Below are 144,179 nucleotides of genomic sequence, written 5' to 3'. Positions count from 1 at the left end.
TAAAGAGACCTTTGGAGAGAAGAGAACCACGTGTATGAATATCAAGAGCTCAGATGGCAACCCAGTTCTAAGCAAAGAAGGGAAGGCAGAAAGGTGGAAGGAGTATATAGAAGGTTTATACAAGGGTGATGTACTTGAGGACAATATTATGGAAATGGAAGAGGATGTAGATGAAGACGAAATGGGTGATACGATATTGCGTGAAGAGTTTGACAGAGCACTGAAAGACCTGAGTCGGAACAAGGCCCCCGGAGTAGACAACATTCCATTAGAACTACTGACGGCCTTGGGAGAGCCAGTCATGACAAAACTCTACCAGCTGGTGAGCAAGATGTATGAGACAGGCGAAATACCCTCAGACTTCAAGAAGAATATAATAATTCCAATCCCAAAGAAAGCTGGTGCTGACAGATGTGAAAATTACCGAACTATCAGTTTAATAAGTCACAGCTGCAAAATACTAACGCGAATTCTTTACAGACGAATGAAAAAACTGATAGATGCGGACCTCGGGGAGGATCAGTTTGGATTCCGTCGAAATGTTGGAACACGTGAGGCAATACTGACCTTACGACTTATCTTAGAAGAAAGATTAAGAAAAGGCAAACCTACGTTTCTAGCATTTGTAGACTTAGAGAAAGCTTTTGACAATGTTGACTGGAATACTCTTTTTCAAATTCTAAAGGTGGCAGGGGTGAAATACAGGGAGCGAAAGGCTATTTATAATTTGTACAGAAACCAGATGGCAGTAATAAGAGTCGAGGGGCATGAAAGGGAAGCAGTGGTTGGGAAAGGAGTGAGACAGGGTTGTAGCCTCTCCCCGATGTCATTCAATCTGTATATTGAGCAAGCAGTAAAGGAAACAAAAGAAAAATTTGGAGTAGGTATTAAAATTCATGGAGACGAAGTAAAAACTTTGAGGTTCGCCGATGACATTGTAATTCTGTCACAGACGGCAAAGGACTTGGAAGAGCAGTTGAACGGAATGGACAGTGTCTTGAAAGGAGGATATAAGATGAACATCAACAAAAGCAAAACGAGGATAATGGAATGTAGTCAAATTAAATCGGGTGATGCTGAGGGAATTAGATTGGGAAATGAGACACTTAAAGTAGTAAAGGAGTTTTGCTATTTAGGAAGTAAAATAACTGATGATGGTCGAAGTAGAGAGGATATAAAATGTAGACTGGCAATGGCAAGGAAAGCGTTTCTGAAGAAGAGAAGTTTGTTAACATCGAATATAGATTTATGTATCAGGAAGTCGTTTCTGAAAGTATTTGTTTGGAGTGTAGCCATGTATGGAAGTGAAACATGGACGATAACTAGTTTGGACAAGAAGAGAATAGAAGCTTTCGAAGTATGGTGCTACAGAAGAATACTGAAGATAAGGTGGATAGATCACGTAACTAATGAGGAGGTATTGAATAGGATTGGGGAGAAGAGAAATTTGTGGCACAACTTGACTAGAAGAAGGGATCGGTTGGTAGGACATGTTTTGAGGCATTAAGGGATCACAAATTTAGCATTGGAGGGCAGTGTGGAGGGTAAAAATCGTAGAGGGAGACCGAGAGATGAGTACACTAAGCAGATTCAGAAGGATGTAGGTTGCAGTAGGTACTGGGAGATGAAGAAGCTTGCACAGGATAGAGTAGCATGGAGAGCTGCATCAAACCAGTCTCAGGACTGAAGACCACAACAACAACAACAACAACTGTTTCATGTGGGTTATCCTCACTCCAAACATGCGAATTGTGCATGTTGAAGACTCCATCACGCCCGACCGTTGCTTCATCGGTGAACAACAGAGAGGATGGAAATGTAGGATGCATTCCACACTGTTCCAGGTGCCACTGCGAAAACTGTACTCTGGGTGGATAACCAACTGGTTCGAGGTTGTGGACACGCTGTAAGTGAAATGGACGTAACAATTGCTCCCGAAGGACTGTTATTACATTCGTCTGATTCGTCCTCATGTTACGTGCAATTGCACAAGTGCTGGTTGGGGGTTTCCGCTCCACATGCTGCAAGACAGCTTCCTCAAATTGCAGCGTTTTTACGGTGCGACGGCGTGCCTGTCCAGGTAAAATGCTAAATGACCCGGTCTCACGCAGTCGTTGATACACAGTAGCAAAGGTCGTATGATGCGGGATACGGCGATTAGGATATTGTTGTCGATAAATCCGCTGTGCAGCTCGTCCGTTGTTGGACGCTACGTACTACGCACCAATCATATCAATGTACTCACTCCAGGTGTATCGCTTCATTAGTAAACCGAGACGATGCACTAATACACTGGTGTACAGCAGTTGCCTACAACTGAAGAGTGTAATACGCCCTCTAACAACAGAAGATTGTAATATGGCCTCTAACATCTGAAGAGCGTAATATAGCATCAACCGGTTTAAATAATCCTCATAAGAAAAAGTGACATTAGGGAAAAATATTTGTTTTTATTTGCCCTACAACCTCCCAGAGTTTGTCGGTTTAAATACCTTTCACCCTATAGATCATCGTCCAGGTCTGACCTACGCAGGCAGCGTCGATTAGTGAACGCTTTAGATGTGAACAGACCGTGCAAATTGCATATGCTACGAACCTACGATTATTTTCGCTAAGCCAGTGGTCTTTCTTGTGTTGTATATATCCGACAAGTTACAGAGAAAAGTAAACCTTTTTAACTCCTTTGTTTCACTTTGTTACTAATTTGTTGGAGTGTTGTAGAACCTTCGTTCTTCTATCCTGTTACCTGACCCGAGGGCATAGCTGTTTAATAGGGGCTGGGAGAAATTGTCTTAGCGGTGTACTGCACCAGAAGCCGTTTCAGGAACTCACCAACTCGGCCTACCGTAACCACAGAGGCAATTCGGTCGCCACAGCAGTAGCGAAGAGGGCTTCACAAATTTAGCAACGAAGGTTTACGAAACAATCATTATCAGAATCAAAGATTGGAATTTTTCACCGTTTTGGTAGTGAAACTTGTGGTGTCACCGCCAGACACCACACTTGCTAGGTGGTAGCCTTTAAATCGGCCGCGGTCCGGTAATATACATCGGATCTGCGTGTCGCCACTGTCAGTGATTGCAGACCGAGCGCCGCCACACGGCAGGTCTACAGAGACTTCCTAGCACTCGCCCCAGTTGTACAACCGACTTTGTTAGCGATGGTTCACTGACTTCTACGCTCTCATTTGCCGAGACGATAGTTAGCATAGCCTTGAGCTACGTCATTTGCTACGACCTTGCAAGGCGCCATTATCAGTTACTATTGATATTGTGAAATATGTACCGTCCAAAGCCGACGTTCATCATTAATGGATTAAAGTTTATTCCACCAGCCATGTCCGTTTTTATCAATTCTAGTTCCCTTGTCATGTTCCAGACCTCACGCCAGCCTGCGTGAGCTAAAACGCGTGCATTTCGATCTCCTCCAGTAACACGGTGTTGGCTCTTCTGCCAACCACAACATTGGCGACTAGGCAAAACAGCGTTCTTATCGATATTGCCCTGATTGACTTGTGTAATGGCTTCGCCACAATCTCCAGGTGTACTGTCCGAATTTTATCGCTTACAGTATCAGCAGACGCAGGCATTACTGGATGCTCTTGGACTGCTCGTCCAGGGTCAACGTGCAATGCAAAACGATGCGGCAGCCGCCGCTCCACATGACGCTGTCGCACCAACTTTTCGACCTTTTGATGCTGCACTGGAGAGCTGGACGGAGTAGTCACGCCAATTTGGATCCATCTCGCCGCCTACAGAATTCAAGGTAACGAGCGGCAGCCATTTTTGTTGTCTTCGGTCGGCGTGAATACGTACCGTGTGATAGTCAAATTATTTCCCCGACGTGTCGTAGCAACTCTGTCCTACGAAGAAATTTTGTCTGCATTAGATACATATTTCAAAGAATCAGTCAATGTAGTTGCAAAAAGGTATACGTTCTTTCGTACAAAACGTACGGAACGTCAGACTAATCGGGAGTGGGTTGCAACCTTGCAAGGCCTTACTAGGGATTGTGCTTTTGAGTGTCAATGTGGACTCCCTTATTCAGATACTATGGTACGTGATGCGATTGCACAGAACGTTTCTGATGTTCGTATAAGAGAACAGATTTTAAAACTAGTAAATGCCTCCCTTCAACAAGTGATGGACATATTGGATCGGCAGGACACACCTGACTTTGCTCAGGAATCATTTGAAACTTCGCCAGCCGTGTGTCAGGTTAACCGGCCCGCCAGGTGAGCTGCACGGAGCAGTAAACAGCCCTCGCGCCCGGCCGCGCAGCTGCCGTCAGGCTCTCAGCCACGTGTGCCGCGCCGCCAAACAAATGCAGTGATCAATTCATCCCCGCAGTGTGCTACTAAACATTCGCGTGAGAATTGCCCGTCACGCCAAGCTATTTACTTTTATTGTACTAAAAAAGGACATGTACAGAGTGTTTTTGCCAGAAACAGCTCAGATCGGAAGCTTAAAACCGCCCCAGGCCCTTTGCTTCGCGCCGGAATCGGAATCGAACCAAGGATACTCAGGCTCGCGAAATTTCGCCCATGCAAATTCATCTAGTTCATTCCACTCCGCCCAGTGCCACTCTCTCTAACAGTGACTGTGTTCGACCCTAAAATAGTGTGCTTCGACATCGCCGGAACTCCCGTCAAGTCGCAAGTGATTATGTACAAGTGTCAGTTCACGTTGCACGAGACAGTCGCTCTTGTCGTCAGCAGGACAGTAAACTTTTTGTAGACTTAGACATTAACGGCAAAGTGATACCATTTCAGCTCGATACCGGAGCTGCAGTTTCACTGATCAATCAAGACACTTACAAACTGCTGGGCACACCTCCGTTGCGTGCCGCAAATGTTAACTAGCTATTCAGGTCAGGAGATCGCTGTGTTAGGACAGTGCAGCCTTCTTGCAACATACAAAGGACAAAAAAAACTTGTGTCATTTTACGTCCTTCGTTCTTCTTCTGGAGTGAACTTGTTTGGTTCTATTTATTTCAGTTGTTTAACTTATCTATAGTAAATCAGGTCCTATCAGTGAACCAGACTGTGCCTTCAGACAGTGTTTCTCGTCTATGTGAAGAATTTGCAGACATTTTTGCACCGGGCCTGGGTTGCGCTAAGGACTATAAAGCACGTTTGGAACTGAAGGTAAACGCGCAACCGAAATTTTTCAGTGCGCGCAATGTTCCCCACGCATTGTGTGATGAGGTCGCAAAAACATTACACGATTTGGAATCACAATGTGTAATTGAACGTGTACAGGCTTCTCTCTGGGTATCGCCCTTAGTAATTTTCCCAAAACTTTCCGGCAAATTGAGACTTTGTGTGGACTTCAAGGCAACAGTGAATCCACAACTAGTGATTGCAACTTTTCCTTTACCCCGCCCGGAAGATCTTTTTGACAAACTGTGCCCGGGTAAATATTTTTCGAAGTTGGACCTAGCAGATGCGTACTTGAAAATACCGGTGGACGAAGAATCCCAACTCGTTTTGGTGGTTAACACGCATTTTGGTTTGTATCGATCCAAACGACTGCCTTTCGGGTGTGCATCCGCCCCTGCATTGTTTCAGCAATATATACAAACTGTTTGTGCGTCGGTCCCTACTGCAGCAAATTACCTGGACGATATTGTGATATCCGGAAAGACGGAAGAAGAACAGTTGGCCAATCTCAGAACATTATTTCAGGTCTTGCGAAAAAATGGTCTTCGCCTGCGGAAGGACAAATGTGTGTTTTTTGCTCGGGACTTACCATACTTGGGACATGTACTCAATGCCCAAGGCATATATCCCAGTCCAACACACCTCCGTGTCATACAAGACTTGCCGTCGCCGCAGAATTTGAAGCAGCTACAGAGCGTGGTGGGAAAAATAAATTACTACCACCGCTATGTGCCGCATTCCTCTTCCATTTCAGCTCCGCTTCATCGCTTACGCCGCAAGGGTGTTCTGTTCGTCTGGACGACGGAATGCGAACGCGCCTTTCGCCAGTTGAAAACGGCGTTGCTTTCCAGAACTTGCCTTACAGCATTCGATCCCCAGAAGCCCCTTTTGTTGATGGTGGATGCATCGGATTTCGGGATCGGTGCTGTGCTTGCGCACAAAGATGGATCGCACGTTCGCCCTATTGCCTTTGCGTCCAAATTGCTCTCATCTGCGCAAAGAAATTTTTCACAGATCGAGAAAGAAGCACTGGCTCTCGTATTTGGTGTTACTAAGTTTTATGATTTCTTGTAGGGTCGTCACTTTACCATGATCACAGACCACAAACCTCTGACATCGCTTTTTAATCCCACCAAGCCGGTACCTCCACGTACACCGCCGTAATTCACTCGCTGGTCTATTTTCCTCTCGCAGTACCACTACGATATCTTGTATCGGTCCACTGCTAAGCACGGAAAGGCCGATGCATTGTCCCGCTTGCCTGTTGCTGAGGATAGGGCATTCGATTCCTCCCAACTTGCTTGCATGTTCATTGATGCGGAAACAGATGACGTGGTCGAATCGTTTCCGATTGATTTTCGCCGTGTAGCTACAGCCACAGCTGCCGACCCTGTCCTTGCTCCCGTTCTGCGTTTTGTTGCTACGCAATAGCCCTTGTCAAAGTCGCGGATCGGGGACCCGTTGGTTCGCCGATTTTTTGCTCACAAGGAGAGACTTTTTGTACGACGTGGTGTTTTGCTGTTGCGGTCTGATAATGATCAGTCCAGGGTCGTGGTACCACGTTCGTACAGTCCTTTGTCTTACAGTTTCTCCACCAAGGACATTGGGGTATAGTGAGAACGAAACAACTTGCTTGTCAGCACTGTACTTGGTTTAGAATCGATGCCGCGATTACGAATATGTGCTCTTCTTGCGTGGGGTGTGCCGAACAACAGTCAGCACCACCGCGGAAATTCTTTCCATGGCCAAAAGCCACTTCCCCTTGGCAACGCTTATACATCGATTTTGCTGGCCCATTCTGGAATGCTCGATGGTTGGTTGTGGTAGATTCATTCAGTAATTATCCTTTTGTTGTCGGGATGTCTTCCACGACGCCATCTGCCACCATCCAAGCGTTGTCCGCTATCGTTTGCATTGAAGGTCTTCCACAGACTATTGTTACCGACAATAGCCCACAATTCATGTCCCCAGAATTTCAGTCATTCTGCAAGGCCAATGGTATATAACACCTGACGTCCGCGCCGTTTTCGCCACAGTCATACGGTGCCGTTGAACGATTGGTCAGGACTTTCAAGTCACAGATGTTGAAGTTGAAAGAGTCGCATTCTCGGGAGGACGCGTTATTGCTCTTTTTGTCCTCGTATCGCTCTCAGCCCCGAGATTGTCGCTCGCCGACTGAGTTGCTCCACGGTCGTCATCATCGAACCTTGATGTCTTTGCTACATCCGCCACATCACGTTCCTGTGCAGCGACAGACACCTGCTTTTGCTCCAGGCGACGTTATCTACTATCGCCACTATCGAGGTTCACAGTGTTGGCTCGAAGGGCGCATTCTTCGGGCCCTCGACGCGCTATGTATCTGGTTTTGGGGACCTCTGGTGAGGTGCGTCGGCATCTCAATCAGCTGCCCCTATGTCGTCGCACGGGATCTGCCGCTCGCCGTCTGCTTTCAGCGACGGTGCCGTCCAGTCAGCGCCCCGGGGACCCATCTACTGGCTCGCCTCAGCCCCAGGTGTTGCCGGCGCACCCTCCCATTTCGCCCCATCGCGACCCGCCGGCGCCACCGCCGCCGCAGCCTGTTCTCCCGCCGGTGACGCCCGCAGCGGACACGTCCCTGCAACCGCCTGGCGCTTCCCTGGGTCACGCGCCGCCGATCGCTTCCCGTGACCAGTTGTCCTCCGCCATGGAACTCTTGCCCGCTCCGGACCATATGTCGTCTTCGCCCGTCGGGTGCCCCGGCCCAATGGAGGTCGACTCTTCGGCCCCTCCTGTCTCTCTACGGGCGCATACACCGCATGTTGGCGTGCACCACGGAGCAGGTTTTTAGGCGTTTCCTAGCTCCCCGCGGTTCGAATGGCAGGGTACGGGTGGCACAGCCTCGCCTGTTGTTAGGCTCCCCACCTCGTCGCATATGTCAACATAGGGTCCTCCCCACGGCGGGTGGAAGCCTTATGCCACAACCGTACGCCGATTTGCGGGGGAGGAATGTGGTGTCACCGCCAGACACCACACTGGCTAGGTGGTAGCCTTTAAATCAGCCACGGTCCGGTAGTATACGTCGGACCCGCGTGTCGCCACTATCAGTGATTGCAGACCGAGCACAGCCACACGGCAGGTCTACAGAGACTTCCTAGCACTCGCCCCAGTTGTACAACCGACTTTGCTAGTGGTGATTCACTGACTTCTACGCTCTCAGTTGCCGAGACGATAGTTAGCATAGCCTTGAGCTACGTCATTTGCTACGACCTTGCAAGGCGCCATTATCAGTTACTATTGATATTGTGAAATATGTACCGTTCATCATTAATGGATTAAAGTTAAGTATTCCACCAGCCACGTCCGTTTTTCTCAATTCGTATTCCCTTGTCATGTTGTCATGTTCCAGACCTCACGCCAGCCTGCGTGAGCTAAAACGCGTGCATTTCGGCCTCCTCTGGTAACACGGTGTTGGCTCTCCTGCCAACCACAACAAAACTACAACATCATGATCATTGCAAGTATCCATGTTTTGTTGAATACTGTGTGGCGTGCTCATTATCAAACATCAGAAATAAAAATGGTTAATAAAATACTATATTTTTAGGTTTAGCCTCTGATGATCATATTTGTTTGAAACTGATCCTAAAGAAAGTAATGAACATAGCACGTTCGCTCACGATGATTCGACCACAGATGAACGGAAAACAGAATTTACAGGAGGTGTGATGAAGAGAATATCCGCAGCGGACAGAGGTGCACAGGCAACGTTTCAATGAGGTTTTCGCTCTGCTACTGCCGCTTCCCAACTAAATCACTCTCGTTCCTTTCTGACTCATGTGTGAGGGAACAGAACGTAAACGATAACAGTTCACAACTTACCACAGTGCTGCAGTATAAGTCGAGACAAACAATATGATATGGGAAACCTGTAGTCTATAAAGCCAGCAAACAGCCTCAAATGGTCTACAAAAGCCAGATAAGCTACAGAGCGAAATGTTCAATATCGTTTCGCGCTCTCTTACACGAATCGGCTTAGTCAGATATTTCGTTAACATTCCTGACAGACCGCAAGCATCCTATATAGATTTTTTTCTCACTTCTTTCTCTAAATCATGATGCGTTGTAAATAGAGTGGTTTAAGAAGAAACAAAAGATATCAAATGTTTATTACAGACAACTTATGAAAGATGAAAACACAATGCGCATGTCACCAGATAGAGGGAGGTTCAGAGTTTCATGGTAGCACAAACACTATACCATAGGCTCAATATGAATACCACTTGTTCCCCGAGAAATATAGAAACTATAGTTCATTTCACTCCACACACAAACATCAACAATGCGATTTCTCACATCCTAAAGAGTAACTGCCATAGGTGGAGCAAAGACTCTGTCTTTCATGTACCCCTACAGAAAAAAAATGCTCGCAAAGTCTGAGGTCTGGTGACCTGGGAGGCGAAAAACAATTAAGATAATTTTTTATCCCGCTCTTCCATTCCAACGTCGTAGGTTGATGTGAAGACAACACCGGATCACAAGGCGAAAATGAGTCAGGACGCCGTCATGCGTAAAAATTGAATGATTGCTGTCTTCATGAAGTTGATCAAACAACCAGTTTGGCAGTATATCTAGGTATGACATTCCTGTCACAGTTCCCTCCGAAGAAACGAAACGTTCATAAACTTCGGGAAACGGCCCAAGATACATTAAGTTTCGGGGAGTCTCTTTCATGTTCGACAACGACGCAAGGATTTAGTGACACCCGAATTCTTACATTATGGCAATTTGCCTTACCCGATAGATGAAACGTCGTTTCTGTTTATAAATACAAAGGAACATACCAATGCTTAGCAATTGCTGTATATGTATGGGAATAGGGTATCCATCTCAATCTCCTTCTCTCCCTCCTCTCTCTGTCATTCTCTCCCTCTCCCCCCCCCCCACCCCTTCCAGACCACTGTTCCCCGTCTCCTCTCTCTCTCTCTCTACCGACCTCCTCCTTCCCCCTTTCTATGTCCACTTTGCTATTTCCTCCCCCCCCCCCCCCCCCTCCCTCCCCACTCAGTGGAGCTACTCCACGTCTCTCTGATCTTGATCCTTCTTTATTGCTGTTGCCATTTCAGACTCCATAGTTGTACTGCATTCATAAGCTGATAAGTCACATATAAAGTTTTTCTGCGAAAGCCGACAGCGATGAACAACACAAAACACACATTGTTACTTCGTAGGCATTCCCGGCTTAATAAGTCAAACTGTCACATTTTTGTGTACACAGTTTTTATCAAAGTTTATATATATAATGAGGTTTTCTTGTGGTTGAAATGCCTATGTACCTTGGTTAAAACTGGTTGTTACAATGAAAGCAAAATCGCTCATATTCAGAGCAAAGCAAATCACAGCATTTTCTTTCTCGCAGCTGGTTTTAACAAGAAATATGCGAATCCTTTTCTTTAAAAAAATATATCAATCTTCCAGTTTTACAGGACACTGTAGATATACAGATGTTAATTAGAGCGTCCTGCGTATATATCGTATGTCCATTTTTATTAGAAAAATGGTTCAAATGGCTCTGAGCACTATGGGACTTACGATCTATGGTCATGAGTCCCCTAGAACTTAGAACTACTTAAACCTAACTAACCTAAGGACATAACACAACACCCAGTCATCACGGGACAGAGAAAATCCCTGACCACGCCGGGAATCGGACCCGGGAACCCGGGCGCGGGAAGCGAGAACGCTACCGCACGACCACGAGCTGCAGACATTTTATTTTCCACATGTTACTCTAATAAACGTTCTGGTGAACATAAGCTATACATTTTTGATATACAGAGTAACTTTAATAAAAACCACTGTAAAAAAACACCACTCTTCAGAACGCGTCAAATTGCAACGGAATATTATCGGAGAAGGGGGAAAACTAATGGTGGAAGATAAATAAATAGTTACAAAATGCAGCAATAGATGGAGGCGTAAGCATCACAATTTAATAGTGGTCGACTACAGATGACAAATGAATCGCACCAATGGCAAGGTGTACGTTTGACGTTAAACAAACTGTGTTATTCAGTGTGCATGGGTGTACAGTTGTGACACTGTTACTTACGTAAGCTCATCCACCACGGCAAGGTCTTATCACATTGGATGGGAAAAATCTGTTTTAATTTGTCTTGAGGCAAGAACCACGTAAAAAGCATCAATCAAAATCAAATCTGGTTATTATTTTCTGTGTGTCTGGTGAAAACATGTTTAATATGCTGTCCACCGTTTTCTACAACAAGTTGAAATAGAGAAACAGCCTGTTCCACAACTGATCGAAGTGTTTCTGGGGTCACGTTCAGAATGTGTTGCACAATGCGTGCCTTCAATGCAACTAAGTTGGCAGTCGGAACACTGACCACATCTTTCAGCTTTCAGATAGCCCCACAGCCAGAAGTCTCACGGATTAAGATCAGGTGATCGAGACGGCCAGGCTGTAGGGAAATGGCGGCTGATAATTCCAGCATTTCCGACATGGCGCTTCAGGACCTGCTTATCTGGATTTGAAACGTCCAGAGGGGCGCCATCTTGCTGCAAATGATCTGTTGGAGAGCTAGAATGATGTGGTGGTGTAAAACGCCCTCGTACAGGTAATAGGACCGGAGGCACCTGTCTCTTCGAAAAAGTGTGGCCCACGTCTTCCTTTTCAGGAAGACGTGGTGCTGATTGATTTGGGCGTAGATTTTCCGTTACCCATATTCGACAATATTGTGTATTAACATACCCGGAAGTGGGCTTCGTCTGTCCACAAAATCTTCCACGGACACCCATTGCCCACTTCTATACGAGCAAGAAATTGTAAAGCAAAGGTCTCTCTTGCTGGCACGTCAACAGGAAGCAACTCATGCACGAGGGGAATTTTGAATGGATAACAAAGAAAGATGTTTCGTAGGATTTTACTCACTGTCCTCACGGGCTTGTCCAATGTTCGGGCGGTTCTCCGTGCACTACACGTCTGCACAACACCACTCGTCTCCTCCTGCATTGCTGCGGCCACTGCTTCCACTTACGACGAATCAATTCGTATCCTCCTGTAACGTAACCTTCGTAGTGGCGGTGGTATAGTTAATGTGAAAACTTGACGTGGTGGGAAAATTACCGTCGTTTATCATGTGCTACAGCTACTGCAAGCTGCCCTCTGTAGTAATGGCTTAACAGATTCCTGTGGTCCACGGAATCAAGGGCCCTTGCGACTTATTTCCGGGTATTAATAATTTCTAGCGCAAGGTTTTAACCAACCGGGAAAATTTGAACGCAATATTTTTTTAGAACCACTACAGAAGACACCTCTGCAGGGCTTAATAGAGAGCATGTAGCCATTATTTACTTTCATGACCCAGCATTCGACTGTGGTACTGAATTTTCACCTGTTCTTTGTCATGCAGGGAGTAAATAATCAGTCGAGGGTACAGATTAATTGATATTTATTCAGTACTAATCGTATTTCAATAAGTAGTCGTGTATCTGTTGGAATATACATCATCACAACTGGTCTCTCTAGATAACATGATTAATTTTTAGCCACGTAATTATGGAAAGGGAGAGGGGAGCGCAGACCTGGCTTCAAAGTAATTTTATGCAAGCACACAATTATACCTAAACTCAAGCTTACTACTATCAGTTACTATAGGTCTCGCAGAACAAGTTCAGCAAAGACACTACAAGTGAACTCGGTCATGGCGGAAAACTATTTGCCTAAATATTTCAATTTTCGTTAAAACGTACGCTGAAGAAAGGGTAGCAAGTGTTGCACTTGAATGAATCTTGATTTCAGAAAGAACACCACGTTACTGAGCTGGTAGGGTGGAGGGGGGGGGGGGGGGGGTAACATTTATTATCATATGACGGAAAAGTTTTTCAAGTCTTTATTCCATCAATGGGCGTTAGAATCTGAAATTTCCTAGATACGAGGGTTTAAACCGTGTATTTTACGTAACGTACTTCATTGTAGGCAATCAAATAGTTATGGGAGGGGGGGGGGGGGGGGTTACAAGAAACATTAACTAACTGTCACATCCATATTATTCCACACACGTGGCCAAGAAGCCAACAGAAATACAAAAAAATACGGACACACGAGATTATTTCTTGTCTACCTTACACTCACCCACTACCGTATGGTTATTCACTCAGCTACTATACATTTCGGACCGAAACTGCAGTTTAACAATGTGACCGTTGTTCCAACTGACCACGTGGCAGGAAAGCAAGTACACAAAGGAAACATATGAAAAAATAAATTAAAACAATCCCCCAAAATATTACTGTAAAAGAAAGACTACATTTAAATACATTAAATGACTGAACTTCCGTTAAAGGCAGAGCAATAATGCAATCGTGAGCTTAAGGCACAATTGTAATTGGACTAAATTATGAAGATAAACTCCCTTATGGGGATTTGGTGGCAATCTCACTCCTGATTTCAGCGTCTGGACCATATTAACGAGCAGATTTGATACATTCTCGTGCCTTTGTTACCATTACCAAAATCGAAAGCTGCGTCTCCATGTCTGTCCAGCACCGCTACCGAGGAACAAATGGACCTGCGGACACCTCGCCTAACTGTTGTTCGTTCAGAAGGTGGTGGAGGGGATGGCTCGCCAACCTGACGCAGCCAATACTCGTGCCTTCGCGACCTATTTGACCTAACTTGCACACTATCTTCGGCAAACTGGTTCGCGTTTAGGGGGTCGGTACAATCCTACCACAGAACCACTCTACTCATGCAATGATACGACCTCTGACAAAAGCTTTTGGCTATTTCACATTTTATCTCATTAATATATTCCAAGGTCGCATAAGGGAAAGGATTCAAGGAAATGTGGCACACACGAAATAAAAAAAAATTAATGAATAAATAAATAAATACTGCTTGGTCCATTCTCTCCTGCTTGTTATCCACGGATTTACTTCTTCAAAGCAGAAACACTGTCGCTATAATTCTCCTGTACCGTAATTTATTCAGAAAAAATATGGAACTCGTCTTTTCGAATTTCCGAATCACTTTCTCCAGACGCACGGCAGTCATCGGAACAATGCCTTTTTTCAAACCCTTCATTGTACGGAACTTCTGCAGAGCGATGTGTGCACAATCATCGATCTTGTAATCATTTCAGAGCGGGATCCTGCATTGAGACATCCGGCCGCTGTGGCCGAGCGGTTCTAGGCGTATCAGTCCGGAACCGCGCTGCTGCTACGGTCGCAGGTTCGAATAATCCTGCCTCGGGCATGGATGTGTGTGATATCCTTAGGTTAGTTAGGTTTAGGTAGTCTTAAGTCTAGGGGACTGATGACCTCGATTGTTAAGTCGTACACTGCTTAGAGCCATTTGAACCATTTGAGCTTTGAGACAGTCATGGCGAACGTCGCAGACGCGAAAGAGGAAAAGCCGTATACCAACTTCAATGGGTCGTGAACATGAGATGTGCTTTCTTTTACGTATTCTGATACATAAAACGCCATCCATTGGTCAATTTCCACACTACTTTTTCTTTTCTTTTGTCATACGTTTCCCCCCTTTTCCGATAATATTCTGTTACAATTTGACATTATTCTGACCAGTGGTGTTATTCCTATAGCGTTTTGAAAGTTTAATTTTAATTATAATCACCCTCTAACTTTTGAAACTGTTTGTTCTGTACTTTTGGAATATGCTTAAAAATTTGGTAATAACTGTGCTATACTCGAGGGTAAATTTGTTTTTCGGCCTGTAGGATGATTTGAAAATGGGTCTAGGCCCGGAAGTAGTCATAGAATTAGTAAAAAGTAAACATTTGCAACTTGGACTGTTCCTTCGTTCTACTGTGCAGGCGTTTGTAGTTCAATTTTATGCCAGCTCGTACATGCGAGAGTTGCACGACTGTAGATGTCGTAATCGAGACTCGCTAAATGTGTGATCTGCTCAGTAGATACGATGATAGCCGTTGATGCGAAGTAAATAAAAAATTACAATGCTACCATTATAATACAAACGATTCTGTCTTCCAGATCACAACATTTACTGAAAGAAATTATTCCAGGAATGAAAAAGAAATTGTGAAGTATTTCTTTAAAGTGCTTTCCAGTAACCTGACTAACTTAGTTTCCATTAAAGCCAGTCCGATTGTCAAAGCTGTAATGAACTTTTTCATAACGAAGAACTGTTTTCAATAGAATCAGCATTTCATGAAATGTAAAACAGACCGGAAAAACAGCACTGCAGTTCAAAAGAATTGCTTGTGAAACAAGTTCGTTTCTCTCTCCAGGAAATCAGATTTAGATCGACCTAGAAATCGTTGCCGTTACCTTTTTTCCTCGAAGACAAAACAACGAATGAATAACAAGTGCTGGGAATTTAAAACTTCTCTAACTTCGTGAAAACACTCACCACTGTGCCAGAGGAGAGAAGTAAGAAGAACTGCCAGCTTTTTGCGACAGAGCATGAGTTATCTGAACTGTCAAAAAATTTGCAGACTGATAGCGTCGGTGACTCACGGGAGCATATACTTCTATTTTTCAATGACAGTTTTATTTGAGCTACAAAATAGTCGCAATATGTACCTCCCATTTCACGAAGGAATGTTTTAGTTTTCGATACTGTGGTTAGATAATTTATCTTTTTCAAGAAAATTAAAAGAGACTTTTTTTTGTTTCTCTCTGGAATTTTGACTATGAGCATGAAGAATTAGTGGCGCTGTCACGGACTCGATTAATACATATCTAATTTAAATATCAGAGTATGACTATCAGCTTCGTGACCGGAATACTCATTTAATGAGACTGAAACATACTTATGTCATTTTGTAATATAGCGGTTTAAATATAATTATAAAAAGATGACAGTACTAGTAAGCGCGGTAATTTGATATAAATACATCTAAATAAAGTGGTCCTATCGATTGTTCTGTTGTATTACTATGTTTGTTCACCTTCTTCGGCGAACTCTGTACGTGTGATACAACGTAATATTTGTCCGTTAAATATGTATGCAAGATTCAGTCAACTGTCTGAAACAAAAAAACGTAAGTCATTAAAACCGTCGTACGAGCATATGAATCTAAATTCAATGGAACTAACGTCCATGATAGACGAGGGCTGTTTGAAAAGTGCAGAGTCCGAGAGATGACGCCACCGGCGCGTATCAAGGTAATGTGTAGTTAGTAGCATCTTTGGAAGGAACGTACACCAAGTTTCAGCCACATTGGTCCATTTTTGTAGTGTTCGGCACTCGTGTGAATCAAGGAAGTCGAGTGATTGTAAAATAATAGAAGAAAAAGAATTTCGTGCGGTACCTGTATGAAAGGCAAAACGCCTCAGGAGACTAAAGAGAAGCTTGATAAACATAACGCTGACTCTGCACCTTCAATTAGAACACTATAATTGGTTTCAAAATTTTCAGCGTGGCCACATACGCATAAGTGATGCTGAACGGGACGCCCTGTGGAGGTTACGACTCCAGAAATCATTGATAAGATCCCTGATATGGTAGTGGATGACAGAAGAGTTAAGGTGCGTGAGATAGCTAGTGCTGTGGGCATCTCGAATGAACGGGTACATAATATTTTGCACAAAAATTTGGACATGACAAAGCCAACCGCAAGATGGGTTCCGCGACTGCTCACACTTGACTGAAAACGGAATATTGTGAAGTGTTCCAAGGATGGTTTGCAGCTGTTGAGGAAAAATCTGCAGGACTTTAAGCATAGTTTGGCCACTGTGGATTAAACATGGCTACACTACTATACTCCTGAGACCAAACAAAAATCTAAACAATGGGTTACCAAGGGAGAATTTGCATCAAAAAAGGAGAAGACCATTCCTTCGGCCGGAATGGTTATGGCGAAAGTCTTTTGGAATTCGGAAGGGATACTCCTCATCGACTATATGGAAAAGAATAAAACTATTACAGGTGTATATTATTCATCGTTACTGGACCATTTGAAAACCGAGCTGCAAGAAAATCGCCGGCGATTGGACCAAAAAAAGTCATTTTCCATCACGACAATGCACCAGCACACGCCTCAGCAGTTGCGGTCGCAAAGCTATTGGGAACAGGAGTCCAGCTCCTTTCACATCCCCCCTATTCTCCAGACTTGGCTTCTTCGGACTAGTATTTGTTCCCCAATTGGAAGAAATGGCTGTCGGGACAAAGATTTTATTCAAACGACGAGGTAATAATGTAAATGTCGTGTGACTAGGGCGTCCCGTGCGGTAGACCGTTCGCCGGGTGCAAGTCTTTCCATTTGACGCCACTTCGGCGACTTGCGCGTCGGTGAGGATGAAATGAGGATGATTAGGAGGTGATTGGAGCAACTAATAGCTATTTTGCCGATTTCGACATTTCCTATTATTCGGAAAGGATCAACAAATTAGAACAGCTTTGGACCAAGTGTATAAACCTGATAGGAGACTATGTCGAAAAATATAAAAAGGTTTACGCTAAACACGTAAGTAGTTTATATTTTTGCACGGACTTTACAAGCGCCCCTTGTGTAGGATGTTTCAATATTCTTATTAAGGACTTCTAGGTGCTGTAAAAGGGAGTCATGAGATTTAGATAACGAATCCATGCCCAGAAACGAACTGTCTGGTTACAAGATAAATTTCAAAAATCTTAGTTTCACAGTATCCATTGAAACTGGTAACAGGACACCGTTATCAGTCCCTGTTGTAATTACGCCATCATCTGCTATTTATCCGACTGGAACAACACCTGCAAGAAACTGGTAGGATCACGACTACATCGGTCGGCTGTTGTGCTCCACAGAAGCAATCCATAGAGCAATCTCCACAACGGAGAGAGTTACTATTGAAATTTCGGGACAGCAGTTTTCAGGAGGATGCGGACAACGTATTACGTACTCCCACATACATCTCGCGTATTCACCACGAGGAGAAAATTCGAGAAATTAGAGCCAATGCAGGGATTTATCGACGATCATTCTTCCCAGGCACTGTTCGCGAGTGGATCCGGGTTGGAGGAATCGGATAGTCGTACCGAAAGTACCCTCCGCCACACACCATTAGGTGACTTGCGGAGTATGATGTAAATGTAGATGAAGACACCCGATGACGTATACTGGAAACACTGCCCATTTCAGTACTACATCAATACCGACTTTGGGGCAGAATTCTAATATCTGCCAGTAGGAAGCACTGCAGTTACCGAAAATACTTGGACGGAGATGGCGGATTATTTAAAATGTGCAAGATAGTAAAGGCAGAGGAAATTTTAAAAATCCAAGATGGTGGAAATAGCAAAGTTTTGTTTTTTATTCCTCCATCGCTCTCTCCTCTCCCACTTTCTGCCTCTTCCTTCCTTTCCTCCAACCCTTCCTCCCAAGCAAACATCATAATGTATTAAGATGTGGAGACAATTATTTAAATTCTGTAAAAACGGAGCGAAGTTCGAAGCTACGCAGTTTCTCCCATAAATTACGAAAATTTCCATATATTTGGGTACCTGTGCAAAGATATTTGGGTAAAAATATGCCTCATTATCGTCATCTCTGTGTTTTATACACCACAGTAAATTTCATCCCTCTCTTCTTCCCATCTCGGCCTCGTCATTAAATTTCATCTCATACACGCACATACGTAACATTAAAAAAAAATTTCCCATCTACCTCATCATCATCATCACCACAATCATCATTACAATACACTACAGAGGGAAAGAAAGGAAAAGAGACACACAAACAAAAAATGCTATTAGTACTTCATTATAAAATATTTTTGTACACTAAATCACAGTGAACTTTGACTTGTTGCGTAAATATTCTGACATTTTCTGTATCACGAACAGTGGAAAACATATGAATTCAGTGAACGTTTTACTTCATCTTCAACACTTTTTTAATATCATCTGCTGCAAATAGTAGGTTTTTACAAGTTGAGTAAAAATTTGAGACATCTCGAATAGACAATCACGTTCTGAATGCTGTATCTGCCTTAATATCATCGAACTACATAATTTTTTAACAACTCTCCAAGCAAGTACATTATCCCCGTATTAAGTGCTAAAAAACCATTCACATCACAACCAAAACCAACGGCTGGGAGCTACAAAGTCCTCCAATTTAAACAAGGGGCCACAACAATCATCTCTAGGAGATTTAATAGTTCAGTTATAGTTCTACTATATTATATCACATGAATAGAAACTAGCTTTTTGTAAACTGTTTTTTTACTGGGCACACATGAAATGAAAATCTCACTGTTTTCGAAATCAGCTGCGTCCATGGTGTTCACTCCTTAGCAATAAATCATGCGCGTGGCGCTGGTGTTTAAATAGTCAGTTGCACCTGCACTGATGCTCGAGAAGCTTGACTGTTGGTGTATTTAGCAGTCTTTCAAATGAACCAGTACCGTCGCTCCAAGTCTGGTGTTGAACGTCTCGCACTGTCATTTGGATGTCGCTCTCCCACTTTTCGACGTGAGCAGTTTTTCAGTACATACTCTGCTTCCCAGATATTTCAAGTTACGTTAAATGCAAACACAGAATTATTTGCCTTCTTGTATTATAACAAACAGTTGTGTAACAGAATATATAGCTATTATTAGTAGCAGTATGTAGTGCAAGTCGTGATTACATCGTCTGTATAAAACGATGAAAGCAGTGAACGATGACGGCAATGACAATAATAATGCCGTCTCTGATGATACGGCAACAACAAGAAGTCAGCCACAGTGAGCGTTCCAGCTTACCACCTTGCTGTGTAGGCTAGTCTCGTTGGTGAAAAAATGTTATTAATAAGTGGTAGTCAGCAACGCCTGAATTGTTGACACAGAAACGTACTTCAGTTTCCCACAACACAAGGAACATGATCTTGGAGGACTGAAAGCTCTGAGATAGACTTGAAAAAGAAACTCACTCTCAGTCATTCGTGTACAATGCCTACAACAGGAAACAGGTGTATTCAAGGAACTCTGCACCTATGTTCAACGGGTAAAATTAAAAATGATTTTGTTCATTACTTCTTGTGCACTGGTTCAAGCCACCACATATCTCATATGGCACTACACCAATCGGCACTCACTTGCTTCCTGTGTGACAAGAGAGACAATGCAGCTGCACAGTGTCTCAGATGCTGCAGACGATTCGAACGTCATAATGGTGCTACAATATTTTCAGTTTTCCCATGAAATCAAGGACGATCTGTCACCATCACTTCCCAAGATACAATGCAGTTTGATGTGCGACTATTAAATAATGAAGTGGAGTGTTCCCAAATCAGAAAAAAATATTCTTTCTGCACATGTTTCTGAACTGCTCATGCGTTCTGTTGCGGCGTAAAGTCAAACGCAGGCACGCCAGTCGGGAACGATAGAGAAGAGATGGCTGTGAGAAGACGTCAGCCAATCGCACGCTGACCGACTCCTCTCCAGGACGACAACGCGACAGCAGGGGCCCCAATGTGAGGAGGACATAAGCACCGTGACCGACTGGTGACGCTCCGGATGAATAGCAGATTCAAGATTAGCAAGGTACATAGCTTGTACTGTCTACAGTATTTAGCACAAACTTGTTATTGTTTATACTAAAGAAAATTGCATATTTTGAATAGCACCCTTTGCTTTCGCCACATCTGTGTAAAACGCATTAATAAGATTTGTTTGAGTGTTTGTCTAGAGAACCGACCACACAGGTTTCCTAGACACCCTATTATTGACGACGAGCGGGGAGACGTAATACGTTCTCACTCAGAAGTTTCCACTCTGTAGTTGGACATTTTACTTCATTTTCGACAGGATTTGTAAACTTGAGGCAGTGATATATGCTTCAGGAAACTCCTCTTCAACAGATATTAATTCATCACCGTGTGAGTTATTGGCGCTGTTTCCGAAGCAAGCAAGAATAGTAAATGGTCTACCAATTCATTCAGACCATTCCAATGAACAAAATCGATATATGGTAGCGACTCAGTGGAAACGTGTCTTCAAATTGTGAAATTCAAGCATATGTTCATTCACTTCCATGCCGCTATTTATGTGATTGTCCCTCAGTAACGATATACCATTTTTGTGTAATGCATGCTTAATGATTTGAGTGTATTTATAGCCTGTGTTGAAAATTAATTGTTTGTGGAACCAATGGCTTAGCTTCTGAGCATTACTAGCCCTCAGAAACTTGCCATAACTTTGATGATCTCGTGCTGTTTAACTCGTTTTAGGGTGTATAATTTTAAATGATAGGTTTTACAATCCTCTTGTTCCCCGGTATCTTACATTTTAACTACATCATCTCTTTCAGCAATTAACAGCTAGTTACCACTCATCCACAATTTAGCTATCGGATCAATGTGTTCTGTCTTTGGGTTTACTAGAGAAGGGTATTGCCAGTCTACCACGTGTCTCTGCTGTAAATTTCTTTCCCGACGCTTTTTCAACATTTTCGCCATCTTCCTCATCACATTTAACTTCTTGAAACTTCCTGGCAGATTAAAACTGTGTGCCGGATCGAGACTCGAACTCGGGACCTTTGCCTTTCGCAGGCGAGTGCTCTACCAACTGAGCTACCCAAGCACGACTCACGCCCCGTCCTCACAGCTTTACGTCTGCCAGTACCTCATCTCCCACCTTCTAAACTTTACAGAAGCTCTCCTGCGAACCTTGCAGGACCAGTTTATCTGCCAGGAAGTTCCATATCAGCGCACGCTCCGCGGCAGAGTGAAAATCTCATTCTGGTACCTTCTTCTTATTGTTCACCACGTTCTCCTTTCATAATTACTTTGTGGTCTTTGCCTTCGTTTCTTTCATCTTGGTCTGTCTATTCCTTTCTGAGTAGCTGCGCCAATATCTCTAGTGAAAGAACCCTAAATACTCTTTTTAATACAACTTGCCTTTTCTGTCGCCACGCCAGTTTCCTGCGAATATGTCATCCGTCGAGTCCTGACTGCTAAGACTGATATAACGCCCATTGAAATTGCGAGGAATGTTGATGGCTGCAATGACCTTTCAACGTGTGAACTGACTATAAGCAAATGTCTCAATGTATACCACTACCGACATTGAACAGGTAACATAAGTACAGGTATAGTTATAGAAATTAAAACGATAATGTCCATCATTATAATCAACACTTTGCTTATGGTCTGGCAGTTTGTGGTGTGCGTACTGTAAGACCTTCGGTACACACACCATCACGTTATTTGACTTTCCGCTAAAACGAAGTAGGCGAGTGTCAGCAATATGTCTCGTGGTCTTACCGTGGCGTGTTTATCTTCGCCGTTAGGTGAGGCGATAGAAATGCCACTTCCACGCTTAGAGTAGGAGATTGACGGTGACCAACTTTAAACAGAACTTGATTAATTTTCACACACATGTATTAAAAATATGACAGTGATAAAAATAACTTAACTTAGTTCTGAACGCTATTTACAATTGACAATCTGAAGTTCCTTTGGTCTTGGTACGTTAATCTTATTCTCACATATCTCTGATATTTCACAAAGTGTCTATACATTTCTCTCCATGGCTATGTGCAGGAATATGGTAATCTTATTAGGCGCAGACTGAAACTTGACTATAGACTGGTACAGACAGGTGCCGACTAATGCAGACTGACTAATAGGAGGTCTGTACACTCGTTATAATACTTCGCGCGTTCAGGTGTCACTGCGCGAGTGTGATCCGCGATGAGAAAAAGTTCTACGTTAGCAGCAATCTAATTGGCTGCGTTACTTATTAGTACGCGGATCGGCGGAAGCAGAATTTGGTCCGTCTTTATTGCGGCGCCATCTCTTAGAGCGGAGACGGACGAGCGCTGCGCCTGCGCTGTTGTGCTTAGCGGGGCGCGCTCTAGTGGGAAAGTTGTGTACGCGCTGACTACGGGGAACTATGTACACAACAGAGTTATATACATTCTGAAAGCTGTACACAGTTAAATGAGACTAGAAACTTTTAAAACAGACTTGTGTGTTCCGTTTGTGATGAGAGACAGGCAATGCTGAGGAGGCGCAAGTGTTTTGACAGCTGAGGAGGCGTATACTCAAAACCAGGCAGAGTTTAGTAGCTGTGCGGGTCTTGTAATGGCAGCAAAAGATGGCGGCGCCCTCTGAGGCTCGATGATTCACAGACACCCTGGGTAGGAGAATTACCGAGACCGTAGGTCAGGTAAGCGCACGCCCTGGTTGTGTGATCGGGAAAATCCATGTCTGGCCGTTGGCGGAAACATAGAGGGGTAGCCGCCATGGCTGAACCGAGTGTCCATAACAAACATAAAGTAAAACCTAATTCAATAAAACATAATCCTAACTAGTTATATTCAAGCCAGTAACATGGCAAACGTAACTAAGGATGGCAGAATTCGTATTTAAACCATTATGTTCCTGAAAGCGAGTGAATGGTCTCAATTCGGCGAACCTATCAATGTGGCGCTGTGATTAGCACGTTGTATTCACAATCGATGGTTCAAACCTGCGTCCGGTCATGCCGATTTAGGATTGCCATCATTTCCCTAAATCTCGCCAGGCACATGGCAGGATTGTTCCATTGATAGGTTCAAATGGTTCAAATGGCTCCAAGCACTGTGGGAATTAACACCTGAGGTCATCAGTCCCCTTGATCTAGAACTACTTAAACCTAACTAACCTATGGACATCACACACATCCATGCGCGAGGTAGGATTCGAACTTGCGACCGTAGCAGCAGCGCGGTTCCGAACTGAAGCGCCAAAACCGCTTGGCCATAGCGGCCGCCCCAACGAAAGGCCACGGCCGATTTACTTCCGTATCACTAGCACGATCCGAGCTTTTGATCCATCTCTAATGACCCAGATATCGCTGGGGAGGTTAAACACAATCTTCCTTGCTGCTTTTTACAGTCTTACGAGGTAGAGAGAGAATCAACATTGTTCAGGCATCCCATATCCAATCTAAGCCAATTATTGATGATAATATATAGAACTTCCAAAGCGTGGCATGTCAATTTCAGCATTTCACCCGTTGATCCAAATAGTCCTAGACGTTTCTCGGGGGGTTAAGATTGCGTAATTTAGCGCAGCAGTCACAGTGTGACAGTGTGCCTGCGTGTTGGTTAAACCAAGAGCGTATGCATCCACCTCTATGAACAAACTGTAGTTATCTTGGAAGACGGGAGATTCCACAGCATGCTTATAATGATACGTAGGCCAAAGGGCAACATTTGGTCACCGATCATGTCGAAATGAAGACCCTGATTCACGTTCAGCGTAACGTGACTGAATGGCCCACATTCATAGTGTGAAAAACTTCAGAAAAATCCCAAACCTCACACTTCAAGACCTCCAGCCCGTTCTATACTCTCCTCACATTGCGAGTTAAACGCTTCATTGGAGCATTCGACGACTTGCATAATTTTAGAAAATTCGTCTCACCATACTACACGCCCAGTTTGGCTGCTGTGTAGTCGGTGTTGTTTAGCCCATTGAAAACTAGCCACTGAGAGAAATGATTTTTTGAGAAAGAACCCTACTTCAATCGTCCATTGCCTGGAATTCCCTTCGCAATGTTCGCTCCTGAATGTTTGAAATGACCAACATTCATCCACTGCAGTAGTTCCTGTCCAGTATGAAACCCTGATTACCATTCACATGGCGTGACATTCGTCTCTGATCCATGTCGGTTAGAATATTTTTACAAACCCATTCCGCAAGACGTGTAACATTGCAGCGTGTGGTACACCATTCCTTGTAGACACTGTGACGGTCGTACACCGAGGCGAGAGAAGCCATGGGATAGTGATATGCACTTATATAGATGCCGGTAGTATCGCATTCACAAGGTATAAAAGGACAGTGCAATGGCGGAGCTGTCATTTACACTCAGGTGATTCAAGGGAAAAGTCTTCCGACGTCATTATGGCTGCACGACGGGAATTAAGAGATTTGAAAGCAAAATGGATGCGTATCACTATACTGTGTTTAGCAAGATAAAAATCTCTCCTTCGTATCGCAGAAGGTCCGAAAATGGAATTAATTTACGACAATGTGGCGAAAACATTGTTATTTTTACAGCTTCATATGTTTCACTGCTACTTTAAGAAACATTGATACCTTTCTAACATAAAGCTACCGAAACACCATTGCGAACCAGTTCGTTATACCTTAGTAAGTTCAAATGCCATATAAAGAAGAAAGTACCTGTTGCATCAAACTACAAGAATTATATTAACAGCGACATTGTGAATGATCCAGGATCTTCCAGTTCATCACTGTCGTCCTTCGCGTCACTGATCGTCAGATGACTATCTAGAACAGTATGGAATAAACGTGTTCATAGTTTAAGGTCTTTATGTAGCCCACATATCGTCAGTAATTTGTGTAGTCTCTATTATAAATCACTACCGCATCATTCATATTTACACATCTCACTACACTGATTCCATACAACCAACTGGCGCTCATGTACTACCTCACAAGGTATATCTTCTGGAACTTGTCGCATTTTCCCTGGTGTTCCTGCATGTATAGACAATTTCTTTTTTCCAGTGTTTGGTTGGAATTATCCCAAACATATACAGCTCATCACTTCTTTCACGTGACTCCCATTGTCGATGGACAGATTCAGTTTGTTTCCCGCTACGAACAAAATGTCCTGCGCTGACTGACGCCGCCATTCAACAACGCGCTGTTCAGTTGGTGCTGGAATATTGGTTATTATTCGCACTATAATGTCTCCGATATCTCATAACGATAAAACGAATATCGCACCAGGTAAAGATGGAGCTGCTCTATCGAATAGATAGGTAAAATTTCGTTTGAAATACACACCTGGAAATGGAAAAAAGAACACATTGACAACGGTGTGTCAGACCCACCATACTTGCTCCGGACACTGCGAGAGGGCTGCACAAGCAATGATCACACGCACGGCACAGCGGACACACCAGGAACCGCGGTGTTGGCCGTCGAATGGCGCTAGCTGCGCATCATTTGTGCACCGCCGCCGTCAGTGTCAGCCAGTTTGCCGTGGCATACGGAGCTCCATCGCAGTCTTTAACACTGGTAGCATGCCGCGACAGCGTGGACGTGAACCGTATGTGCAGTTGACGGACTTTGAGAGAGGGCGTATAGTGGGCATGCGGGAGGCCGGGTGGACGTACCGCCGAATTGCCCAACACGTGGGGCGTGAGGTCTCCACAGTACATCGATGTTGTCGCCAGTGGTCGGCGGAAGGTGCACGTGCCCGTCGACCTGGGACCGGACCGCAGCGACGCACGGATGCACGCCAAGACCGTAGGATCATACGCAGTGCCGTAGGGGACCGCACCGCCACTTCCCAGCAAATTAGGGACACTGTTGCTCCTGGGGTATCGGCGAGGACCATTCGCAACCGTCTTCATGAAGCTGGGCTACGGTACCCCACACCGTTAGGCCGTCTTCCGCTCACGCCCCAACATCGTGCAGCCCGCCTCCAGTGGTGTCGCGACAGGCGTGAATGGAGGGACGAATGGAGACGTGTCGTCTTCAGCGATGAGAGTCGCTTCTGCCTTGGTGCCAATGATGGTCGTATGCGTGTTTGGCGCCGTGCAGGTGAGCGCCACAATCAGGACTGCATACGACCGAGGCACACAGGGCCAACACCCGGCATCATGGTGTGGGGAGCGATCTCCTACACTGGCTGTACACCTCTGGTGATCGTCGAGGGGACATTGAATAGTGCACGGTACATCCAAACCGTCATCGAACCCATCGTTCTACCAATCCTAGACCGGCAAGGGAACTTGCTGTTCCAACAGGACAATGCACGTCCGCATGTATCCCGTGCCACCCAGCGTGCTCTAGAAGGTGTAAGTCAACTACCCCGGCCAGCAAGATCTCCGGATCTGTCCCCCATTGAGCATGTTTGGGACTGGATGAAGCGTCGTCTCCCGCGGTCTGCACGTCCAGCACGAATGCTGGTCCAACTGAGGTACCAGGTGGAAATGGCATGGCAAGCCGTTCCACAGGACTACATCCAGCATCTCTACGATCGTCGCCATGGGAGAATAGCAGCCTGCATTGCTGCGAAAGGTGGATATACACTGTACCAGTGCCGACATTGTGCATGCTCTGTTGCCTGTGTCTATGTGCCTGTGGTTCTGTCAGTGTGATCATGTGATGTATCTGACCCCAGGAATGTGTCAATAAAGTTTCCCCTTCCTGGGACAATGAATTCACGGTGTTCTTATTTCAATTTTGCAGGAGTGTATTATTTTGTTCATAGTGGGAAACATACGGAATCTTACGTCGACATTGGGCGTAACATGAAAGACATGGTGAGCAGTATTTGTTAGGGCTGACTATAGCTATATAAAGCAAAAAGAAAACTACGGAAATCTGCCGAAACACCAGGGAAAATGCAAATGACGACTCTTAGGAGTGACTCTATAAATTGTATATACAACAGGTGTACTGTTACTGATATCTAATGTTGTTCATACGAAGGTTAGAGACGCGATCGCGATTCTTAAACACATGTATTTTTTTCCCTGTTTTCTATGTAGATAACCTGAAGATGCTTAAATAAGGAGAAACGCCTCGTCGAAAAATAAAATAAAAACTAAAATTGCTACCAAGACTATTTTTAATCAATACTATTTGATCTTTCAATAGGTGATCTGTTTATATTTTCAGTAGGTGATCTGCTTATACATGCTTATAGGTTATCCTAGTCTGCACAACGCGATCGCCGTTCTTAAATAGATGTATTTGTTCTCTGTTTTCTATTTACATAACCTGAAGATGCCTAAATAAGGCGAAACGCGTCGTTGAAAAAAAAAAATGCAACCAAGACTGTTTATAACCAATACCGTTAAGCACTGGCTTGCTATTATGCCACATATGGACTGGAAGAATTTCTGAAGATTAGAAAATTGAACGCTGGAATACGAAACTACGTGTTGTAAAATAACGAAGTGAGAACTAAATGTGTACAACAGTTCTTTGGAAGTAGAAGAGAATATTACCGTTGTTTTTAGGTAACGGCGAGCTTTTACTGCTGGAAAGAGAACGGAATCTTAAAGAGGAACGCCCTATAAACAGATCTGCCAGGAAAGTGCGCCCTCTGGCTAGCTGTTGACAGAGCCCGAGCTGCTGGCACGCCGTAAGATTCCGAGGATCCCGCCTGAAATACTGGCGAACTGCGAGGGGAGGAAATGCTGATGTATTTCTCCCTGGCGTCGTAAACGTCGGGACGATAATGGAATGCCATGTCCTCAGAATGAGGTCTTCTAAGGCTGTTCCCGGAATGTCTCGCGGATATTGATAAAGCTCACTCTGTAGCCGGTACGAGCGTGTCCTGATGAAACGGCGGCGTCTCGGCATGCGAGCCGACAAGGACTTTACGAGCTCAGATAAACTGGATTGAATAGCCGCCATGCGAAGCCTCCATCGCTGCGATACGGCGGGCGGCGCACGGTTGCGTTGACTATACTATTGCTCGAAACTGAATCAGGCCGCCACCCGAGATAATATTACGTTACAAATCAACACACGTCCGCTCTATTTTATCCCCGTGTGGAAGGCACGTTCCGGAATCTGATATTACAATATTACATCTGTTGTGCCAGTGGAATTACAGTTGTTTATATTGTGAGCTGCAGGTGAAATAGTATCCAATAAGCATTGCGTCTTCGATTTATGCTGCAAATGTTAGTAGTAACCTAGATGCCACGTGAAATGGAACGGTAGATCCACTGGAGCATTTAGCTATAGCATTCAGGAAAGGTGATGCTATTTCACCATTGCTTTTTGAGCAAAGAATGCCACTAAGATTGTACTGAGGATCAGTATGGAGAATACTGAAATGATGGAAGTATCCGGAGAAGCCCCTAATAATGCTCAATTGCAGCCTAAAATATGGATTATAACCAGAGTGAAAATTTTAAATACGTAGACACCTGATTCACCAGGCATAATATTTTAAAACAAGAAATTAGTCAACGCATTATGAGTGGGACTAAAATTTATTTCAGATTGCAACAGATAATGACACCAAAAATTTGTCATTTAAGACCTAACTTACAGATTATAATGCAGTGATTGTACCTGTGTCTTTCTATGGGACAGAGACATTTAGCACCACAGAAAAGATGAAATTAATCTGCTGATTTTTGAACGGAAAATTATGAGCAAGATCGTTGGAGCAATTCGAGAAGAGAGCTCATAGGGACATAGAAAGAACCAGGAACTGTACGACCACATGAAGCAACCGAGAATCGTGCAGAAAATGAAAGAGAGGAGAATACGTCTGGCAGGGCACATTGCCAAAAGCCCAGAAATCTGCTGGGCTAAAGCTGTGCTTACGGATAAACCTGATGGAACTCGACCAATTGGAAGACCAGGGAAGCGATGGGAGGACGAAGTGCAGAAGTATCTTCAGCAGTTTAGAGTCCATGAGGAACGGATCCAAAGTATACAAGATCGACAACTATGGAGGAACGTTGCAAGGTCGGTGAACGACCTCACAGTCCGTGATCGCCGATATGTATGTATGTATGTATGTATGTCATTATTTATTTATATATTTATTTATTCAGGAATGTAGATACGCGCCGAAAACAACAACAACAACACCGGCAACATCTGAATGTTTTAAACTCGTGGCTCCAATAGGCGAACAGTCCAAACAATTAAAACTGTTACACCACTGAAACTTCCAGGCAGCCTAAAACAGTTTGCCGGTCTGTGACTTGCACAGAGAACCTTGAATTTGGCGGACAGTGCTCAAATAGACGCCCAATTCACTGCAGAGTGAAAGACTGATACTGTAAATAGCCCTTGCATGTCGTGATTAATACGTTTCTCCGTATTATCCTTTCTTCCGGGAGGCCTAGTCCCGTAAGCAATGGAGGAAAGCTTTTGAGGCACTTGGAAGAAGCAGCAATGTTTCCTCATACTAAACCTCTCCCCTTTACACTGCCTGCAATTGCCAGTAAAAGATGCACTAGCTTACTAAATAACGTTCCTGTTTATCCTCGTGTACAGTTCTATGAACAGATGATCTTAAGGCACCCGTCTGAAATCCCTAGTTCGTCTAGTTCTGCTTAATACAGTGCATTACGGTTACAGAATCGGCAGTATATGCTTCAGTCGGTTCCAGTACTGCTTCAGTCGCAACAATGGACAAAACTCTTGCATTGTACAGTGAACACCCTCAGTAAAACGAGCTTCTGTACAGTAATTGTTACGCAATATTACAGTGTTGTATATCAAATTCTGCACACTCGGAAAACCAGCAACTATAGTATCTACAACTTAGAGATTGCAAATGTGATATGCCTAGCCGCTAGTGTTAGCATACAAATGAATCTTGAGGAGGATGTCAGCGTCTGGCTAAGCCTGTGCCGGAACGGTCTATTACTTGCGAGATTACCTCCATAATACGCTCATATATATTTATTTTCTTCCTGCTAAGAAGGAATGGTTTCCCTCCCACACAAGACTGGTTTTGATATGCGGATAATCTCGCTTTCATCCGCGAGAACTTCGTGATTCGTGCTGGACAAACGATGCAAGAGGCGTTCGAGTGGCGCTTTGTGGGGAAGGTATGAACTGCGATTAGAAGCTTGAACGACTGAGTGCAGTCAGTGGCCGACAGGTGGCAGCAGGTGACTTGCAATGTTAATCGGACACAGAAATACGATAACTTGAAGGGATACTTGACGATAAAAAGTGTAATATTTCACCGGGCATCGATCTATGAAGGAAAAGGGAAAGATATCATATAAAATTACGTATGTAGAAATTCTAGTGGATTGTTAATGCAGGAGGAATGAAATAATGCAAGAAATGTAGGGCCTGTCTATCTCCCTCACTGTATTATGTTTTGAATGAGGTACGGTATGTGAATATTATCATTATTTATGTGTCACAGAACACATAAAATTTCATTTAACAGTTGTGTTATTTTAATAAACCTTTACCCCGATGCGTAATGCTGGCCTACAATGAGAAGTTACTGTAGAGAAAGATGAGTAGAAATTACACCTCTAGAATTAATTTTCTGTAATGTTCTTGTAGATACACTTCAAGATAGGGAATGTAGATAAAAAAATTAAGCCAGATAACCATAAAAATTACAGCGCAGCAATGCTGTGTTTTTCCATCTTGTAGATGCAATGTTCAACGAGTTTCTTAAGACGTAGACTGCAAAAAAGAATCAAGACCTTATCCACATCGCGCATTGGTGGTAAAAAGAATATTTGGAAAACGTAAATGAAACTGAAATAAATTTTTTCGTTTTACTCTACTCATACTAACGTGGTATTTTGGCTCTGAAGCCGAGAAACAACTATAGAAATACAGCTTATCGCCTAGCATAGTTATTAAAATCGAACTCTACCAGTGATATAAAAGAGACAAGTTTTCGGATAATAAATCGGCACTGTGATTTGTGAGTGTGACTCGCATACCGGAGCACTGTTAACGGCAAACGTACTTGAAAGTGACCAAAACTGTGTAAATTTTTTGTTTGATGTTCATTTACCACATGGTACTGAATTTCACTTCTTGGTGTTCACGTTAGAATACCTCTTGTAAGTAGAATAAAAATTATATTTGACGAAAGCTTGCACGGTACCTCGCCCTTATGGTGTTTGTTTACTAGTGGTTTCAAACTTTTACGGAAGTTGCTTGTATGTCTGTTGTTGCAGTCCGTAGCATGCCTTGTTCCGGTGAAGGGTTCAAAGGAATTAGGTGTTGTTCTTCTCGGTGCCATGAAGACACCATGAATACTATCTCAATAATAATTCATGAATAAGTCTCTTCAAGCAATGGAACAAGTTCTTCGAGAAAGATAATTGCTGCAGCTGACAAAATTGATTTTCAGTTTGAAAATCAGTTTAACCAAAGAAGACAAACAAAGCAAAGACTCGATAAAGGAGAAAGGACAGCATCGGCCGAAGATTTTAAATCTTTTACTTGCAAATATATTTGGATCTTGTGTCTAAATTAGTACCATCGTGGAGTACGCTGATCCTGGTAGAAACGAACCTGAGGAAAAGACTGCCTTAGGATGAAGAGAAGTACGCATATGGCTTGCACTGTTTTGCTAAGACAAAGTAAGGCCTAATAAATACAGTGCCAGATCTTTGATAGAGGTTTCCTCCGACTTACATTTTGGAAAATTGGCCTCACAAACCACTGACGACAGAGTACTTAAATCTGACATGCACCACAGTGAAACATTTTGCGAAAGCAATTTTTATTTGATACAATAGTAATGCTTTTATGTAAGTGAAAAGTCCTAAAATTTGGAGCTTTTTTCCACAAATATTCATAGATCTGTAGAAATCCAGCAAAAGAAGGTAACGAAAATTCTACTCCGCAAACAATCGCAATAATGATATACTATACTTTGAATAAGAAGACAGTAATTCCGTCTAGACAGAGTTTGTGATATAAAAACTTCGGTACTCACATTGTGGAAAGGATTTTAATTGCTTATAATTAAATCCGTCGAATGTCAACAAGCATTAAATCTTATACGTGTATGTATATAACATTTCTTAACAATTGGGCCTAATATGGTTAAATTGTTTTGAAAACTTAGGATTTTTTATGGTTTTCTTAAAAGTATTGCAATTTCCAATACGTCCGTCGTAAGTGAATATCACTGTCAGATGACCAGTGGTCACAGCTGCTTGGTTTTAGACCTCAAGCGTTATCTTCGTACTAGTTCAAAAATATTCTTATCACCTCTTTTCTTGTAACTCTCCTCGTTACAAAGATATAAACAACAATACGTCTTCCTTTTAATAACAACCTATATTTTTAACTCGGTAGTCCACTTCCTTTCCCAACGATCTGTTCAAAAACGTATCACAGTGTAGCATTCACGCAAACATGACATTATTAAAAACGTAAGTGTAGCCTTCACGCAAACATGACGTTATTAAAAACGTAACACAAAACTTACTGCGGCTCTCCAGTAACGGCACACTCTGAAGGTAGCATGGGTAACGAAGCTCTTCTATTTTCTGGAGTTGACGGTAAATAAATGGAAACGCAAAGAAAATGCACAGCGGTCCTTGGTTCAATCATCTTCAACTGAAGGTTTGTGTACAACGAACACTATAGGAGAAAAGGTAAAAATGCAACTCATCCATGGAGAGCGTAAGTTAGCGGAACAGCAACCACACCAGTATTTGTTATTCACAGTACAGATCTATGCTGTACAGCACTATAGGATTTCTACCTTTGATTCGCTGTTATGCGTTGTATATATAGGGTGTCTCAGGAGGAATGAACAGTATTCAAGAAAATGACACGCACTATCATGCGAAAACCGAAGTGTAATATACCTGAGTTTTAAACTGTTTGGCTTAAGAGCTATGAGCACTTGTTCATCTTCGCTGCTGTGAATCACATCTCTTGTACTGGAGAAGAGCCCACAGCTCTTAAGGTATGGGTGTGTACTTTGTAACCAATGTTTACTAGACTCTTTTCCAAGTCACCGAATATTAAAAATTCCTCCTGGGACATCCTCTATATCTATCTATATACGTAAAATCTAAATGTTTGTTTGTTCAAAATATTATATCTTCCGAAGTTCAAAGCCTATTGGTTTGAAGTTTTCATACAACTTTATAATCGAACGGCCGTGTTTTTATACACCTAGTAAAGCCTCTGTTTATAATAAAATAATATGAAAACATTTTTAGTACAGAAAGGCGAAACGTCGTTGCGAAAAATCTCTGAAAGTACTTGACCGATTTAGTTCAAACTTTTAATAGATACTTGCGACAGCAACTAACGGTTTCCTGATAGAATAGTTGCTCTTCCTAAACAGCACCAGAAACGAACAAATCAGTTGCGTATTTACTTATGGTTACTCGTGCTTTTGGTGGTTGGGCTATGTACGGCTTTGTTTAAAAAGAATAGGTAGATGTAGTCACAGGGTAGAGCCACAGAACTGAGAGTTAATGAACAAAATAATAGTTAAATGATGTATTGAATAACAAAGGATCTATTCAAACACCTGTAAATGATGTAGACGACCGAGAGCTATGTTGGATAATGTTTATTCAAGAAAGGACATCTCAGATAAATGGGAGTGGCCCTACGATATACGTTTAACATGTAGACAGAAAATACCTTATAAAATGCAGAAAAATTACGTCAGGAGCGATACGCGAATGGCAGCAAAATCTACAAACTAAATATTCATCAAAGACTCGTAAAAACTTATTCCATTTCGTGGTCACATTACACGAAAGTTCACTAGCTTAAAAGACTTCACAGTTCAACGTGATGATTCACAAATTAACATACGACATACGCAGAACAGTAACTCATACTCTGTCCATTTCTCAGTTCCTTAAATCAAGAGGCAGAAGTTAGTGCCCCACTCACAAGCACATTCAACCGCTCTTCTGAAGTTAAAATGTGGTATCGCCCGTTCACAGCCCAGAATGAATTACCTCCACTGTCGAGTACCATTCGTTACCACAGGCAGGTGTGACCCCTTCCAGAACTCAATGAAACTGTTCCGAATCGCTCCCTTCACCTCTTCACTCGGAAAGCACAATCTCCAATTGACTCCCGTACTTTTCCGCCACTGTCTGCTTTCCCATTGGCTGAAGGACATCCTCACCAAAAATACAACTCTCTTACACACTACAAACGTGAGTTGATAATGTTTGACCATTTTCTCTCACTAAACTAATATACTGTACATAACATAGACGAAAATGGCATATCCAAAGACGTGCGTAAAAAATGTACAATGGAAATATACAATGTTTCCAGAACGAAATATACACTCTGCAGTGGAGTGTGCGCTGATATAAAACTTCATAGCAGATTAAAACTGTTTGTCGGTCAGATACTTGAACTCGGGACCTTTGCCTTTCACGGGCAAGTGGATTTACAATGCCTGCAGATAACTGTCTGTTTACTTCTTCCGCTGTCGTAAGGAAACGAGAAGGGTATGTACTATCAGGATGTAGGAAACCTTTCTTATTTATTAAGATGTTCTCCAACGATCAAAAATACAACTACTCATACAATAACTATATAAATCATCAATAAAACTAACACTTTTGAACATCTTTACTAAAAACAGTCAAATACTTAAAATCAGTGAGCAGTAATACACAGCAGAGCCACCTATGGCGCGTATTACAATGTCGTGTGCCATGTTGGCACGTAAAATTATTAAATGTGGTACAGTACAAGTCAGCAACAGAATTATTACATTTTAAATCCTTTACCAAAAACAGTCAACTGTTTAAAATTACTGAACAATAAAACACAGCAGCAGCACCTACGGCACATATTACAAAGTTTTATGCCATTTTGGCAAGTAAAAAATCATTAAATGTGTACAGCAATATTAGCTTCCTTTAGTTGCTCCTCTACATTTTGTCATTTCAACACTGTCGGAGCTATGGCGGTAGCTCTTCCAACCAAAGAAGCGACTGCTGGTAGACCTATGAGCACTGGAATTACAAACGGGAATATCCACATGATGCCTTAGGTATTGGAAGAACTCTTGGCGTTTTGAGTCTCTTTCTTCTTCTGTTACCTTTGTGCTTGTAACCTCCACCTCACTTATCGACCTTAATGACAGTGAAAAATGAAGCCGCGTGTACCTGATGGAAATTTGGGAAAATCAATCGTCACCGAAGTTAATCTGTCGGTAAAGAGGGAGGAAAGGGTTACAACTAAATGAAAGGAAAAATGCAAATGAAACTGGTGGAAATTAATTTTGAAAAGGGGTAAAGTTAATAAAGAAAGTAAATGTGCGGCCGTTACGTTAACAATTAACTAGCGGTAATTAGATATTTGAGATTTGGGGGAAATTACGGTCGCCAGTCCTGTGGACAATTACTATAGTAACTGAAAAAGAAATGTTATTACACATATAATTAGCACTAAATGCGTGGCAACTGAAGGTTGACACGTGTAGTGTGAAAACTGAAATTTTGTCATAAGTAATAAATTTCGCTACACTCTCACTAATTTAGCAAAAGAATTAATAAAACTGGAAAATTGAAAGTTAATTTAGTCACTGAAATTAATAGTGAGCTTTGTTTCTGAAGCACATCGAAATTCATTCAAATACGGTTAGTCTTGGGCTACCTCAACAATCATCTCAAAAGCTACTTGAATCTACGCAATTTAGAAATAAGAGATTTAACTTTGAACTTGAATTAAATGATTCTGAACAATTGACAATAGTAAAATTTAGTACATAGCAAGCTGAGCTGTAGTCACAGGTAAGCTAAAATATGGTAACAAAACTCGCACTCATAATTTGTGCTTGCGTAATCTAAATATTGTAGACAGCTATGAATACTTTAACTGAACTTTGAAATTAAAGCAGTGAAATGGAATAAATTATATTACTTTAATGCTGACGTTTGAATTTCAACGACACTCGGGTTCATGCCGGAAAAGGAAGGGAGCCTGCTTGGTAATGCAATTGGGACAATGAGCAACAAATGTTCATGCTATGTTGCTGTAATTATAGTTATGAAAATGGAACAGTTTGAAAAGCTGAGGTTTGCCATACAGTTCTAAAACTTTACGAGCTTCCAGTCTTCCTTGCAACACAACTGCGCCCCTGCACTCCTCCAGCCAGACTCCCTCTCTGCCCGCGCTCCACGCGGCCGAGTTCACACTGCCAAAGATCCTACACACTTTGGTTCTTCACACGACCTATCGATGTAATCGTTCGATAGCATAATTTTTCCTATACCAGACCCAGCGCATAAATACAAATAATATTCACAAAACAAGCCAATTATACATCGACATAAATGCATATATATACAAATAGTAAAACAATTACAATAAACAAAGACACAGAAATGTTATCTTCAGGTAACAAAATAAGAAAAAAACTTTGCAATGCAATACATGGAAATAGGAGGATATGCATTTCCGGCGTTACATGCTTCAACGCGCTTTTAAACGCTGCCAGCAATGGCTGGATGCAATATTTAATTTTTAAACAGCCAATATGTTTCTTCTTTAGCGTACGATGTCCAGTATTAGTAATTTGCTTGAAATTTGTTCCGTCACGCAATAAATTTGGCATCACATCGTTGCATAAACAAAGAAAGCTGCAATATGTTGTCCTATGCCTATGTTCTTTCTTCCACGTATTTGCGTAGCTTTATTGGCTAATATTCGATCTACAACATCTCAATCTTAACTTCTGGCGTACGCAGTATTGTGCTCCTCTCAGGCATTGTCTGGTATATTCCCATATCGCTATGAGCTATATGGTTTTTTGGCTTTGTTCTTGGTCCACAATAGTTGAATCCCAGGGTATGCAATTCAGGTGGTAAATTATTAACAATACTATCACCACTATGGATATGATTCGTAGCACTCATATCACGTTACCACATTGTTTGAAGTTTGTCTCTCCCGTTTATGTACCAAATCATGATCGTTCACCCAGCTGTTATGCTCTGATGGGAAGCCACTAAAGCTTCGATCTCTTCAAGTGCTATAACGCTCTCTATGAGCCATGTAGTTCAGAGCTTTTCTGCAATTACTCAGCGTAAAATTTACCGGTTTTTTAACCTTTGTTATGTTTTAAGATATATTTTTTTCGGTATCTGTATTGAACTTTGGAGACTGTGAATATGTCTGTTGGCCAGTTCGATAGGTAAAACTATAAAACTACACAAACGCAATTTTGTATTTCGATATATGCACCTAATCACCTACCCTGAATTTCTGCTTGCCTGGAATCATAATCTTAATACAATAGTTTGCTGTATTTAGAAGATCAGCATCACATACATCAATATGCTTCATCTTAATTGATGTACTCTGAAACTACCGGTAGTGATGGGATGCAACTTTCGTATCTATAGCCTGGATAAAGCTTAGTGTCTCCTGTAGTTTTCGGCAGACTTCTTAAATTCTGTGATTCAATTTCTCACCTTTTATAGCTACTGCCTTCTTTCCAGTTCCATTAACTGTTTTTCTGTCAATGTATCTATACATCGGTTTCATACTCCCGAAAGGCGTGCATGGCACACTAGTGATTTGTCTACAGTCTACACTATACTGATATGGTATGGTATACTGATATGGTATGGTATGAGTCCTTGACTTCATCAAGGTGTAGGAGAGTTTGATTGGAAAAGGTCAATCCAGATAGAACGGAAGTTATCTTATTTGTCAGCAGCGAGCGACGCAGACAGCAGTCACTGCAGCTTATGGTATTATGCGTTACAGCTCTTGCGAGCCCCATATTTCTCCACAACAGTATACTTCACTGCCACAGCCTCGACCGTACCTAGAAACTTTCTAACGGATAATAATTCAAGTTGAGTAGTCGTGGCTCTCGGTAATTCTGTCAAGTCAAAAACAATCTTAAACTTTGTATAGAAATTTCATTAGCGAATCCTATGCTTACGAGGTAACTTCCCATTCCGAAAAGAACCCGGAAATAACATGTTCAGTTCATAACGTAAAGTGCCATTGTAATTTCTCAGAATTTTTTGCAAAATAAATAATAATTTTCGTTAGTTCCATGGTTTTCTTATACTAACTAGCACTACTCCAGTACCCAAGCATCCCACTAGTTACGTAAGAAATTTTGTGAATTTTTGTGTCCTTTCTTTAGAGCCGACGACTCCAGAACATATTTATTGCTGAAAGTTTTTCAGGCTTTTCCCTTTAGCAAGTTAGGAACGTCTGTCTAGCTTATGTAGTAGTATGGGGGTGGAAATTGCATCTTACAGGAGCCACATGGTAAAGGGTACATCTCAGATTAATCCGTTGCGCAGAATGACAGAATAGCACCCACACGCTCACAACACTAGGAGTCGAGATGACCAGCATGGTATCCGCATGGCTGTAACGGATCGTGCAGCCACGTCTCGATCCCTGAGTCAGCAGATGGGGACGTTTGCAAGACAACAACCATCTGCACGAACAACAGCATGGACAATCAGCTCGGAGACCATGGCTGACATTACCCTTGACGCTGAATCACAGACAGGAGCGCCTGCGATGGTGTACTCAACGACGAACCTGGGTGCACCAATAGCAAATCGTTATGTTTTCGGATGAATCGAGGTTCTGTTTACAGCTTCATGATGGTCGAATCCGTGTTTGGCGACATCGCGGTGAACGCACATTGGACGCATGTGTTCGTCATCGCCTTACTGGCGTATCACATGGCATGATGGTATGGGGTGCCATTCGTTGCATGTCTCGGTCACCTCTTGTTCGCACTGACCGCACCTCGAACAGTGCACGTTACATTTCAGATGTGTTACGACCCGTGGCTCTATCCTTCATTCGATCCCTGCGAAACCCTACATTTCAGCAGGACAATGCACGATCGCTTGATGCAGGTCCTGTACGAGCCTTTCTGGATATAAAAAATGTTCGGCTGCTGCCCTGGCCAGCACATTCTCCAGATCTCTCACCTATTGCAAACGTCTGCCCAATGGTGGCCGAGCCACTGGCTCGTCACAATACGCCAGCCACAACTCTTGATGAACTGTGGTATCGTGTTGAAGCTGCATGGGCAGCTGTACCTGTACACGGCATCCAAACTTTGTTTGACTCAATGCCCAGGCGTATCAAGGCCGTTATTACGGCCAGCGGTGGTTGTTCTGGGTACTGATTTCTCAGGATCTGTGCACCCAAATTGCGTGAAAATGTTATCACATGTCAGTTCTAGGATAATATATTTGTCCAATGAATACCCGTTTATCATCTGTATTTCTTCTTGCTGTAGCAATTTTAATGGCCGTTAGTGTACAATCACAGAGGGGAGAGAGTATTTTTGTTAAATAAAGCACTGAGACAGTACATAAATGAGTCCACTCATCTAAGGATAATATTAATTCAGCGTCATTGTATCGCAAGTTTTCGAATACCATACAGGATAAAACTCACAATATAACACCATCCCCACGCTGACATTTTTACAGGAAGTCTTGTTTAAGCTGTAACTGGCGGTAAACAGTATTATTTGCGATAACATGGCTACCCCTTGAAAGTTCTCACATGCTTAGGTGTGATATTGGCCGGTAATGTTAAGATGTATTTTATTAAAGTCTAAAAAATTTGTGCAGGAAACAATGGTTTCGACCGCCTTTTTATCATTAAGGTAGAATATTCTTTTCTTCTCACCGAGGTTCTGCAACGCACTAGCTGGAAGATGCACAGTGCAGCAGCAGTACCTCTATACAGAGATCTGCCTCGGTCTGCACATCGGGTGTTACATACTTGTTGAGACTCGCGCACACAGGTGCATCTCTAATGTTCAAAGGTGTGCCACACAACGCATTCTAAAACAACGCGAGAAAATTGTAGCTTTCACACATCAAGGCCAGGGTGCTGCTGAGGAAATAAAGCAGTCGTGACTGTGAAGCTGTCCGAATGTATGTCATTAATCGGCGTATTTATGCCGCATGATTTATCATCCTGGCATGTTTACAAAAAATAATACACTGCTCAGATACCATGCTGCAGATAATTTGCATACATATGTAGTGTCAAGGCGAAAGTTATAATCCAATAATAACGTAATTTCTTAGAAAAAATCAGGACGAATTACATGAGAATAGGGGCGGAGGGGGGGACCCTCGTCTTGCGTTTTGCAGTCTATGCAATTATTTCATTATTTTACATTGTCGAAGTATTTTACTTCACCATTTCTCCAAGTCTACTTCTCATACAGCACCTGATCCCCTCACTACAGAGCTAAGACTCGAATGGAGGTCAACTGCGCATGATTGACAGATACTACAGGTACTTTTGAACACTGAATTTGTTAGCACTTGATGACAGTGATGTAACGCGATGTCGGTGTGACACTGGTGTAACGCCGGTGTTAAGCTATCGTACATGCCTCATACGCCCTGTATTCGCCATTACGATACCATCATATCGGTAGTACACTTTCGGGCAGAAGTTCTCTCATCGAATTTGGTGTATCTCGACTGACATTTTGCAATTTAAATACATAAATCTGAAACCGGAAATATTTTTTTGAAAATTATTTACTCAGGTTCTCTGACCTTTCAGGCTCATCTTCAGATGGTTTTCCCTGAAAACACATAGCTACACTCCTGGAAATGGAAAAAAGAACACATTGACACCGGTGTGTCAGACCCACCATACTTGCTCCGGACACTGCGAGAGGGCTGTACAAGCAATGATCACACGCACGGCACAGCGGACACACCAGGAACCGCGGTGTTGGCCGTCAAATGGCGCTAGCTGCGCAGCATTTGTGCACCGCCGCCGTCAGTGTCAGCCAGTTTGCCGTGGCATACGGAGCTCCATCGCAGTCTTTAACACTGGTAGCATGCCGCGACAGCGTGGACGTGAACCGTATGTGCAGTTGACGGACTTTCAGCGACGGCGTATAGTGGGCATGTGGGAGGCCGGGTGGACGTACCGCCGAATTGCTCAACACGTGGGGCGTGAGGTCTCCACAGTACATCGATGTTGTCGCCAGTGGTCGGCGGAAGGTGCACGTGCCCGTCGACCTGGGACCGGACCGCAGCGACGCACGGATGCACGCCAAGACTGTAGGATCCTACGCAGTGCCGTAGGCGACCGCACCGCCACTTCCCAGCAAATTAGGGACACTGTTGCTCCTGGGGTGTCGGCGAGGACCATTCGCAACCGTCTCCATGAAGCTGGGCTACGGTCCCGTTCACGCCTCAACATCGTGCAGCCCGCCTTCAGTGGTGTCGCGATAGGCGTGAATGGAGGGTGAATGGAGACGTGTCGTCTTCAGTGATGAGAGTCGCTTCTGCCTTGGTGCCAATGATGGTCGTATGCGTGTTTGGCGCCGTGCAGGTGAGCGCCACAATCAGGACTGCATACGACCGAGGCACACAAGGCCAACACCCGGCATCATGGTGTAGGGAGCGATCTCCTACACTGGCCGTACACCTCTGGTGATCGTCGAGGGGACACTGAATAGTGCACGGTACATCCAAACCGTCGTCGAACCCATTGCTCTACCATTTCTAGACCGGCAAGGGAACTTGCTGTTCCAACAGGACAATGCACGTCCGCATGTATCCCATGCCACCCAACGTGCTCTAGAAGGTGTAAGTCAACTACCCTGGCCAGCAAGATCTCCGGATCTGTCCCCCATTGAGCATGTTTGGGACTTTATGAAGCGTCGTCTCACGCGGTCTGCACGTCCAGCACGAACGCTGGTCCAATTGAGGCGCCAGGTGGAAATGGCATGGCAAGCCGTTCCACAGGACTACATCCAGCATCTCTACGATCGTTTCCATGGGAGAATATCAGCCTGCATTGCTGCGAAAGGTGGATATACACTGTACTAGTGCCGACATTGTGCATGCTCTGTTGCCTGTGTCTATGTGCCTGTGGTTCTGTCAGTGTGATCATGTGATGTATCTGACCCCAGGAATGTGTCAATAAAGTTTCCCCTTCCTGGGACAATGAATTCACGGTGTTCTTATTTCAATTTCCAGGAGTGTATTTCAACTACAATTCTGGATGCTGATAAGAAGATGGAACACGCTTAAATGCACCTCCGTGAATATTGTTTATCTGTCTATTGCATCAAAAATTCAGTTTGTACTTACTGCGGTAGTATTTGCGGCTTTTGCTGCCAACAAAGTCGTAAATGAAATCGCAGTAAATACAAAACTAAATTCTGAATCCATACCGACAGCTAAACAGTACCGGTGGCAATGAATTACAGTCTGTTACATCCTCTTGCCACAGAACGATCACACAGCATTATGCTTGAAATAGCTATGGACTTCAGGAAGACCATCTGAAGATGAGCCTGAAATGTCCGAAAACCGGTTACTAGAATCCATAAGTAACTATGTAAAAAAGTGTTTGGTTGCAGTTTAATGTATTTACAAAAATGAAGAGTGACGGGCTCTAAAACATCCGTAATGCATAGGCTTAACATTTTGCAGACTATGCTATGCCTCGTTAATGTATACTACGTGCTTCTCAAGACAGTGTCACGTAATTGGAAATAATTAATTTGTTATAAGAAATACACACACCCTGGAGCCCTCACGACAGATCGCTGAGCTAGAATGGACAGAATATTGCCCGAAAGCATTTGGGTCCCTTCATCCTGTCAACATTATGAAAGGCAGACAGCAAATGATGGACCTTACGCAATCGAATTATAAAAATTAAAAAAAAAAATTATCAGCGGTTGGAAGGCTGATCTTTCCACAGAAGAGCACAGACGTCGATTGATTCCTATTAGACGAGAGTAAAACTGAGGGCGGAATTGAGCTTGATTCTCATTGGCAGATTTTCCCATGGTACATTTACAACGAGATCGTGGACTTGATAGATGTGTGAATAGAAAATGTTCTTAATGGTAGGCACGCTCCTTCTGCTACAGCCAATGTAAAGAAACCGATTCTACTGCATAATAGGTGTAAATCATACTGGGGCTATAAATAGGGAAATGTTGATTAAAAGGCGCTTGATGATCACGAGTGAAATGTGTCAAGCCTTCAACGAATACCAGAACACGAACAGTTAAATCTTCCTGTGCGAGCTCTGATTCCTCTTATTTTTTTCGCAAGGATTATTTCTCCCTGAGTACGCAGGTGACAGCCAAATATGTTCTCATTTAGAGGAATGTTTTGGAATCTGAAACTCTGTGAAAAGATCTCGCCGCTTCGAAAAACACCTTTGCTTTAATGATTGCTACCAGAAGTCGCGTATCATATCCGTAGCACCCTATCTGCTACTTCGCAGTAATACAAAACAAACTGCTCTCCCTTGAACTTTGCCGGTGTCCTCAGTCGATCCAATCCGGTAATGACCCAATACTGCAGAGCAGTACTCTAGCAGAGAACGAACGACAGTGGTGTACGCAGTTTCTTTAGTAGACCTGTTGCATCTCCTAAGTGTTATGCCAATAAAACGTTGTCTTTGGTTTGCCTTCCCCATTACATTCTCTAGGTGATCGTTCCAATTTAGGTTATTCGCGAACGTAATTCCTAGGTATTTAGGTGGACTGAAAGCTTTCAGATTTTTTTGGTTTGACATGGAACCAAACATTAACGATTCCTCTAGTGCTCTTATGGATGACTTCACACCATTCGTTATTTAGGGTTTATTGCCACTACAGATAGCTAGTCTAAATCGTTTTGCAATTGGTTCTTATCTTTCAATGACTTTTGTAAACGGTAAATGGTAGCAACGTCTGCAGAAATTTAAGATAGCTACTCATATTGTCTCCTAAATTGTTTATACAGATTCGGAAAGCGGACGGTCTATAACACTTCTTTTGGAACGCCAGGTATCACTTCCGCTTTACTCGATGAGTTTCCATCAGTTACTTCGAACAGTCATCAATCCGACAGGGAATCACGTATCCCTTCGCACAACCGTCACGCTAGTCGGGAGGCACGCAATTTGATTTGAAGTCGCTTGTGAGGAGTATTGTCGAAAGCCTTCTGAAAATTTACAAATATGTAATCAATTTGTGTTCTTCTGTCGACAGCACTCATTACTACGTGAGAATAAAGAGCTAGTTGTGTTTCAGAAAAGCGATATTTTCTTAAACCGTACTGACTCTGTGTCAACAGACCATTCATCTCTAGGTAAATGATGATATTCGGTCATAGTACATGTTCCAAAATCCTATAGCAAAACGAAGTCAGCGATATGCGCCTATAAATAATTTCACTACTAATACACTAATGTCCAAGAAAAAAACAAAACATCTTGAGTGACTAGAGATATGATGTTCATATTCTCATGACATGTACATTAGTATATTCTGCAGAAATAATTAGCATTCGAACCACATCACCTCGTGGGTTCAAGGTCATCACTGACAGGTTTGTTTATAAATAAATAAGTTTTCTGCTACCAGTCAGAATTTTTCTTTATTTTACTATTTGCACGACGCGTTTCGAGAAATAATTCCCATTTTCAAGTGCGTTTTTTTAATGTGTGTTAAGCCATTTCATTTGATGTTGTCAGTGTGTGTGAGTCTGCTTCATTTTGTTGACTTTTTTGTAATACATAAGAAACGCGGTTTTTAGTTGGGTATCAATTCTTTCTGTGAGGTTAGTGGCTAAAGTTTGAGAACAATTTGTACTTACAGTTTTCTAACGGTCCATTTGTGTAGAGTCGCACACACACTTAACATCACACACAACTTGTACACTTTACACATCGACAATATCTTATATAAACAAAACAGTTACAAAGATCTTCTTACAGGTAGGCCACAGACATAACATTATAGGTCTTCCAACTAATAATCGCTTTTCTTATGTATTACAGTAAAAGTCAACAAGATGAAGCAGACTCACACACACTGACAACATCAAAGGAAATGGCCTAATACACATAAAAAACGCACTTGAAAATGGGAATTATTTCTCGAAATGCGTAGTGCAAATAGTAAAATAAAGAAAAATTCTGACTGGTAGCAGAAGACTTATTTATTTATAAACAAATCTATTGTATCTACAGTCGCAGGTTTTCAAAAACCATTTATAATGGATCTAATCAGGTCATCATTGATATCACGACGCAACACCACCTACCTGCAAAATGCGACTGCGACTCTCGTTCTCGCTGTAAACCGAGGTAATGGGTCAGTGTGTCTTGAGCAAACTTGCAGGATGCCTTGCAGACGTATGTGCGAACCGTACCGTCAAAGCATTGAGGTTGAAAGACGACGCATTATTGGCATGACAGAATGCGATGCATACACGCGGGAAATTGCGGCTAGTGTGGGACGCAGTGTTTTGGCAGTACAATCGGTATGTGCTTAATGATTAACGAAAGGCCGTATGTCACAACGAGAAGCATCATGCCGCACCATGCAGACCAAACCCTGCCTCATCCAGATGGCATTACAGCACGGATCTACGTCCTCCTCGGCTCTCGCGCAACAGTGGAAAAGCATAACACACCGTCCATCATCAGGCGCGACAATCCGTCGCCATTTATTACGGCATGCGTTACGAGCGCGTCGTACACTTTTCCGTCTACCTTTGACGAATGTGCAGAAACAAGCTAGGCGGCAGTGGCGTATGGAACGAAGGCACTGCGGACAGTAATGGCAACAGATAGTGTCTTCGGACGAATCGAGGTTCTGTTTAAAAATGATGGCCGCATTTTGGTTCGCCGCAGACAGGGGGAGCGGCAGTACAGTGGCTGCACTTGCACGAGACATACAGAGAAATCTAACCCTTATGGTGGGCGGTGATTTTGGGTACGACTACAAATCACAGCTTGTTGCTGTCCAGGACACTATGACCAAGGTGACTTACGTGAATGACATCCTGTGACCCCTGGCTATATCCTTATTGCACAACACCAAAGATGAAACTTTTCAGCAAGCAGTGCACGTACATATGTTGCTGCGCGAACTCCTATCTTCTAGGTGTTACAGGACGTCAGCCCCTAGCGCTGGCATCTGAGATCACCGTACTTGGCACCAATCGAAAATGTGAAACGACGGCTGTAGCCCTGTGATCCAATGCCAACCGCCACAGATTAACTTTGGAGCCAGGTGAACGCAGCATGGGCGCCTTGCATGCATCGATGCCGTCACGTAGGGCCCAAGGTGGGTATTTGGCCAACTAGGCGACAGGGCTCATACTTAGCCGTGGTGACTGAAATGCTAATCATTTCTGCGGAATATTCCGATGTACATGTCCTGTGAATTTACATGTCCCATGAATAAGAGCGTCCTACCTTTATGCGTCGAAGGTGTTCGGTTTCTTCTGACCATGAATTTTTCTTTCTTTCTTGTGTGTTAGTGTGACATGTGCAACTTTATAGTCTTCAGGTACGGACCTTTCGCCGAGCGAGTGACTGTATATGATTGTGAAGTAAGGAGTCACCACAGTGAGGTGACAAAACTCTTGGGGTACCTCCTAGTATCGTATCGGACCTCTTTTCGTCCGACCTAGTGCAGCACCTCGACGTCGACTCAACAAGTCGTTCGAAAGACCCTGCAGAAATACTGAACCATGCTGCTATACCGGGTGATCAAAAAGTCAGTATAAATTTGAAAACTGAATAAATCACGGAATAGTGTAGATAGAGAGGTACAAATTGACACACATCCATGGAATGACACGGGGTTTTATTAGAACCAAAAAATACAAATGTTCAAAAAATGTTCGACAGATGGCGCTTCATCTGATCAGAATAGCAATAATTAGCATAACAAAGTAAGACAAACCAAAGATGATGTTCTTTACAGGAAATCTTCAGTATGTCCACCATCATTTCTCAACAATACCTGTAGTCGAGGAATAATGTTGTGAACAGCACTGTAAAGAATGTCCAGAGTTATGGTGAGGCAATGGCGTCGGATGTTGTCTTTCAGCATCCCGAGGGATGTCGGTAGATCACGATACACTTGCGACTTCAGGTAACCCCAAAGCCAATAATCGCACTGACTGAGGTCTGGGTACTTTGGAAGCCAAGCATGACGAAAGTGGCGGCTGAGCACACGATCATCACCAAACGATGCGCGCAACAGATCTTTCACGCGTCTAACAATATGGGGTGAAGCGCCATCCTGCATAAACATCGTACGTTCCAGCAGGGGTTTATCAGCCAGGCTGGGGATGATGCAATTCTGTGACATATCCCACCAGTCACGGTAGCAGTTACAGAACCAGAATCACGCATTTCCTCGAAGAAAAACGGCCCGATAACGGTATATGTGATAAATCCAACCCATACCGTGACTTTCTCGTCGTGCATTGGAGATTCCACGACAGTTCTAGGATTTCGGTAGCCAAAATTCTGCAGTTAACAGAACCTCGGAGCGTCAAATGAGCTTCGTCACTCCACAACACGTTACTCAATCGATCGTCATATTCCGCCATCTTTTGAAACACCCACACAGCAAATGACCTCCGCTTCACTAAATCGCCAGGTAACAGTTCGTGATGCCGATGGATTTTGTACGGATAGCATCGTAGGGTACGCCTCAGTGCCAACCCAACAATAGTGTATGAAATGCCGGTGCGACGTGCTACTGCACGAGCGCTGACTTCCCCGTGCATAGACGAACCCGCTGCAGTCTCCATTTCTTCCTGAACTGTCTCAGCAGCATTACGACTTGTGCTCGGTCGGCCACTAGGGAGTCTATCGTCTAAACAACCCGTGGCTTCGAACTTCGAAATCATTCTCGTCACAGCTGCATTTGTCAACGGACCTGTACCCGTTAGACTCCCCTTCCTATGGCGATAGTATCGTAAAGCGGAACTGGCACATTCCCCATTCTGATAATACAGCTTCACTAAAAGCGCCTTTTCAGGTAACGTCAACATGCTGCGACTGCTGGCGCATCTGATTCCCTCTCTCATTACAGCTCCTTTTATACACGATTGTCATGTACAGTCACTGACATTTTGCTGTCCAGCGTTATTTCTAGCACATTTTGTCAATTCTGTTTTTTGCTCTAATAAAACCCCATGTCATTCCCATCATTTGTGTCAATGTTTACCTCTCTATCTACATTATTCTGTGGTTTATTAAGTTATCAAATTATACTGACTTTTTGATCACCCGGTATGACTCTCAATAATTGTGAAATTGTTGCCATTGCAGCATGTTGTGCACGAACTGAATTAATGTTCATATTTTTTGTGTTTATCGTGATGATTTTCTTTTTCGTTTTATAATGACAATAATGTTTAAAGTGTCCTTATTCGTTAAGAAAGTCTTCTGTGTATTTTTCTGTATGAGTGTAAAGTTCCAATTTCTCCAAAATTTGCTTTTTATATCCGTTAGGTACATTGTGTAAAATTTTAATGCTATTTCCGTACTTTTAACTCAAACTTTTGCCTTTATAAATACAAGTAAAACGTGGGTTGGTTGCTTTCCCAGTTTCTTGTATATTCTGTGAATCTAATTCCTAAATTTTTGTCTGTTTGTCCGACATAAAATTTATTAAAATCGTCCCAAAACTGTTTGTACGCGCGTGGATTTAGAAAAGTGGAGATATTATTAATTGTTGATCGTATTTTGGCATTCAAGTGCTATTCGTACGATATGTCGATTTTATTATTATTTTCTTGAACAAGCTTTTCATCTTGACCGAAGTTTGGCCTATGTATGGTGCGGTAAATTAGGTCCGTCCTGCGATAATTGTAATTAATTTTATATCGGACAAACAGGTACGAAATTTGCAACGAGAATTAAAGGCTATGCTTGAAAAGCAGCAAGTTCACATTTTACTTGCATTTAAACAGCCAAAAACATAAGACAGAAAATATTGAAAACGCCCTAAAAATTCTACACAAAGTACCTAAATAGCATACAGTGAAAAAATTGGAGGAAAGGAAGATTTGCACTCAAACAGAAAAATGCGCAGAGTACATCCTTAACGGACAAAAAAAGTAAAAAATAAAAAATACCTAGAAAATTTTATTGATGCTATGCAGTTAAAAGGGTAAGTTATCAAAAGAAATATAAAAAACAGAACATCAACGATTTACGTAAAAACCACAGTACACTATGTCTGAACAATTAAGCGTAGTCACTGACCCTCCGCGAACCAGCAATTCCATTGTGAACACGTAACATAACCGGATCAGGAACTTGAAATATGTTCTCAAAAATAATTTCATTTGGCTCACTTAAATAAAAGGACGTATGAACAACCTGATCATACCATAACAAAAAGACACCCGTGATATGCTCCAAACTGCAATATTGACCACGTCAAACCACCTGAGACGTAAGCGTGTGTGCCATACGTAGACATAGACATAGACGTAAGGAACAATATTATGTCTATGATATCTTCACAAGTTCCCCAAATGAACCATGGACCTTGCTGTTGGTGGGGAGGCTTGCATGCCTCAGCGATACAAATAGCCGTACCGTAGGTGCAACCGCAACAGAGGGGTATCTGGTGAGAGGCCAGACAAACGTGTGGTTCCTGAAGAGGGGCAGCAGCCTCTTCAGTAGTTGCAGGGGCAACAGTCTGGATGACTGACTGATCTGGCCTTTTAACAATAACCAAAACGGCTTTGCTGTGATGGTATTGCGAACGGCTGAAAGCAAGGGGAAACTACAGCCGTAATTTTTCCCGAGGGTATGAGACCCTTACTGTATGGTTAAATGCTGATGGCAACCTCTTGGGTAAAATTTCCGGGGGTAAGATAGCCCCCCATTCGGATCTCCGGACGGGGACTACTTAGGAGGACGTCGTTACCAAGAGAAACAAAACTGGCCTTCTACGGATCGGAGCGTGGAATGTCAGATTCCTTAATCAGGCAGGGAGGTTAGAAATTTTAAATAGGGAAATATAGTGGGAATTGATGACGTTCGGTGGCAGGAGGAGCAAAACTTTTGGACAGGTGAATACAGGGTTATAAATAAAACATCAAATACAGATAATACAGGAGTAGGTTTAATAATGAATAAAAAATAAGAGTGATGGTCAGTTACTACGAACAGCATAGTGAACGTATTATTGCAGCCAAGATAGGTATGAATCCCACGCCTACCACAGTAGTACAAATTTATATACCAACTAGCTCCGCGGATGATAAAGAGATTGAAGAAATCTATAATGCTATAGAAGAATTTATTCAGATAGTTAAGGGAGGCGAAAATTTAAGAGTTATGGAGGACTGGAATTCTATATTAGGAAAAGGAAGAGAACGAAAAATAGTAGGTAAATACTGAATCGCGGTAGGGAATGAAAGAGGAATCAGCCTGGTAGAATTTTGCACAGAGCATAACTTAATCATATGTAACACTTGGTTTACGAACGATGAAAGAAGGTTGCATACATGGAAGAGATCTATAGACACTGGAAGTTTCAGATAGATTATATAATGGTTAGACAGAGATTTAGAAACCAGGTTTTAAATTGTAAGACATACCCAGGGGCAGATGTGGACTCTGACCACACATTATTGGTTATGAACTGTAGATTCAAACTGAAGAAACTGCAAAAAGGTGGCATTTTAAGGAGATGGGACGTGGATAAAGAATCAGAGGTTATAGAGAGTTTCAGAAAGAGCGTTAGTGAGCGATTGACAGGAACGGAGATAAGGAAGACAGTAGAAGTAGTATGGGTAGCTCTGAGAGGTGAAATAGTGAAGGCAGTAGCGGATCAAGCATGTAAAAGGACGAGGGCAAGTAGAAATATTTGGCTAACAGAAGAGATATTGAATTTAATTGATGAAAGGAGAAAATATAAAAATGCAGCAGGCAAAAGGAATACAAACGTCTCAAAAATGAGATCGACAGGAAGTGCCAAATGGCTAAGCAGAATGGCTAGAGGACAAATGTAAGGATGTAGAGGCATATATCACTAGGGGTAGGATAGATACTGCCTACAGGAAAATTAAAGTGACCGTTGGATAAAAGAGGACTACCTGTATGAATATCAACAGCTCATGTGGAAAACCAGTTCTGATTAAAGAAGGGAAAACAGAAAGGTGAAAGGGGTATACAGAGAGTCTACACAAGTGCATGTACTTAAGGGTAATATTGGGGAAATGGAAGAACGCTTAGATGAAGATGAAATGGGAGACATGATACTGCGTGAAGAATTTCACAGAGCACTGAAAGATCTGAGTCGAAACAGGGCCCCTGGGGTAGGCAACTTCCCATTAGAACTACTGATAGCCTTGGGTGCGGACAAAACTCTACCGTCTGGTGAGCAATATACACTCCTGGAAATTGAAATAAGAACACCGTGAATTCATTGTCCCAGAAAGGGGAAACTTTATTGACACATTCCTGGGGTCAGATACATCACATGATCACACTGACAAAACCACAGGCACATAGACACAGGCAACAGAGCATGCACAATGTCGGCACTAGTACAGTGTATATCCACCTTTCGCAGCAATGCAGGCTGCTATTCTCCCATGCAGACGATCGTAGAAATGCTGGATGTAGTCCTGTGGAACGGCTTGCCATGCCATTTCCACCTGGCGCCTCAGTTGGACCAGCGTTCGTGCTGGACGTGCAGACCGCGTGAGACGACGCTTCATAAAGTCCCAAACATGCTCAATGGGGGACAGATCCGGAGATCTTGCTGGCCAGGGTAGTTGACTTACACCTTCTAGAGCACGTTGGGTGGCACGGGATACATGCGGACGTGCACTGTCCTGTTGGAACAGCAAGTTCCCTTGCCGGTCTAGGAATGGTAGAACGATGGGTTCGATGACGGTTTGGATGTACCGTGCACTATTCAGTGTCCCCTCGACGATCACCAGAGGTGTACGGCCAGTGTAGGAGATCGCTCCCCACACCATGATGCCGGGTGTTGGCCCTGTGTGTCTCGGTCGTATGCAGTCCTGATTGTGGCGCTCGCCTGCACGGCGCCAAACACGCATACGACCATCATTGGCACCAAGGCAGAAGCGACTCTCATCGCTGAAGACGACACGTCTCCATTCTCCCTCCATTCACGCCTGTCGCGACACCACTGGAGGCGGGCTGCACGATGTTGGGGCGTGAGCGGAAGACGGCCTAACGGTGTGCGGGACCGTAGCCCAGCTTCGTGGAGACGGTTGCGATTGGTCCTCGCCGATACCCCAGGAGCAACATTGTCCCTAATTTGCTGGGAAGTGGCGGTGCGGTCCCCTACGGCACTGCGTAGGATCCTACAGTATTGGCATGCATCCGTGGGTCGCTGCGGTCCAGTCCCAGGTCGACGGGCACGTGCACCTTCCGCCGATCACTGGTGACAACATCGATGTACTGTGGAGTCCTCACGCCCCACGTGTTGAGTAATTCGGCGGTACGTCCACCCGGCCTCCCGCATGCCCACTATACGCCCTCGCTCAAAGTCCGTCAACTGCACATACGGTTCACGTCCACGATGTCGTTGCATGCTACCAGTGTTAAAGACTGCGATCGAGCTCCGTATGCGACGGTAAACTGGCTGACACTGACGGCGGCGGTGCACAAATGCTGCGCAACTAGCGCCATTCGACGGCCAACACCGCGGTTCCTGGTGTGTCCGCTGTGCCGTGCGTGTGATCATTGCTTGTACAGCCCTCTCGCAGTGTCCGGAGCAAGTATGGTGGGTCTGACACACCGGTGTCAATGTGTTCTTTTTTCCATTTCCAGGAGTGTATATGAGACAGGCGAAATACCCTCAGACTTCATGAAGAATATAATAATTCCAATCACAAAGAAATCAGGTATTGACAGGTGTGAAAATTACCGAACAATTAATTTAATAACATCTACACCTACATACATACTCCACAGTCCACCTTACGGTGAGTGGCGGAGGGTACCTTGTATCATAACTAGCATCTTCTCTCCCTGTTCGACTCCCAAACAGAAAGAGGAAAAAATGACTGCTTATTTGCCTCTGTACGAGACCTAATCCCTCTTATCTTATCTTTGTGGTCTTTCCGCGAAATATAAGATGGCGGCAGTAAAATTGTTCTGCAGTTAGCCTCAAATGCTGGTTCTCTAAATTTCCTCAGTAGCTATTCACTAAAAGAACGCCTCCTTTCCTCCAGAGACTCCCACCTGACTTCCTGAAGCATTTCCGTAACATTTGCGTGATGACCAAACCTATTAGTATCAAATCTAGCAACCCGCCTCTGAATTGCTTCTATGTCCTCCCTCAATCCGACTGATAGGGATCACAAACGCTCGAGCGGTACTGAGGAATAGGTCGTATTAGTGTTTTATACCGGTCTCCTTCACAGATGAACCACATCTTCCCAAAATTCTACCAATGAACCGAAGACGACTATCCGCCTTCTCCACAACTGCCATTACATGCTTGTTCCACTTCATATCGCTCTGCAATGTTACGCACAAATATTTAATCAATGTGACTGTGGCAAGCGCTACACTACTAATGTAGTATCCAAACATTACGGGGTCACAGCTGCAAAACACTGACATGAATTCTTTACAGACGAATGGAAAAACTGGTAGAAGTCGACTTCGGGGCAGATGAGTTTGGATACCGTAGAAAAGTTGGAATTCGCGAGGCAATACTGACCCTATGACCTGTCATTGAAGACAGATTAAGGAAAGGAAAACCTACGTTTCCAGCATTTGTAGACGTAGAGAAAGTTTTTGACAATGTTGACTTGAATAGCCTCTTTCAAATTCTGAAAGTGACAGGGGTCAAATACATGGAGCGAAATGCTATTTACAATTGAAACGTGTGTGTGATTTCCTAAGGGACTAAACTGCTTAGGTCATCCGTCCCTAATCTTGCACACTACTTAAACTAACTTATGCTAAGAACAACACACACACCCATGCCCGGGAAGGACTTGAACCTCCGGTGGGAGGGGCGCCCAGTTCGTGACATGACGCCTCAAACAGCGCGGTCACTCCGCTCGGCTATTTGCACTTTGTACAGAGACAAGATGTCAGTTATAAGAGTCGAGGGGCGTGAAAGGGAAGCAGTGGTTGGGAAGGGAGTGACACGGGGTTGTAGCCTATCCCCGATGTGTTCACTCTATATATTGAGCAAGCAGTGAAGGAAGCAAAAGAAAAGTTCAGAGTAGGAATAAAAGTCCATGGAGAAAAAATAAAAACTTTGAGGTGTGCCGATGACATTGTAATTCTGTCAGAGAGAGCAAAGGACCTGGAGATAAGCTGAACGGCATGGACAGTGTCTTGAAATGAGGATATAAGATGAACATCAACAAAAACAAAACGAGAATTATGGGATGTAATCGCCTTAAATCAGGTGATGCTGACGCATTTAGATTAGGAAATGAGACACTTAAAGTAGTACATGAGTTTTGCTATTTGGGGAGCAAAGTAACTGATGATGGTTGAAGCAAAGAGGATATAAAGCGTAGACTACAATGGCAAGGAAAGCATTTCTGAAGAAGAGAAATCTGTTAACATCGAGTATAGATTTAATAGTCAGGAAGTCTTTTCTGTATGGAGTGTAGCCATGTATGGAAGTGAAACAAGGACAATAAATAGTTTGGACAAGAAGGGAATAGAAGAATATTGAAAATTAGATGGGTAGATCACGTAACTAATGAGGAGGTACTGAATAGAATTGGAGAGAAAAAAAGAATTTGTGGCTCAACTTGAATAGAAGCAGAGATCGGTTGGTAGGACAAGTTCTGAGGCATAAAGGGATCTCCAGTTTAGTATTGGAGAGATGCGGGGAGGTAAATATCGTAGATGGAGTCCAAGGGATGAACGCACTCATTAGATTCAGAACGATGTAGGTTTCATTAGTTACTCAGACATGAAGAAGCTTGTACAGGATAGGGGAGCATGGAGAGCTGCATCAGCCCACTCTCCGAACTGAAGACCGTAATAGCATAGCAACATTTTCACAGGTACGCTTCACTTGGGCAGAACGCCAAAAGGAGTTCGACACGTAGCTTGTGCCACTACGAGTAAGTAAGTAAGTAGTGCAGTAGAAACCAGTATTAAAAAAAGATGTGTGTGTTCAGAGCTGTTCCTTGCTCCCGGATTTAGGTAACGTTGGTGTATTGCTGGTATTATAAGAGGTAGACCAGAGAGTGGGCCACTGATGGCACACCCTGGTGTGGAGGCGTTTAATGTTCCGAAACATAGAACTGTGTTATTCCCAAACCGAAAAGGTGACCACAGTATCATCGAGTCACAACTGGTATCGATAAACTCATACCAATACCTGGATGTAGCAATCTGTGGAATATGAAATGCAATATGGCGGGCTGCCATTCATCGGTATAAGCCTAGGATAATACAATCAGTCTACAAAGGAGAAAGCTTACAAATCACTCGTGCAACCCACCTAGAAAATTTAGAAGTTTATAAGACGCATACCAAACAGGACTAATAGGATAAATTGAACATCTACAAAGAAGCGCAGCAGAAATGCTCACAGGTTGGTTTGACTCATGGGACAGAGTCACGGAGATGCTGAAGAAACTTAACTGTCAGACATTCTAAGACAGACGCGCATTATCCCGACAAAGTCTGCTTTCAACTTTCAAGAACCAGATTTAAATGATGAATCTAGAATTTTAGTAAAACCACTTACGTGTCGCTCCCATATGGATTGTAAATGCAAGATAAGCTTAATTACACTACTCATAGATGCAGTTGAACCGTCATTCTTTCCGTGTTCCATAAGTGAAAGGAACAGGCAGAACCCCTACTAACTGGAACAATGGGTTGTATCCTCTTCCATGCATTTCGACGTTATTTGTACAATATGGAACTTCATAGAGCAGTGCTAGAAATGTGGGTCCACCTACGTCGACAGAACGACGTGCTCTGTTGAGATTTGGAATTTTGATACAGACACCATCAAGTAAGCGTCCATTATTTTGCAACCGCAAATGTTGTGGCGGCACAGAAGATTTTTCTGGTGAGTTGAGCGAAAAAAAAACGTTGTTTTTCTAGCCAAATCTGTCTTTATCGTGTCCTACAGTAACAACTGTATACCTTGGAGATATGAAAGTCGTGACTGTAACCTGGCGGTCTTCTTGGCTGGGAAGCACGGCAGAATCTCGTCAAGTGCAATCGTTTGGTGCGCGAATGGATATAGAGAGCGATCGCACCATCTAAATATTTAGCGCAATTTGCACAATGACTGATGTGTCATTGAGGCCTTAGACCCCTTATTACTGTGCATCTCTCATGCTATTTCACACACACATTTTTAGAAGGACAGTGCCTAGACAGAGGGTAGCAGGAAAGAGCAAATCATTTTGGAAGTATTATAGGTACCTCTGGTTTCCTGTCTTTGTCAATTTCCTAACTGCTTTACAAACGGTTCGTCACATTTCTGCAGACGCTATTTTTTACGCTCTGTGAATTTGCATCGAAGTGCGTGGATGGAGATTCTCCATGAACAGCTTCTTTGATACCATGTTACTATGTCAGATGTTCTTATTGCAGGTAGTGAGTGATATAAAACTGTATTCTCATATTTAAGCCATATGAAAATCAGTTATGCTAATCACTAGGATATTTTTCGTGTATTGAATCTTACGTAGCCTTCGAGTTCCCACTTTCCCAAGATTTACAGTCCTTTGGTATTACTGAAAGCAACACACTGGTCGTTAATTGTCTAAAACGGTTGTCCCGAGTAAGTCACTCCGAAGATGATTTAAACGCGTATTATGTTAACAATACAGTTGTGTATACAACAGCGAAAAGTGGCTATTTTCAAGATCTGTGATACGTTCTCTTTACGTGATTCCAGTAATTAACGTGGTTGGAAACATTTTGGGTTGTCTTATAAGTTCGTTCGTCTTGAGCGCGCGTGCCATCTATGGAGCCTTCAAACACTACACCCGCTGTGTCACCCCAGGGTAATACAGTTGCTTAACCGCCCCTACAACACAGAGGTCGCCAACCTGACGCTCCATTGGATATGTCAGTTGGATGGAAGAAAGTGAAGGTTGGTTTACAAGCTATGGAAAGCGAGAGGGAACATTCCAACATCTTATGCTGCCTCACTACCGTAGGTGGAAAACACCTCATAAAGCCAGCTGATCATTTATGCTGTATGCGGGAATGATGCAGCAATGGCTTGAGAAATTCAAAAGTGGTTTGGTCGATTTCGATCCCTAACAGACAAGCATCTATCAGGACGGTCAACGGCCTTATGACATGATAGTCAACAATTTACGAGTGACAACGCGGGTGTTGCCATTGGAGCCCAGTGTCACTCGTGATACTATACTAAAGAACTTGAAGAAGCTGGGTTATCTAAATACTCGCGATGTATGGCCTCCTCATGAACTGAGTGAAACGCATTTGATTCAGCGTTGGCCCGTCTGTGACTCATTATTGAGACACAGTCATAATGCTTCTTTTCTCGAGCGGCTGGTAACTGGAGATGAGAAGTGGATTGTGTATAACACGTTCGGAAGAGTAAATCGTTGCACAAGACAAGGCGGTCAACAGTATCATTTCCTAAACAAGGGCTGCACCTGAGAAAGGTTCTGTTAGCATCTGACGAGATTGCAAAAATGTCCCGCATTACCAAATTTATCCGCATGAGACTGTTACTTCTGAGAAATACTGTTGACAGTTGGATCGTCTCAACGCAGCTATTGATGAGAAATGGCTGGATTTGGGGAACGATGCCGTCTTTCACCATGACAACGCCTAACCACATACCTCTACTTTGACCGGTCAAAAGTTGCATTCTTTTGAGTGGGACGTTTTACCCCAACCGCCGTATACACCAGACATTGCCCCTCCCGTCTTTCATCTACTCCATTCCCTGCAGAATCCCTTCAATGGCAAACGCCTCACCTCCTTGGAGGACTGCACACTAAACGTCGAACAGATCATCAGCCTGAAAACCGCCACATGTTGGAAGACTGGCATTTATAAGCATCTAGATAAATTGCAATATATTGTCCACAGTGCTGGTGTATACTGCAGGAAATAAATAATTGGCTTACAAAACCGATTTGCCTTAGTTATGTTGTGCATGGCCTTGTGTGTGAAGAGTGCAGGCAGATAGGTAGGTAAACACTCGGTCGTAGCTGTGCTCAGGGGATGTGTATCCCCCGGCGTTCTTTGTGACTCCACAGTATCGAAAAGCGAACCAGCTTATGAGACAATCAGTATTAACCTCGCTACTGTCACCACTGATTTTTTTCTCTTATTTATACCGGTATGACGTCCATTAGCTTGTTAACTTGTAAAATGTGTTCGAAATAGAAGCTCTGTAACCCTCATTCATATGTCGGTCAAGTGGGGAACGCCTGCTGCCGAGTCCCGACACCACCGCCTGACCCCTTTGTGTGAAGCGCGCTTTGTCTGCGGTCGCTGTGTGGACACCATTCTCTGTGATCGCCGCCTCAGTCTGGGTCCGCGGTCAGTGACCTGGGTTAAACGCCACCAAGCGTTCAACGTGCCAGCTAAACGCGGCCCAGTATTGGTTACATACTTGAATGTACCCTGAGTGCTCAATAAGCAAAATGTATCGTTTCTCATCGGGGAAGCTAATTGACAATGTACCATAAATTTATTCATTGGTAAAGAATATTTAAGAACAGAATTAAAAGGTGATAAAATTGTGGTCCGTATATCAAAAAGGCTGAAAGAAAAATCATCCGAAAAATCCTTGGCCCAAAACTCACATTTACAATCACACACAGTCACAGAAAAATACCACAACATACATATCGATTTACGCAAACGACGACTGAAATTGTAGGGACACATCATGAGACAAGACGACAACCGACTGACAAAGAATATTTTGACATACGTACAGAGACTGAAAACGACAACAGTCTGGATAAAAGAGGTCCAAATTGATCTAAAAATGCCAAAATCACAGCGACAGACGTCGAAGACCGAATCGTCTTCAGACATAAGATTTACAGCTGGGGCCGGCTGCGGTGGTCTCGCGGTTCTAGGTGCGCAGTCTGGAACCGTGCGACTGCTACGGTCGCAGGTTCGAATCCTGCCTCGGGCATGGATGTGTGTGACGTCCTTAGGTTGCTGAAGACCAACGTTGCTATCAGGCATCGTCCTCCTTCATCACAATTCTCAGCAGGGCAGTGCAGCTGCAACAAAGATACCCTTGCAACATTTCCGATGGGACGTGTTTGAACACCCGCCATACATCTACATCTACACCTGCATCTTCATCTATATCTACGTAATTACTTTGCTATTCACAATAAAGTGCCTGGCAGAGGGTTCAATGAACCACCTTCAAGCTGTCTCGCTACCGTTCCACTCACAAACGGCACGGAGCAAAAACCAGCAAATAAATTTTTCTGTGCGAGCCCTCATTTTTCTTATTTTATCGTGATGATCATTTCTCCTTATGTAGATGGGTGTCAACAAAAATTTTGGGCAATCGGAGGAGATAGCTGGTGATTGAAATTTCATGAGAAGATCCCGTCGCAACGAAAAACGCCTTTGTTTCAATGATTGCCACTCCAATTCTCGTATGATGTCTGTGACATTAAATTTAGTAGAACTGTTGCACCTTTGAAGTGTACTGCCAATGAATCAAATTCTTTGGTTTGCTCTACCCACAATATTATCTATGTGATCGTTCCAGTCTAGGTTATTTGTAATTGTAATCCCTAAGCATTTATCTGCATTTATACCTTCAGATTTTTCTGACTTATCGCGTAATCGAAATTTAGCTCATTTCTGTTCTACTCATGTGAATAACTTCACAGTTTTCTTTATTCATGGTCAATTGCTAGTTTTCGCACCATACAGATATTTTATCTACATCATTTTGCAAGTCGTTTTGATCATCTGATGACTTTACAAGACGCTAAATGACAGCATCATCTGCAAACAATCTAAGACGGCTACTTAAATTGTCACCTATTTCGTTAATATAGTTCAGAAACATTTGAGGGCCTATAACACTTCCTTGGGGAACGTCGGATATTATTTCTGTTTTACTCGACGACTTTCCATCTGTTACTACGAACTGTGACCTTTCTGACAGGAAATCACGAACCTAGTCGCACAACTTAGACGATACTACGTAGGCAAATGGTTTGGTTAGAAGGCGCTTGTGAGGAACGGTGTCGAATGCCTCCTGGAAATCTATAAACATGGAATCAATTTGATATCCACTGTCGATAGCACTCATTACATCATAAGTATAAAGAGCTATTTGTGTTTCACAAGAACGATATTATCTGAATCCGTTCTGATTATGTGTCAATAAATCTTTTCCTTCGAGGAACTTCATAATGTTCGAATACAGTATATGTTCGAATTCCGTACTGCAAATCGGCGTTAGTGATATACGCCTGTAATTCAGCGGATTACTCCTACTTCCCTTTTTGGGTATTGGTGTGACTCGAGCAATTTTCCAGTCTTTAGGTGCGGATCTTTCTGTCTTTCTGTGAGCGAGTGGTTTTATATAATTGCTAAACGTGGAGATATTTTATCAGCATACTCTTGGAGGAATCTGACTGGTATACATTCTGGACCTGATGCCTTGCCTTTATTAAGTGATTTAAGCTGCTTTGCTACACCGAGGATACCTTCTTCTATGTTTCTCATCTTGGCAGTTGTTCTTGATTGGAATTCAGGAATATTTACTTCGTCATTTTTGGTGAAGGAGATTCGGAAAACCGTGTTTAATAACTCTTCTTTAGTGGCAGTGTCATCAGTGACTTCACCATTGTTATCGCACAGTGAAGGTACTGATGGCGTCTTGCCACTGGTGTGCTTTATGTATGACGAGAATCTCTTTGGGTTTTCTGCCAGATTTCGATACAGAATTTCGTTGTGTAAATTATTAAAAGCATCTCGCATTGAAGTACTTGCTATACTGCGAACTTCTGTAAAACTTGTCCAATCTTGGGGATTTTGCGTTCTTTTAAATGTAGCATGCTTTTTTTCGTTGCTTCTGATTTGCTCCCTCTGATTTTCACGGAGGACGCATGTAGGCGACAGATTCATATACAATCTTACAGAGAAACGCGACAAACACTAAAGCCACATAAAAGATCTTGCTTAGAACTGAAGCAAAATGTTTTTTTTACCATTAGGACATAATAAACAAGAGTATATAAAATTTAAAAAAAAATTGACAAAGTCAACTACTCGCTGGGGCTTTCATGTGGATTAGTCGCAGTTTGGCGGTGTATTGAACGACTTCTGTATCAGTAAGTTTTAGTTTTTCAATATCGTTAAATTTTGTTGGAGCGCGTTTCGCGATTTTAGCGCATTAGACTGTATACTAGCTCCTGAATATTCTTTCGGCCACTTTACGATGCACTTTACTTTTATCTTGTAGGACACCGCACAAGGCTTATTCAAACTGTGAGCATGGCAGTTTACTTCTGGGACATTTATATGCGTGGTATCGTATGTGCTTAACACCATATTATTCCAGTGAGTTGTTTTATGTTTTCTTGCTTGTCTAATTTTGATAAATCGGGGTCATGTCACTTGCTTGAAAGCTTGTATTATTTCTCGTAGGTCAATCTGAACATGTCTTGTATAAGGTGAAATGGAAGCGAGAGTTTTCATTCTTTCATACATAGAACTGTATACTTCTGATCTATAAATATATGTTGCAAATCACCTCTGTTGCACTTTTGCTTCTATTTCCCCCAAATCTCAGCTATCACTGCAGCTCTGTTGCATCACACAAAACCAACGGCTTTCCTGAAGTCGGATGCTTTAGCCTGTAAGAATCGATTTGCACACTTTCTGCCGTTGAAATGGCCCGAAATGTAATTCGTAAACATTCTTCGTCTCACTGCATGTTTCATTCGACTTCTCTTTTGTTCGCACTAGAGATAAATGCCGAACACGGAATCTTATCGGCTTATTCAAAGTGTCGTGCCGTTTCTTCTGTTCACCTGCGTTCATCTTTTCCACATGCTTCCTAGCAGCCATGTTTCTCCCTGCTACCGTATTTTTCTTCCTGTAGGGTATTCATTGACTTTGGATATAACGTCTCCCGTCTTTACCTCGCTTTTTAGCCCAAAGGGATCGAAGCCCGTTTCGCTACTCGCAACGCTGTTTACCACACGTTCAAAAATTCTGTGAGGCACTCGCCAAATTCAGATCACAGGCGGTTTAATTAGATAAATTCTTCAGTTAAACTGAATAGTACTTTATTTAACAGACGAAATATCTTACGTATCTAAACATAAACTCACTTAGGAAAAGGATACAGGTATTGTTTAAGAAACAGTCAAATGAAAACGAGAGAGAGGAAACAAGTCAAGTAAGTCAGCTGTCGATTATTTCGAAAGTGATCACCATAGTAGTTATAATACGTATCCCGGTCTGAGGCAAGACGATCAGTCAAACTTATTGGCAGGTTACAACTTGGTGCTGGCTCGAGACTAGAACTCAGGACCTTCGCCATTAGCGGCAAGTGCTCCACCACCTGACCTTCCTACACATAACGCATGACCCCTTCTCACTTCTGTGAAGTTTGGAAGGTAGGGGATGATACACTGGTGCAACTACGGCTTTGAAGACCGGTCCTGAGTCATGTTTGGACAGCTCAATTGGCAGAGCACGTGCTCGCGAACAGCAAAGGTACTGAAATAGAATCTCCATCCGGGACGAAGTTTTAATCTGTCTGGAAGTCTCATTGACAATGTTGTCTCACAGTGGGATAACGTATTATCACCTATAGCTATTACTTTTGAAATAATAAATATTTTGAAGTCATATTGACTTATAAGTCAGCTATAGCAAAACATACATGTGAAGCAAGACACAGTGTGGCAATAAGTAACGATCTCAAAATACTTCATACTTTGAAAAAGAGGGGGAGAATGGACATCTTGGAAGAAATGGAAATATTCATCCATGGCCTTTACACTTCTTTACGAATTTCTATTCAGTATTCTTAAAATAGTGAGTGTGAGGGATCGAAGTAACTTTAATAGTGGCAACTTCTTATTTACAGATCGTAAAAAATTGATGCGCATTTCAAAGTTTTACTGACCTTCAACGTACTCCCCTGACTTAAGCCCTCGTAAGTTCAACTTGATTTCTAAACTGAAGAAAACACTTCACGGCATTCACTTCAGAACTGCTACAAAATCGCTGGGCAACAGACCGCGGTACTCGAACTGTCAACACTACTGGCACTGCTAAGAGTATCCTACAACTTCCATATCGCTGGCAACGGGTTATACTCGTACGCAATCCTGGTGACTACTTTGAATGTCAATAAAACTTTGAAACACGTATCTAATTTGTAAGAGCTGTAAATAAATAGTTGCCACTATTAAAGTTTCAACTCCCATATATATATATATATATATATATATATATATATATATATATATATATATATATATATATTGTCACAGTCGCTCATACTGTAATACACTATGTGATCAAAAGCATCCGGAGACCCCCAAAAAACATATGTTTTTCATATTAGCTGCATTGTGCTGCCACCTACTGCCATTTACTCCATATCAGCTATCACAGTCGTCATTAGACTTCGTGAGAGAGCAGAATGGTGCACTCCACCGAACTCACGGACTTCGAACGAGGCCAGGTGATTGGGTGTCACTTCACTTGTGTCATACGTATGTACGCGAGTTTTCCACACTCCTAAACATCCCTACATCCACTGTTTCCGATGTGATATTGAAGTGGAAACGTGAAGGGACACTTACAACACACAAGCGTACAGGCAGACCTCGTCTGTTGACTGACAGACACCGCTGACAGTTGAAGAGGGTCGTAGTGTGTAATAGTCAGACATTTATCCAGAATATCACACAGAAAATTCCAAACTGCATCAGGATCCACTGCTAGACGTATGACAGTTAGGCGGGAGGTGAGAAAATTTGGATTTCATGATCGAGCGGCTCCTCATAAAGTCACACATTACGCCGGTAAATGCCAAGCGACACCACCTTTGGTGTAAGGAGCGTAAACATTGGACGATTGAACAGTGGAAAAACGTTGTGTGGAGTGACGAATCACGGAACACAATGTGGCGATGCGTTGGCACGGTGTGGGTATGACGAATGCCCAGTGAACGTCATTTTCCAACGTGTGTAGTGCCAACAGTAAAATTCGGAGGCGGTGGTGTTACGGTGTGCTCGTATTGTTCATGGAGGGGGCTTAGATCCCTTCTTGTTTTGCGTGGCACTATCACAGCACAGGTCTGCATTGATGTTTAAAGGACCTTCTTTCTTCTCACTGTTGAAGAGCAATTGAGGGATGGTGATTGCATCTTCAAAATGGTCGAACACCTGTTCATAACGCACGGCCTGTGGCGGAGTGGTTACACGACAATAACATCCCTATAATGGACCTGCCTGCGCAGAGCCCTGACCTGAATCCTATTGAACACTTTTGGGATGCTTTTGGAACTCCGACTTCACTTGAGGCCTCACCGACCCACATTGATACCTCTCCTCAGTGCAGCACTCCATGAAGAATGGGCTGCCATTGCCCAAGAAACCTTCCAGCACCTAACTGAACGTATGCCTGCGAGAATGGAAGCTATCATCAAAGCTAAGGTTGGGCCAACACTATACTGAATTCCAGTAATACCGATGGAGGGCGCCACGAAATTTTAAATCATTTTCAGCCAGGTTGGCTGATACTTTTGACCACATAGTTTATATTATGCCAAGCAAAATCAATGATACGACAGCAAGAAATGCAGGGGACGTTGTTACTGCCAACACAAAGGTCGACATATCGATAGTCAAAACGAAATTATCCTTGTTACGACCACCATCTTGTGTTCTGCACAGCTAATTAGTTTTGTGTGTCGTGATTTAAAGACACCGTTGTGATGTCTGTGAACAATGGTGCATAAGTCCAAAAGAGCCATGGAAATGGCGATACTTCAATGCATCATAGGAAACAGCCAAGACACAAGAGCAAAGTGAGCGAATGTTTTTAAAAAAAAAATTCATGTGAACAGAAGGATAGTACACCGAGTGACATCGCCACTTCCTAGGTTATTCTTATCTCTCCTCATAGGATTATCATAGCAGTCCTGTAAAGAAACTTTAATATCTGTATAAACATATGGTAATGTTTTTGTAACGCCATTGTAGCCTGAAGATGAGGTATCACCTCGAAATTTGTCGCTAAATATATAATTTACTTGTCAACTAAGTTTGTGACTTGTAGCGGTATTTGAAAATCTTTTCATAAGTAAATATTTTATTTCCGTTCCTTCATCCGTCTCGTTTTCATTCGACTGTTTCTTATATATCACACACAGAATTTATAACACGTACTGTCGCGGAATAGTTTTAGTTCTGGATAATCTAACTGAATAGTATCAGTGCTCTCGACCCATGTATATTAAAATGATAGTTAGTATGTACTCGCAGCACAGTTCAGCCATAGTCGAACGTACTGATTATGATTATAGCATTTGTGTCTTGTCATTAGCTCAGTTTGCAGTATTTTCGCATTAATTTCTAGCAAAATGATTTCGTGGCGTGATCAATGATACACAATTTGAGGTCCCCATTTATTATGTGGTTCCGACGGAATGCATTACTGTATTTGTGTGTGTGATTTTGCAACTAATATTTCGTTGTTATAAGAAGAAAACATCTGCAGGCAGCCAGAGGCTAGTCGCTGACTTTGCAATTATCCTCCCTCCGTGAATTTTCAAGACACTTTTCTGCTGATAACTTGCTATCTCCTCCCTTTTCCTCCATGACAACCCCCGCCCAGCAAAGTCCGCAAAGTTAGGCCCCACTTCTGCTACCGCCTCCTCATCGTTGTAGGCCCGAAGTCGTCCAGACTTTTACACTTACAGTGTGGTTACATGTTCCATTCAGGTGGTGTCTCTTCCAGCCACTCCGTCGAGGGCACGTTGAAACTGACACACGACGCTCACTTACGCAACGTGTTTCACAATTTAAAGTACAGGGGTCTACGATTTGTAGAGGCGATTTAATGGGATAAGTTTTTATAAGGAAACCATGTCCGGAAATGTCCCGTTTGGATACAAAACAAGTTTGAAGACTGGACCATTTTCAGATGTCCAGCTTCACGTTACTCAGACAGCTGAAACAATGAGCTCTGACTTGTATGTTGTACAAACACTGCTCCATGTACCGAACCCGCTGTTGTTTGCGATGCATCCTTACATACACACACTCTCTCTCTCTTTAAGTTCACCATTATGTGTTACTGTATGAAATTTAGCCAAAATTTACCTCCTACTCCATGAAAAATTTACGTATTACCAAAATAGTGTACCCACAAACTGTTAACCAACAGAGACTCATATGCTAACGTTCAACTAAGCAGAATCTAATTTGTAAACTGTAATTGGCCTGAATGTAACTTGTCTTTATATGAAATGCGCAGCTGAGGTAAAACAAGTAACTGACCCCAATAAAAATTACTACTTACCTCACCTCTTGACAACACTGTTGCTGATTTCTCAAATACTCAACAGTATCTCGGGTTCGATTCCCGGCGGGTTCAGGGATTTTCTCTACCTCGTGATGGCTGGGTGTTGTGTGATGTCCTTAGGTTAGTTAGGTTTAAGTAGTTCTAAGTTCTAGGGGACTGATGACCATAGATGTTAAGTCCCATAGAGCTCAGAGCCACTCAACAGCAAACAGCAAACAGGCAGTGGATAAGCTTGATTTCTGTTTTCAAATTAACTTTCCAAACAGTACTGAAACTGTAGCATACCATGTGGTGCAATATGTTAATGCTGACTGATAAACCTTCTTCAAACAGGGCAACGGGGAAAGTAGCTATTCCTAGGAAACGATATTCCAAGACAAAGGATTTATAATGAAGTATTTATTCAAAAAGATGGAGTCAAACTTCGCTTGATCTTGACACATAACATCACTCTTAAGAATACTACGATTGACAAAGTGAGGAATGCTTTAAAAAGGGTTGAATGTTAATAGAGAATTTCTATAAAAACCAGACAGCTTAATCAGTAACACATGACTAAGGGAGCTGAGACGGTCTTTTTCTCAGCTTTGAGCAAGTGAGCGAAGATAACTCGCGGACAATAATCATTCCGACGAACTAGCAGCACAGTGCTGCAGTCTTACCACAAACCTTTTCTCTTCAAAAAAGTAAAAAATAAAGAAAAAACTGTATTAAAAATTTATTTTCTTCTCACCTTTCAGTACATACATCATATTCATCCTTTCTGTCCTTTACAATAAATCTTTCTTCATCTAACAGATACAATCACAAATCAACACAGCACTACTGAATACTTAGTTCAACTAAGAACGTATCATTTTGTACAGAGGCAAGGAGTGTGGCACATCAAGACCAAACACTGTTTAACAGTAACGTAAATTTCTCTCTCTCTCTGACGTGCACATCGATAACTTACAAATATCAAAATGACATGCCCCTCTCACAATTTCGCAAACCACCGTGAGCGCGAAAGAACACCATCATCAACCCTCTTAGGTGTGAATACAGGGTGTTCGGAAATTCTCGTTACAAATTTGTACGACTTGTAGAGGGGTGTGAGTAGATAATATTTTGAACAGGGACCCATCTTCGGGAACGTGCCGTTTCCGTGCCACAACCGTCTGAAGAAGTGTTTGCCATTGGCCGTTTAAAATTACTTGATGGTTTACGTCTGTCACTTGGCGCTAGAGTGTCGCCACATGGGCTTTCGCTCGGTTAAAGCCGACATGCAGACACGGTTGGTCACTTTACAAGTGCTGAATGCTGTTCATGTTACGCGGGGCAGGTATGGCGGAATTGAGAGATGTTCTGTCCACAACTGATTGACTAAAAACTGAACTGCGGCAGAAAACGCTTTTTGTGTTTCTGAATTTTGCCCTCGTGTGCTTACATAACCACAACCTCCCGATGTGCTATGAATCCGAGAAAACGGAGATAAGGTACCTGCGGCAGAACTACTAATCACCCTCGGTTTACTCAAGGCGATTAAAATTAAACTCTACGAACAAATCCAACACAGAAAATAATTTCAGTTTCAGAGGTAAAATCGAACTATAACGTCTCACTTTTCCTACGCGAGCTGACGCGAGAGCGACCGATGAACAGTGCTGGTTGGAATTCATATACACGTTAAAGGCGAAACTAACACATTCCTAATGATAGAAGATGATAGGAAAAAAGTAAGAGCAAATAAAAAAAGTCAATACGATGGCGCAAATGACGCAACAAAAGATTTAAAATAGAAAATAATCAGATTGATGCCAATAAACTGAAAATAATAATAATCAAAGATTTTAGTAGGCTTAAAAAGGAACGCGTATCCTTCCGTATCGCAGATTCTGACATTACCATTGCCGTACGGAAGACTTCGACGTGTTACTGTTATACTTTGATTACATATGTAGAGCCATTTGCAACGATCATTTTCTGGCTTCAAAATGTTAGGTTTTACACCATGTTATAGGAAGTTCACCGACTGGAGGCAGATACCTGGGATGAGAATTTTATATGTGGAGCCGAATCGCGTCCTGTGGGAAATAACCCACCTGTATTTGGCTAATGATGGGTACGAAATGTGCGTATTTCGTTACCATCGTTTTGTGTGTGTGTGTGTGTGTGTGTGTGTTTGTTTATGTTTGTGATTAAATGCGAACTAAATTGGCCGAACCCAGGATTCAGGATGGAAGGAATTGGAAGTTAACTGACCATTTGTTGTGACAATCTGTCAGTGATGAGCAGTTCATATGTGACGTTGAGAGCACTGATTAGAGGAAGACACCCCCCAACACGTGAAGTGTGAACTATCAAGTAAATCTGATCAGAGTCTAGGCAGGTATGCAACAGGGTATTCATGATGGTGCGGTAGTTACGTCGGATTGGCTGATACTCCCACCCCTCTAACCTGGGTCGAGCCTTATTTACGGTTCTGTGAGTGTTAGAGCAAATTTGCTTGCACGTATGAAGTACAGATTTTGGCTAACGCAAAAACAAAGAATTTATTGGTGCGGATGTAAGTGTATGTTAGTGTGGTTACATTAACCGTTTTACTTGCGACATAAATAACTTGGTTGAGTACACGTTCGCAGAATACACCGGCATGATTCTTGTGAGAGGCCAACCTCACAGTAACGGAAGAGCTGCTCGTCGCCTTTATCCCGATTGTTCTCCACAACGCCCTACACCGTGGTATACCCTTTTCGCCACAATTAGGTAGCGGCTTCGAGAAGGGGTACCTTCACCGTCAGCTATGGTGCTCCAAGGAGATAACTCACGCCCGAAATAGAAGACGCCGTACTGCGCCACGTTGTCAAAGAGCAGCCAACGATTGTACGAGCAATCTATTATTAATGGATAGAACTGTGATACAAGTCATGTACTGGGCCACAACTAATCAATTACTTGTAAAAGTGGTTGCGTTACCGAGAAGCTTTCAAATGGTTCTAGCACGGAAACGGTACGTTTTCAGACATAAGTTTGAATTCAAAATATCATCTACTCACTCACCTCTAATAACCCTACATATTCTGAACACCCTGTATTCCCGTTTCTAGCAACCATTGTTGTACTAGGACGAAAACGTTATACAATCGACTGCGCGATCTCCTATTTAGCCCCAACAAGACTGTAACAGTAATTGTGAACCAACCAGTATAATGGTTCATTACAAAGATTACGGTTTTAAACATTGCTGCCTCTCAGGAATTGCTGTTTGGTACACTGACCTAGGTTTCGACACCTTCAAGGATGTCTTCATCACAATGAAATTTGAAGAAACCGTGAAGTTACGTTACGAGAAGGCAACGATCAAACTTTAGGGCAGATATGCTCAGGTTAAAAATTAAAACAAAACACGTTCCGGTCTTTGGCATGTACGCCTTGCTAAGACGTTGTTCCTACGAATGCATACGTATCATAGGCTAAACTCTGACCATTGCCTTCTCGAAATGTAACTTTACGATTTCTTAACATTTCTTTCCGATGAAGCGATCCTTAGAGGCGTCGAAACCTACGTCGATGTACCAAAGAGCTATTTGCAACCGATTGGCTGTGTCATTACAAATACGGTTTAAATAATTCTTTGTGGACTGTTTCCAAGTATAAGGTGCAGGATTGGCTACTGCAAAAACAATGAACTGATTGGATGCGGATGATATATACACTACGACCAATGTAAGTGTATGTTAGTGTGGTTACACTGACCGTTTGATTTGCGACGTGGGTAACTCGGCTAAAATCCATATGCTCGGTGGAAAACATGGAGCGTGCATTATGTAGCCACAGGTGCAGGTATTCAGTTAGTGAGACAATATACCTTAGCTGCACTCGATATGTGTGCGTTATAAATGAGGTTTACCTGAAAATGATAAAATTAATGCGGACGTCTTTCAGCACACGTAATGAAATCTCTAAACCCATGCAAACTACTATGTTTCCTGGTGATGCGATATGGGTCTCGGGACCACAATAAATAAATAAGTTTTATATTTGAATGATCAAGCGAAGATATGCCTATTTGTGGACAATATAGTAGAAGTACTTGCCGGCCGGAGTGGCCGAGCGGTTTCTATGCGCTACACTCTGGAGCCGCGCGACCGCTACGGTCGCAGGTTCGAATCCTGCTTCGGGCATGGATGTGTGTGATGTCCTTATGTTAGTTAGGTTTAAGTAGTTCTGAGTTCTAGGGGACTGATGACTATAGCAGTTGAGTCCCATAGTGTCATAGTTCAGAGCCATTTGAACCATAGTAGAACTATTTATTGACAATAAAATTTAAGTTTGAGAATAACGCCCCTATGCGTGGTTTTTGGACAGTGGGATTCGTGATCTGTTGGAGAGGTATGGGTAACGGAGAAAGCGATGTCCCAATCATAGGATGTTTCGTGGCGTTCATCTAAGCGGATATACGACATTCGTTGAAGCTGTGCTCTGTCGTCATTGCATCCTGTGTGGCCGATGCCACCGTGTTGTATTTGCGCCACACATCGATGGGGATACAGCGTTGAACTCACCAAAGTGTCATATGTCATGGTTGCGTACAGTACGCAGTGAGCATTCACCATCAATGCTGTCACGACACGGGTGAAATACAGCAACTATACACCAAACAATTCGCCGAATAGAGGGAATATTGACCAGTAATTGTCAAAACATATCATTCAGGAATCAAGCATGTTGCCGTAAGATGAAGGACTGGAAATTTAATGAAAAGTTGCATCGAGAAGTGACTGACACTCGGCTGATGTTCCGGGAAGAGTTCACGAGTAATTAACGCATTTCCGCGTTATTCATCCTAACAGGGGAGACGGGCAGTCTACTGGAAGAAGTGATATCCAGAATCATGAATAAAAACGTTTCTGCAGCAGATACCGTAAAATAAGTGGTAGTAACTCATCAAGTGGCACGAATTCGATCTGATTCTGAACTGCTTGAAATGTAAATATACTTGTGACGAGCCGTAACCGATGAAAGCAAAGTAATTGTTACAGTTAGATATGCATCGTACTGGTAACAAAAATTAACTGACCAGTGGCCTATTATGAAATATGAGACAAACTGTACAATATGTGGAGATTAAGTGCACTAACTTTCCTGCAAATTGTATAATGTGCTATAGATTTTCTGTGAAGTTTGCCCGAGGATTGGCGCATAGTCTCCCGATCCGCATCTTCTTGTTTTTAGTAATGTGATCTACACTAATGACGATTGTGGTTGAAACCGAGTGAAACAACTTGCAATTTTTCATACAACCGCTACGTCATATCCTATATAATGGATAAAATTTTAATAATTAACTCTATAACGCCTTTTCTGACAGAAATTGCAACAATTGTACTTGTGAAATTATAATAAGATCGAGACTTTATATGCTTACAAGAGTTGATAAATATCAACAGGGACCACTGAAAAATGTGTGGCCCGACCGGGACTCGAAACCCGGAACTCCTGCGTATACGACAGACGCTCCTATGGAAATGGAAAAAAGAACACATTGACACCGGTGTGTCAGACCCACCATACTTGCTCCGGACACTGCGAGAGGGCTGTACAAGCAATGATCACACGCACGGCACAGCGGACACACCAGGAACCGCGGTGTTGGCCGTCGAATGGCGCTAGCTGCGCAGCATTTGTGCACCGCCGCCGTCAGTGTCAGCCAGTTTGCCGTGGCATACGGAGCCACATCGCAATCTTTAACACTGGTAGCATGCCGCGACAGCGTGGACGTGAACCGTATGTGCAGTTGACGGACTTTGAGCCAGGGCGTATAGTGGGCATGTGGGAGGCCGGGTGGACGTACCGCCGAATTGCTCAACACGTGGGGCGTGAGGTCTCCACAGTACATCGATGTTGTCGCCAGTGGTCGGCGGAAGGTGCACGTGCCCGTCGACCTGGGAACGGACCGCAGCGACGCACGGATGCACGCCAAGACCGTAGGATCCTACGCAGTGCCGTAGGGGACCGCACCGCCACTTCCCAGCAAATTAGGGACACTGTTGCTCCTGGGGTATCGGCGAGGACCATTCGCAACCGTCTCCATGAAGCTGGGCTACGGTCCCGCACACCGTTAGGCCGTCTTCCGCTCACGCCCCAACATCGTGCAGCCCGCCTCCAGTGGTGTCGCGACAGGTGTGAATGGAGAGACGAATGGAGACGTGTCGTCTTCAGCGATGAGAGTCGCTTCTGCCTTGGTGCCAATGATGGTCGTATGCGTGTTTGGCGCCGTGCAGGTGAGCGCCACAATCAGGACTGCATACGACCGAGGCACACAGTGCCAACACCCGGCATCATGGTGTGGAGAGCGATCTCCTACACTGGCCGTATACCTCTGGTGATCGTCGAGGGGACACTGAATAGTGCACGGTACATCCAAACCGTCATCGAACCCATCGTTCTACCATTCCTAGACCGGCAAGGGAACTTGCTGTTCCAACAGGACAATGCACGTCCGCATGTATCCCGTGCCACCCAACGTGCTCTAGAAGGTGTAACTCAACTACCCTGGCCAGCAAGATCTCCGGATCTGTCGCCCATTGAGCATGTTTGGGACTGGATGAAGCGTCGTCTCACGCGGTCTGCACGTCCAGCACGAACGCTGGTCCAACTGAGGCGCCAGGTGGAAATGGCATGGCAAGCCGTTCCACAGGACTACATCCAGCATCTCTACGATCGTCTCCATGGGAGAATAGCAGCCTGCATTGCTGCGAAAGGTGGATATACACTGTACTAGTGCCGACATTGTGCATGCTCTGTTGCCTGTATCTATGTGCCTGTGGTTCTGTCAGTGTGATCATGTGATGTATCTGACCCCACGAATGTGTCAGTAAAGTGTCCCCTTCCTGGGACGATGAATTCGCGGTGTTCTTATTTCAATTTCCAGGAGTAGGAATATATATATATATATATATATATATATATATATATATATATATATATATATATATATGATTTCGTTCATTGCATCTCTTCGGGGCGGACGTACTAAGACACCCGTTTAAGGTCGTCGTTGTTTGTTTTACTACAAAGGGCAGTTAACCGTCTGACCGAACACGCTGAGCTACCGTGCCGGCATCTGAGTGAGCCACCGAGTACACAGATAATAGTGTCCAAAAGGAGAGGTACCATCCTCATATAGATAAGGCTTACCTGTCAATGATCTTCTTCAGTGCGGAAGCACTCAAATGGCCCGAACTCTTACTGGAATCGGTGGATTGACTGCCGCGAGTAACGAGTATGGTGGGCAGGGGCACAACAAATGTAGTGTGTGGACAGTGAGTTGAAAGCGTGGGCCTCACGGGGAGCGTTCCAGAGATACGTCTCTGCAGTCGCACTATCCTCTGTGTCCTCGGTGGCTCAGTTGGAGTGCTCTGCAATTGGTGCCGTGGCGAACGTTTCAGAGGGTTTAGCTACCCTCTGTAATAAAAAAAAAAATGAGTGAACGGATCAGCGAACACCTGAACGGGTGTCATCGGACGTCCGCCATGAACAAATTCAACAAAAAACAAACAAGAAAGGAGACAGAGCGTCTGCCATTTAAGCAGGAGTTCCCGGGTTCGAGTCCTGTAGGGACTCTGAGCACTATGGGACTTAACTTCAGAGGTCATCAGTCCCCTGAAAGTTAGAACTACTTAAACCTAACTAACCTAAGGACATCACAAGCATTCATGCCCGACACAGGATTTGAACCTGCGACCGTAGCGGTCCCACGGTTCCAGACTGTAGCGCCTAGAACCGCACGGCTACCACGGGCGGCATTTATTAACGCCTGTATGCAGCTAAATGTCTAGATTTCATTATAATGTCACTCTTCGAGAGCTACTAGATCATCAATGATACCTGTACAGATACTAGCTTAGTAATTATATTTCTGGCATTCACAAACTTAGGAAATTTAGAGGTACTGTCACAGGCAAGCCATCACATCGTACAGGAGAGGAAGTGGTCCTTATGTGAAGGCTGAGGTTTACATCACCTTATAGTAGTCCAGTTGCATACTAAGTCTTTTATTGTCTTTTGACCGTATTAAGCAACCTTCTTTTTGTTGCTACCTTATCGTTAAGTCCAACAATTTTGCAATACACGAAGGAATCATCCAAGATTTGTCCTATGAGAACTGCATGTTAACTCACGACACCTACCCTGTTGTCACAACTTACGGAACACTCGTTGTATGCTATTCGTTAAGATCAGTTGTCACGATTAAATAGCTAAATTGTTTCCGAGATCTCCACGGCCGTCCGTTATAGCAAACTGGCTGTGCTCCGGGGTCGAGATAGCCGAGAGTGTTACGGTGTAACAAACGTAACTACGAGACAGGAGTCGCGCTAGCCTCGGCGGCTGCTTGGGCCGAGGCTATCGGACGCCGCAGTTTGTCTCGGAGACTTATTACTCCCTCAGGAGCGTCCTCTGATTCCGAGGTCTGTGGTGCGCCGTACCCAAACAATCCCGCTCTGCCCCGCCGCTGAGGAATGTGCGAAACCACAGCACACCTGGTGGCCGTCGCGGTCGTTTACAACACGGAGCTAAAGTTTACTGCAATCTGCAATGTATTTCAATGGCTAACAACAACTTTTACCAATTTTGGTTGGTGATTCCTCACACCGACAGGTGGAAAAAATCTGTACTGACATCAGTACAAAAATCCTTCGTTTATTAAAAATTAAGGAACACGTTATCAGGTGAGAAACACCTCAATATCCTAAAACATCCTCTAGTTTCCACACATACAAGCACACACCCATCGGTAAATATACTATCGTAAACTTGTAGACCTTTGAATTGCTGGAAATGCTTTTGACTTTTTCCACGACACTTCTACGGCGAGCGTTCAGTAAATAACGCAACAATTAATTTCCACCACCAATTTCGGTTAAAAAGTGCGGAATTTCTTTCTGACACAATTTTATGATTGTAGTTTGTGCACAATATATTTCACTCTCGCCATAAAGAGAAAATAAACTCGGTTCACAGTGTTTACTAGTTGTTGTTGAGTATAGTTCCACATTTACATGGTTGAGATTAAGCGTAGCCACTGCACATAAACTTCCGGCCGGGTGCAAACTAACAAAGTTCTGACCGTTATCTGTCACATCTGCAGTCGAGCAGTACTGAGCGAGCACTTCTCATAATTATCTAGTTTCCATTTGGCCTAGTAGCTGTTAATCACAAGGGTACGTAATTCATGATATACTACAGCGTACAGCGTCGAGCGTCGCCTTCCTTGTGTTCAGTCGTTAATGTTACTCTGAGGCGTAAAACTCAAGACCGAGTTACTGCAGACTTAGAAACGAATGGTGAAATTAAACTTGGGCAAAGGAAACAGCTACTCTGAAATACAAATACAGACGAAGGCAGCTCTAATGCAGATATTTCCTATTCTATATATTTCAGATATAATTGGAAATCTTACTGCCACCTGCAATTACTTCTGGTAAGTTAAAATAATATTTCTAGACGCGATGTGGCGTCATATTTTGATTCAAACCTGCTTACTTTGCGCTCGGTTGAATGACATTCATCTCCTGGTAATTAAGAAGTATAATCCTTATTGTATTTCCCAAGTACTATTCAGAGTGAGAACATAATGCAAGACTAATAATAAAAAACGGCTGCAGTTCAGATAATCAAGAGAGGAGGAAATTTAATTGTGAGGTGGGACTAAAATTCATTCAATAGGTGTAAAAGTAAGAGGAAAAATAATAGCAGGAGCGGTGGTTGCCCGCATCTCGTGGTCGTGCGGTAGCGTTCTTGATTCCCGCGCCCGGGTTCGAGGGTTCGATTCCCGACGGGGTCAGGGATTTTCTCTGCCTCGTGATGGCTGGGTGTTGTGTGATGGCCTTAGGTTAGTTAGGTTTAAGTAGTTCTAAGTTCTAGGGGACTGATGACCGTAGATGTTAAGTCCCATAGTGCTCAGAGCCATTTGAACTATTTTTGAAGCGATGGACGGGGTGAAAGTAGTAAAAGAGGAAGTCGCCTGATACAATTTTACACAGAGTGGAATGCAGTGAAATCTCAGTCCCGTAATGCCAAATTTGGGGCTGATAGAAAGACAAGCAGCAACTCCATTGTGTGAAAATCTAAAATTGGACGGAAGACACGTTCTGTATAACTTTGAGAGATAAATGGTCAGTACAGTAGAGGATTAAACAGGGAGAAAGACTTGGAGAAGAAATACTTGGAGAAATAACAGACAGCCAATCAGCTGCAAAGGAAAGTTTATTTAAGCACCTTTTACACTAGTTTTAACTTTTATAACAATTTCTTATTCAGAACGAAATAATGATATCTGGGTTACATGCTGTGATGGAGGTACTTCAAAAATTAATCGAAAAACGTCATTCAGATGTAAAATCTCGCATGCATAATAATTAAAACACACATAAATTGGGTGATGGCACTTGATATTACCTCAAAAATATTTTTTTGTCGTGTGATTAGGGCCTCCCGTCGGGTATACCGTTCGCCAGATGCAAGTCTTTCTATTTGTCTCCACTTCGGCATCTTCGATGGAGATGAAATGATGATGATTAGGACAACACAACACCCTGTCCCTAAGCGGAGAAAATCTCCAACCCAGCCGGGAATCGAACCTGGGCCCTTCGGATTGAGATTCAGTAGCGCTGACCACTCAGATAGGGGGGCGGACCACCACAGTACAGGTATTGCGCCATCTGCAGGGTGTGGATGTCTATAGAGAGAGGAGTGGTGAAGAGAAAGTATGTTTTGCAACGAGTTTCTACCCTCTACGTGGATAATTAGTTTACTTTGCTGAGGAAGAGTTGTGGATAACATGCTGCAAACTTCTTAGCAATAAATTTGGAGTCCGGTCTTTACGAATCTGTAAAACAGTGCACCAACTGGCTCGTGACCTCATTAGTTTATGCCACTATTAAACAGGTACAAAAACTACATATCATTTACCCGGCATCAATTTAAAAATAACATTGTTGGAAGAAAATTATTTTCTTTCTGATGTTTACCTAGGTGCTAATGTTTCTGATGGCTGGAGGGTGGGGGGAGGGATAGTAGTTTATATCTGAGTACGTTCAAGGGGGGATAGTCTGAGAAAGGTTGGGAACTTCTGATACAGAGTCTGTTTCAGGCTGGACTGAAAATTTCTTGATAAGAAGTTTACAGTTTCTTATATTTCAAGGAGTAGCTTCAGGCACGCCCTAGGGAAGTGTGTTGGGGATCTTACTGTTCATATTGTACATCAATTACCTGGAGGACAAAATTAATAGTAGTCTCAGACATTTTGCTGGGAGTTACTAGTTTACATCTGATTTCATACAGGGGTAATGGCCCCAGAAAATTTGAGAACCTCTGATATACATTATCAGTCGAGATTTGACATTGGACTGAGAATATGTTGATAAGTAGGTTACGGTACATTATGTTTCAAGTCGTATCATCGACAGATATAGAAGTAGTTTCTGCTTGACTCTAGGGAAATATGTTCGCGATCTCATTGTTCATATTGTACATCATTTACATGGAAAACTAAATTAACTGCAGTCTCAGACATTCTGGAGATGAAATAGTTATCTATAACGAAGTATTATCTGAAAAAAGGACTGCAACTTCAGGCAGATATGTATAAGATTTCTTATTGGTTCAAATGTTGGCAACTTGCTTTACATGTACAGATATTTTCACAAAAAGAAAAAAAAACGTAGTATATTATGGCTGCAATATAAGTGAGTTAGAATTTCAACCAGATATCACAGAAGTACCTGACTGTAGCAGTTTGTGAGTGTGTAAATCACAATTATCACAAACATTGTTAGTAAATGAATCAAGTAGTAAACTTGGGTTCGGTGGTAGGATACTGAAAAATTTCAATGATTTCACAATGGAGTTGGGTAACAAAAGACTCACGCGACCCATTACAGTACACTGCTCAAGTGTGAGAAGTCTGTAGCAAGTAAAACTAAACCAGAGATGTTCACAACATGTAAGGTGTCCCAAAAGGAATGGTCAATAGTTAAAGAAAGGATAGGAACGATCATTAGAAGCAAATAAGTCTAGAAAACATGGGCTGTAAAACGTATACCTTTAAGAAATGATAGGAACGATCATTAGAAGCAAATGAGTCTAGAAAACATGGGCTATAAATGCTAAGACCATTTTTTAATCTTCGACACTGTGAAACAAACCTCATCAACTGTAGTCTCTTAGATTTCTATATTTTGTGAGGTTGTTGTAGGAACGAAGGCAAGAAAAAATTACTAGTAAACATACGCTGTAAAGTGCATAACTTGAAAGCCATCAGCAATTCTTCACATTGGCAACTGTGCAACACATCTACTGAACATTATAGACTTCTTAACTGTCAGACTACAAGATTGACGCCAACTATCCTTCATAGGTCTGCTTTCAAGTGCCAGTATTTAGTGAGGAATTTATGAATACACTATTACCTCCTATGTAGTATCTGATGAAACGTATCTGGACACTTATTAGTGGACATTAATATTGGGTGTGTCCACTCTCCGCCTTTATGATGGCTGAAACTATGCTCGGGACGCAATGAGGTGTCTGAAGGTCGTCCTCTACAGGTGAACTCTGCCGTGGTAGTCCTCTTGAACGCTGTGATATGAAGCGTCATCAACGTTCTGAGTCATCCTAAACGTGTTGCATTGGGTTCAGGTCGAGACTCTGGACAGACCAGGCGATTTCAGAATTACCTGACGGAAATAATCATCTTCACACAGTAAACAATGTTGTAAAATATGTTCATATCATTCTACATTTTGGGATCAATAAGCGGAATAAGGGGGCCAAACGTCAACCACTATTAACATCCGCATACCTTAACGCCACTTCCTTCATGCTCCACTGTTGGTGGCAGGTAAAGTTGTCCAAGCATTATCCAAACCTAAACCATCCCATTTGATTGCCACATGGTACAGCTCGATACATCACTTTTGTTCACCTTTTTGCAGTCATCCCCGTCCAGAGGCGTCACTGTTTACACCACCTCAAGAGTCACTAGCACAGTTGTGACGCTGGCTGCATTGCTGGTGGCACTTCCAGTCTCAGAGATAATCTTTCCGCTTAATTCATGCGATTTCTGGCAACCACCCCCCACAACGCTCCACGTTGCCTTTCCGTCAGTATATGAAGTCAGCCTCGTGTTGGTGTAGTTTTGGCTGTTCCTCAGCGTTTTCATTTCAGAAGCAAATCGCCAACTGTCAACCTGAACAACTTTAGAAGGATTAAAATTTCCTTGATGCATTCGTTACTCATATGACGTACAGTTGTCCCTGTTAGAAGCCAATGAGCTCTCCTGATCGACCCATCCCGCTATTGTTGCTTTTCTGCAGACAACACAACATTAACCGACTCCTGGTAAGTCTTCCTCAAGTGACAAGTGGCGGTCAGCTTTGCATAACATTGGGGGTGTTACCATCATATAGTGCACTTCTCCTATGGACTGCGAAGACAGTATCAGACCAAATACAGCAACCAGAGAGGGATGTAAGCAATCGTAGAGTGTGGATATAGATGTTTATGCAGTTGATCGGTTTTGATAAAACTTATGACACCATAGTGATGCAGTTCTAAATCTAAATACAGTCAAGTGCTAATAGAGAAGAACGGGCAGTTTTAATCCCATTACTTATAACTCAGTGTGCTACACTTATATCGACTAGTGGCAGGTTTGTATAAGGTAACTGTGTATCTACGATTACGGAGTATGAGTTCCTTGTTAGTTACGGTCGTTGATTTGGCACAGGAAATTTAAGGTATTGCGATGAGTATAGGGGAAAACCTAAGTGATATTTAAAACAGCGAAATTTTGTAATATGTCTTTATTTAAAAGAAAAATTTTATATATTGGAAGCTGGTTCACGCTTAGGGCATCTGTGTTTGTAATGTGTAAGAGACGTAGGGAAGTCCCTCCGCAACGGAAGTGAAACTGCGCCATGTAAAAGGGGGTTTTTGGTGGTCGAAGTGGGCGGCCACTTGGTGGGAACGGTACGCAGTCAGTGGCTAGCCGTAGCACGGTACACATCGTCGGTACCAAGGGAGGCAATTGGAAACCGCTTTGCAAGGAATTATGCCTCGGATGTGGATTTGGCTGTTGCACGGTGCTCTCGGCAATAAGGGATGGCTCTAACGCTTTAAAAACCCGTCGCCAAGGAGGGCTTGTATAGAGCATTCACACATCAAGAGCCGTGAGTACAATTAGCCGCCACGTCGCTTGCCGCCACTACTTCGCCACTGCTCCACCGACTTCATGCATTCAGATATGTATCAGAGCATGAACCACTTAACTTGTCTGAGTGATTTTAATAACAATCCAAGTGCTATAAACGTGCGTTTGGAATCCTAAGTTTTATCCTGATCATGAATCTATGCAGGATCCCCTCCCAAGTGTTCAGAAAACCGAGTACCCTATTACAAATGAATGATTGATTTATTCGTGTTTCTTAAATGTTCAAGGATTAGCAATAGTTGAAGTTAGTTAGAATGTTGCTAAAGTGATCTCAGTTTATTGCAATGTATCGTTTTGCAAAAATTCAGTGCCAGACCGTGTAAATGTTACTGTCTATAACATCTGCTTCACAGGTGATGAAAAAAAAAGGAAAACAATGTATGCTCATTTGAAACTTAATTTAGCTTTGATAACTATGATGAACGAATATTTGAAGTTAATTGAGTTCAGTGTTGGTTAATTTGCCTTGAACAGTAAAAAACACAAATTATTCCAAGTGAAGCGAAGAGTTACCCTTAGTTGATTTAAATTTTGCTACTGAAATAATCATAGAGCTTAAGCAGTGATACTAAACCAGTTTATGGCTCCCAGATATATTTTTCTCATATTAGAAAGATAATTGGAATATCATTGCTTCTAAGAAAATCTGACATATTTCTTTAAATGGGAGTATACAAAGCGTAATTGTGATATTCTTTTTTTCCATTTTTACTGTTGGTTGTTAAATGTCAGTTAAGTTAGAAGCCCCTCCATGTCCAACATTGGTTCGGAGCTTCCTGCAGTAACATCTCAGTGCTGAGTCACGTAATGATCGTGATTGTAGCAGTTTTTATTATTATGAGATGGCTACAATTTCGCTTTCTGTGATTACTGGTTTGTGCATTATTGGTAACTATCGCTACCCACAACTTAGACTACTCTCTGTCCGTTTGTATCCTGTGAGCTGTCAAATGAAATCATAATGAAAGTCAATTCAACAACTAATATTCAGTTGTCTTCAACGTATATTTTCAAGTTAATGTTCCTAATTGGGCTGTCGACCGTTCGGGTTTTCATTCGTATATGAAATTTACTACTTTCATTAACCCCTAAGCTAAAACCTATTTAGTTTTTCTATTAATTACACTATATTCAAAATTTCTGTCTGATACCTTTATCCGTTAGACATACATACGGTCAAAATTATAAATCCTCTCAGAGGATAACATTAGTTAGTGTCACGTCAGGCTATGACAGGGCTAAATGTTCGGTGGTTGGGGAATAATAACGTATAACTGGCTGGTGACGTATAGCAGGCTGCTGTTATACGAGGGGCCGCATGACAGGACATTCGTCAGTTTTATTCACTAAAATACGATTCATAACGTAAATATTGGGCGTAAAACTATTGAAAGAGGAGTATTGAATGTCCATCGGTGCGATAGCGGAAAAGTTTAGTCAAAATAATTAATAGAAAACTTGGCAGGTTTTTTAAAGGGTAAAATATAAAGTACTGACAAAATTAAAATGGATACGAAGGTGACTAGATCAGAACGAACAAGACGAAAAAGTACCTAGAGTACCAGGTGGAAGTAGTGCATTAGATGGGAACACAGATGACACCATAGGACGACAACAGGTTTATGTGGAGTACCATACACACTCAAATGATCACATTCATATGATGAGCTCGTCGCAAATAAAACGATGTGGGAACGACGACAGGACTGAAGACAGTGGTTACATTAACGACTTGATAGATATGTTCAATTCATCGAAAGTCTAAAGTCAAACGAGCAAAACACGAGAAATAAAATCTGAATATGAGGCCACCTTAGAACAAGAGAGCGAAAAACCACGGGATATGACCGAATTGTTAAAAATGTTATCTCCACAAATTACAACACAAGGTCATAAAATAAAAGCCCAAGGTAGTTAGTTATATTAACAAACTAATTCAGCACAAAGTCATCAAATTGCACCACAAGGTAGTAATATTACCAACCAACTTAAAATACAGGAAGATTTAATTAAAGCACAAGGTCATCAAACTGAAACCCAAGGGGTTAACAACAGTAAACAGATCGAAGAAGTAAACTCAAAAGTAGGTGTTGTGAGCATTGCAATCAGGGACTTACAAATTGAGATAGGCACTATCAATAACAATGTTGACAATACGCAGGGAAAGGTAAATGACATTGACGACAGATGCAATACCGAAATAGGGAAATTCAAGATATAGTAGAACCTTTGGTGATACCAAAAGTTGACGGAAAGGTTTTCGGCGTCAAAACCGAATTAATAAACAAATTTAACACCGCTATTTCTCAATTGAGACAAATGGTGAATCATTCTGAAAAATAACTGAGTAAACAAGTGGCCACTTGCGAAAAGACCTATGAATAGAACACTTCCCATATTAAAGGTAAAGTAAGCGACCTTGGACGGAAAATGAGAGAAGAACAAAATTATGTAACTGACAGAATATTGTGTAGTAAATTGCTGGATGGCGAAGAACGATTCGATCCGACTAAAAAACACAATAGATGGTACTTATTCGATATATTGAAGAACCGTGAAAGGAATTTCCCTGATTATGTAACGGACCAGGAAAAGATCAATGCAGTTGTTAGCGCCCTAGTAGGCGACGCGAAAAGATGGGGACTAAATTTGGATATGGAACAAATGTCATTTGGAGAAGTTAAACAAAAATATATAGAGGAATACTGGTCAGAACAAAAACAGGAATGTCAATGGCGAGAGTTTATCATGGAAAGGTTGTATGACAACAGAGGCATAAACGCAATGAAACACTTTAACAAAATGTGGTATTCAAAATTGACACATTTGGGGAACAGACGAACGGAATCCGAAATAGTGTGGGAACTGTGGAAAAAGCTCCCAGAGGATTCGAAACGTTACGCGGGAAGCAATTACAAAAGCTTCTCGTCGTTTTTGGAAAGATTAGAAGATGCGGACCACTGGAGTGGAAACTGGTTATTACCAAAATAGTAACATATGGAGCAGGGAAAATCACAAGCATAATGAACCAAATGGCAACGAATTTATTTATTCTTTAGAAAGTAAGCTCTAAAAGGGTTAAACCTCAATTTGTTTTATAAGAAATACAGTAGTAGGCTTTAAATCAGTCATTTATTTATGATAATATTTTAAACCTTTGTTTATTATTACGACATTATAATTGTTTCCAATTGTTTTATTAAGATTAGAACTTAAATACAAAATTTTGTGATAATGTTGATATTAGTGTACTTACTTATTTTTTACTTATTTTAATTCATTGACTTTATATATTTTATTTTATGGCTTTCTCAGTTTATTCACTTCCTAGACAAAATGTTCTCAGTTAATTATTTATAATTTTTTTAATTTTTTGAGAATTGTATTGGAAAGTTATACTACATTCTTCACTATAACAAATCTCCTGTCAGTCTCATCATCTACATACCAATACTCAGCCCATATCAGGTTTGCAAAAACCTTTCTTATTCATGCCAGTGTGTCTCGTAAATGGCAAGTATTGTGACTGGCCTTTTATTTGTAATCATTTGTGCTTCATCTGGTCACCATAGCAGTTTTCATTTTGCACTTAGTGAATGCCTCCAAATTTTATTGGTCTTACGTCACACCAAGTTTTAAATGAGTTCCCTTTAGATTTTTATATTGTCTTGTACGCCCATCTCAATAGTTATTAGTTTAGCGATTCCTGACCTGTCTTAGGTCCATCTTTCACAGTAGCAACTTTCCTAAGAGACAGAGGGAGGGAGTTAGTTGGGTGGTCACGACAATGAAGATGAATAGTGCAGTTTAAATTGCCAGTCAATAGTTTTGCATCAGGTTCTCTGTGATTTATCTCCATTGTTTGGAAAAACTGTAAGATTCTGTTAACGAGATGACAGTCGATTCACTCGCTCTCTCTATACCAAAGAGATTATTGCTCGAACTAGAGGACATAATGCTACAATTTCAGCTGTATTGTTGTTTCGTTTTAGAATATGTGATGTATTCGTACTGTGCATAAAAAACTATAATCGATTCTGTTAGTTGATCTACTCTGTATTCGACTTCCTGGAGAAGGTTAATAACTTTTCGTTGACCTTACCGTCTTCGTCTGTTGACAACTTTCCTTTGCTCCTAAACTGATAATGTTTTAAGAGCTTCTTATAATCTGCTTTCTCGTTACTTATTTGGTTAATTCAGAGTGACTGCTGACACAGGTCTCTTATACCAGCAAGATTTCAGTTAGCTGCTGTAAGACCGAAACATGTCCTTTCGTCTTTGGATGAAACAAACCTCTCCTTGTGTTCCATTTGTAGACAGCAAAGATGAGTCATAGAGATATTAGCGTCGCTGGTGTGTACAAAGAGCTGAAAAGCTAAAACAGAACAAAGATCAAATGGTTCAAATGGCTCTGAGCACTATGGGACTCAACTGCTGTGGTCATTAGTCCCCTAGAACGTAGAACTACTTAAACCTAACTAACCTAAGGGCATCACACACATCTATGCCCGAGGCAGGATTCGAACCTGCGACCGTAGCAGTCGCACGATTCCAGACTGCGCGCCTAGAACCGCGAGACCACCGCGGCCGACAGAACAAAGATGCCGGCGCCTGTGGATTCAGTATGAGATTTAACCCGAACTTTAGGCTATGGTAGCCACTCTTTTAACTACAATCTGCTTTATATTCCTTGAACGAAACACCGTGCCCATTAGTTGCAATAATGATCAGTTCAAAACCGTCTGCAAGAATGGCAGCAGAAGTGGTTTACAAAACTAACGGAATTTATTGTTGGAAATTTGTGGTAAGTTACTCTACGACCAAACGGCTGAGGTCATCGGTCCCTAGGCTTACACGCTACTTATCCTTAATTAAACTAACTTATGATAAGGACAACAAGCACACCCATGCCCGAGGGAGGACAAGAACCTCCGATGTGGAAAGACGCAAAACTAACGTCCAATATCTTTTACATCTCTTTGTTGTAAAAGTTAGAACATATTCCGAACTCAAAAGTTATCAGGTATTTCGAAGAGAATGACTCTCTCAATGCCAGTCAGAATAAATTCCAGGAACATCGATCATATGAAACATAACTCGCATTTCTCTCACATGGCATCCTGAAAGCAATGGATCAAGGGATTCATATAGACAGAGTATATCTCGATTTGGAAACCCATATGACTCAGTAACCCAGCTACGCTTGCTATTTAATGTAATATCGCATAGGGCGGTAAAGTAAATTTGTGAATGTACTGAGGACTTTTTTACAGGTAGGACGCAGTATGGAGAGCCATGAACGTTTGTAGAAACAGTTTCGGTTGTGCCTAGTTAAGTGTGTTCTTGTAGTACGCAGTATTGACAGTAATTCGTACGTGTCATAGATAATGTTATCTGTAATTAAGTATTGTCTTACCTAGATAAAGTTTCAAACTGGTAAAAATATTGGCAACTTGCTTTAAATGTTCAGCAATGTAAAATAAGACTCTTCACAAAATGAGAAGGCGTCGTTTCCTGTTATTATAGTACCAACGACTCACAGTTGGAAACGGACAACTCATACGAACACCTGAATTTAAAATTTTGTACGAATTTGAAATGGAACGATATCACAAAATCTCAGTCGTAGGTAAAGCGTATGGCAAACTACTCTTTACCGGTAGAATACTAAGGAAATGCAGTCAGTGTAGAGAGGGGGTCTCTCACATATTAGTCTTCCGATATACTCTGAATATCGTTCAAGCGCGTAGGACCGATACTTACCAGAGACATTTTTATCCTCGAACGCTCAGAGCTGCATGAGACCGTGTTTACAATAACAATCATAAAATAACTGTGGTGTGTCACCGACATGCAAAATGTTGCATTCTATCAAAAGTAGAATTTTAATAGAGAGAAAAAAAATTAACAAGATACGAATACAATAGAAGGCATGTTATGCGTAATTCAAAGACATCACTGTATTATTACATTTTGAATCAACATTGCCAAAAACACTTTCCTTCAATTAATTATTATAGTGCAGGAAACTCATATACTACACACCTGTTAGTGCTTATATTAGTCCTTATAGTGCAGATACAGTGATTTCGATGAATTGGTTAAAACAGGGTGGAAGAGAAAAAATTGCACACCTCACTGAAGCCACGTTTTTACATTCAAAATCACTTTTGCATTCAAGCCGTACATTATCCAAAGCCACACTAATTATGTTTTCAAATCATGACATGAGTTCGTAAATGTCATAAGCAGCCTTATGTCTAGCATACTGCAACATGAACGTATACTTTGGAGCAGAATATTGATTGTAAATCACAGAGTGAAGTTTGATGATGAAACAACGATCATGGAACTTCACTTGTGGTATGGCACATTGTAGTTTTAATGAATCAGCGATCCTTCTGGTATAGAACTTATATATTTGGAAGAAGTAATCATCAATGGGTTGGCTATGTTTTTATTGTTTTCGGCGGCAAGACCTTCACCACAACTTCTTTGTTCGGAAAGCTTGCATTTAGAATGTTACGATTTCTATGACTTGAGAAAAATTCATACTGCCGTAGGCGCTTTTCACTTGTCACTTGTTCGCCAAAGAGTGAAGTTAGGAAACGTTTCGTGTGTTCTTTAGTCTTTTTTTTTTCATTTTAGCTTGCCTCTACATAAATATTTTGTGGGCAGATTGTTCTAAGTTCCTTTAGACTATCTGAGCCTCAAGTGCCTTGTACCTCTTGAAAACAGATGTACTTCAATGAAATTCTGTCTCGAAATCTGGTAGAAAACCCAAAGAGATTCTGGTCATACATAAAGTATATCAGTGGAAAGACGCAATCAGTACCTTCACTGCGCGATAACAACAGCGAAGTCACTGATGACAGTGCCACTAAAGCAGAGTTACTAAACACGGTTTTCCAAAACTCCTTCGCCAAAGAAGACGAAGTAAATATACCTGAATTCCAATCAAGAACAACTGCTAAGATGAGAGTCATAGAAGTAGATATATTCGGTGCAACAAAGCAGCTTAAATCACTTAATAAAGGCAAAGTTTCCGGTCGAGATTGTATACTAGTCAGATTACTCTCAGAGTATTCTGATAAAGTAGCTCCATATTTAGCAGTTATATACAACCACTCGCTCACAGAAAGATCCGTACCTAAAGACTGTAAATTTGCTCAAGTCACACAAATATCTAAAATGGGAGGTAGGAGTAATCCGCTGAATTACAGGCCTATATCACTAACGTCGATTTGCAGTACGGTTTAGTAACATATACCATATTTGAATATTATGAAGTACCTCGAAGAAAACGATTTATTGACACACAGTCAGCACAAATTCAGGCAATATCGTTCCTGTGAAACACAGACAGCTCTTTATATTCATGCAGTAATGAGTGCTATCGACAGGGGATGTCAGATTGATTCCATATTTATATATTCCCAGAAGGCTTTCGATACCGTTCCTCACTAGCGTCTTCTAACCAAACTGCGTGCCTACGGAGTATCGCCTGAGTTGTGGGACTGGATTCATGATTTCCTGTCAGAAAGGTCACAATTCGTAGTAATAGATGGAAAGTCATCGAGTAAAATGGAAATAATATCCGGCGTTCCCCAAGGAAGTGTTATAGGCCCTCTATTGTTCCTGATCTATATTAATAACGTAGGAGACAATCTCAGTAGCTGTTGATTGTTTCCAGATGATGCTCTCATTTACCGTCTTGTAAAGTCATCAGATGACCAAAACGAATCTCAAAATGATTTAGATAAGATATCTGTATTACGCGAAAAGCGGCAATTGGCCCTGAATAAAGAAAGGTGTGAAGTTATTCACACGAGTACTAAAAGAAATTCGCTAAATTTCGATTACGCAATAAGTCACACACATCTGAAGGCTGTAAATTCAGCAAAATACTTGGGGATTACACTTATAAATGACCTAAATTGGAACGATAACATAGATATATTGTGGTTAGAGCAATCCAAAGAATTCGGTTCATCAGCAGAACACTCAAAACGTGCAACAGGTCTAGTAAAGAGATTGCTTACACCACGCTTGTCCAATCTGTTCTGGGGTACTGCTGTGCGGTGTGAGATTCGCAACAGATGGGACTGACGAATAACATCGAAAAAGTAGAAAGAAGGGCAGCTTGTTTTGTTTTATGGCGAAATAGGGGAGATAGTACCACAGACATGATACGTGAAGTGGAGTGTCAATCATTAAAACAAAGGCGTTGTTCGTTGCGACGGGATCTTCTCATGAAATTTCAATCACCAGTTTTCTCCTCCTATTGCGAACACATTCTGTTGGTACCCACCTAAATAGGGAGAAATGATCATCACGATAAAATAAGAGAAATCAGGGCACACACAAAAAAATTTAAGTGCTCGTTTTTCCTGCGTGTCGATCGAGAGTGGAACGGTAGAGAGACAGCTTGAAGGTGGTTCACTGAACCCTATGCCAGGCACTTTATTATGAATAGCAGCGGATTCACCTAGACGTAAATATAGATGTAGAAAACTTATTTGCTAGTCTGTCAGTGATTAATAAAACCATATCAGTTTTCTAGCTGTGGGTGGATCTATGTACTGACTGCAACAGGGTAACTTTACTTTTCTCTCCTATGTGAAACAGGGTTGGTGATGAATATGTCTCATACTGGATGTGACTCTGGTCATTGCTCCAAACATTTCCTTTCTCCGCACCCTACTCTGTCATAAACATGTTCACTTCCTCCGAAAAGTGTTAAGGCTTCTGACGAATACTGTTATCGTCTGCTATGACTGTATAGGTGACAAATGTAATATACCGGGGTGAAATGCCATATTCACGCGTAAGATGGTCGATAAAAGAAATCTAAGCGCTTAAACTGTCGAAACCAACCATTTTAAACGATTTAAATGCCCATATTTTGCAGATGTCATCGCGGAACGGTAGATCTATACGGCCTTGCTGTATCAGATAGCGATATTACATGCTTTCTGAAAGTTTGCGACAGTGTTTCCTTTGAAACAAACTCGCTTTTTGCTAGATCCATAATTCAGAATTAATCTGCAGTTTGATTTACTTTTAATGCATTTACAGCATCTCATTAATTTGCTATAGGAACTGAAACCACTACTGTAACAGCCTTTATAAATGTTCTCTACTTCGCTGTCATCAGTATGTTCTAGTTGACTGGTGGTCCACTGTTTGCGAGGATCAGTTCGTGCTTACTGGACTGTTTCTAATGCTCTCGAGATGAGTGTTGTGTACTGCTTGAACAGTTTGAGGTTCCTCCTGTCCCTCAAAATCAGTGTATCAATCCAGCGTAAAGTCATGTGTTTCTATGTCATCCCGACTGTATTTCTAATTATTATGTTATATAGTACATCCCCGAACTCTCTATCCTAGTCTCCGATTTCATTTCCCTATGCAGCACGTCGCTACTTCGCCTTTAATATTTGGACTACATTCATACGATTAATTCTCTTCATGATATCACTGCACACACTTTACACAGTCTCCAGTACGCGAACACTCCGAGAGACACATTCTTACTGATGCTACACCTTTAACGCAGCTCAAGCACTTGCTAGTGCACATGAAACATGCCCCAATCTGGTAATGCTAGTAGATAAGTGCGGAGTTTCTCAGGGATATGACACAGGTAACTTATACGATCGGGTGTAATTGTAAGCATGGTTTCATGCGGTTGTGGGCGATCGAGGTCAAAATTGTCCTTCTTAGCAGGAGTAACAGGAGGTGTTGCTCGTACACACATGAGGGCAGGCTTTATATGATGACTCTTGGAATATACTACAAACGCCTACTTATCTCTCTTGCTCGGGACGTGAGGACCAGATTTGATTGGTTACAACACGCAAAGAAGTATTTAAACGATAATTCTTCCCTTGCTCGGTAAGTGAATGGAACGGGGAGCCCTAATAAATGCTACAATTAAAGTACTCACTCGCATGCACTTCATAGTGGTTTGCAGAGTATGGATGTAGGCATGAAACTTCAATTAAGGCACTCGCGGAATGTGGGTTCAAGGTACTTCTTGTGCTGAGGCAAAATGCTAGCTTTTTTCCAGAAAGAAAGTCTGATGAAACAGCGAATATTGCTGGAATAAATAAGGGTAGTTTTACGACGTTTGAAGAGCTGCCATTTGTTACAGACGGTGACTGCAGCGGAGTGCGAAATAGGAGTGCAGCCCTGTTTCGTATTTAACAGCACGGGTCGGGAACTTCTGGTTAAGGTCAGCTGCGCCGAATGACTCCACCCCTGAGCTGGCACTACGCCAGCTGGCAACTCCATTCTCGTGCTGGAGTATAAACTGCGTATTATACAGGGTGGGTGGCACACTTAAAAGTGTCACCATCATTGTGAGTGAACTATTTGATACGCCCTGGGTCGTGATTCGCAGCACAATTATTCAGTTACTATTGACTTTAATATCTACATCCACATCATAAACACGTCCTCTGCTGACCACTGCTATGTGTAGGGCAGCAAGTATTTCGTAGTGAACCACATTAGGATTTCTTCCCCGTTCGTTCGTTTACTGGCAGTTGTCGGAGTTTTATCTCCGAAGACACCTCCCGCGAACGTGGACGAAACGTAGTATAAGTAAATAATTCAACGTATACAGCCAACCTCCCAGCATGAAGTTTCAACAGAAATTTCGCCGACACTTGATCAATCTAAGCTCATCTAAAGCAATGTAAAACACACACACACACACACAGACACACACACACTCTTATAAAAGCACGGAAACCCCGAAATACAATGTATCCCGCACTAAACATGCACGAGGAAAAGAGATCAGCATGTACCACAACCACAATCTGTGTTGAAAACTGAAACAGATTTTTAATTCTTTCTTTGTGTACTACTGCTCATAGTTGGATTTATCCTCGAATTACCAATAAAATGCCGCTTACAGCACTTTTGTTACTTTGTTTACGCTACATGAAAATATGCATGACGATATCAGCGTAGACAAAGAACCACATAACTCGGCGAAATTTGCTCACAAAACAGTCAGTACAAAGCCGATTTGTTATTAAATTGCGCCTGACCTTTCTACAGCAGGATGAATTTACCGATGACAGCCTGCTCAGGCACAAAGAATTCGCATTGTCTAACAGAAAATAAATAACAAGAAAAAACGGACAATACTGTAGCAACGCGTAATTCGTTCAGGAGTTTGATATCTCGCAACCTAGCTGTTATTGTCTGATTTAAAATTTTCAGAGAGTAAAGAAAATTATCGGCAACTGATAATGGCAGAAATGTGTACGCACAGAAGAGCGTGTAAAAAACCAGCGGAATCTGTTATTACAGTTATTTTTGCAAACAGTGAAATCACAGCAACATACTGTAAATATGTAAATGGTCATTTTCTATTAACAGTTGCTAGGATACTATGTTATACTGTCATGAATAGAGATAAGAAGAAACGTCATTTTGCGAACCACTGTACAAAAAGAACGAACACTCAGGACAAAGCACAAATTCATTTGTATTATACACTACAGGAGGCTTACCTTTCCAAAACAATTATTTACCCAGAGTGAAATTTTCTCTCTGGATCAAAGTGTGCGCTGATATCAAACTTCCTGGCAGATTAAAACCGTTTGAGGACCGAGACTCGAAGTCGTAACCTTTGCCTTTCGCAAGCAAGTGTTCTGCCGACTCAGATATCCTAACACGATGCACAGCCTGTCCTCACTGCTTTCTTCCAGAAGTGCTAGCCTTGCAACTTTCGCAGGAGAAGTTCTAAGAAGTTTGGACGGTAGGAGCCGTGACACTGAAGGAAGTAAAGCTATGAGGAGAGGTCGTGAGTCGTCCTGGGTAGCTCACCTGGTAGAGCACTTCTACATGAAAGACAAAGGTTCCGAGTTCGAGTTTCGTTACGGCACCCATTTTCTATTTGGCAGGAAGCTTCACAATCGTTTATATTTGTGTGATCACAAAAGGTTTCAAAGTAACTACAGCAACATACGTAGGATTGTTCTTTATGTACAGTCTATCTATTTCCCGCTGCTGCCGTCTGTTATGATAAGTGACGGCGTGAAGGAAAGCTATTGTATGTGAAATAAAGTCAGATGCCTTCCGTGTATGCCTGCTCTGGTAGCATAGCTTGTGATGTCAGCCCGTTTCACGCCACCCTCCTCTACCCTTAGCCGTCCATCTTTGTTTTATTATTTCTAAGACAACATACGTTCTTCCTTAGATGCAAGCCATCTCCATAACAAATTTCATCGAAGTCGGTTCAGTATTTTAGTCGTGAAAACGTAATAGTCAGGGTTAGTTTGGTATTTATAATATTAGTGGTGATTGGAAATTTCGCCGCAGAATTATTCGTGAGACGGAAGAAAGTATTAAAGTAACTAATGTCCCAGCCGCACAGTCATTTTGTTTGACCCGAATTTTCCGGTTTCTGCGTGTCCAGATCAACAGAATTTGTGACAACGAAGTAACAAAATACGTGTAAAAAGCAGTTATTAGAAAATCGGAAATAGCTGAAAGTTACAGAAAATAAATTAGCAACCTTACATCAATTAGAAGAAAGTAGCATATTTAGACGTCCAGCACTAGCTCAAAGGATACATGAAATTAGAGTACCCAGGCTGCAAAAAGTACGAGTGTTTCGTGGTAGCAGAGGGTGTTGGACTTTGGAACACTTTTCCGACTTTCGCCTCTAGACAGCCCTTAACAGAGGTGTACCGTATTTTATCATTTCATTTTGAAACGATTGCATTCACTCTGCAAGTTTCAGTATTTTTTTTCTTGGAATTACAAAGATTACTACGGGTAACTAAGGTTTTCCCAAATACGAAAAACTGTTATAAGATACTACTTGATCATGTGCCTTGAAACAGCTCATCATCGTCATCATCATCAACCAATTAGTTCAAAAATGGTTCAAATGGCTCTGACCACTATGGGACTTAAATTCTGAGGTCATCAGTGCCCTAGAACTTAGAACTACCTAAACCTAACTAACCTAAGGACCTCCCAAACACCCATGCTCAAGGCAGGATTCGAACCTGAGACCGTAGCGGTCGCGCGGTTCCAGACTGTAGCGCCTAGAACCGCTTGGCCACTACGGCCGGCCCAATTCGTTCACTTGGTGATGTGGTCTCTGAGTCAGCGTGCCAATAAAAAGTCCCTGCAGGAACTTTCATTTCTGCCAACCCTGAGCTTCCCGTTACCAGTTCACTCTTTCTACCTTTTCAAGTTTCTTTTCCGATGCACGTGAGGCAATACTAACCTTACGACTTATCTTAGAAGAAAGATTAAGAAAAGGCAAACCTACGTTTCTAGCATTTGTAGACTTAGAGAAAGCTTTTGACAATGTTAACTGGAATACTCTCTTTCAAGTTCTGAAGGTGGCAGGGGTAAAACACAGGGAGCGTAAGGCTATTTACAATTTGTACAGAAACCAGATGGCAGTTATAAGAGTCGAGGTACATGAAAGGGTAGCAGTGGTTGGGAAGGGAGTAAGACAGGGTAGTAGCCTCTCCCCGATGTTATTCAATCTGTATATTGAGCAAGCAGTAAACAGAACAAAAGAAAAATTCGGAGTTGGTATTAAATTTCATGGAGAAGAGATAAAAAATTTGAGGTTCGCCGATGACATTGTAATTCCGTCAGACACAGCAAAGGACTTGGAAGAGCAGTTGAACGGAATGGACAGTGTCTTGAGAGGATGATATAAGATGAACATCAACAGAAGCAAAACGAGGATAATGGAATGTAGTCAAACTAAATCGGGTGATGCTGAGGGAATTAGATTAGGAAGTGAGACACTGAAAGTAGTAAAGGAGTTTTGTTATGTAGGGAGTATAATAACTGATGATGCTCGAAGTAGAGAGGATATAAAATGTAGACTGGCAATGGAAACGGAATCGTCTCTGAAGAAGAGAAATTTGTTAACATCGAGCATAGATTTAAGTGTTAGGAAGTTGTTTCGGAAAATATTTGTATGGAATGTAGCCATGTATGGAAGTGAAACATTGACAATAAATAGTTTGGACAAGAAGAGAATAGACGCTTTCGAAATGTGGTGCTACAGAAGAATGCTGAAAATTAAATGGGTATATCACATATTCAGCTAGTAATAGCGAATACCCTGTTCAAGAATCACAAGAGGAAAAGGCCGGGAGATACGGGAAGATTTCAATTAGATTACGTCATGGTCAGACAGAGATTCCGAAATCAGATACTGGATAGTAAGGCGTACCCAGCACCAGATATAGACTCAGATCACAATATAGTAGTGATGAAGAGTAGGCTGAAGTTCAAGACATTAGTCAGGAAGAATCAATACGCAAAGAAGTGGGATACGGAAGTTCTAAGGAATGAGGAGATAAGTTTGAAGTTATCTAACGCTATAGATACAACAATAAGGAATAGCGCAGTAGGCAACACAGTTGAAGAGGATTGGACGTCTCTAAAAAGGGCCATCAGAGAAGTTGGGAAGGAAAACATAGGTACAAAGAAGGTAGCTGCGAAGAAACCATGGATAACAGAAGAAATACTTCAGTTGATTGATGAAAGGAGGAAGTACAAACATGTTCCGGGAAAATCAGGAATACAGAAATACAGGTCGCTGAGGAATGAAATAAATAGGAAGTGCAGGGAAGCTAAGACGAAATGGCTGCAGGAAAAATGTGAAGACATCGAAAAAGATATGACTGTCGGAAGGACAGACTCAGCATACAGGAAAGTCAAAACAACCTTTGGTGACATTAAAAGCAACGGTGGTAACATTAGGAGTGCAACGGGAATTCCACTGTTAAATGCAGAGGAGAGAACAGATAGGTGGAAACAATACATTGAAAGCCTCTATGAGGGTGAAGATTTGTCTGATGTGAAGAAGAAACAGGAATCGATTTAGAAGAGATAGGGGATCCAGTATTAGAATCGGAATTTAAAAGAGCTTTGGAGGACTTACGGTCAAATAAGGCACAAGGGATAGATAACATTCCATCAGAATTTCTAAAATCATTAGGGGAAGTGGCAACAATACGACTATTCACGTTGGTGTGTAGAATATACGAATCTGGCGACATACCGTCTGACTTTCGGAAAAGCATCATCTACACAATTCCGAAGACGGCAAGAGTTGACAAGTGCGAGAATTATCGCACAATCAGCTTAACAGCTCATGCATCGAAGCGCTTACAAGAATAATATACAGAAGAATGGAAAAGAAAATTGAGAATGCGCTAGGTGACGATCAGTTTGGCTTTAGGAAAAGTAAATGCACGAGAGAGGCAATTCTGACGTTACAGCTAATAATGGAAGCAAGGCTAAAGAAAAATCAAGAGACGTTCATAGGATTTGTCGACCTGGAAAAAGCGTTTGACAATGTAAAATGGTGCAAGTTGTTCAAGATTCTGAAGAGAGTAGGGATAAACTATAGGGAGAGACGGGTCACATACAATATGTACAACAACCAAGAGGGAATAATAAGAGTGGACGGTCAAGAACGAAGTGCCCGTATTAAGAAGGGAGTAAGACAAGGCTGTCTTCAATCTGTACATCGAGGAAGCAATGATGGAAATAAAAGAAAGGTTCAGAAGCGGATCTAAAATACAAGGTGATAGGATATGAATGATAGGATTCGCTGATGACATTGCTATCCTGAGTGAAAGTGAAGAAGAATTAAATGATCTGCTGAACGGAATGAACAGTCTAATGAGTACACAGTATGGTTTGAGAGTAAATCGGAGAAAGACGAAGGTAATGCGAAGTAGTAGAAATGAGAACAGCGAGAAACTTAACACCAGGATTGATGGTCACGAAGTCAATGAAGTTAAAGAATTCTGCTACCTAGGCAGTAAAATAACCAATGACGGACGGAGCAAGGACGAGATTAACAGCAGACTCGCTATGGCAAAAAAGGCATTTCTGGCCAAGAGAAGTCTACTAATATCAAATACCGGCCTTAATTTGAGGAAGAAATTTCTGAAGATGTACGTCTGGAGTACAGCATTGTATGGTAGTGAAACATGGACTGTGGGAAAACCGGAACAGAAGAGAATCGAAGAATTTGAGATGTTGTGCTATAGACGAATGTTGAAAATTAGGTGGACTGATAAGGTAAGGAATGAGGAGGTTCTACGCAGAATCGGAGAGGGAAGGAATATGTGGAAAACACTGGTAAGGAGAAGGGATGATAGGACCTCTGCTAAGAAATGAGGGAATGACTTCCATGGTACTAGAGGGAGCTGTAGAGGGCAAAAACTGTAGAGGAAGACAGAGATTGGAATACGTCAAGCAAATAATTGAGGACGCAGGTTGCAAGTGCTACTCTCAGATGAAGAGGTTAGCACAGGAAAGGAATTCGTGGCGGGCCGCATCAAACCAGTCAGTAGACTGATGACCCAAAAAAAAAAATTACGTAACTAATGAGGAGGTATTGAACAGAATTGGGGAGAAGAGGAGTTTGTGGCACAACTTGACAAAAAGAAGGGACCGGTTGGTAGGACATGTTTTGAGGCATCAAGGGATCACAAATTAGTATTGGAGGGCAGCGTGGAGGGTAAAAATCGTAGAGGGAGACCAAGAGATAAATACACTAAGCAGATTCAGGAGGATGTAGGTTGCAGTAAGTACTGGGAGATGAAGAAGCTTGCACAGGATACAGTAGCATGGAGTGCTGCATCAAACCAGTCTCAGGACTGAAGACGACAACAACAACAACAGTTATCCACTTGATCTTTATCGGTAACATAGACTTCAGTCAACTTGTTCTGACTACGTGCCGCCCATGACGAGCTCACTGCCATTTCAAGATATTTACTCTTTCCATTATGTCACTATCTTTGTTGTCTGTCTAATATCAACTTCTTTATTCTCCCTTCCTTTATTTAGCCCAAAACCGATATTTTCATTCCTGTTTGGATCACTATTAGTTTCCTGACAATGAATTCATTTAATGTCCATGTCTCTCAGCCATAAGCTATTACTGGCAGAACTCATTGGTCAACTGTTTTCTTCAGTTCGGTTACGAGCCTAATTTAATACATCGAAATATTTCTGGTTTTAAATCTCTTCTCATATTTAGCAGTTGACATAAATAGACAAATTGTGTGACTCTTTGCGACTGCATATTTACAACAGAAATATTTCCCTTCGGTGTCCATTCATTCAGCGTGATCTTGGTTTCATAGTACATCATTTTTAGGCTAACTTTAGAGCAGACTGAACAAAATTTATTAACCAATACTGGACGTTATTCTATAAGACCATCTGCAGATTACACAATATCATCTTCGAACCTCAGGATACTTAATCTCGTTCCCAGAATTTGGATTACTTTTGTTTCCAATCTCATTTAAACATTGCTCTTCCGGGGACTGCTGAAAATAATTTTGGAGTTATGAGTCACCTTGTTTTACGCACTTACCCATGAGCATTTCATTGGTTTCATCACCTACATTCACGAACGCTGTGGATGTATTGTATATGTTGTATAAAACTAAACATTAATATAGGCTCTTTGTATTCTTTGCTCTGTTAGAGCCTCAAACACAGCTGGATGACTGATCGAGTCTAAAGCCTTTTCAAAATCTATTAAAACTAGAAAAAGAGGTAGCTGCCTGTCATTTGTTCTACTAACAGTTTCGCTTAGAGTAGGATATGATCATTTATACTTAACCCTGCATGAAACCCAGTTTGCTCAGTGGGTTGGACCAGGTCAAATGTAGTTCGCTTTAGTATGGTGGAACATCTGTTTAATGGTCTGTGGGTTTCATTATTATTATACTACACACCAGTAATTAATAACGAAAGTAAATTGAGAAAAAAATATTATAAAAAATTTCTTGCAAGTTAAAAGTATTCAGAAACTAAAGCTATTGGCAACTAGAACGAATTTCCATTTTGAAGTCTTGATCTGCAAGTAGCACGCCGAAGATCTTTTTCCGTGTCAAGGTACAACATGGTACACGACCGACGAAATGCGGCTTAATAGTCCACATGTTATCAGTGTGAACATTAATAAAATCGACGAACTGCTGGGGTGGGTTCCTGACGGGAAATGGAGGAAAAAAGATCCTATGAACATGCGTCTGGAAACGCGTCATCATTGCCACAGTACATGGAGTACATGGCGCTGACAAATGAAAGTTCCTCGGTGTACTGTCGTGTGTTCCTTGTGTGTTTCAGGGTGTGTTATTGAAGCAGAGTATTATTAGTAGCAGAATGGTTCGGTATTCATGTCGGAAACAAACATGGTTTGTGTGAACGGCTAAGCAGACGGAAACTGTCGAGAGGCAGTACGGTTGTACCAAAACAAATACCTTCATAGGAATTAACCTCATCACACAACATTTCAAGCCATTTTTGGGCGTTTGTGTAATCGTGGGTGCTTTAAGACAGAAGAACGTGCAGGGAGGCGGCGGACTGTGCGTACACCAGATTTGGAGAAGCGGGTTCTACAGGATACTGAAACGTACCCTAGTACAGGAAAGTTGCCCGCCAAAGTGATGTATCCTGCATGACATCATGTCTCATGGAGGCCAGTGATCTGTTGTAACGTGGATGCGAGGCAGCTCTTTACTGTGTTCCAGAACGATTAGTTGTTGCACACGCCTGCCGGAGTGGCCGAGCGGTTCTAGGAGCTATAGTCTGGAACCGCACGACCGCTACGGTCGCAGGTTCAAACCCTGCCTCGGGCACGGATGTGTGTGATATCCTGAGGTTAGTTAGGTGTAAGTAGTTCTTAGTTCTGAGTGACTGGTGACCTCAGTAGCTACGTCCCATAGTGCTCAGACCCATTTGAACGATTTGTTGCACTCACACCGTCCATTTCCGGACTCATATCCCCAGTGCATTTTTCCTTCCATTTCCCGTCAGGAACTCGTCCCTGCAGTTTGTCGGTTTTATTGATGTTCAGTCAGTATAAATAGTTTTAAAAATTTATAGAATTTAGCTCACCGTAAAACTCTGCAACCTTATAACAATAGCTTCTAAAGAGTATTAAAATGTTATGCACCACATAAATATGTAGAAACTCATAAAATAAACGCTGCACAAAACGAAATCTCATTTCTCACAACAAAAAAAAAAACAGACGAAAATGCTGAATAGTGTTTATGGTAGCTTCTGGTGCTCGTTCTGTAACACACGGCCCATGCTAATAAACCACTGTAAAATCACAGTTTAGCCGAAGGTCCAGTAGAACTACTCGTTACTTCCCACTCGAGACTACAGAAGTTGAGTTAACCACTTCCTACTTCAGTTTAGTGAGTCGATGATTAAGATGCCCTCCCACGAGTTATAAGCAGCTTTCCCGCTGACATAGTCTCTTGACGCAGTTCTTGAATTCTCTCGAAGTTGCAAACTGTGTACCTATGTGGCGGAAGTGGAAGTGCGGGTAAATAAATTCCAGGATGCCACTACGGCGTATTTAATGATAAACAGCGTTAAACAGTTAACAATTACAGTTTTGAATACGAATAACTCAGAAATGACTTAAAAGTGAGAGCACGGTTTGCACAAAGCTGAGGTCTGCATTGCTGCCTAGCTCTGACTGAAGAGCTTGACGCGTCAGAGAAAGCCTTACTACCTTTCGTATAGGTAACTTTAGCATTATTCATGTGTTATTGACAGTGCAATATTTTTCACTTGTTTCCTTATACAAATAATTTGCTGTATATTCGCACTACAGTAGCAGAACTTTCGTGACACTTAAGTTATAGCTGTCATTTAGTATGTTCGCAGTGGCTTTTAATAATTGATATTTGATAAAGAAAAGATCTTTGCTTGGTGCCTAACTATTGGTGGGCCCCAGCATTTATAATCTTCAAGCAGGATTCATTCACAGTGCTTAGGCCCTTCTCACAGTCCCTCAACCCACTGCCTCAATTCAGTGCCATATGGAGCGGCCAGTATCGCAGCGTGCGTTCCGATGGTGGAAATGTCTTCTTAATTGTTGCGGTAGTATTCGGGACTGCTAAGCAAGAACAGCAGTTATACTGTTAACAACAGCGTCCCAGTATAACACTACTGACAAATAAGACAAATCATCGCCTCCAGGAAGGGCGAAAGATTAGCTGAGTATTTTTCAGAAACAGTGTGGAGGGTGGGTACAAGAATAGAAGACAAAAACCCTGTGCTTACTGGAGTTATGGAGTCAAAGGGGCACATTTTTTTGTCATACAATCTCGCAGGGAGTGTAATTGGGGACCACAAGTATACAAGACAAAATCCATGTAATCACTGGGATACAAGGGGCATCTTTTTTTTTTTTTTTTTTTTTTGTTTGAGCCAGGACACAGACAGATAGTACTGGAACAAATTACAGCAGAACAGGACCATAATACATACAACATAATCCAGAAAGATAAAATAAATTTCTTTCATAATCTGCATCTACATCCACATGGATACTCTGCAAATCACATTTAAGTGTCTTTCAGAGGGTTCATCGAACCACCTTCTGTAAAATAGTGTGTTGGGAAACAAGATAGATGAGTTTCTTGTATGACATGATGATGTGGAAATTTTCGAATCGATTAATGTTCTGTTCTTCTCTGAATACCACGTAAACACATGAATCGAGAAGCTAAATATCAGGGAATGTAAAGTTGCGTCATTTTCGTGTATAGCAAACTTGGAAAATCGCTGAAAAAATCGTTCAGTCTGACCTTAGCTGTTGATATGGAAGAACACAAGGTAGTTTAAGTTCTTTATTTTGTGTGTTATCCTGTTGGAATATTTTCTTCTCTGTGCTCCCCTCGACGTGAAGAGCTGGACTGACACAGTTGGCATTGCCACCACCAGACGCTCGAAATAGTGAGATTATAAGATTTTCCCCTTGTCACCCCTCTTCGCCGATAATGCACTACTTCAGATTTCAAATTAATTGACTAATTAAATTGATTAATTAATTACCCTCTATACTCGGGGAAATCCACAGCCTTCCCCACCTCATCCCCTACTGGCAGGAAATTCTAAAATCGGAGGGGAAATGCTAATTTTCATGGTAAATTTCAATTTCGTTGGTAAATTCAAATCTAAATATATAGCATTGCAGAAGCCAGAATAATAGTAGTAATAACAATAATAACATGTTCTTTATTTCTAAAAATTCAATTTGTATATCGCACAGTGTGGAAGGGTGTAGGGTACTCTATTTACTTCATAATATTTGCAATACTGGCGCAGTGTAACTAGGGAGTTACGGTCCGAGATGGCTGACCCAGAATACTGGCAGTCTAATTCGCCTCCTTCCTTTAGCAATAAATTTAAAAACCAGCGGGAAAATTCAAATTTGTTCCTCTGACTGTGAAGAATGGAAGTTAGGGAGGGTAAGTTGCCATTGACCAGGCGCTAGTCGGTTGCTCTAGGCAGTCACACAAAAACTGCTGGAAGTAGTGTGGATATTTTCGCTGTTAGTCTAGCACTGGAGGTTTGCTTCAGCCAGCCTAGCTAATATCCCTCAACTGGAAAGAAGGGTAATAATAATCCGTCAGGAAAATGTCACTGACGGGCACGGGACTAGCCTCCTATCGGTCTACAAGTGAATAGATGCTGAGAGAGACATAAGAATGGGTGATGATATTAGGATAGTAGTCCCAGTGCTGTATAAATCTTTGATACTCTGCACGTAAGTTTTGTGGCAACAGCATTGAGGAATGAACCAGTCTTATAAGTATTCAGTAGCAGCAAGTTGCACCCTAGCGAACATAAACGTGAGAAATACATTTTAAGTTTTTTTTACAGGTGAAGTGCTCATTATCTTACTTGAACAGGGCATCTCAAGACGTCCAGTCTAGTCCAGCATTTTCACAATAAGTAGCGATACTTTAAGGATTTGAAGGCGCATGTGTGATCCGATTTCTTCTGCCTTCGAAAATAACGCTTATGAAAGGGGAGAAGCTTCATTTCACGTGTGAAATTGAAGGTGTATGGATAGCATCCATCTCTTAGATTAGGTAAAGTGAATGTATTGAAACTGAGGAGCCTATGTCGAGAATGGAATTGCAGTTAGAACTGCAATTATCCGGCAGTAAACTTTTAGTTAGTGAGGCCTGTCGCCGGCCAGCGGCGAATACGGTCACGATAGGTCGGCCGATCGAAAGCCAAATGCTTAGCCTCTCATGCCTAGAGGCTACAAAGATAAGCTCCAGCTAGTTGGCTCTTCAGGTACTCAATACTCTCCGTAGATGGTGCTGGACTGCAATGGAGGTGATGTGACAGTTTTCTTCGTCTTCGGATGGCATGTTGAAATAAGATAATGGGTAGTACACTCGTACAAAATATTGTACAACGTATTTGACACGTTTCTGATGGGTAGGATGCGACTTACAACTCTTAAATTGGAATATGTGTGCTCCATTCCCCAATGCTGTTCCTACAAGAGACATGTATGCAGGGTTAGGGATTTAGAGCAACATTGGTTCAGTACCTAATTGCCAAATCCCTCACTCTTGAAATCAGAAACCTGTCTGCCACATCACCCAAAATCACCCCCACAAAGATTCAGTCCTCATCAAATACACCAAACCCAGACATTCTCTTTAAACTACCCCACATTATCTTTTTCCTCATACTACATTCACACCCTTAAACACCACGTCCGATGCTAACAGCCCCACCCTCATTGCCATGATCATGGAGCTTTGTCCCGAGATCATGGCAGAGGAGATTGTCACAGAACGTAATTCCCATCATTCCAGCGATATCTGCACAACCCATGGTACTACAATATCTCTTGTCCCACATTCCTCATGTGAGTATTCACAGAGCAGGCTCCACAATCAGTTGCCTTCCTAGAGAAGGAGCCCTCATCAAAAACTGCTTCTGCTGTCACAAGGATGAACCTTCCAAGCCCCCCCCCCCCCCACCCACTTCCAAAACTTCCCATATAATGAGCACCTTACTGCTGACTGCAGGAATCATCCCACCTACCTTTACATCTACATCTACATTTTAACTCCGCAAGCCACCCAACGGTGTGTGGCGGAGGGCACTTTACGTGCCACTGTCATTACCTCCCTTTCCTGTTCCAGTCGCGTATGGTTCGCGGGAATAACGACAGTCTGAAAGCCTCCGTGCGGGCTCTAATCTCTCTAGTTTTACATTCGTGATCTTCTCGGGAGGTATAAGTAGGGGGAAGCAATATATTCAATACCTCATCTAGAAACGCACCCTCTCGAAAGCTGGCGAGCAAGCTACACCGCGATGCAGAGCGCCTCTCTTGCAGAGTCTGCCACATTAGTTTGCTAAACATCTCCGTAACGCTATCACGGTTGCCAAATAACCCTGTGACGAAACGCTCCGCTCTTCTTTGGATCTTCTCTATCTCCTCCGTCAACCCGATCTGGTACGGATCCAACACTGATGAGCAATACTCAGGTATAGGTCGAACGAGTGTTTTGTAAGCCACCTCCTTTGTTCATGGACTACATTTTCTAAGGACTCTCCCAATGAATCTCAACCTGGTACCGTCCTTACCAACAATTAATTTTATATGATCATTCCACTTCAAATCTTTCCGCAAGCATACTCCCAGATAGTTTACAGAAGTAACTGCTACCAGTGTTTTGTTCCGCTATCATATAATCATACAATAAAGGATCCTTCTTTCTATGTATTCGCAATACCTTACATTTGTCTATGTTAAGGGTCAGTTGCCACTCCCTGCACCAAGTGCCTACCCGCTGCAGATCTTCCTGCACTTCGCTACAATTTTCTAATGCTGCAACTTCGCTGTATACTACAGCATCATCCGCGAAAAGCCGCATGGAACTTCCGACACTATCTACTCCACTGTAAGCAATCACAATTCCTCAAGCTATGTCCCAACTTACGTTTCCTTCACCTGCAACGCCAGAAATAATGCTCATCCTACTTCTCCAACAAGTGCAAGGCTTACCCTCCATCCATAAAACTTGAATTAACTGAACCTGTCCGCCCTACTGACCATCCCATCCATCCCAACAACTCCCTCTGCTCACCCCCCACTGCACAGGACATCATATGTACCCTTACCATCATCCTCCAAAATACCCACCCCTTTCAATGCGCCCACAGCCTCAAGCAAATCTCCCTTGCTGCCTGTGCAGCGTTCTATCCTACCCACCTATCCTTTTTGTGCATATCCTGTCCCAGCACAACATTGATACCTTTATCCTTAATGAAATATTCCTCCAACCACACTTTTGCATCCATACCTCTCCCTGTATTCTCCACTGCACTGATAGCCCTCTCCCCCTGGCCAGAGGTGGAGCAGCAACTGGCTATCATAGAAACATCCCATTTCGCCCACTGCACTTACTCAACAACCCCACCAAACACCTTAATCTTATTTCTTCTTCAGAACACCCACTCTTACATGTACTAAAATCTACATCAGACATAATAAAACCATTGTAAATTATTTACTCATTCACATCGACTGTACCTTTTTTAGCTATATTTTTTCCACATATCTCAATATCTACAGTAGATCCACTGAGGCACTCTGGCAGTGGTATCACTTTAGTGAATCATCCTGCAGCACACCTGTCCTGAAGGCATCACCACTCCTGTGTCATCCTAGCTTCTCCCAACCTCCTTGAAGGGCTGATTGCTGAAGCCTTTGGTCCAAATGGAAGTGACCATCTACCTGTCCCCCTTACAATATCCTACACGCCACCCAATCCCCTTCAATCCCATCCCAATATCAGTCCAAAAGCTGTCCACAAATACACCCATACCAAGTGGAATGCCTACCAGAAATCCATAGATATCCATATCAGAACCCCCACCCTCATCATCTTTCAGCAAACAGATGATAACCCTCATGCCGCAGACTTCCCGCTACAGATTGTCACAAGCTATCTTCACCCATATCTCTACTAAAGCTATATATCCTCATCGTCTCACTCTCCCACCACAAGCGACATTCCTTCTCCAAGAATCCTGTCTCATATATAACCTCTTCCTCTGGACTCAGGATAGAGATATACTCACACACCACTGGCAAATACAGCTACGCATTAGAAATTTACTCTGTGCCAAAAAACGCCATGCCTGACTACAGACATGCACCAGACCCAATGTTACATTCACAGCTACCTCTTTCAAGTACGGGAAAGCATTTCACTGACTTACTGGCACCGATCCCATCCCTCATAACCTGATCATTTACAGCAACTTTCTCTTATCAAGCCAGTCACTTTACATCATGTCTCTCCAATAACATGTCAATCCCTGATTATTCTCACTTTGATTATTCCCAATTCACACCTGTTCACGGATGCATAGACACCACAGGCCCATACATGGATCGCAGCTTCTGGTTCTTGAACAGCATACCAGGAACCCAATTACACACCTCAATAACAGCACAGGATATAAAAAGTACCTCACAGAAACTTAAACACAGCCTTGTCATGAGTGCAATACCTATCGCCACTTTAAAGAAGTTCCTATCTCCTTTCTTATCACCCTTTCCCACGAACCAAACAAACCCCTTTCCCCTCATATCGCTCCATCTGCCTCGCCCAAGTGTTTAACAAGGTCTCGCCTTATGTATCCACCAGCACCTGCAGTAACTCAATCTGGTTCCTGTTACACAGTGTTGCTTTGGTCCCTCTTTCTTTTCTGTTCATCAACTCTTCAAACTCGCCCACGTCGTATCATAACAGCTCAACATCCATAAATCCACCATATTTGTCTCCCTTGACCTAGAGCAAGCATAGGACAATGTAAGGGATTCCATATTTATGCCCTTCCAGTCAACTATGTCTGCCTTATCGCATCCTTCCTCTCTAGTCCCCAAACCTATGTCATTGTTAACAAAACCAATTCTTGTGCCTTCCACCTGCACTGCAGGAATGCTCCAAGGTTCTCTATTCTCCTGTCTCCTGTACATCTTATACATGGTCTATATGCCCAAACCACCTCTTGTCACGCACCTCCTTCAGCATGATGATGACATAATTTTCCTCACCCTCTGTCCTACATTTCAGAAATCCACCGCTCCTTCCAGAGCCACCTCAGTCAGTTTACCAGCTGGTGTAACCAATGGCTCTTCAAGAATAACTTCTCCAAATCCCAGGAAATAAATAGATGCATCACGTGCAACATCTATCTCTTTGACTTTTACTTCACCACTTACAACAGTCCTACCCAGCTAAAACACACTCAGATACCTTGGACTAACCTCTGACCTACAACTAATGTGGGAACCTCACCCACCAACAATACAACAGGAAGCTCACAACATACTAAAACTACTAAAACTATTTCCCAAGTTCAATAAGTTCCTCCAGATTCCGGAGCGCTATGCTCTCCACCTCACGCTCTGCATCCACTTACCTTCCCCTACAAGGATCGCTTAATATTTCATCAAGTTCCCACTTCTCCTCACTCACACTGAACACCTCCAGATAACTTACACCATCCATAAACTAGGCACTAAAAATCGTATTGTGTCCCCTCTCCTTACAAATTGTTGTGTGCTGGTGCGCATCTACCTACACATCCCTGTGCACACCCCACATCCTTTCCCAAAGACATTTCAACCATCTCCCTCTCCCAGATCACAAACTCTGCCCCAACACATACCTGTCCTCCGAACTCTGAATCCATCCAAACCTATTCATATGCACATGGATCCACCCTTCTTCCCATTCCCCTACCACACTTAATCCTTTTCCTGTTCCCTGTCGCCCCACTCCCATTAACTCTCCGATCTATAGGTCCCATTACCAGTTGCCCCTCTCTCGTTGTCCCCCACCGTCACACCTGTCTTGTCATCACCTCTTATCATTTCTCTGTCCTCATCAGGTCCACTTCGCTATCTCCCTTCATACCTTCATACCTATCCTTTTTATCTACAACACACTGTCCCCTGGAAGTTCCTTTTCCAGTTTTAGTGAAAACACACAGCGATCCATTTTTAATGGTTAGTGTATCTTCTGTTGTACTCACAAGGGGAGACCGCTAATTGGGAAATTCAGATTCAATTCATACTGCGCATAATAAAAGCTCATGGCCAGAGGTGTAATGTGGCAAAGCACCAAGATGCACTTCTCAGCCATTGTCGAGAAAATCGACAGTTAAAATAAACCGTTGCTCTGAAATACTATCTACGATTAACACTTTTCTACAGCGTTGTGGCGCAGCGGTAAGCGCTTGGGTTCGTAATCCGAAGGTCGCCGGATCGAATCTCGCGCCATGCAAAATTTTTTGTATTATTAGCTTTTTGTATTAATGAATTTCTTATGCATGTTGGTGAAGGCGGATCGCTCTCCAGTTGTACCGCCTCCATTTTTCCGTTTGTTTAACAGGGTGTACCATAGCTCTCACGTCCGCACTGATTTTCGACGATGTTATAAGTTGCGCTAGGGACCGCATCTACCTTCTTTCGAAGTTAGCGAGCAACTACGCTGTTATGCGGCGGCTCGTTTCCGCCCATTCAACATCTGTCCTTCAAGTGTAACGAGCGGGTAACGGAGTTTATATTTCATACCTGCCACAGCAAATTTGTGTTCGTGGGGTTTCCATTCCAATTCGAACGTTTGACATACGCTATAAGTATTCGTTTCGGAATATCGTTTTTACGTCTTCCGTTACCTATATGTGGTTAACATTATGAAGACAATTAATAACATTTGTGAAATACAACTTTGTTTGCGGAAAACATAATGATGTTCGAAGTCGCCAGTTTTTCCACGACAAACGACTTTCAACAACTTATTATACGCATAATAGTTGCAACTAATTGCCAGGAATTATATATATATATATATATATATATATATATATATATATATATATATATAGGTTGCATGGCACGAGATTCGATCTGGCGACCTTTGGATTACGAACCCAAGCGCTTACCGCTGCGCCACGATGCTGTAGAAAATTATTGGTCGTGGAGAGTATTTCAGAGCAACGGTTTATTTTAACTGTCGATTTTCTCGACAACGGCTGAGAAGTGCATCTTGGTGCTTTGCCAAATTACACCTCTGGCCATGAGCTTTTATTATGCGCAGTATGAATTGAATCTGAATTTCACAATTGGCGGCCTCCCCTTGTCAGTGTTTTTCAAGTGTTTAGTGTTCTTCAAGTGTTTCTCAAGTGTTTTAAACTGTAGATTAAATGAGATTAGATTAGTTTTTCGTTCCATAGATCCGTGCTGAGGAGATCCTTGTGGATGTGGAACATGTAATTTTTTTAAAGCTGAAATAACAGTACTAATAGTGTGAATATATACAATACATCATTTGTTTCTGTTAAAAAATTCGTCAATAGAGTAGAAGGAGCTGGCCACTAGTAAGTCTTTCAGGCTCCTTCTAAACTGATATTTATTTGTAACTAAATTTTTTATGTTTTCCGGCAAATTATTGAAGATGAGTGTTCGTGAGTAGTGGACCCCTTTTTGAACTAAAGTAAGTGCTTTTAAGTCCTTGTGCGAATCATTTTTGTTCCTGGTATTGTATGTATGAACTGTGCTGTTTGTTGGGAAAAGAGATACATTATTTAGGACACATTTCATTAAGGAGTAAATATACTGAGAAACAGTAGTTAGTATAACCAGTTCTTTGAAGAGGTTTCTACAGGACATCCGTGAATTTACTCCACAAATAATACGTATTACATACTTTTGGACTCTGAAAACTTTTGTTTGACATGAGGAGTTGCCCCAAAATTATACCATATGACATTACAGAATGAAAGTACGCAACATATGCAAGCTTTTTCATTTTTATGTCGTCTATGTCTGCTAATACTCGAATTGCTAATAGAGATTTTTTAAGGTGTTTTTGCAGTTCTGTGGTGTGCTCCTCCCAACTGAAGTTATTATCAAGTTGTAATCCCAGGAATTTAAGACTGTCAACCTCTTCATACTTTATGTATATGCTGGGTGGAAACTTCTTACAGGTTCTGAATTGCATATGGTGAGTCTTTTCGAAGTTTAATGTCAGTGAGTTCGCTTTAAACCATTTATTAATATACATGAAAATATCATTAGCAGATCTTTCTAGAAGTACACTCAACATACTATTTATTGCAATACTTGTGTCATCTGCAAACATAACGAACTCTGCTTCTGGCAGTGTAACTGATGAGAGATCATTAATGTACACAAGAAGAAGCAATGGCACTAAGATGGATCCTTGTGGGACACCACATGTAATTTCTTCCCATTCTGATGATGACTGATGTCTTAATTCACTAGTCCCTTGCACTGACACCCTTTGTCTCCCGTTAGTGAGGTATGACTTGAATCATTTTGCAGCACTGTCCATGACACCACAGAATTCTAATTTATTTAAAAGGGATGTTGTGGTTCACACAATCAAATAACTTTGACAAATCACAGAAAATACCTGCTGCTTGTAACTTGTTATTTAATGAATTAAGTACATTTCCACTGTAGGTGTAAATAGCCATCTCGATATCAGAACCCTCCAGATTTCCAAACTGTGTTCTTGATAATATGTTATTTGTGGTCAGATGGTTGACAAGCAGCATGTACATTACTTTTTCTAAAATTTTTGAGAATGCTGGCAAAAGTTAAATCGGTCTGTAGTTTGGTGGTATCTCTTTATTCCCTTTCTTGAATAGAGGCTTAACATCTGCATATTTTATCCAGTCAAGAAATGTCCCAGTTATAATTGACTGGTTACACAAGTAACTTAGAATTGTACTAAACTCACAATAACATGCCTTAATTAACTTTGTTGATATTTATAGTAACCACTAGAATTATTTGTTTTTAAAGATTTTATTATGAATGTTATTTCTTTTGATGATGTGAGTGACATATTCATTTACCTGAAGCTATTTGTAAAGGCTTGTTTCAGACATTCTATGGCATTATTTACTGATCCTGACAATCCCATTCTACCAGTAACAGATATAAAGTACTTGTTAAATATATTTGCCACACTATGCTCATCGGTTACTAATGTGTCATCTACCCTTAGTGCTATTTGCTCTTGTTCCTTTCTGTTTCCACCAGTCTCCTCTTTCACTGTATCCCATATTGTTTTTATTTTGTTCCCTGACATTGCTATGTTCTTCTCGTAGTCTGTCTCTCTGTCCACATTTTTATCACTGTTTTTAACCAATTCATAAAGACATAATTATACTTTATGTATTTGTCTCATTCACATTGTTATTTCCAATTATTTTAAATTCATAGTACATGTTCTCCTAGTTTTTTATTTAGTTTTAGCGTCTAAGTTAGTGTTAAGTTCTACTGGCTGAAGAGTGGGTTAATTATACTGCTGTTAGTCCACCCCACTGCCAACATGTGTTGGCTGTCTCCCAACAGCTGTTCACTTTTAGATTGGCAGGAGGCTGCTGCTCCGCACTTCAGTGATAATTTGCTGTCCTACTATCATTATCCATTCTTCACATATAAGGCCATTGGCTTGATTGGTTGCAGCAACTCTCCAGTGCTATATCGAGCAGTCATTGATGAGACTGGGTAGCAGTATTGTCTAGTGGTCAATCAATGGCAACTGTGCCTCCCCAACTTAAGAACTCCACAGCCAGAGGACAAAAATTGAATTTTCTCAATGATATTTGAATATACCACCAAGTTTTGAGTTTCCTGCCAATAGGACGAGTAGAGTTAGACTACATTAGCATTCTGGGTTGGTCACCTCAGATTCTTAAGATGATGAAATTAAAGAAGTACTCTACATCCTTCCATACCAGCGATATGCAAATTGAATTTTTTTATAAATAAACAATACAATAATAATAACAATAGTTATTATTATTATTATTATTATTATTATTATTATTATTATTATTATTATTATTATCTTTCCTTTCTCAGGCGTTAAATCTGGTTAAAAATGGAAAGTTACATGGATCTTGATCAAGCATGACTTCGTTTTAGCTATGCGGTATATGTTATGTTGCACTTAGGAACTTTTGGGTAATTGAACATGTATCAATAATTACAGATCTCTGTGGTTGTATATATACGTTTGGATGTAGCTGTACTGCATTGATGTACTGGTGGACATTGTGTGCTATGACTTCTGTAGTTGATAGTGTAATTGGTATAATGTCAAAATTATCCTGATGCTACATGTCCTTGACTCCCTCAGCCAGTTGGATGGATTTTTAAATTTTTTTCTCCTATTTTCTTCTGTATATTTATTGTATTGGGTATGGATATTTTGATTAGTTGTGTTAATTTCTTCTTTTATTGGTGAGTATGATGTCAGATTTGTTATGTGGTGCTGTTTTATCTGTTATAATGGTTCTGTTCCAGTATAATTTGTACTCACATTCTCCAGTACATTTTGTGGTGCATACTTGTATGTGGGAACGTGTCGTTTTATTAGTTTATGTTGTATGGTAAGTTGTTGATGTATTATTTTTGCTACATTGTCATGTCTTCTGGTGTATTCTGTAGGTGATAGTATTGTGCATCCACTTGTGATGTGATCTACTGTTCCTATTTGTTGTTTGCAAAGTCTGCATTTATCTGTTGTGGTATTGGGATGTCTGATAATATGCTTGCTATAATATCTGGTGTTTACTGGTTGATACTGTATTGCAATCACAAATCCTTACATCTCACTGTACATATTGCCTTTTCTTAGCATCGTGTTGGATGCGTCTTGATCGATGTGTTGTGTTGGACGCGTCTTGATCGATGTGTGGCTGTGTTAGATGATATGTGTGTTTTCCATGTAATGTTTTCTTTTTCCAATTTACTTTCTTCGTATCTGTTGATGTTATGTGATCTAAAGGGTTGTAGAAGTGGTTATGAAATTGCAATGGTGTAGCTGATGTATTTATATGAGTGATTGCTTTGTGTATTTTGCTAGTTTCTTCTCATTCCACAAAGAATTTTCTTAAATTGTCTACCTGTCCACAATGTAGGTTTTTTATGTCGATAAATCCCCTTCCTCCTTCCTTTCCGCTCTATGTGAATCTTTCTGTTGCTGAATGTATGTGATGTATTCAATATTCATGGCATTGTGATTGTTTAGGTGTATTGAGTGCTTCTAGGTCTGTGTTACTCCATTTCACTACTGCAAATGAGTAGATCAATATTGGTATAGCATAAGTATCTATAGGTTTTGCCTTGTTTATGGCTGTCAATTCTGTTTTCAGAATTTTTGTTAGTCTTTGTCTATATTGTTCTTTTAGTTCTTTTTTTAATATTTGTATTATCTATTCCTACTTTTCGTCTGTATCCTAAATATTTATAGGCATATGTTTTTCCCATCGCTTCTATGCAGTCGCTGTGGTTATCCAATATGTAATCTTCTTGTGTGTGTTTCCCGTTGACTATGCTACTTTTCTTACATTTGGCTGTTCCAAAAGCCATATTTATATCATTGCTGATTACTTCTGTTATCTTTAGTAATCGATTGACTTGTTGATTTGTTGCTGCCAGTAGTTTTAGACCATCCATGTATAGATAATGTGTGATTTTGTGTCACTATGTTCCAGTAATATTATATCCATAATTTGTATTATTTATCATGTTGGATAGCGGGTTCCAAGCAAGGCAGAACCAGGGAGGACTTAATGAGTCTCCTTGGTATGTTCCATGCTTAATGTGTATTGGCTGTGATGCGTTATTTGAATTTGTTTGGATATAAAGTGTGGTTTTCCAATTTTTCATTACTATGTTTAGGAACTGTATCAATTTAGGACCTACTTTGTATATTTCCAATATTTGTAGTAACAATGAGTGGGGTACACTATCAAAAGCTTTTTGGTAACCAATGTATGCACAGTGTAGCGACCTTTGTTTAGTTTTAGCTTATATGTCACTTCTGCATCTGTTATCAGTTGCTTTTTATATCCTCATGGTCCTTTGCAGCAATCTTTTCGTTCTACATTCATAATTTTGTTCTGTGCTGTATGTGTCATTAATTTCTGTGTAATGACTGAAGTTAATATCGTGTATATTGTTGGTAGGCATGTTATGGAGCGATATTTTTCTAGGTTTGTTGTGTCTGCTTGATCTTTAGGTTTCAGATAAGTTATTCCGTGTGTAGGTGTATCAGGGACTGTGTATGGGTCTGCAATGTAACTGTTAAATAATTTAGTTAGACGTTGAGGTGAACTTCTTATCCAGAAATTTCCTGTTTTATCTTTTCCAGGGGCTTTCCAATTGTGTGTAGAATTAATTGCTCAGGTGACTTCATATTGAAAAATTATCACTTCAGTCCTTTGTGGTATCATCTTGTATGTGTCTGTTTCTGCCTGTATCCGCCGTGCATGTCTGTTAATGTTGTACTGGGTTTCACCATATGTTGCTCCATAAGTGTTCCGTGTCTGTTATGTCTGGTGGATTGTCTACTTTAATGTGTGTGTCATCTACTGTCTGGTAAAATTTCTTTTGGTTTGTGGTGAATGTTTGCTTTTGTTTCCTTCTATTTTCACTTTTCTTGTATCTTCTAAGTCGTTTGGCCAATGCTTGTAACTTCTGCTTCTTTTCATCAATCGCCCTATCGCTTCTTTTTGTGAGATTTTACCTAACCTTTTTCGTTTTCTGTCTGATATTTCATTTGTTATATATTGTGTTAGCTGTCCAATGTCTTTTCTCAGTTTTTCTATTCTGATCTGTAGCCTGTGTTGCCATGCTTGTTTTGTGGGTTTCTTCTGTGTGTTGGTTGGTTCTGATCTCTGCCTAGTGTGTGTACTTAGTGTAGTGAGTGCTCCTATATAAACCTGTAGTTGTAACTCTTCCATAGTTGTATTTTCATTTATTTTGTTGTGTATGATTGTGTTGACAATGATATTGTTGTTTCGACTAGTAGATTATTTGGTGGTCCATCCAAGAATGATCTAATGTCTGTATTTGTCTCTTTGTATTCTATGTAAGTCAGCTGAAATTTTTCTTCTATGCCCAACATGTGTGTCACTTCTTGTTCTGTTTGTGCTTTGTCTGGTGGCTGTATTAAGATTTCGTTTTCCTCTGATTGTTTAATTGATGCCTGTTGTTCTTTGTTTGTTTGCTCTGGGATGTTTGAGTCCATTACTGTATTTTCTTTTTCTTCTGGTTGTACATTATTTTGTTCCAGTATTTGTTGTACTTGTTGTTTGATGTTTTCTAATTCAGACTGAGGTATCCTGTTATTTTTTATTATTACACGAATCTGATGAGGTACTCGTTGTTCTGTTAAAATTTAGAATTCTGGGTATCTGGTAATAAATGTTGTGTATACTTGTGATCTGTATCCAGTTGTGTTGGTTCCTAAGTTTGTTGCTTGGTAATAACAGAACATAAGGTGTTGGTTAACTTAATCTGACCATCTCGTCCTCTGTCTATGTTTTCCTGCTAGAGTGGCTGCAAGAAGCATAACCTGCAAAGCACCTCTTTTTGGATTTAAATCATTTTCCGTGTGGCTAGCAGTGTCGTTACCAATGTGGACAGGCATAGGGTTCGAGCGTCGTCTCCGACCATGACAGCGCTTGTCCAATGCTTCATTAGTTCTGTCCTGAACCAACTAATCACACTAAAAGGGGGGTTAGCTCTATTAGTGGTTTCTTCTTTTCTTCGCCTTTTACGACTGGCAGAACATACCGGAGGCCTATTAGTTTCCCAGGCCTCCACGGAGTTTATTATTATTATTATTATCATTATTATTATTATTATTATTATATTCTCTATAGTGCAATGTAATTATCATTTGAATTTAATATCAAAATTCGAATTTTCCACGAAAATTTTCATTTCCAGCACATTTTGTAATTTCTGACCGATTTTTGAATTTCCTGCCAGTAGAGGTAGGAAGGGCGCTGGGGTTTCCTTGAGGCTACAGGACAATTGGTTGATAAATTTAATTAATTCGTCAATGGGCACATAATCAGCAAGGAGAGGAGGGAAGGGGGAAACAAATGACGACACATTCTTCAGCGCCCTCGGGTAGCGGTGGTGACAATTACGGCAGCCTGGCTCTGCACATCGGGGAAAAAACAGGATAACAGCCAAAATAAAGAAAATAAGCCACTCTATGTCCCTTCACACCGACACCTTTGGACAGAGTGGCGTTTTTCCCGTCAATTATGAGAGGGGAAACGGGGGTGGAATGAGGTGGGGCCAGGGGAAAATCTAAGATGTCATCTGGTCTTGTCAGTGCGACACTGCCACATCCATACCAGGGACAGGGATGGGGGAGGACTGGGGTGTTCTAGACAGGGAGGGTTGAGTATAAGCCAGCTTTAATAAATTAGCCAACAATGCAAAATTTTTGTTTATTTGCTCTGCTTGCACAAATTTCCAGGCTCTTAAGAAGCAGCACCCATAGTATTGTTTCAGATTCACGCGATAGATCTAGGAACCGATATCCCACCCTTTTTTCTAGTGTAATTTCATAAATACTGTATGCACTGGATCGCCAGTAAGTTTGGAGTTAGACACTGGTGAGGTCGTGGTCTATCGAATCTTTGGGTCACTGTTCCGCTATACTGTTGTTGAGATTGGTTGGTAATCCCTGACTGCTGTGTGAAAATGGAATTGGTAGTGCCAGAGGAATTTATAAGTGGGCATGTTTGCTATATTACAAGTATCGAGACGAGTGATGGGACATCTTGAACACCATGGACAGTGAGCTCAGATATCATATTTGTAGCTTTTCTGAACGCAGCAGGGAGATAATTGCCAACATAATTGCGCCAAGTGACAGCACTGTACTCATAATGGTACGACGTTGTCTTTCCAGACAGTTCTCCGTCTTCCGTACAGCATAGCGATGGGCGTATCGTATTGTGAACACTACGAGGAGACAACTTTTCCATCTAAACTCGACGTCGTCACACATTTCTGACGTGTTAAGGCCAGTGGATTACCATGACTTCCAGTTCACTATGGCATGGAGCCTTACGAACAGTCTTTCTTCCACTAGCACGATTTGTAAATTAAAAAGGAAGTGGGGGCATGATTATGGCACAAGAAGTATCTTCCACCGTACGCTGTAAGGTAGCTACGCCAGCATGAAGCTATATGTAAAAATTTCTATATCTGTCAGATGTTTGTCCATAGTATGTGAGACATTGTCTGAAATGATCGCCAACAGCCGAAACAACGGATTTTAATCGCACAGAAACGTGAGCTCGCAAGACAACTGACTATAACTAAGTAGAGAGAGACGTCATAGGAGAAAGCATGGCTACGAATTATCACGTAGTCTAAGAGCCTTAGATTTTCAGAAATGAAAGAAAGCAGATTAGGGTTTAGCGACTCGTCAGCAACATCGTCAGTTGAGATGGGGCACGACCTCGTGTAGAAGAATGTTGAAGAAAAGTAGCCATTTCCTTTAAAAGGATTCCACGCGGCATGTATATTAAGCGATTTGCGGAAACCACGGAAAATCTAAACCTGAATCAGTAATAACCGATACTATTCAATCACGTCAACTGTACTCCGTGTAATGCAACAGCGCGGATAGAGAAACATTGCTCTAATCATCAGGTTGTCGACACCCAACTCATGTTCTGACACAGATATATACAGCGATTAACACCTGCTACACTTAAAAGACTGTATGACTTCCTTTATGTAGTGATACAGGTGCTATGATTTCAAATATTTTTGTAGGATGTTCCGTATTCTTAAACTATTCACTTTCAAGAACCTCATTCTGAATAAGATATTTCCACTGATACGACGTTTAAGTTGGATAGATTGACCTTTGAACTGTACACTGATCAGCCAGAATATTATAACCACCGACCTGCTATCGATATAAACCCGTCCGGGCGATAGCAGCATCAGACGAGGAATGACCGCTAGGCAGACACACGCACGGTGGATGTAGTAGCAGTTGAGCCTTCTGTTTATAAATAGAATGAGGAAGGCGCATGCTCTGTCCGAGATTGACCGAGGATAGACTGTGACGGCCCAGAGGCTCGGCACGAGAATATAGGAAACTGCACGACTTGGCAGGCGTGCAAGGAGTGCTGTGATGAGTATCTTCAAGACGTGGCGAAACCCAAGTGAAACCGCATCCAGACGATGTGGAGTTGAGCAGTCACCCCTCATTACACATGTCGGACTTCGCACGATGGGCAGAATGGGAAACTGGTCAGGCGGTGAAGTGTGGTCTGATTATCAGAGTCAGTCTGCAGGACCACACAGCGTACCGAACACTCCTAGCGATTAGCCTCAGCAGCCAGCGATACATGGATGGGCCAATGTAAACACAACGACATCACCTACTGCGATTGAAATGCGTACGTGACCATCGGCACTGGATGTTGCCACATTGGCAGAGCGTTGCATGGTTTGATGAATCCTGATATTTTCTTTATAATGCCGACTGGAGGACGCGAATTCTTCGTCTTCTAGGGGAACAGCTCCCTGACACCTGTACTTCGGGACGGACACAAACTAGCGGCTGCTCCATTAAGGCCTGGGGTACATCCACGTGGGCCACGAGCCCAGTGAGGCTAATTCAAGGCACTATGACTGCCAGGGAGTATCGTACACTGGTTGCAGACCACGTACACCCCTTCATGACGATCAGGTTTCCTGGTGGCAGTGGGATTTTCAATAACATAATACGCCATATCACAAGATCAGGAGTGTTGTGGAGTGGAACGTGGAACACAATAGCGAGTTCCTGTTGATGTGCTGATACCGCGACTCGGCAGATCTGAACCTGGTTGAACTCATCTGGAATCAAGATGAACATGGCATCAAAGCTTATCGCTCCCTTCTACGGAATTTACCGCAATTATTTGAGCCCCCCTCCCCCCCCCCCCCCCCCCCCATGAACCCTGGACCTTGACGTTGGTGGGGAAGCTTGCGTGCCTCAGCGATATAGATGGCCGTATAATAGGTGAAACCCCAACATGGGGTATCTATTGAGAGGCCAGACAAACGTGTGGTTCCTGAAGAGGGGCAGCAGCCTTTTCAGTAGTTGCAGGGGTAACAGTCTGGATGATTGACTGATCTGGACTTGTGACATTAACCAACACGGCCTTGCTGTGCTGGTACTGCGAACAGCTGAAAGCAAGGGGAAACTACTGCCGTAATTTTTCCCGAGGGCATGCAGCTTTACTGTATGATTAAATTATGATGTCGTCCTCTTGGGTAAAATATTCCGGAGGTAAAATAGTCCCCCATTCGGCTCTCCGGGCGGGGACTACTCAAGAGGACGTCGTTATCAGGAGAAAGAAAACTGGCGTTCTACGGATCGGTGCGTGGAATGTCAGATCCTTTAATCGGGTAGGTGCGTTAGAAAATTTGAAAAGGGAAATGGATAGGTTAAAGCTAGATATAGTGGGAATTAGTGAAGTTCGGTGGCAGAAGGAACAAGACTTTTCGTCAGGTGAATACAGGGTTATAAATACAAAATCAAGTAGGGGTAATGCAGGAGTAGGTTTAATAATGAATAGGAAAATAGGAATGCGGGTAAGCTACTACAAACAGCATAGTGAACGCATTATTGTGGCCAAGATAGACACAAAGCCCACGCCTACTACAGTAGTACAAGTTTATATGCCAACTAGCTCTGCAGATGATGAGGAAATTGAGGAAATATATGATGAGATAAAAGAAATTATTCAGGTAGTGAAGGGAGACGAAAATTTAATAGTCATGGGTGACTGGAATTCGTCAGTAGGAAAAGGGAGAGAAGGAAACATAGTAGGTGTATATGGATTGCGGGGAAGAAATGAAAGGGGAAGAATTTTTCACATAGAATTTTTCACATAGCTATTACTTGGTTCCAGAATCATAAAAGAAGGTTGTATACTTGGAAGAATCCTGGAGATACTAAAAGGTATCAGATAGATTATATAATGATAAGACAGAGATATAGGAATCAGGTTTTAAATTGTAACACATTTCCAGGGGCAGATGTGGACTCTGACCACAATCTATTGGTCATGAACTGTCGATTAAAACTAAAGAAACTACAAAAAGGTGCTAATTTAAGGAAATGGGACCTGGATAAACTAAAAGAACCAGAGGTTGTAGAGAGTTGCAGGGAGAGCATAAGGGAACAATTGACAGAAATGGAGGAAAGAAATACAGCAGAAGAAAAATGGGTAGCTCTGAGGGATGAAGTAGTGAAGGCAGCAGAAGATCAAGTAGGTAAAAAGACGAGGGCTAATAGAAATCCGTGGGTAACAGAAGAAATATTGAATTTAATTGATGAAAGGAGACAATATAAAAATGCAATAAATGAAGCAGGCAAACAAGAATACAAACGTCTCAAAAATGAGATCCAAAGGAAGTGCAAAATGGCTAAGCAGAGATGGCTAGAGGACAAATGTAAGGATGTAGAGGCTTATCTCAGTAGGGGTAAGATAGATACTGGCTACAGGAAAATTAAAGAGACCTTTGGAGAAATGAGATCCACTTGTATGAATATCAAGAGCTCAGATGGAAACCCACTTCTAAGCAAAGAAGGGAAGGCGGAAAGGTGGAAGGAGTATATAGAGGGCGTATACAAGGGCGATGTACTTGAGGACAATATTATGGAAATGGAAGAGGATGCAGATGAAGATGAAATGGTAGATACGATACTGCGGGAAAAGTTTGACACAGCACTGAAAGACCTGAGTCGAAACAAGGCCCCTGGAGTAGACAACATTCTATTAGAACTACGGATAGCCTTGGAAGAGCCAGTCCTGACAAAATTCTACCATCTGGTGAGCAAGATGTATGAGACTGGCGAAATACCGTCAGACTTCAAGAAGAATATAATAATTCCAATCCCAAAGAAAGCAGGTGTTGACAGATGTGAAAATTACCGAACTATCAGTTTAATAAGTCACAGCTGCAAAATACTAACGCGAATTCTTTACAGACGAATGGAAAAACTGGTAGATGCGGACCTCGGGGAGGATCAGTGAGGATTCCGTCGAAATGTTGGAACACGTGAGGCAATACTAACCTTACGACTTATCTTAGAAGCAAGGTTAAGAAAAGGCAAACCTACGTTTCCAGCATTTGTAGACTTAGAGAAAGCTTTTGACAGTGTTGACTGGAATACTGTCTTTCAAATTCTAAAGGTGGCAGGGGCAAAATACAGGGAGCGTAAGGCTATTTACAATTTGTACAGAAACCAGATGGCAGTTATAAGAGTCGAGGGACATGAAAGGGAAGCAGTTGTTGGGAAAGGAGTGAGACAGGGTTGCAGCCTCTCCCCGATGTTATTCCGTCTGTATATTGAGCAGGCAGTAAAGGAAACGAAAGAAAAATTTGGAGTAGGTATTAAAATTCATGGAGAAGAAATAAAAACTTTGAGGTTCGCCGATGACATTGTAATTCTGTCAGAGACAGCAAAGGACTTGGAAGAGCAGTTGAGCGGAATGGACAGTGTCTTGAAAGGAGGATATAAGATGAACATCAACAAAAGCAAAACGAGGATAATGGAATGTAGTCAAATTAAATCGGGTGATGCTGAGGGAATTAGATTAGGAAATTAGACACTTAAAGTAGTAAAGGAGTTTTGCTATTTAGGGAGTAAAATAACTGATGTTGGTCGAAGTAGAGAGGATATAAAATGTAGACTGGCAATGGCAAGGAAAGCGTTTCTGAAGAAGAAAAATTTGTTAACTTCGAGTATTGATTTAAGTGTCAAGAAGTCGTTTCTGAAAGTATTTGTATGGAGTGTAGCCATATATGGAAGTGAAACATGAATAGTAAATAGTTTGGACAAGAAGAAAATAGCTTTCCAAATGTGGTGCTACAGAAGAATGCTGAAAATTAGATGGGTAGATCACATAACTAATGAGGAGGTATTGAATAGAGTTGGGGAGAAGAGGAATTTGTGGCACAACTTGACAAAAATAAGTGACCAGTTGGTAGGAGATATTTTGAGGCATCAAGGGATCACAAATATAGCATTGTAGGGCAGCGTAGGGGGTAAAAATCGTAGAGGGAGACCAAGAGATGAATACACTAAGCAGATTCAGAAGGATGTAGGTTGCAGTAAGTACTGGGAGATGAAGAAGCTTGCACAGGATAGAGTAGCATGGAGAGCTGCATCAAACCAGTCTCAGGACTGACGACCACAACAACAACATGTGACTTGTGGGTACAGATCCACCAAGGTGTCACTGCTTCCATCCCACAACGCGTCACCTCTGTTCTCTTTGCCAGAGGTGACATGCCCGCTATTAGGTAGGTGGTCATAACATTGTGGCAGATCAGTGTATAATTAATGTGTAAGAGGCAGAGTATAGACGTCTCTGTAAGGATAAATGGCAAGGCATGTTAAGAAGGTAATATTCGAGAGAACGAGTCGGCGGTAGTGCTTGAACTGAGCAGAACCTTGGGAGGACAACCTTTTTTATGAGGGAACTGTCAGATGGACAACTGCTGGAAAGAAAGTGTACAACTTGTACGTCTTTGTGTATCACTGTGTAAGTGAAAAGCAAATGGAACCAACGTATGTCAAGGGCAGAGAAAGCGTATCATCGTAGCCAATGTAGAGATGCTGCAATGTTATTTCATTTCCTTGTCTGCGCACATCACCGAGTCTGAATTTTTGTCATAACTTATGACAATTTAAAAACGAATTATGGTTCCTTATGTTTGATAACATGCGCCTTGTGATGGTATATCGATTGTTGCGCATAGCATTACGGCACGTGTGATGCTGTTACAGAACAGTGCTAAGGCACGTAGATGCCGTCACCTGCGGAAATCAGGGGAGTAACATCGACTTTGTAAAGCCCCAACAAGACTGTTCCAAACGATACCGACACCTCTGTGCCCTGTAGCACACTGGATACACCAAACAACGTGCATATTGCAATTGCAATATCATCAGCTGAAATTAATAAAATACACTCCTTGAAATGGAAAAAAGAACACATTGACACCGGTGTGTCAGACCCACCATACTTGCTCCCGACACTGCCAGAGGGCTGTACAAGCACACGCACGGCACAGCGGACACACCAGGAACCGCGGTGTTGGCCGTCGAATGCCACTAGCTGCGCAGCACTTGTGCACCGCCGCCGTCAGTGTCAGCCAGTTTGCCGTGGCATATGGAGCTCCATCGCAGTCTTTAACACTGGTGGCATGCCGCGACAGCGTGGACGTGAACCGTATGTGCAGTTGACGGACTTTCAGCGAGGGCGTATAGTGGGCATGCGGGAGGCCGGGTGGACGTACCGCCGAATTGCTCAACACGTGGGGCGTGAGGTCTCCACAGTACATCGATGTTGTCGCCAGTGGTCGGCGGAAGGTGCACGTGCCCGTCGACCTGGGACCGGACAGCAGCGACGCACGGATGCACGCCAAGACCGTAGGATCCTACGCAGTGCCGTAGGGGACCGCACCGCCACTTCCCAGCAAATTAGGGACACTGTTGCTCCTGGGGTATCGGCGAGGACCATTCGCAACCGTCTCCATAAAGCTGAGCTACGGTCCCGCACCCCGTTAGGCCGTCTTCCGCTCAGGCTCCAACATCTTGCAGCCCGCCTCCAGTGGTGTCGCGACAGGCGTGAATGGAGGGACGAATGGAGACGTGTCGTCTTCAGTGATGAGAGTCGCTTCTGCCTTGGTGCCAATGATGGTCGTATGCGTGTTTGGCGCCGTGCAGGTAAGCGCCACAATCAGGACTGCATACGACCGAGGCACACAGGGCCAACACCCGGCATCATGGTGTGGGGAGCGATCTCCTACACTGGCCGTACACCTCTGGTGATGGTCGAGGGGACACTGAATAGTGCACGGTACATCCAAACCGTCATCGAACCCATCGTTCTACCATTCCTAGACCGGCATGGGAACTTGCTGTTCCAACAGGACAATGCACGTCCGCATGTATCCCGTGCCACCCAACGTAGAAGGTGTAAGTCAACTACCCTGGCCAGCAAGATCTCCGGATCTGTCCCCCATTGAGCATGTTTGGGACTGGATGAAGCGTCGTCTCACGCGGTCTGCACGTCCAGCACGAACGCTGGTCCAACTGAGGCACCAGGTGGAAATGGCATGGCAAGCCGTTCCACAGGACTACACCCAGCATCTCTACGATCGTCTCCATGGGAGAATAGCAGCCTGCATTGCTGCGAAAGGTGGATGTACACTGTACTAGTGCCGACATTGTGCATGCTCTGTTGCCTGTGTCTATGTGCCTGTGGTTCTGTCAGTGTGATCATGTGATGTATCAGACCCCAGGAATGTGTCAATAAAGTTTCCCCTTCCTGGGACAATGAATTCACGGTGTTCTTATTTCAATTTCCAGGAGTGTACCAAGCTCGCTACAGTTAACAACCAGGAATAAACAAAGCTAAGTTAATGTAAGACTGGGTTTTATTACAACAGTCACGCCCCATTTACAGTACAGTATTGATTTGCTTTTAGGAAACTGAAGTTGCATTCCGCACTAACTATTTACGCTAAGATTGTTAAGACATGAAATCATCCTGGAGAGTGAGACCCAATACAAATCGATCAAGGCAACTGATAGCAACATCTCACCAGTGCTGTGCATCACTACTGAAACCTAGCGATGCTCAACTTTGGTACACCCGTCACTCATGAGGGCCCAGGAACAACTGTCGTTGTTCGAGCGGCGTCTTCTCGAGTATGGTTCGCAAAACGAGTGTTTCTATCGGCCATTCGCGAACCGGTGCGTCTCTCTGCTCGCCTTTAGCTTAAATTGTATTTGTATAATTCCTGCGGCTTTAAAAAAGAATTAATCTTCACATAAGACATGTGGAAGACAGACTATCTGCACCAACGGTGTAAGTATTGACTAATTTATTTGATTTATGTAGTAAACTGGATGTAACACAATTCAAGGGCACAACTGTGATTCGTTGATTTCGCTTCGCGGCAGATAGCAGTTTTTTAGGTAGCAAGGCAGCATGGACCATGGCCTATGGCGCCAGCTCATCGGAAGAATTTGGCCGCGGTTCAGCCGTTTCTTTGTACGAAAGAGTATTGTGAAAGCTTTTCACTCTTGCCAAGTCAGGTGAGGTACTTCCAGCCGGTCTCCTCCCTCATACCAGTTTCCGGTGCTCTCATAGTATCTGATATTCCGCTCTACTGTCTCTTTATTTATTTACACAATTCCATTAAAAGCTTAAACAGTTAATTTTATAGCAATAGTTCGTATCAAAATCAAATCAGTATTTACGATCCCATTCAGTTCGGAACATAGCAAACCAGCGTAATTCAGAGCTGCAAACAACAGTCATCTTTTTCCCTTGATAAGAAGGGCCGTGAGGAAGACCTGACTTACAGGCACAGGCGGTTACTGGTAAGGTGACCTTTGCGATAACATGAACATAAGACTTCTACGTGGAGATGCTCAAGCGGCTACACCGGCATGATAACTACGCACTGATTCGCGAGTTCATGCATAATACGTTGGAAAGACTATCATTCTGAATTAGTGCCTCACGTACCGGTTCCTCGGGTCTGGTGTGGACCCATTAATAGTCTGAATGAGACTTGAAGTTTGTGTGTACTAATTTAATTGGAGGGCTCACGACGTGAAAAGTTATAGTGTTTAACAAGAGCAGGTGGGTACTTATTTAAGGGCTAAACAAACTTTTCCCTTGTAAGCAGATGAATCGCCAGAAGAAGCACAGTGTCAAATGAACTCATGCAGAAGGATGTAATTAGGTGACGTCAGCAGGCTACTTGCGTCGCTGAGCTGATAGCCTCTTCCACCAGCCCCGGTGAATGCGAGCCAGAGAGATCTCGGCAGTGTCTGATTGCACGCCAGCCAATCCTGCATCGAATTCCGTTTTTGTAGAGACGTAAAATTTGCAATTTCCGGCAGCTTTTACAAACCGACAGATAATACTACAGTAGGTTTCGACATTTTCATGTATTATTAAAAACTATAAAGTGACTTCCTATACTTTTGTAAAAGGACAGAGTCATTAAACGTAACTTGCGATACTACACTAGCAAATTGGACTAGTGCAAATTATTTCTTACTCTGAGTCATACTTCATTCCCCGCATTCCTTTCTATGGTCCTTATTTCAACTGAGAATGTTTCAATGTAATGCTTCTGATGCACTGAAACTGTTTCAGTAATTTTTGCTTATACTGAGATCTAGTATTGTGCAAAAAAAAAAAAAAAAAAAAAAAAAAAAAACCGTTCAAATGGCTCTGAGCACTATGGAACTTAACATATGTGGTCATCAGTCCCCTAGAACTTACAACTACTTAAAGCTAACTAACCTAAGGACATCACCGACATACGTACCCGAGGCAGGATTCGAACCTGCGTCCGTAGCGGTCACGCGGTTCCAGACTGAAGCGCCTGGAACCGCACGGCCACACCGGCCGGCAGTATTGTGCACTTTCATTAATTTACGCATCAAGTACTCCATCAACACAAAACTAATACTGCCATGTACTACCACACTGCGGTGACAAAAGCCATGGAACAGCGATATACACATCTACAGACGGCATTAGTGTCTTTTACACATGGTATAAAGTGGCACTACATTGGCGGAATTATCTTTTGTACTCACCTGATTCAGGTGAAAAGGTTTTCGAACTGTGTATGGCCGCACTAGGAAATTAACACTCTGCTGTCCGGCGACACCACAGTGGTGTCGTGTGGGAAATAGTGGTCAACGGACGGCGGCACCAAGATGGTGCCGTGAATATATTATCGCGCAGTGGCCGGCAACAGCACTTTAGTATCTTTTGCATTGCGTTGGTGTTTTTTAGGTAACAATAAGTTACACACGTCAACAAGTTTTTTATTTTTATAAGTACTCGTGCTCCTTCATCATGGCAGACGAATGAGAGGATACGGTTATTTACTATGAATGCGCGGACGTCTCGTCTGACGTTCCGGATGACTTGGCCGATTGGGAAGGGTCCGAGAAGAGTTAGGCAAACGCTACGGTTGCCAACTGATTCGGATGAATCGGACGAAGAATGCAGTGCACAGTGCTCAGACTTTGATTTACCGAGGACCAATAATAAACTGGAAGGATCTCCGGGTCCAAACATATTAGCCAAAGATACAAAGAGCGTCGACGATATCGTGGAATTATATACTGGCAACAGTCTATTAGAATACATTAGCAACAAACGAGCACTACAGTCAAAATTGCAATAAAAGGAAACTGAAAAAAAAGCGAAATTTGTCTACGTTACGGGACCCGAACTTAGAAAATGGTTTGGGTTTGCTATCCTTACGGCAAATGTAAAAATACAAAGCATCGATGATTATTTGTCAACGAATCTTTTGATAGACACACCGATATTTCGCAAAACGATATCCCGCTACCGATTCAGACAAATATTATCTTGTTCACATTTTTCTGACAACAGCAATAAACCGGATAATGCCTACCGACTTTTCAAAGTGCAATTCTTAACTGATTATTTTTTCCAGAAAGTTTAAAGAAACGTTTAATCGAAGTCAAAACGTCTAGATTGATGAAAAAAGGCTTGAGCACTATGGGAGGTAACATCTGAGGTCATCAGTTCCCTAGAACGTAGAATTACTTAAACCTAACTAACTTAAGGACATCACAACAGATCCATGCCCGAGGCAGGGTAAGAACCTGTGACCGTAGCGGTCGCCCGGTTCCAGACTGAAGCGCCTAGAACCGCTCGGGCACTAGAGAGATTTATGGAGGAATGATAACATGCCAGCACGATTAAATTTTAAAGTTTACACTCCGCCGAAAATTACGAAATATGGCATACTCATTCGGAGGTTGTGTGATTCCTCATTCAAGATATATTCCGGCGCTGGACAGCCTTTGGCAGAGGTAATGATGAGACTATTGACACCTTCTTACGGAAAGTGACATGACCTCTACATGGATAGAACTTGCAGAAACTTACTTGAAAAAGGATTGGAAAAGATGTGCAGAACTATAGACCTATATCTCTAACGTCGATATGTTGTAGAATTTTGGAACACGTATAATGTTCGAGTATAATGTCTTTTCTGGAGACTAGAAATCTACTCTGTAGGAATCAGCATGGGTTTCGAAAAAGACGGTCGTGTGAAACCCAGCTCGCGCTATTCGTCCACGAGACTCAGAGGGCCTTAGACACGGGTTCACAGGTGGATGCCGTGTTTCTTGACTTACACAAGACGTTTGACACAGTTCCCCACAGTAGTTTAATCAACAAAGTAAGAGCATACGGACTATCAGATCAATTGTGTGATTGGATTGAGGAGTTCCTAGATACCAGAACGTAGCATGTCATTCTCAATGGAGAGAAGTCTTCCGAAGTAAGAGTGATTTCAGGTGTGCCGTAGGGGAGTGTCATAGGACCGTTGCTATTCACAATATACATAAATGACCTGGTGGGTGACATCGGAAGGTCACTGAGGCTTTTTGCAGATGATGCTGTGGTGTATCGAGAGGTTGCAACAATGGAAAATTGTACTGAAATGCAGGAGGATCTGCAGCGAATTGACGCATGGTGCACGGAATGGCAATTGAATCTCAATGTAGACAATTGTAATGTGATGCGAATACATAGAAAGATAGGTCCCTTATCATTTAGCTACAAAATAGCAGGTCAGCAACTGGAAAAAGTTAATTCCATAAATTATCTGGGAGTACGCATTAGGAGTGATTTAAAATGGAATGATCATATAAAGTTGATCGTCGGTAAAGCAGATGCCAGACTGAGATTCATTGGAAGAATCCTAAGGAAAAGCAATCCGACAACAAAGGAAGTAGGTTACAGTACGCTTGTTCGCCCAATGCTTGAATACTGCTCAGCAGTGTGGGATTCGCACCAGGTAGGGTTGATAGAGGAGATAGAGAAGATCCAACGGAGAGCAGCGCGCTTCGTTACAGGATCATTTAGTAATTGCGAAAGCGTTACGGAGATGATAGATAAACTCCAGTGGAAGACTCTGCAGGAGAGACGCTCAGTAGCTCGGTACGGGCTTTTGTTAAAGTTTCGAGAACATACCTTCACCGAAGAGTCAAGCAGTATATTGCTCCCTCCTACGTATATCTCGCGAAGAGACCATGAGGATAAAATCAGAGAGATTAGAGCCCACACAGAAGCATACCGACAATCCTTCTTTCCACGTACAATACGAGACTGGAATAGAAGGGAGAACCGATAAAGGTACTCAGGGTACCCTCCGCCACACACCGTCAGGTGGCTTGCGGAGTATGGATGTAGATGTAGAAAAGAAAATTCGAGTTTGGAGAAGGATACGGCAAAATAGAAGATTTACGAAAAAAACGTGCAAAAGTTAATGTGTTTGAAGCTTATCATCAACGGAAAGGTGACAAGCGGCCGTCGAGAAGCCAAGTAATGCAAATTAGCGCTGCCGGCACCAAGCGAATAAATTTGTACGAGCTGTGCGGACGGCAAGGTGTTAATAGACTCTCAACGCGAAATAGTAGCTGGAGCATTCCATTTCGGAAATCGTTAGAAAATGCAGTATTCCGAGAAATTTTGTATTCTCAGCATAGTCTTGACGCTGAGAATACCACATATCAGACATTACCTCTCACCACGGACCACGCCATGGCTGCCGGCCTTCAGTTGACGACCGACAACAATGGCGTCTGCGTAGAGTTGTCGGTACTAACAGGCAAGCTACAATGTGTGATATAACCGCAGGTATTAGTGAATGTCAACGTACGATTGACGCAATCTTTAGGGCAGGGCGGAAAACTTGCCGTTAATGGGGTGCACAGCCAACGGCCCACGCGAGTGCCTCTGTTAACAGCCCTGCATCGCTTGCAGCGTCTCTCCTGGCCTCGTCACCATACCGGTTGGACCGTAGACGACTGAAAAAGTGTTGCCTGATCAACTGAGTCAAACTTTCAGTTGGTAAGAGCTGACGGTGGGGTTCGAGTACGACGCAGATCCCATGCTGCCATGGACCCAAACTGTCAAGAAGGCAGTGTGCAAGCTGGTGGTCGCTACCTAATAGTTAGGGCTGTCGTGTGGCCCTACCTCAACCGATCATTCACTGAAAATTGTTAATTTCGAATACTTGGAGACAGTTTTAAGCCATTCATGGACCTCAAGTTCGCACACAACGATTCAATTTTCACTTATGGCAATGTGTCATGTGACCGCTACACAGTTTTTGGTAATGGGTTTGAAGAACATTTGGACAATTAGAGCCAACGATTTCGACAGACAGATCGCCCGACATGAGCCCCAGCGACCATTTATGGGACATAATCGAAGGATGAGTTTGCGTACAAAATCATGCACCAGTTTCGTTATTATGGACAGCGACGGAGGCAGCTTTGCTCATATTTCTGCCAACGACTTGTTGAGTCCACGACACGCCGGGCAAAAAGGAAGTGCGACTATATATTAAGAGGTATACCATGACTTTTGTCACCTCAGTGTGTAGCGTATTAAATTTTCGTAAATGAATGCTTTCCTTGGTTCTCTGTAGGGTCAAACGGCTTTGTTTGTTCTTTATCAGAACTCCACATTATTACTTCTGGATGGAAAAAATTAGTCTCAATTTTACTTTGTATAAAGGGTGCTTAGGATAATTAGAAAAAGTATAGGTTGCTATGGCGATGATATTAAACTTAATTTTTAATAATAACGTTGCAACTACAGTTATGTACTTCTTCCACATTGATAAAGATTACTTAGTTCCTTGGATTTATTTTGCTAGTAGCTAAGTCCCACTGTTCTTCCAACGAAAATTACTCGCACCGTCTGATCAAAAGTATTCGAACTCTGCATATCGTGTGGGATTGAGCGCTAAATGCCACGGCAGGCGGACCCGCCAAGAGCCGGGGTGTAGTATGTTATCAGTAAAGGATCCGTAACAGCACAGTGGATCTGCTGGAAGAGCTCAGTCATTTATAATGTGGGCTACTCACTGGATGATACTGCGTAACAAACTCGTCAGGGACATTTCCACCTTTTTAAGGTCACCCAAGTCTACTTTTGTTGATGAGATTGTGAAGTGGAAACAAAATCAGGCATACCTGATGCAGTAACGGACAGGGCCCATCGATCATTGTGGAGAGTGGTTGCATAAAATTGCGTGAAAATAGTGAAAGGAATTACTCGTGAGTTCCAAAGCTCTATCAAAAGTCCAGTGTGAGTTAACGAGCATATCGCAAGTATATCCCCGAAAGCGTCAGCCTCCAGGAATTGCGAAACGAACCCTGTCTTCCAGGACCGGATGTCACAAAGGACACAAATTCACCACGTCACCACGTCACACTGGCATCTGTTGTCTATTGAGGCCTAAGCGCTGTAGAGTCCAAGTGAGACAGATGAGAAAGTACATCATAGGGAAACCCAGTAGAAGGCTTTTGTGGCCAGGGATACGTAGCAGTCTTAAAAATTGAAGTCCAAAGATCGGCCATAAAGAGAAACTTTTATGGAAACTATTTAATTCTGTAGTAAATTAGGGAATGAAGCCACAGTAAATTTAATATGCCATCCTCGAAATTTTCATGGTGATCCCAATAAAACATGAATATCGAACGTATCTGTAATAGTTTAGAATTTACTGTTAAAGTGACATTAACAAGTTTTGTAACAAAGACCTCAATGCTGAAATCTGTACGCTTTTGATCGATCTTAACGATCGACATTTCATAGAGAGACGCATCATTGAAATGACAAATGTTGTAAATATCACCTAAGTAACTAAATTTGTTCAAAAGATATAGTTCATTTAAATTACCAGTATTGTCAGTTAAGCATCAGGTCAACATTTCCTCCACACAAAACACATTGAACGATGACAGCATGACACCTTATTGAACCACCAGGTAATAGAATATTTGTTGTAAAGTTTAGTGCATAATAGTTACTTTTGTTCTTTATTTGTTTATCAGAATGTACATTGGTGCAAGGCTACTGGCCGTGACATTCAAAGTTAAGAAGGATATTGTACTTTCTGTAAAAGAATTTAACGTTTACTATCTAATGGATATTATTGTTACTTTATTTGGAACGTGGAAGTGGTCAAACTTTGTTTATTTAAATATATTCAAAAATGGAAAACAGTGTAGAGTAAGCTGTAGCCTATGATATGGACGGAACTGCCCGAGTCTGTTGAGCGACGTTGTTCGTCACGCGTGCAGAAGGACAGTTCTGGTCTAGACACGAAAGAGTGCAGTTCGGCTGGGGACATCAAAGGGACAGCTCGGATTGAGACGCGAAAGCGGACAGTCGGTCTTTCGGTAGCTAAGAAGTGAAACTAGTTAGAAAATTTCGCGTATTGTGGTATCGTGGCACTCAGTCTATGAGCTGTGAGCAGCCGCTCGCCTGGTGCGAACTCTTAAGTTTTCGGGTGGTTAACGAGATGGAGTTCAAAAATGGTTGAAAGGGCTCTGAGCGCTATGAGACTTAACCTCTAAGGTAATCAGTCCCCTAGAACTTAGAACTACTTAAAGCTAACTAACCTAAGGACATCACACACATCCATGCCCAAGGCAGGATTCGAACCTGCGACCGTAGGGGTCGCGCCGAGGTGGAGTATTGAGCTTATAATTCACTATGAGATTTAAATGATAGAACTGTGTCAAATGGATATGCGCTGAAGTCTTACAGTAGTTCTCAACACGATGAAAAAAATGGTTCAAATGGCTCTGAGCACTATTCGACTTAACTTCTGAGGTCATCAGTCGCCTAGAACTTAGAACTAATTAAACCTAACTAACCTAAGGACATCACACACATCCATGCCCGAGGCAGGATTCGAACCTGCGAACGTAGCGGTCGCTCGGCTCCAGACTGTAGCGCCGAGAACCGCACGGCCACTCCGGCCAGCGCAACACGATCACTTTCGCTATTAGTTTGCTTTTTGAATAAACATTATTCTAGCCAAACCGCAAGTGTGTCACCTAAATCATTTACTGGCCGTTAATTTAGTTCCCCTTGTTATTATTACCGTTATTATATATTATGTTACCTTTGTATTTCACAAACTAACCATTAGCGAGACAATTTAACCAAAGGGTAACAAGTGTCTAATTCAAGGCGTGCAATCCGACACGTGCGTTTCAACCTCTAAACGAGTTGGGGGCCAAGACATTTCGATGAAGAGGGACCCACATGTGAGCCTAAAAAGAACATCCAGTTTACGATGGAAATAGGGAATGATGGTTGCTTGCCGGTTTTTAACGTCTCGGTTACTAAGAGAGTGGATGGGTCAGTAGGGAATTCTGTCTACCGTAAGCCAACACATACGGACTTTTACCTTCAAGAGTCGAGTTGCCATCATCCTGCACAAACTACCGGCGTCCTTAGAACTTTGGTGCACCGGGCTCATATTGTTTCTGATGGAGACAGCCTTACAAACGACCTGGAACATTTAGAGTCGGTGTTCAGAGGTAATGGTTACTCTGTACAACAGAGTAGAACACCGCTACGAAGGAAGAAACGTGACCACCTACAAGATCAAGAAGGTAAGGAGCTATTCAAGTCCAGGGCATTCCTTCCATAGGTCGCAACCTTTCGTCTAAAATAGGCAGGATTCTAAATCAACATCAAGGTGAAGTATTCTTCCGTCCACCGGCGAAGATTACTGACCTTCGCGGCTCAGTAAAGGACGATCTGAGTCTGCGGAAGGCCGGAAGCTATAAAATTCCTTGCCAGTGTGGTAAAGCTTACATCGGTCAGACGACACGCACATTACAGGAAAGGTGCGCTGAACATGAACGCCACACTCGCCTTTCACAGTCCAGTAAGTCGGCCGTAGCTGAGCACTGTATTACCACAGGACACTCTATTGATTTTTCTGCCACGAAAATCTTGGCCCCAGCGAAAACTTTGTGGGATTCAGTAATTAAAGAATATGTGGAGATACGCCAAGCGCAAAATCTTACAAATCGCGATGGCGGTTTTCAACTTGACACCCAGATATCGAGTGTGCATTATACCGCAAGCACCTCTGGCAGCGGAGGGATTCAGTAGGGGAACAGGAAGGGTCAACTTGGTAGTGTTGGTGAAACACAAGGGCACCCTCCTTCAGGAGATGGTCGAGGCTGCAAGTACCCGGAGTGAACTTTATAGCAATAAATTGGCGTGAAAACACATGCGCACTGGCCTCCGTCCCAGGAGCCACACTGTAAGCACTGTAAGCAAGCCAACTTCTTATGGCAGTGCCCCAACATCCAGTCCCCCCCCCCTCCTGTAATACCTGTAATCTCCCTCATTGTACTTCCTCCAAGAAAGGTAAGGCCCGACCCCCTCCTACCACTCCTGAACTCACTGTTCCTGTCGGCCCTCTCGCTCTCTGGACGCCCCCCCTACCCCCCCCCCCCCCCCGGCAATTGCCTTCGCCCACCCTCTACCGCTCAGGACATCATCAGATTCCTCACCTTTTTCCACCAAAATGTTCACCCATTCCAGCGCCCCCACACCCTCCAACAGATATCCCTCGCCGCCCGTTCCATTTTCCACCTAAAAATATATGCCACCTACTCCAACAACCAGGCCCATTTCACCTTCTCCCGTCTTGACACCCTTGTCTAAATCCCTGTCATGGCGCGACAGCAAAGTATCCTTTTCAACAACATCCACTCCCTTCTCACCAACAACAACCTCTTCCAGCACACCCTTGCCATCCACGGTGTGGATGCCTTCCCCCTCAATGAAACCTTCCTCCAACCCCACCACACTGTGCACACTTTGCCCTACCTCCTTCACCGCTCTGATAATCTCCTCCCGATTGCGCGTGGCGGAGTTGACGTTGGTCACCACCGCCAAATCCCAGCTCGGCTCCAACCACGCCTTCCCGATCCCACCGAACACCTGATCCTTAGTCTCTTCTTCCCCGGCCCTTACTGTCACCTGCGCCACCAACTATGTCCGCCCTAACGCCACTATTTCCTTCGACTTCCTCTCCGACATTGACCGTACCTTCTCCTCCTACGTGATCACCGCCGACCTCAACATCCATAGTCGTTCCGCCGCCCAGTTACGGTGGTGGCATCGATTGCTCTCCTCCCTTCAAGGTGACCTCACCCCCTTCCCCAGTACACCCGTCCCAAATCCAACTCCACTCCTGATGTTATCCTTTCCTCCCCTAACCTCCTTGGCCGCATAACTGTGGATGTCCTGGAGCCTATTGGTAGCGACCATCTCCCTGTCCTACTCACTGTTTCAGACAGTCGTCGCCCCAGCCCTGACCCTTGTACTGACCCTCCCTCAAAGTATGTCCATGACTATTCCCGTGCCAACTGGAATGCCTACCGGCTACCCTCTCCACCTAGTGGATAGCCACGCCTTTACCTATCACCACCCTGATGATATTACCCATGCCACCTCCTTTCTCCAGCAGACCTTGTCTAAGGTCGTGGAGGCCCATGTCCCTACTGTCGCCATCCACCACCACCATCCTAACTTATCCCCACAGGTCGTCCTCCTCCTCCATGAATCCCGCCATCTCTGCTGTGCCTTCCTCCATACACGTGACCTGGACACACTACGACGCCACCGGCAACTCCAGCGACACATTAGATATTAGCTCGCGGCTGTGAAACGCCGGGACTGGCGACAGACATGCACCCGTTTAAAAGCTACCCTACCTACAAACTAGTCCAAGTTCTGGTCAACCTACTGTCGCCTTACCGGAACTAAACCCTCCCCCTACTATCCTCTTCTCCATGATGATCACCCCTTCCCTGACGCCCTCATTATGTCCAATCACTTTGCCTCCTACCTCTCCGATACCTTTTGCATCCCCAATGATTCCCAGTTCAATTACTCCGCCTTCCCAGATGTCTGTGATCGAACTGATACCTCTGTCCCTCCCCTCGCACCTGGTATCCAGTACTTGGATAACATTGCACACACAGAACTCAATGCCCCTATCACTACACAGGACCCCATTGCTAGACTCTGCACAAAACGCAACATCGCTCCTAGTCACTATCGTGTCACCTACCGCCACCTTCATGAAGCTCCTGTCTCTTTCCTCTACATCCTGGCAAGGCTCTATAATGTAGTCCTGTCCACTGGGTACTACCCCAACCTGTGGAAAACCTCCCTTATCCTGATGTTCCTTAAACCTGGTAAACCGCCGTCCGCCGTCTCCTCCTACTGTCCCATCTGCCTTACCTCAGTCTTCAGCAAGATCCTGGAATCCATCCTCACCCGATGCATCCACCAGCATCTCCACCAGCACCGCCTCCTTCCCGTTACCCAGTTTGGCTTCTGGCTGTCCTCTTCCGATGATCTTCTCCTTCACCTCACTCATCTCCTTTCCAAGCAGCTTAATTCCCGTCGCTCCGCCATCTTCCTCTTCCTGGACCTCGAACGTGCCTATGACCGCGTATGGCATTCTGGTCTCCTCTTCAAGCTCCCAACCTTCGCCCTTCCCATTAACTACATCCGTCTGATCGGCTACATTCTCTCCCACCGTCCTTCCTACGTCACCATCCATAACACGGATTCCTACACCTTTTTCCCCTCTGCTGGTGTGCCCCAAGGCTCCGTCCTCTCCCCCCTTCTGTACATTTTGTATACGGCAGATATGCCGCATCCGTCACCCCCCATTCACCTTCTCCAGTTCGCTGATGACACCGCCTTCCTTGCCCTTGCCCCCACCCTGCCAGCACCTTCTCCAATCCCATCTTGACCGGTTCACAGCTAGGTGCAACCAGTAGTTGCTCAAGATCAATCCCTCCAAAAACCAGGCGGTCATTTACGCAAAACCACCCCTTCCTTCTGCCTCCTCGATTTTTATCTCACCATCAATAGCCATCTTATCGCTCTCACCCCCCACCCTTAGCTACCTTAGCGTCACCCTTTACCATCGCCTCTTCTGGATCCCCCATCTCCAGACAATCCAAGCCAAGGCACGCCCCCGACCCTGTTTCCTCAAGCTCCTTTCCAGCCGTACGTGGGGTCTGGACCGCTCCACCATACTCCACACGTCTAAATCCCTCATCTGCCCTATCCTTTGTTACACCCATCTGGCCTGGATATCTGCCCCCCCCACCTTACCTTTTATAAATCCCTTCAGATCCTTGAACGCCATGCTGTCCACCTCGCGTATCACAATCGTCTCCCCTCCCCCACGCACATCCTGTATGGCCTAATTCTGTTCCCCCACCTCCTTCTTTTTCTTGAAAGGATACGGATCCTCTACACCTCCCATAAACTCGATCCTCCTCACTCGCTTGTCTCACCCTTCCTCTCCCACCCTCACCTGCTGCCGAGCCTGTATTCCCATGTCCCACCCGGTCTCCATCTCTCCACCCTCCTGTCCCTGTCCCAAGGTGGCTTCCGCCAGCTCCCATCCCTGATGATGTCCTCCACCCCTCCATCTACCCCTCCTATCAACTTTGATCCTCCCCTCCCACTTCCTGTGTCTCATCCTTTGGGCACCTTCCCTCCCTTCTCTCTCACTTCCCCCCCTTCCTCCACCCCTCTTCCCCCTGGGCTTCCCTACCCCTTCCTCCCTCCCCCTCTCACACTTGCCTGTGGCATCTCTGCTCTCCCTGCTCCCTCTCCCACCTTCCCTTCCTCCTCTCTTGGCAGGTCCGCAGACTCGTACACGCTTAGTGAACATTCGCGCGGCGAAGATCAACGCCTCGTGTTTCCGTGTGTGCCGTCGTTTGTGCTAAGGTGCTTCAGTGTAATTCGTTTTGCACTCCTACGTTCGCGTGTGACAATTTTCGTCTCTGTGTGTCTGAACAACTTTTATCTTTGACCCTACCCCCGTGAACGGCTCCATGTATTTTAAAAGTGTCTTTTTCCGTTTCTATGTCCATCATATTTTTTCTCTAATTGTCTTCATATGTCTCTTTGGTGTTCTCTGCGGCCAAAGAGCGACGTATTACGCCGCTGATGGCCTGCGTGTAATAGGCTTAAAACTAACAATAAAGAAAAAAAGAAAAACAAATTTGCATCCTCCAGTGATGGACACTCACCTGGAGATGGCTGGACGATTGCCAGCCGAAATATCGTGGCAAGAAGTCAACATGATCCGGCAGAAATCCCGAAATCTCATCGAACGTTTGGAAACCTCGTTGAATGGGTCCCCAGCAGAGTTCAAGCCATCATAAAGGCGAAGGGCTTACATAGCACATATTAATGTATTCTAGTAGAGGCCCGAATGCAGTGCAATAGTGTCCAGGATGCTGCTCCAGGTTAGCGTAAAATTAATGTGCGCACCGGAAAATAATAAACGCTAAAACGAAGATTTGGCTCTTTCTGACAACCCCCTGAAGCAGATCTTAGTATCTTTTAATTCTATAAAATATTTAAATATGAATGAATAATGAAGGCAACTAATGCTACTAAATGATAAACGTTGTGCGTTCTTATATTTTTATTGTATATTAAAAAAAGAAGGCGGCCCTCTGACTAATGTTCTCTAAGTATCTCTTCTTCTCTCTGTGTTCTACAGACGAGAAACGCGAACTCCCGACCACAAGGACGGAGTTCAGATAGCGACTCAACTTAAGTATAGGCAGAGGAAGTGCTCTCAATTACTGAACGGTGCGTACTCAACGACGACTTCCAGCCAGGAGTTGAAGTCCAGAATTGTATAGGTTCGCCACAGTACAGTGTCTAACTGTTCTAACTATTAACTCTCCTGAGAGCAAAGCCAGCATGTCCGTCTGTATCAACAAAGCTGATATCGAGCGACCATATCACACGGACGCTCACAATAGAAAACCTTGTTTTTCCACCGCTGGCTTCCCAGCAAGTTTCGGCTCCCAACCATCGTAATGCCGAAAACGAATCATATTCCCGAAACCACGGAATATTCTCCCTCTCTACAGATTCTTCCGAACGCCAACCAACCATATTTTAGTCTTTTGTCGCCCAGCGCGGAAAGTTTGCGAAGATAAACCTATACTCGTAATATGGCACGGTTCTGAGTAAAAGTCCTTGGAAATAACCCAGCCTGAGTGATTTCTGAGGTGCCGCTTCTTCGTTCCTCTCACCTGTGTCCAATATTTGGAGAGTTCGGAAGTATTATCCGGTTATCCTTCCGGCCGGCCCGATGGCGGCCGGCCACTCATGTGTTGTGTCTTCGCGCTTAGGTGTCCAGACTGGTTGCCTTGTCACTTCCTGTGTGGAGCTGAACCATTTGAATTCCGCCTGCCGTTTCATTTCTACTGTCGTTCCCACCTCTACTTGTATAGGCAATCATTCATTACACCGTTCTGAGAATAAAGACACTCCGTCACCTTTCTTCAAATAAGCGTTCATAACTACACTCCTGGAAATGGAAAAAAGAACACATTGACACCGGTGTGTCAGACCCACCATACTTGCTCCGGACACTGCGAGAGGGCTGTACAAGCAATGATCACACGCACGGCACAGCGGACACACCAGGAACCGCGGTGTTGGCCGTCGAATGGCGCTAGCTGTGCAGCATTTGTGCACCGCCGCCGTCAGTGTCAGCCAGTTTGCCGTGGCATACGGAGCTCCATCGCAGTCTTTAACACTGGTAGCATGCCGCGACAGCATGGACGTGAACCGTATGTGCAGTTGACAGACTTTGAGCGAGGGCGTATAGTGGGCATGCGGGAGGCCGGGTGGACGTACCACCGAATTGCTCAACACGTGGGGCGTGAGGTCTCCACAGTACATCGATGTTGTCGCCAGTGGTCGGCGGAAGGTGCACGTGCCCGTCGACCTGGGACCGGACCGCAGCGACGCACGGATGCACGCCAAGACCGTAGGATCCTACGCAGTGCCGTAGGGGACCGCACCGCCACTTCCAAGCAAATTAGGGACACTGTTGCTCCTGGGGTATCGGCGAGGACCATTCGCAACCGTCTCCATGAAGCTGGGCTACGGTCCCGCACACTGTTATGCCGTCTTCCGATCACGCCCCAACATCGTGCAGCCCGCCTCCAGTGGTGTCGCGACAGGCGTGAATAGAGGGACGAATGGAGACTTGTCGTCTTCAGCGATGAGAGTCGCTTCTGCCTTGGTGCCAATGATGGTCGTATGCGTGTTTGGCGGCGTGCAGGTGAGCGCCACAATCAGGACTGCATACAACCGAGGCACACAGGGCCAACACCCGGCATCATGGTGTGGGGAGCGATCTCCTACACTGGCCGTACACCTCTGGTGATCGTCGAGGGGACACTGAAGAGTGCACGGTAGATCCAAACCCATCCAAACCCATCGTTCTACCATTCCTAAACCGGCAAGGGAACTTGCTGTTCCAACAGGACAATGCCCGTCCGCATGTATCCCGTGCCACCCAACGTGCTCTAGAAGGTGTAAGTCAACTACCCTGGCCAGCAAGATCTCCGGATCTGTCCCCCATTGAGAATGTTTGGGACTGGATGAAGCGTCGTCTCACGCGGTTTGCATGTCCAGCACGAACGCTGGTCCAACTGAGGCGCGAGGTGTAAATGGCATGGCAAGCCGCTCCACAGGACTACATCCAGCATCTCTACGATCGTCTCCATGGGAGAATAGCAGCCTGCATTGCTGCGAAAGGTGGATATACACTGTACTAGTGTCGACATTGTGCATGCTCTGTTGCCTGTGTCTATGTGCCTGTGGTTCTGTCAGTGTGATCATGTGATGTATCTGACCCCAGGAATGTGTCAATAAAGTTTCCCCTTCCTGGGACAATGAATTCACGGTGTTCTTATTTCAATTTCCAGGAGTGTATTTACAAGGCGTACGCGACAATGCCAGTCTCCTTTATATATTCATATATACGATGTAGAACCTATCATACGAAACCTAACTGTGTTTGTAGCTCACGGAAAATTATGTGGAGGGGTGCTTGTAAGGTGTGAAATTATAGCCACATTACAAGTGTTAACTGCAGATTAGTTACGATTATCACAAGTCCTTATTTTGGATTGGTAACCAATCGTTACAAACCTAAATCTGGTTAAAGTACGTTCCATGTGTTGCTTATACTTGACTATTGATCTCAATCTATATTATTGGCTATGGTACTAATTAAGCGTCATACTCGGGCAAGGTCGCAGTTGCATATAAACAAGCATGGGACAGATCTAACGAGTAGGGTCACAATGTAACTGAAGCAATAGAAACCCTAGCAAAAAATTGCAGCGTTGAAAAATTAAAACAAAACACATTGACCTCTGAACCACCACCATATAAACACATCGTCCACATCCAGTTACGATGCAAGTGGGCGATTTTAATGTACTAAACTGATGGGAACATTGTCTCTCAAAACGGTCTATCTCATTGTGTGAAGTACAGTTACTGATGAAGTATGACATCCGACAAATGGGTGTGCTTAAGTTACAGTAAGGTCATCAGACCGGCATTAGAACCGCCGTCCTCTCCATTTCAGGAAAGCTTTTGTTGCAACTTCAACGAAATCCGTGCTAATAGATCTCGAGAAATAAGCTATGGGCTAACCTACGTTAGTATACTGAAGAATACAATCGTGAATGGTACAAGTACCAAGGAGAAGTCACACGAGGGGATTTCACAACAGCAAACCAACCGAGGCGTCACCTTGGTTAGCAGAACGGGCTCGCATTGACGAAGGAATGTGTTTCATATCTCCGTCGCACGAGATTGATTTAAGTCCTCTTTGATTTTTCTCAGTCGATTGGGATAAATTCTGGGACGGTTCCGTGAAGAAAAAAGCGGGTCATTTACTTCCTCGTCCTTGCGTCTCCGAGTCATCGACAGAATGCTGAACCATAAGTTTCTTCCTTTCAAATTCATCAAAACTATTCTCAGAGGGGCCCGTAACAAGTTTTCACAACCGTAAACTGCGCAAACGGGATAAAAGGGCGTGCTAATGGACGACAGATGAAAACAGAATATAAGAAATAAGTAAAATCATTATGAGAGTACGTGTGATAGTAAATTAAATTAAGACAGCTAGATTATAAACAAAATATCTAAAGGAAATTTGTCTAGATTATTAATGAAGTCATTGAAACAGTTAACGAATTTTTGAATTTAGGACAACAGAAGGCAAGAATGAGCTGACAGAGAGGCTAAAGCCATTCAGAAACTGAGAATGGGCAAATGAGAAATGTTGAAAGTCTCTTAGAGGAGCTTTAAGGTACACAAATGGGTCAGCGAACAAAGTGGAGCAGAGGACGTACTTGCGACCGCAAATAAAAATGACATGGAGGACAGTAGAAACACAGACGAAGACCTAGTGAAAGGTCGGTAGATGACATTAGGAAATCGAAATGCATGGAAGGGTTTAGAGAATTCCATCACACTGCACTTGGAAGAGTTTCGCTTTCTCAAAGCAAACTACCTACATGGTTGTTTCTGCTGCTGCTATCATACTTGTATAAATGGGAATTCAATGGTGTTTCATTCTTCAAATTTCGATTACTAATTTTGGAACTAACGATGTATCTGTTTTCACCCTGAATCCAGTTCCTGTCTGTGTCAGCTCGACAAGGCAAAGCGGGAAGATTAATAAACTGACAGAGGGGGTTTTCACAGCGTCTTAGTAATTTACTGCCAATAGTGTACTTGCTGCGCGGGGTAGACGCGCGGTCTCAGGCTTCTTGTCACAAGGTCCGCGCTGCTCCCCCCGTCGGAGGTTCGAGTCCTCCCACGGGCATGGGGGTGTGTGTTGTCCAGAGCGTAAGTTAGTTTCAGTTCGATTAAGTTGTGTGTAAGCTTAGTGATCGATGACCTAAGCAGTTTGTTCCCGTAATATCTTACCACAAATTTTAAATAGTGTATTTAAATGATCCAGAAAGGAAAGCAACTGATTTTTGAACATTGTTTGTTAACTTGGTTCCCTTTGATAAGTATACACTGGATGTATGAAGATTAGAGTTTCTTATCCCAGTAGAGTAGTCATATTTGTTAAAAGTTAAAAATACGCCGTTACGAAAGCGACAACTTCCACGTCCGATAAAAATTTCGTGTTACTAATATAAATGACTGAGAACAAAAATGAATCATTCGTGCCCATTTCGAATGCCAGCTGACATTTGGTTGCCATTGTCTTGGGAGCTTCTGAATTAAATCCAATGACACCCTAATTAAGGGCTCTTGGTACCAGATTTCGCATTTGTGGGAATAATGTATCTAATTTCTACCACGGGAAACCCAGTGAACAGTGAACATCAACAATGCACACGACTAACGACATCGACATCATCATCACCGGCAGCCAATAAGGAAGAATATGTCGGCAGGTGTTTCTCACAGAAAAATTATACACACAGAAAGTTTTGCATCACCCCGATATGTCGTGCAGGTATTTTGCTACAGTGACTGTTCGTATACCGATCAAAAAGGCACCGCCCATGAAGTTTATGAATATCACACACATACCTTGAGCGCTACCTTCTCGTAAGACGCCACACTCGAAAGGACTGCATCATTTCATATGAAAGTAAAAGACAATAGGGACGAAATAGACATATATGCTCAAAAATGGTTCAGATGGCTCTGAGGACTATGGGACTTAAAATCTGAAGTCATCAGTCCCCTACAACGTAGAACTAATTAAACCTAACTGACCTAAGGACATCATACACATTTATGCCCGAGGCAGGATTCGAACCTGCGACCGTAGCGGATTCACCGTTCCAGACTGATACAATAGAGTAAACACACAGTATACCACGAAGCAGAATTGCGATTATTGGTCAGAGCTTCATATCGATACACGGATAATGCTTGTCAATCAGGGAAGTTGTTCGACGTGTTCACCGGAGTCAAAGTGATGCCATGGGGACAAGGTATCGGTGCCAGTCGACAGATGGTGCTGAGGTCTTACAGCTCACACGCCATCGCCGATCGACATGTGCATGGGACTGTCAATATCGAAGTTTTTTGACTCAAAGCATCAGTGGGTCGACTGCTGCAGAACTGAATTCGTCGTTATGTGGAGGCTACAGGAGGTCATGTATCGCGTCAGACTGCTATGAGGCGACTGTATGACGAGAAGTTCCACCCCCAGAGACAATGATAGTAGCCGTATCGTACACCACTACACCACAAATTCCGTAGGATATACTAGAAATCATGCTGGACGAACGACCCAGTATTTGTGTCGGGTGTTGTTTACGCACAAAACTTGGACCCGTTTGTACCCTGACAATCACAAACAAAATGTTAGGAGACAAAGTGGTAATACCAAACACCAGGGAGCGAAAATCTATTTACAATTTGTACAGAAAGTAGATGGCAGTTATGAGTCGAGGGGTATGAAAGGTAAGCAGTGGTTGGGAAGGGACTGAGACAGGGTTGTAGCCTATCC

Source organism: Schistocerca gregaria, chromosome 3, assembly GCF_023897955.1.
Source record: "Schistocerca gregaria isolate iqSchGreg1 chromosome 3, iqSchGreg1.2, whole genome shotgun sequence".
NCBI lineage: Eukaryota > Metazoa > Arthropoda > Insecta > Orthoptera > Acrididae > Schistocerca > Schistocerca gregaria.
The sequence above is the reverse complement of the archived record's forward strand: the minus strand, read 5'-3'. Positions refer to the sequence as shown.